Source organism: Camellia sinensis, chromosome 2, assembly GCF_055761805.1.
Source record: "Camellia sinensis isolate YWXY chromosome 2, ASM5576180v1, whole genome shotgun sequence".
NCBI classification, from domain to species: domain Eukaryota; kingdom Viridiplantae; phylum Streptophyta; class Magnoliopsida; order Ericales; family Theaceae; genus Camellia; species Camellia sinensis.
This window is the reverse complement of record NC_138962.1, coordinates 68487110-68631288: the sequence shown is the minus strand read 5'-3', so window position 1 is coordinate 68631288 and position 144179 is coordinate 68487110. Positions and strand designations below refer to the sequence as shown.

The 144179-nt window shown below is 36.8% G+C and overlaps 3 protein-coding genes and 1 pseudogene across 24 annotated transcripts; 2 read left to right on the top strand and 2 right to left on the bottom strand.

Moving 5' to 3' along the window:
* Nucleotides 1-64181: 64181 nt before the first annotated feature.
* LOC114307549 (uncharacterized) lies at nt 64182-72085 on the bottom strand (annotated as a pseudogene). Its single transcript, XR_014361061.1, has 6 exons — nt 71618-72085; nt 70509-71258; nt 66484-68313; nt 65709-65971; nt 65590-65626; nt 64182-65500 (listed from the first exon to the last, which is right to left on the bottom strand). The product of XR_014361061.1 is annotated as an uncharacterized LOC114307549 (transcript).
* A 3187-nt stretch (nt 72086-75272) lies between these two features.
* LOC114307546 (large ribosomal subunit protein uL3m) lies at nt 75273-90272 on the bottom strand. Of its 19 annotated transcripts, none has more exons than XR_014361057.1 (9): nt 90032-90261; nt 89696-89862; nt 86017-86095; nt 84270-84626; nt 83873-84082; nt 83047-83151; nt 80973-81070; nt 80157-80360; nt 75273-75523 (listed from the first exon to the last, which is right to left on the bottom strand). XR_014361057.1 is itself a non-coding variant. In XM_082914760.1 (9 exons), the coding sequence occupies exons 4-8, from the start codon at nt 84597-84599 to the stop codon at nt 80187-80189; spliced, it is 933 nt and encodes a 310-aa protein (XP_082770886.1). In that variant the 5' UTR covers nt 84600-84626; nt 86017-86095; nt 89696-89862; nt 90032-90261; the 3' UTR covers nt 75273-75523; nt 80157-80186. The 19 variants fall into 19 exon arrangements, 14 of the variants coding, with proteins under 14 accessions (XP_082770886.1, XP_082770892.1, XP_082770887.1 ...); XR_014361058.1 differs by having other exon boundaries at nt 86021-86095; nt 90032-90258; XM_082914760.1 differs by having other exon boundaries at nt 80957-81070.
* Nucleotides 90273-93112: 2840 nt separating this feature from the next.
* Nucleotides 93113-93892, top strand: LOC145814123 (uncharacterized). Its single transcript, XM_082910653.1, has one exon. The coding sequence runs from the start codon at nt 93113-93115 to the stop codon at nt 93890-93892; it is 780 nt and encodes a 259-aa protein (XP_082766779.1).
* Nucleotides 93893-107351: 13459 nt separating this feature from the next.
* Nucleotides 107352-112377, top strand: LOC145820099 (KH domain-containing protein At4g18375-like). Of its 3 annotated transcripts, XM_082914758.1 has the most exons (6): nt 107352-107647; nt 108445-108684; nt 108781-108865; nt 108935-109047; nt 110591-110835; nt 112052-112377. In XM_082914758.1, exons 2-5 carry the CDS (start codon nt 108448-108450, stop codon nt 110738-110740), a joined length of 585 nt encoding a protein of 194 aa, XP_082770884.1. In that variant the 5' UTR covers nt 107352-107647; nt 108445-108447; the 3' UTR covers nt 110741-110835; nt 112052-112377. The 3 variants fall into 3 exon arrangements, with proteins under 3 accessions (XP_082770884.1, XP_082770882.1, XP_082770883.1); XM_082914756.1 differs by having other exon boundaries at nt 108781-109047; nt 112052-112372; XM_082914757.1 differs by lacking the exon at nt 112052-112377 and having other exon boundaries at nt 108781-109047; nt 110591-112031.
* The last annotated feature ends 31802 nt before the right edge of the window (nt 112378-144179 follow it).

The following is a 144179-nucleotide window of genomic DNA, read 5'->3' as shown; positions in this document are numbered from 1 at the left end:
TTCTATTGTTCTCTCTTTTGATCGGGGTTGGACCTTGTAGTTTATGAAATAAAGAATTCTGTTTTGCACATCATGTTGAGAATGGCACAACACTTTGAGCGTAAAACAATTTATTTTTTGAAATTGGAACTGAGAATGAGTTTTTAATCGGGTATTGAGCCTACGACTGACCATAGTCAAAACGACTCAACAAAGGAAAAACAAAGAAAAAAACAATCTAAATATGTCTATTTACACTCAAAACGACTCAAAACAAGAATTGAGACAAACAAAAACAACAAACACAACACTTGGATATTAACCACTGGTGAGAGAGCTCTCAGTTTATGGGGAGCCCACTATTTCTCCAAGTATTGTTCATCACCGTTTCTTATTTGTGATTCTCGCATCACTTTGGCACTCAATCTCTATTTTCTCTGAAAAGCTCTTTCTTTACTTTTTCTCTTAGCGCATATCTCTTTATTCTTTAATCTCTCTTATTTTTTATCCCTTCCTAGGTATGGTTGTTGGATAAGTTGGAAGTTATGGACCTTATGAGGGGGGTCGAATATCCAGCATTCGTGCTTCGCACTTAGCTCGATATTTCACTGCTTGGAGGACGAGAGAGCGCTTGGCCCCCTGCTGCTAACTTCAGTTGTGCCCTTTCTAGCAAGTGTGCTGACAACGGGAAAAAAACAGAAAACCTGACTCAACTATGCCCCTAGTTCATTATTTTGACCATTTTTTATTTTTTAGCTTCTGCTATAACAATTTTAACTAACATGAAAGTTAGATTAGCATGTTTATTCAACTTTTTGCTTTGAAATCATGTAAGTCAAGCTGTGAACACTGAAAATTTTCCTTTTTGGGTCCCAAAAATGGTCCAATTTTGGAAAAATGAAATAATTTTCAAGAGAATTAGTTAGCTTCACTAAAAATCCCCAAAACAGTTTGCAAATGGCCACTACCCGACCAACGAGGAATTAACTCTTGGGATGCGCAACCCTAGATCTGAACTTGAATTGTATTGCAGCTAAATCCTTCTAATGGAACAGGTAATCGATTTTAAATGAAGATGAGCCAATTTGTACATGGATAGGATAGCCGATTTGAACAAGGGTAAGCCAATCAACATGGATGAGACAAGCAGGTTGAAAAATGGTTGGGGCCGAACTTCAGGATGAAGTTGCCTACGTATCCCAAAGATGGGAATCAGGCTGTATGTAGTTCCGGGGTTAAGGTACACTAGGGTGTTAACACTCTCTTTTTACGCTCTAACTCTAGGTTTTCAACCTTACAAGCTCTATTTTTCCTCTTCATTTTTCTTTCTTCTTTTCTCTTTCTTCTAATTTTTTTTACTTTGTTTTCAATCATTTATTTTTTTATTTCTTTTTCTTTTTTTCTTGCTCTAACTTTTGCCTGGGTTGCTCTTTTGAGTTTTCGGCCCAGCGAGCCTCTCAAGGATAGAAAAGTTAACTTATCCATGTTGATTGACCGTAGAATCTCTAAGCCATTTGAATCCACGAGAATGGCTGCTGTTCTTGACTAAACAGTCTTGATGACGTAAGAGCCATCCAATTGGTTTTGAATTTGCCCCTAGTGTCGCAGATAGGAACTTGACTGTCCTTTAGTAATAAATTTTATTCTCTCAGATTCTGGGATTTGGCTTTCTTGCCGATCTCCATTGGCTTGGGAAATGACCCAATTTTGATTCTTCGAGCATTTCTGACCTTTTTGCCCCTAGTTTAAGGGCTGCTTTTAATCCAACTACGCAAGCTTCCTTTGATCACATTTGACCTTATTGCCCCTAATTCAAGAGCTAGTTCGAATCTGGCCATGCAAGCTTTACATTGTGGTTGATTGTTGAACATTCTGAATCAAGGTTCAAGGTTTGCAAGCAAAGGGGTCGAGTCTTGAGGCTGAGAGTGATCCTATGCTATACAATTTTAAGATCAATTCCAGGCATGTCTTCGTAGAACCACGTAAAATATTTTTGAAATTCTTTTAATAAAGCGACTAGTCGCTCATGAAGACAATGTAGAACCAATCTGGATCAAGCCAGGATCTTTCTCAGTACTCACATTAACAGACATGATCTCATTCATTAAAGGCTTAGCATGCCTCTCTTCCTCTTAATCGATCAAATTTTTGAAAATCCCGATGAATTCCTTCTTCTTTGTTTTCACCACAATTTCGGAAAAAGTTTTGAAAAAAAAACTTTGGTCAATGCAATGGTTTAAAGGCACAGTAGAAGTAAGTGGAAAAGTACTGTCATTTCATTAAGATCTTATGGCGCAACTGGCTCAATGGTAGAAATAGACTCAAAGAGTGAAAAAGACAAACAAAACAAAACAGTGATGTGATGTCTGAGTTAACACGCCCAAAATCACTTGACTCTAACATAACAAGACTGACTCAAAATAGCAAGACTGACTCAATACCCAAGTCCATAAGTAAAATGCACAGCATTTTCAAAGTACTAAAAAATGCGTGCCATCCACCACATCTGGCGTAAAATGAGCGCCATCAGCAAATGGTTCATCTTCGATCTCATAGTCACATTATCCCCCCAGTTCATCGATCTAGTGCCGATAGACTTTGTAGGACCCAGTGGAGTGATGACCTTATTGTTAATCAGATCTTGAATTTCATAGTGAAGACGAAAACAACAGTCAGTGTCATGGTCGGTTTATTGATGGAAGGCACAGTACTTGGTAGCATTATACTTGGATGGAAGGGGATCAGAGAGAGGTCGAGGGTCAAGGGGTTTGAGATGGCCTTGTCCTATGAAGATTTGGAGAGCTTTGGACAAGGTTATGTAAAGGGGATTGAAGGTGCGGTTTCCAGTCCTGCCAGGGTTGAGAGAGGGGTTAACAGGTGTTGACTGGGTTTGATGACCTCTTATGGGTGTAGAATTGGAGCTAAAAGGGGTGTTTCTGGCACGACAGCCTTTTTTATGGTTTATCCCTAGATTCAGAATGCTCTCAACCTGAGCGACAAAAGTGTTATCCACAATCTTTGCAACAATTGCAAGCACTTGCTGTTTGTTCAGCCCTTTGCCCTTCAAAGCCTCAATAGCCCACTGAAGATGTTCATAGGGATCAATGTTTACCCCGGCCTTGTTCTTGCCCCTTGCCTCCACTTTGCCAAGGGATTGGATCGCTATATCGGAGTAGAGCCCAATTGTTGTTGACATGTCATCACCCAGACTTGAGATAGCTTCAGGTTGGCCATTTTCAATTGTAGCTCGCCTCAAGATTGGGGAGCCTTTTGGTGTGAAATTTCTGGCATGTGATATGGTCGATGATAGAGCCAAAATCCGAAAGGCTAAATCTGTCATAGTTCTCTGAAGATCTTCAATCATGCTCATTAGCTCAGAAGTAGTGGGTTTATGGGTTTCAGATGATTAGGGTTCAAGTGCATCCATCATACATAAGTCCGTGCTTTCTGGAACGAATACCTCAAGCTTGGGTAAATGGATCGGGCTGATGTATATACTGGGGTTGTAGGTGGATAGTAGTGTATGGATTAGGTTGAGATGTGGAGGTAATGGGTTAGTGGTGGCCTGAGGTCCTTTTGGTCAAGCTACGGTCTCTTCGTCAATAAGATTCTGAATCTTATGACGGAGGCGGATGCAACGGTTTGTATCATGACCGTGCTGTTGATGATAGACACAGTATTTAGCAGGGTCATATCTTGGTGGCAGAGGATTTGAGAGGGGTCAGGGTTCTAGGAGCTTTAGATACCCTTTTTCTAGCAGCATTTTCAAGGCTTGAGAGAGACTCATGTAAAGAGGATGGAAATTTCGGGCTTGAGGCCGAGTTGAAGGGGTGGGTTTTTGGTTATTGATAGTAGTGGTAACAGTGTTTACTTCTGAGTATTTCGCAGCTATGCTACCATTGGAACTGCGAACAACATTCCTTCTCATAGGTTTATTACCCTCCACAACGATCCCTTGCCTAATGGCATCCTCAATTTGAACCCCAATTTCATGGAGGTCTTTAAAGTTGAATAGCGGGAGGACTATCATTTTCTATACTAGCCTTTCATGCAGATTTCTAACAATGATACAGACTTGTTATTTCTCTGGAGGCTTGCTTGCCATCATAGCCATCTTTGCTCTCCATCGAATAACAAACTCTGAAAAGCCCTCCTTCAGTTCCTGGCGCGTTGCCTCAAGATCACAAGTTGTGACCTCGATCTGCGTGTTGTAGGAATATTGGGCAACAAAGGATTCAACCAACTCCTGCCAGCTCTATTTCATAGAGTCCTCCAATTTAGCATACCAAATGATAGCTATTCCAGACATAGTTCGGCTAAATAGTGATAATTTCTGTACTCGGGTCAAACCCATTGGTCGTAGGATATTAGAAAACAAATGCAAATGCACTATCAGATCTCCAGAGCCATCGAAGTGGTTAATATACGGCATCTTGAAGTGCTTTAATAAGGTAACTGTCAATTTGGTGTGCCCATCCTCTATGTCTGGAATAGAGTTGACCCCATGTGCCTTTTTAAACAGCTTTTCCAGCTTGTTGACTTTGAGCGCAGTTGGATCAACCTCGAATTCGAACGGTGCCTCAGTTTGATACAGCGGGGCTCTGGAAGTTTGTACTGGGATGGGTTTTGCTTGGACTGAAAAAATCGGAACACCCTCGATTTGTGGATCTTGAGCAGTGGTAGCATTAGTTGTGGTACCGGGCATAGGGATAGCCGCGATGGGTACATGTGATGTAGAGGTCGCTGCTGGCTACGGTTGCTATTGCTGTAGACTAGTTATAACCTTGGCCTGACGGCTTGTAACCGTAACCTGACGGGTTGTGTCATGTTGGAGAGAGTCAACTGTTTGCTGCAGATGGAGTAATAATCCCTCCAAATTTTTTGGAGGCAAAGCCATGATAGAGGTAGATGCTCAGGATAAGTTGAACAAAGGTAATCTAACTGGTGAATGTCGGAACAGTGAAACTAGTGAACCATGTCTGGCCCTCCATCATATCGCGCACCGACAAAAGTGAAGCAAACATTGGCTGCCTCCGAACTAGGTTCCCGACCTTACAAAGTCTATCGACAGCAGTCTAGAGTACTCGGGGGATGTCAGAGCCTTCTGAAGCTATGGTTCCAAGACTACCTTGCAAAAAAGAAAACAGACAACACCTCAGCCCGATTTTACTAGAATAGATATGATCACAGCTGAGTGACTGTCTACACACTGAATTTTGCCCCAAAATAGATACCAACTTGCAATTGATAAGCACATTCCTGTACAATTTCACTATAAAACATATACCAGTTAAATGAGAGCCAAAACACCCCTATGAGGGGATGAGGTTACCCTGTCCTAGTTTTGTCAGGAACTAGGGTTCACTATTCAAACAAAGTGGTTTCACATAATCCTGTATTCGGGTGAGCATCATGTCCTAGTTTGGAACAGTCTCTACGGGTTTCGATATGCAACTAGGCCAAATGGTCAAAAAGGATACCTTAGCAAGACTACCTAATATACCTCTCATACCTAACACCGAGAAGTGAAAGGAGGATCAAACGGTATAGTGGTAGTCCAGATCCAAAGGTTTTGTTCCCATCGTGGTAGAGCTCGTGATCGATCAGCCTTTTGGCAAGCTTTTAGGCAAACCTCCGGCAAACCGTCCAAGAATAGCAGATGACAAACATAGTGACTTAGGTGCACCAATGCAAATGCAATGCAAAGAAACATAAAAGTATAGATAAAATTTCATATCATAAATTTCAAGTCAAGTTCTCTATATTTCCCTAGCAGAGTCACCAGAAACTGTAGATCGACTTTTTCGCGCCCCCTTTCGGAGAGGTCGAAATATAAGCCTTACAGTTCAGACTCATGCAATTCTCAATCTAATCTCACAAGTGCAATATGAAATTGATAAACACCAAAGAGTCCAAATCTAGCAAATCTTTTGGAAAATCGATTTTGAATCAAATTGCCAAAAATGGACTGCTTTGCTAGATAAAGAGTCGTCACCTAAATATTTTATTTTGAAAAAATTTAGGAAACCCATGACTCGTGCCAAAGGTCACGTGTCCATCATCACCAAGATTATCTCGGTTTGGGAATTTAAGTACGAGGGGGAAGGTCATGAATATATTTGAGCACCCGCAATCGCCCGATCAAATATCAGTCTCTATTAATCATGATATGAATCTTATGTACATTATATGCTCTTGTTCCGGTTTATTAGGCTAGCATTATTATGTGATGCGCACACACGCAAGTACAGACTAACTTGCAAGAATTGGAACACTTGATTCATGTTTGTTTTAAAAATTGTTTCGAATATGTACCACTTGAAAAAGTGATCGCATATGAACATTACTCAAATCTTTCCAATTCAAGCAACAAGTCTTCATCTAAAGGCATTCAAGCAGTTATAACACTTAAGCAATTAGCTTCATGGCAAGCATGCTAAACATAGCAACACTCACACTCATGCAATATGCTAAAGCGAGTAAAGGCTCACCTAGTACTTCAAGCCAAAATAAACAAAAGAGTTAGAAAAAATGCATGATTCCCAACTATGCGATATGCCTAATGCAACACATGCGATATGCAATCTAAATAGGCTCGGCTACGTAATACGGCATATAAAACAATGAAATAGCATGCGGTCTAAGCACGCATTCAAAGAATGTATTTAAACTAACAATGCAAGTTAGAATGATAAACCGAGTCTTGATGCATGCAATACAAATGGATGCAAACATGAAGTATGCTAAATAAAACATGATGTCCCTAAACTAACCATCATAAGCTAGTAAATAAAAGGGAGAAATACATGGGGTTGGAAAACATACACATTATTACATTGCGCTCTTACAAAGGAGAGCCCGAATGAACTAAGCTAATTAACTAACTAATTAAAGCTAAGCTAATTAAGCTAATTATTACAAAACAAATGAAATTAGCTAAACTACTTAACTAATTATTACAACAAATGAATCAACTAACTAGTCTAGTTAACTAACTAATTACAAAACAAAATTGAATAACTAGTTGAACTAACTAATTAAATACAACACTTTAGAAAATTAACTAGCTACAACTAATTAATTACAACAAATACTTAATCTAAATATTTAAACTTTAAACAAGCTTGGAATGCAAGGAAAGATCATGCACATGCTCGGTTTCTAACCGAAAAGCTATTATTTTGCTTCTAGAGAGCCTCTGTTGCCACAATAGAACACCAACACTATTGCCCACTCTGTTCTGCCTTACAAACTCACTACTCAATTTTGCACCAGTGGCCGGCTGGCCAGTGATAAAGATTACCGGCCATGGAAAGTGGCCTGTCGGCCACTGCTGCACAGGTTCATCTTGTTGCAACAGAGGACAAACAAAGCATATACAGGGTATTTCAAGGGTTTGTTTGCACAACCCACCCCTCCTTTTTGTGAACAAATCCAAGGAGTAACAAGTTAGGTTCACAAACCATCAATGAATGTAATTCCATTACATGATGGCTTGTGAAACCAAGTGTGCAAGTTCAATAAATGCAAAACAAGACTCATACTACCTCTCTATCATGAAAGATCAAGGGAAGTAGTGACCTTGGAACCTCGAATCATTTCATCACTAATGAGTATGCAATGGTTCAAGTTTCCATGTGTTCAATTAACGTCTGATTGAACACAACAAATTATTATCTTGCACCATTTTTTTAGTCCCAATTTTAGTTACTCATTTTAGTTACCTTTCCATCCTTTAATCAAATTAGATCCAAGGGTGAGCTTAAGTCCTCTAAATGGAAAGAAGGCTCAAACTAAAAGTTGTTGTAGGCATGAAAGAGACATCATGTCGTTGGTAATGAACCCCTTAAGGGATTAAACCATTAAGCATAATACCTCAATCTCATGTTTTAAATAAACAAGTTGTTTCAACCACTTTCAAAGCAAAATAAAAGACAAGAAATGAGGGAGGTTGCAGAGATGATTAAGTGATGAAAATGAGTGAGAAAAGCGAAAATAAATGCTATCAACTCAAACAAGATGGTGTCTAAGGCCTAGAACACTAAACTCATGAGGACTATTACACTATAAGCATGCAAAACAAAGCTCAAATGCAAACAATAGTCCAAAACAATGCTAAAACAGTCTAAAAGTAGTCCTAAAACATGCTGAAATTAAGCTAAAAATAGCTAGCTTAAAATGCTAAAACATGGCACCAACTAAGCTAGTACGCAAGATACAAGGAGGGGAGGCTAACCCTTTTAAATTTGGACTTCAAAACATGATTTGGTCTCTAAAAAAGCTCTAAAAATCAATATTTAAAAGAGTAGAAAAAGATAGTAAAAATGTGGGAAACACAAGGGCAAAGGCCTCCAAAATAAGGTATAAAGAAGGGCTTTCAACCCCTCAACCTTTAATGGCCTTAAACCCAAGCTTTAGCCCAAAAAACACAGAGTTTTGACAGTCCAAAACAATAGAAAAATAATAGGAAAAAAAGCAAATAAAACAAAGCTACAAGTAAAGTATTATACCTCTTGAAGAGAAGAAGCTATTCCAAGCAACAAAATCGAGTAAACACATCCTTTCAAGTCCAAACCAAGCTCAAGAATACCTCAGCTCAAAGATAAGAAGATTTGGTGTATAGGCAAAGGTTAAAGATTTGTAGGTAAAAGTGTAGAGATTTGGTAGAGAGAGAGGAAAATTTTTGATCTCAAAATTTTCTAACCTTAAAACATGAGAGAGGGGCCCCTTATATATAGAAAACATGAAATTTCCTCAAGGAGATTCAGCCTTACACGTGGGGATAGATACATACACCTGCACAAATAGTTGGTACAACTGGCATAAAATATCTGCAAAATACACTGGTGGCCAGCCGATCATCACTGGTGACCGGCAAGCCACATCAATGGTCGACAGCCCAAAAGTGATGGCTGGTAGCCCAAAAGGGGTGGCCGGTAGGCCACCAAAGGCTACAAGCTGGAAAAGCTAGGCTTGGTCCAAAACTGGGACAATAAAGGTAGAGGGTTTGAATGGCTCAAAGTTTTGGCATTCTATTGAGGACTTCGAGCACTTGCCGAGTATATAAACTCATCATCGGGTGTGCATGCGAGGACGTCCAAGTCATAAGGCTGTCAAAATGGGGTGTCTACAGTTAAGAACGACTATGTTTAGTTTCATTTTGTTTAGCCGTATATTGGACTAAGTCCCTTTTGATAATACTTGTAAGGTGTTGCATGTCTTATAAAGAGATGACGTAATATATATATATATATATTTTATACAAAGTTTGAAATTATCTGCCTCATGTATGTTAGTACAACTCAATAGACTATGTATATTTTATATATTTGCTTTCGCAGTCCCTAATTATAAGTTATTCTGTTTAGAGGCCTTGGGTAATCCAAGGATTACTGGCCGGTTATGACGCTAAACCTACAGGGGCGGGTTTGGGTCGTGATAGAGTGGTATCAGAGCACGTGTTCTACCACATACACGAGTCCATATGAGCTTAGGATGTCCTAGTAAGAAGTAGGGGCATTCCATTTGCATCTGTGAGTGTGTGTGTGAACCTGATCATGAACACATGGAATTGAAATGAATGATCTAAATATTGTAAAGAGGACTATTTGCCTATGTTTATAGTGCTCTATTTACCTATAGCATATGGAAAATACAAGAAGTAATGATGCTACTGAATCCTCTGAGGCTCATATGAGTCGTATGGAACAAATGCTAGCAGCTTTGACTGAAGCCCTGACACAACAACAGAAGCAACAACCTTTGCCTCGTCCACCTCCACCAACACAACATGAGCCGGATAACAATGATGTAATCAATCTGACTTAGAAGTTTATGAAGATGAAACCGCCAACCTTCTTGGGTGGCATTGAACCCTTAAAGGCAGAAACTTGGTTGTTCGAAATGGAGAAACTATTTGAAGTATTTCTTTGCTCCGAAACACAAAAAGTTCTTTTGGCCATCTACACATTAAAAGATAAAGCTCGGAGATGGTGGTTACTGATCCGAACTAACAATGGGAACATGACATGGACTCAGTTTAATGAGATTTTCTTCAATAAGTATTTTCCCTAATGCTTTAGGGATTGGAAAGTGTTAGAAGTTCAAGAACTTAAGCAAGGCAGAATGTCTGTAGCTGAGTACAAAGCTAAATTCACTGAGTTAGCTCGGTTTGCTCCACATATGATGGATACTGATTACAAGAAGGCACAGAATTTTGAAGGTGGTTTGGATTTGAAAGTGTTTGACCGAGTTGGCGTCTTGAAATTGCCGACATATGTAGAAGTCCTTGATAGAGCATTGATGGCAGAGGCCATTTTGACAGCAAAGAAACAAGCTCCAGCTCTAACAACTGAAAGGGTAAATGATCCGGATTCAATTTTAACAAGGGCCGGTCATTTTCAAAAAGGTAGAATGCGGGATCCTTCAGCAGCTCTAGCCAGAGTAGTGTCTCTATTCCAACCTGTCTCGATTGTGGAAGAAAACATAAAGGCACGTGTTACCGTAACTTAGGTGCGTGTTTTCGGTGTGGCAAGACTGGCCACATGATTAGAGATTGTCCGCTGAGATTAGACAATGCTAACCGTTTTGTAGCGAGTTTAGCCGGATCTGCTCCTGTAACGAGGACCAATGCAAGAACTAATACCAAGGGTAATACCGAGAGCGAAACCCTATGGCAAGGGAGGGTGTTTGTGTTAGTGTCTGGAGATGTACAAAACACCGAATCTGTGGTGTCAGGTATAATTTTCATCTGTGCTCAAAATGTGTATGTCTTGATAGATTCTGGTTCTACACACTCTTTTGTGTCGCATGCTTTTTCACGAAAATTGACTAGACCATTAGAACCTATGAATTATTTACTATCTGTGACTACGCCTTCTGGAGTCCTATGGTATGTGTTTATGTTTATCCAGTATGTGATGTTGTGATTGGAGATGTTATATTGTATATTGATTTGTTACCATTGGGTATTGATCATTTTGACTGCATAATTGGTATGGATTGGTTAACGAAATACTATGCCACCATTGATTGTGTGAGTAAATCTATTGTGTTTAGACCACCTGGTATGACTGAGTTTGTTTTTATTGGAAACAGGGTGGTTTCTCCGCCATACTTGATTTCATTTATGAAAGCCAGGAAATTGTTAAGAAAAGGGGGTTGGGGCTATTTGTGTTGTGTGTTGACTGAGTTTTCGGATAGTGCTACTGTGAAAATGATTCCTGTAGTCTGTGAATTTTCTGATGTATTTCCTACTGACCTACCTGGGGAGTTAATTGATAGAGAAATTGAGTTTACCATTGATATAGAACCTGGGACACAACCAATTTCTAAGACCTCTTATAGAATGTCAACTTCTAAACTGAAAGAATTAAAAGTCCAACTTCAAGAATTGTTAGACAAAAAGTTTACCCGTCAGAGCACTTCACCTTAGGGTGCTCCAGTTTTGTTTGTGAAAAAGAAAGATGTGTCCTTGAAGTTATATATAGATTACCGGGAATTGAATAAACTAATTATCAAGAACAAATATCCATTGCCCCGAATAAATGATTTGTTTGACCAACTCCAGGGAACCCAAGTCTTTTAAAAAATTGACCTTAGATCCGGATACCACCAATTGAAAGTTAAAGCAGAAGACATAGAGAAAATCGCTTTCCAGACTAGATACAGACACTACGAATTTTTGGTAATGCCATTTGGGGTAACTAATGCACCTGCCACATTCATGGACTTAATGAATAGGGTGTTTAAACAGTTTTTTGATGAGTTTGTTGTTGTGTTCATTGATGATATATTGATTTATTCTAAAAGTATGGAAGAACATGAGAATCATCTGAGAACTGCTTTACAGATTCTGAGAGAAAAGAAGTTGTATGCAAAATTGTCCAAATGTGAATTATGGCTTGATAGCGTGGCATTTCTGGGACATGTGATTAACATGGATGGTATATCAGTGGATCCACAGAAAATTAAAGCTATTGTGGATTGGCCAAGGCTAACTAATGTGTCTGAAGTGAGAAGTTTTCTAGGGCTTGCAGGTTATTACCGCAGATTTGTAAAGGACTTCTCTAAACTTGCTCTACCATTGACGCTATTGACTCAGAAAAATGCACCATTTGATTGGAACGAACAAAGGGAGTCTGCCTTCCAAGAATTGAAAACTAGACTAGTAACTGCACCAATTCTAACCTTGCCTATCGAAACTAATGGGTTTCAGATTTACAGTGATGACCCCTATAAAGGTTTGAGTTATATGTTAATACAGAATGAGAAGGTAATTACTTATGTGTCACGACCCAAACCCGCCCCTGTAGGTTTAGCACCGTAACCGGCTAGTAATCCATGGATTACCAAAGGCCTCTGAACAGATTAGCAAATAATAAGGGGTCGCGGAAGCAATAATACAAAATAGACAAGGTCCAATGAGCTGTGATAACGTACATGAGACAGAACATTTCAAAAACTTATTTATATATGCATAACCATGCCAGTCCAAATACACAATATATACAAGATATACACAGAAGTGAACTTCTCAAGACCTGACATAACAAAACAGTTATAGAGACTAGCATGGAAACAAAAACAGCCGTGGCATTAGACTTCGATCGAAACCTCCTCGGGAGGCACAATGGTTGGCTGACAAAACAGTACAAAAGGCCGTCAACTCTGGCCCTGGCCACACGCCGGCTCACCTACATACATAATATAAACTATGAGCGAAAGCCCAGTGAATAATAACAGAGTAAACAAGTTAGGATCCAGTAATTAAATCAGAACATATTCAGACTTCAAAACAGAAATAGATTTAGATACACACTCATGTTCATATTCAGATTTTTGCATAAGATCATACGTGGTACACCCATTAGCTATCAGATCAATTTGGTCCAGAGACCCACATGCATAGTTGGTACCAACGACCATAAAGGTCCATATCTTGCGCGCAAGTAGCCATGGTATTGTTACCCCCAGGCAAGGGCCACGTGCAGATTGGCCGCGATATTGTTACCCTCGGGCGAGGGCCACGTGCAGATTGGCTGCGGTATTGTTACCCCCGGGCGAGGGCCACGTGAACTAAGGGTGCCACAAATACTTTTCAGAAAATTGGACATTTATTCATAATTCGTAAGATAGCATTTCAGAAAACAGATCATACTATACCAGTCAAAAAATACTTAAGTTAAACATAACTTTACAGAGTTATTACTCACAGTGGGCCTTGAGACGGACAGACGGAGTAAACTTGGTCAACGGTACGTGGCACGTGACCTACACAACACGTAACAGATGCACACATGAAACACACATTCTAATTGTACAAAACTTATTTAGTTGGCTCCTAGTGTGTCTCTAATCTCTTATCCTCATTATGGGGTCTTAAACATGGCTTAGGAATGCCTAGGATGGAATGAGGATGCAAAATGCATTGAAAACCATTTCTCAAACTTTGCTGAAGATAAGGTCCACGCTCGAGCGTGGATTACCCCGCTTGAGCGGACATGCAGATATTGGGTCTCCGCTCGAGCATAAACTTCCTCGCTCGAGCGTATCGTAAAATCGACAAAAGTGCTGGATGCAAGAAATTCATGCTCGACGGGCGCTCGACCCCCGCTCGAGCGTGTGACACAGACCCTCGCTTGAGCGTGGCTTCCCCCACTCGAACGGACTGCAAAACACACAAACTTCTGGGTATACGCATTTCATGCTTGAGCGAGACTCTCGCTCCTAGAGCGAAAATGCATGCACTCAGGCTTCACGCTCGAGCGTGAAAGTCCCCGCTCGAGCGTGGGTCAAATTTCTAGAAAATCCAAATTGACCTCCAAACATGAAATTCAACATTCAACCATCCAAAACTCAATTTCCTAGGCCAAAACTTTGGAAAACGCTTGGGTGCCGTTTGGTAACACTTACGTTTTCAGTTTTCTATTTATATTTACAAAAATTTTAAAAACTCAAATAAAAATTTGTTTAGTAAAATTTTTGATTTATAAATCAGTGGTCTCAGTTTATAAATTTGGCCAAAAAATGAAAACACAAAAATATGTTTCCATTTTGAGTTTTCAGTTTTTTTTTATCACCCAATATTAGCCACCACCCGCTACCATTTTCCACCACCGTCTTCCGCCACCACCACCCACCCTCCACCACCACCTGCCACCACCACTCACCACCCACCTGCTACCACCAGCTACTAGCCACCACCACCAGCTACCAACCACCAGCCACCATCCACTCGCCACCACCACCACCCACCCCTCGCCACCACCACCACCCACCCCTCGCCACCACCATCACCACCACTACCACCCACCTGTCATCCACTCGCCACCACCCACTACCTGCCACTACCATTCACCGCCCGCCACCACCACCACTCACCACCCACCTGCCATTACCATTCACCACCTGTCACCACCAGCCACCCACCACCACTATCCACTTGCCACCCACCCGCCGCCACCACCCACCACCACCACTACCCACCACCCACCACCCACCTGCCATCATCACCCACCACCCACCTGCCACCATCACCCACCACCCACCTGCCACCATCACCCACCACCCACCACCCACCACCACCCACTCGCTACCACTTACCACCCGCCACCGTCACCCACCCACCCACCACCACCACCACCACCCACTCGCTACTACCTACCACCCGCCACCGTCACCCACCCACTCACCACCACCACCACCACCACCTGCCACCACCCCCCATCCGCCACTCACTTGCTACCACCACCCACCACCCGCCGCCACCACCATCCACTCGCTACCACCCATCATCCGCCACCGTCATCCACCCACCCACCTGCCACCATCCACTACCACCCGCCACCACCACCCACTCGCTACCACCCAGCACCCGCCACCGTCACCCACCCACACACCACCACCACTCGCCACCTACCTACCACCGACCACCACCCGCCATCCGCCACCCACCTGCCACCACCACCCACCACTACCTCCCACTCACTACTACCCACTACCCGCCACCATCACCCACCCATCCACCACCACCACCCACCCGCCACCGTCACCACTTTCCACCACCGTCTTCCGTCGCCACTTGCCACCACTTGCCATTTCTCACTCTTTTTTATATTTTTAAAATTTTTTAAACATTTTTTCAATTACCAAACGCGTTTGTAATTTATGTTTTTCTAAAAATAAACAAAAAATAAACAAAAATCAGTTTATAAAATTTTTGTAAATATAAACTGAGAACGTAAACGTTACCAAACACACCCTTGGTAACCCATAAAACAACATGTTTTAAAGCTTCAATTCAAGAAATCATGGCCCAAGAGTAAACCAATTTGTGCAAAATCAATATGAACTTTATGAATATGCTATTAATTCAACATGCAAGAACCTCTTTGAATTCAAACCTTCCAAAACATAACCAAACTTAATAATTTGATGGAAAATAAGTTGAATGGCTATAATATGAGTGAAATTGACACATTCATGGAAGAAATCTTAGAATTCTAACTCAAAACATGGAAATTTGTGCATGCATGCATGGATTCCTTAGAAGGACAACTCAACTGCTATGAATTACACATGCATGTATGTATTGAGCTTCAATTCACCAATCTTAGCTTAAACCTAACATGAGTCCCTTTAATTCACTAGAATTCTTACATTAACAAATCAATTCCATAATTAATAGGGTGAATGCCTACCTTAAGTCTTGAATTCCTCAATGTGAAGGCTCTAATATACGAATCCTTCTATTCCTCCTAAACTCCAAGCAAATCCCTTGTTGAATCCAACTTCACTTCAACTCTCTCTCTCTCTCTCTCTCTCTCACGTTTTGCATCAGAGGAATGGAGGAGTGAAATGAAAATGTGAGCTAGTGGAGTCTAAAATGGTCCATAAGTGGTGATTGATCAAAAAGTAAATAAATAGCATTATTTTAATCTAGTTTAATCGTTCCGAACCGAACTTTAATTAAATCTACCATAAAATTCTATAAATCATTACTAGCACATAACACAAGCCAATTCCTGATTCGGACGCCGATAAGGCTCTCAATTTGTGAACCGAAATTAAAATATGAACAGCTCTTTCTACGCCTAACAGATAGAAATACAAAGATGATGCAATACTCATGCAAATTAGTTCCAAATCCTTCATAAATTATTGTTAGGCTTAACTAAGCACGAATTAACGTTAATCTGGGGTCGGGGTTATTACATTATGCCTCTCGGCAACTCCGTTCTCATGAAAAGAACTATTCGACTTATGATCTTGAATTGGCAGCTATGGTATTTGCTTTGAAAATTTGGCGCCATTATCTGTATGGAGTAACTTGTGAAGTATGTTATATACAGATCATAAAAGCTTAAAATATTTCTTCACCCAAAAATAGATGAACATGAGACAGAGAAGATGGCTGGAATTGATCAAGGACTATGATTTGCAAATTTTGTATTATCCAAGAAAGGCAAATACAGTTACAGATGCATTAAGCCGGAAATCTATTGGGAATTTGTCATGTTTGCTCACCAATTGAAAAGAGTTGTTGTGCGACTTGGAGAATAATAAGATTGAAATTGTGTTGCATGAACAAGGCAGGATCTTGGCCACCATTTCTGCTCAACCTGCAATCATTGACGAAATTAAAGAGAAACAATGTGAAGATGAGTTCTTGAAGAAAATTTTTGATGAAATTGACTCAAAATCGAGGCCGGAATTTGTGATTGAAAATGATGTGCTGAAATTTCATAATAGACTTTGTGTCCGAAATTGTTGTGATTTGAGAAAACGTGTTATGACTTAAGCCCATAATTCTAAATTTGTTATGCATCCAGGAAACACAAAGATGTATCATGACTTGAGACAGAACTTCTGGTGGCTTGGAATGAAGAAAAACATTGCTGACTTTGTGTCTAGATGTTTGAACTGCCAACAAGTTAAAGCTGAACATCAACGACCCGCTGGTTTACTTCAGCCACTTCCAATACCGGAATGGAAATGGGATCATATTACCATGGACTTCTTTGTTGGACTGCCTCGCTCTTCTCGAGGTATGGATTCTATTTGGGTAATTGTTGATTGTTTGACTAAGTCCACACATTTTTTACCTGTTAAAACTTTTTATAATGTGGATAAGTTGTCTAACATTTATGTGAATGAGATTGTGAGATTACATGGTGTGCCAATATCCATTGTATCTGATAGAGATTCGAAGTTCATGTCAAGATTCTGGCAGAGTTTGCAACAGGCTTTGGAGACTGAACTTAGACTGAGCAGTGCATACCACCCACAAACAGACGGCCAAACTGAACGAACCAATCAAACCTTTGAAGATATGCTAAGGATGTGTGTGTTGGACTTCCAAGGGAATTGGGAGACTTACCTTCCTTTGGCTGAGTTTGTATACAACAACAGTTACTATTCAAGCATTAGAATGGCTCCATATGAAGCTTTATATGGTAGAAAGTGTCAATCTCCAATTTCTTGGGCTGAGATAGGTGATAAACCATTGTTGGAACCAGAACTTGCACAAGAAACAACTGAGAAAGTGAAACTGATTCAACAACGTTTGAAAACTGTACAGAGCCGTCAAAAGAGTTATGCGGATGTCCGGAGAAGGGATAGGGAATACGAAGTTGGTGACCACGTATTTATAAAAGTAACTCCAATGAAAGGTCAGACACGATTTGGGATGAAAGGAAAGCTAACACCAAGATACATTGGGCCGTATGAAGTTTTAGAGAAAATCAACTCAGTAACATACCGAGTAGCCTTACCTCCGGTGATGGAAAATATGCACAACATTTTTCATGTTTCAATACTTCGGGATTACTTACGAGATCCACTCATATGCTTCTGAAAGATGATTATACATACAAAGAGAGGCCAATTCAAATTGTGAATCGTAGAATTAAGAGACTGAGGAACAAAGAAATACCATTGGTAAAAGTTGATTAGCAGAACCACAGAGAGACTTATGCAACTTGGGAGACAGAAGAAGATATGATGAAAAGATACCCTAACTTGTTTCCATAGGATCTAGTGTTCTTTCACAAAGGTAATTTGAGTTTGGAGGACTAAACTCTTTTAAGAGGAGACGACTGTAGCAACCCTAACCTATGATTAGCCGATTAACCATGATTAATTATGCCTAATGACTAATTAAGAAGAAATTCTAAATTAATTGCATGTGCATTCTATTATTTGTGTTTATATCTGTCGACGGTAGGAATATCTGTTTGTGTTTTTGTTTTGTTCTATGAATTAAAGGCCTTATCGACATCCGATCACGAAATTTACTTGGTATATGTGTTAGTTAGAATTTTTAGAATTTTATGGTAGGTTTAATTGAAATTCAATTTGGAACGAATTAATTAAAATAAATAAGACCCATTTGCTTAATTTAAGCCAAGTTTATTTAAGTCTTCTTAATTAAGCCCATATAAGGATCCTTTGTCCCACCATTCATCTTTTTCTTCATCACATCTTTGAACCTACATAACAAACTAATGTGAGAGAAAGAGAAGAAAAGAAAGTTGAGATTAAGCAAAGAATTGCTAGCATTTGGGAGGAACCTTAGACATTTGGCCTTTAAGCTCAAAGAATTAGCATTCTAGAGCATAATTGAACATCTAAGGTAAGAATTCAACCTTTAGGTTTAAGTTTAAGTTTAAGTTATTCCATACATGAATTCTAGGGAAGTAAGCCAAGTTAAGCAAGAATTGAACTAGGAAGTAGAAAAGAAGAGCATCTCATGCATGCATGTACATTGCATGGAGTTTGGAAGTTGTTGTCAAAGCTTTTCTCTCTTGCATGTGGTAATTATAACATGGTTTTACTAATTCATAACATTTTTCACCATTGGACCTCATTTGATTATGTTTTGGAAGTTTTGAACCCAATTCAATACATGCATGGTATGTATATACATAATTCACGTTTGAATTCGAAGAATCCACTTACTTTTGGGCTTTGATTTTGAGTATTGATTCTTATGATGTTTTACAAGTTTCCAAGTGTTTTCTCAACTTTTGGGTCCAAATGATGAGTTTTGACGCTTTGAATTCGAAGTTTGCATTATGTACAACAATCTGGAAATTCTAGATTCTGCTTCTTCGCTCGAGCGACAGAACCTACGCTCGAGTGACCCCTCTATGTTCTGCACCTCCGCTCGAGCGACCAAGAAGTGGCTCGAGCATAAAATGCATGTTTTTAGAAGTTTACATGTTTTGCAGACCGCTTGAGCGACAAAAGTTGCGCTCAAGTGAAGACCTTAGTCTCATACTCGAGCGACCGTCGAGCGTGAAAATCACACAACCAGTACTTTTACAGACCGCTCGAGCGACCACTCATATTTTCCATGTCTGCTTGAGCGAAAGAAGTTGCGCTCGAGCGAGACCTTTATTTTCAGCAAACTTTGTTAAATATGATCAAGGGCATGTTAGCATCTTCATTGCATCCTCGGCATTCCTTGGCCAAGATTAAGACACAACAATGAGGATAAGACTTAGAAACGCACGAATAACAAAGTGAAATAAGTTAAGTACTATCCAAATGTGTGTTTCAATATATGTATTCGTTCTGTATTTGTGTAGGTCACGCTCCGCAAGATATCTGATTTGCCTAATTTGTCTGTTTACTTTGGAGCCAACTGTGAGTAATAACTCTGTAAAGTTATGTTTAAATATAATTATTTTCTAATGATATGAAATGATCTATTTTCCGAGATGCTATGTTTTGTATCAATGAATGCTTGTCTATACATGGAAAGTATTCATGCCAACAATTCCGTGGCTTAAGATTGTTATCCATACCCAGTACTAGAGGTTCTTTTATGGAACTGACAGGTTATCCGTTCTCAGTATTAGAGGTTCTTTTATAGAACTGACAAGTTATTCATTCCCAGTGTTGGAGGTTCCTTTATAGAACTGACAAGTTATCCGTTCTCAGTATTGGAGGTTCCTTTATAGAACTGACAAGTTATTCGTTCCCAGTACTGGAGGTTCCTTTATAGATCTGACAAGTTATCTGTTCCCAGTACTGGAGGTTTCTTTATGAAACTAACAAGTTATCTGTTCCCAGTACTGAAGGTTCCTTTAAGGAACTGACAAGTATGACCCTTAATGCTCTATATTTGATTTGTTAGCACTACTGGATGTACCAAGTGTACCTAAGCATGAATTTTGATTTCCGTTTTTGATTCGATTAAGGCTATGAAAATGAATCTGTTTCTGTTTACTGATTTGTTATGGGACATCATTCATTTAACCCTTTACTCTGTTATTATTCACTGGGCTTTCGCTCATTTTTTATATTATGTATGTAGGTGAGCAAGCGTGTGATCAAGCCTAAGCTGCTGCTTGGAGGGTTTTGGAGTCAGCTAGCCACCGTGCCTCCTAGGGAGGTTCCAGTTTATAGAAGTCAAGTTTTGTGAACTATGCTAAGAGTTTGTTTTGTGTATCATGTTAAGAACGACTATGTTTAGTTTCGTTTTGTTTAGCCGTATACTAGGCTAAGTCCCTTTTGATAATACTTGTACGGTGTTGCATGTCTTATGACGACATGACATAATATATATATATATTTTATACAAAGTTTGAAATTATCTACCTCATGTATGTTAGCACAGCTCAATAGACTATGTATATTTTATATATTTGCTTCCGTAGCCCTTAATTATATGTTATTCTGTTCAGAGGCCTTGGGTAATCCAAGGATTACTGACCGGTTACGATGTTAAGCCCATAGGGGCGGGTTTGGGTCGTGACAATCTCTTATATTGCCATTATCTCTCGCTCCACCACTCACCTCCATGGCTCTTCCAAACCACCTCCTTCTCCGACCACCGTCTCTCTTTCCTTATCTTCTTCAACCTCAAATCATCCAACATTCTCCTCTAGTTACTGCACCACCTACTTCGAGTACCCCCAGCCAGTTCTGGTGTAATTGACTCCTTGTCCTCCTTCTAACCTCCTGCTTTGCTGTCCTCCTCCTAATCTCCATCCAGATTTGGATATGATTTCCTCTCTCTCTTTGTATCTCTTTTTCTATATATATATATATATATCTCTTTCTTTATTTTTTGGGTTGTGTGTGGTTATTTGTTTATATATATTTTTGTTGTTGTTGATGATGATGATTGCAATAGATAATTGTTTTTATTTTTTTGTTTTTTTTTACATAAATAGATTATTTTCAACAGATAGTGGATAATCTCTACATCTGTTCAAAAAACTAAACAAATTGATTGAATATAGATTCCAAAAAAAAATTGTTGTTGAACTTGAACAGATAGTGGTTTTGATGAAGAAACTGATTGCATCAAATTAAAAAAAAATAAAAATTGACATATTGGATAGATCTTGAACAAATCTGTTCAAATTTTGAATAGATAATAAGATTTGAACAAATATGAGCTTGGTATTGCAACAAATAGGGGTTGGTTTGGCTCTGTTTTTTAACAGATAGAATTTGATTTGGCTTGGTATTTCAGCAGATAAAAAAATTAAAAAAATTGAACGTATAAGGGAAAAAAATTGAACAGATAGTCAAAAAAAATTGAACAAATAGAAAAAAATTTGAATAGATAGATATAAATTTGACTGGATAGAATTTTTTTTGAATATATTGTCAAAAAAAGTTAACAGATAAATTAATGGGTAACATTAGAAACAAAATGTCCTCCAAAATATTTCTCACCAAACTATTTCATAAAGGGTAAACTTCTTAGGAATAAAAAATATCTACTAAACCTAATGCCATATACCATTCTTATCTTGGACTTTTCAACAATATTCTCTATTAATTATTGTCACAAAAGGATTAAAATTATAATAAAATTTGTTGGTAACGAAACATAGAAACATATTTGGGCCAATTATATGGGTTGCCGTTTGATTGAGTCAAATTATCAAAACTTGGCTTGCCTATTTACTATTAGATTGGACTGGGGGATTCAATTTGAGTCTTGTGCATATTTTACTAGTGCCCCTATAATTGCCGCTAAAAGTGCTCATTGATATAGCATATTTCTTGTAGCATATCTTGCATGTAATTTTTTTTTTTTTTTTTTAATTTAGGCACTGCCTAATGGTATTCTATTTTAATCACTACTTTGAAAAGAGAAGAATATAGATTAAAAATGAGCGTCTCAGTAAAATATCGACTAACACAAACATGTGATATTTTCGCATGTTAAAATAATGTAACAACTTTTAGAATGCATTATAAAAAAAGAAAAAGGAAAAGAAACAACCACAAATAATTTGTTTGCGATTTAATTATAATAACACAAAGAAAACTAGCTTCGAGAATCAAATCAAAGCTACAAATGGGATTAATAACTTTAATGCTGTGTTTAATTGGGGGATTTGGGGAGGGATTTGAAAAAGGAAAGAGAAAAGGTGTGTGAAACTATGTGAAACATATGCATGATTTATTCACATTTCACCTATCTTTTTCATTTTTCTTTCCAAATCTCTTGCCAAATCTCCCAACGAAACACAGCATAAGGAGGTTAGCTAAAAGAAAACCAATGGTGGGATACTAACTAATCTAGAATTGCAAGTGCACGCACTTAAATCGTGCCAAACATGCTCAAGAGGTTCCATACACACTCTAGGGTTCAATTAATTAAATTTAGTGCCCAAAACTAGAAAGACTTGCACTTTTGAGCTAAAGTTTAATTGACGCTTTGCTTACTTCTTAAGCATAATTGTTATGTACAAATAGATTTTTTTATCAGATTTTCATATCACTAGATATAAAGATAGTGAGATCTATATTAATAAATAAATGTAAGACTCGTGCATTTCTTCCCATGATAAAAAAAATATATTTATGTGTAGCATTTTTCATTTCTAATGGTGCTAGTAGGAATCGACCATGCATGGACCACTAATATGTGCACAAATGTACTCTTAGGAATTCTATTTCTTTCTTCATTATTCTACAGCTATTTTAATAAAATAGGGAGAATGTGACTTGTTTGGAATTAATTAGAAATATGTTTACATATTTTATGAAAAGTATATTCAATATAATTGTAGAACAAGTGAGAAAAAGACTCAAATGAGTGAAGCACAACAAATTACTTTTGTTTCCATGCACTGCCCTATTTATTTTTCTAAGTCACTTGTTTCTTAAGACTCTAAACCTAATAAATCCAAGCAAAAAAAAAAAAAAAAGTAATTTGCTCACTTTGAGTTCAAAAACGTTGTGTTTGACATTAATTCTTCATGAAGATACTCGTAAGGTTTTTTTTTTTTAACCGAATGTTTGGACTAACTTACGTGCACCTTGACTAATCTCTAGAAATTAACAATCAGGCAAACCTACAATGACTCTAAAGTTTGTGATATTTGGCATTCGTGATATTCGACTCTTCTACTGCTTGGATGGTAAATCCTTTGATTGTCTCTCCTTCAGCCAAACCCCTTGGAGTCTACCATTTTATTATTTTTTTGGTAAGAAAAAGTTGAAGTGAGGGGGAGGCTACCCTAGTCTAGGGCTAAGGCAAGTTGCAGGCCTCAACAAGGACTTGCATTGGATTTATAGATCTTCCACCAAAGAGGACTACTGGTAGCAGGAATTAAACCTAAGTCTTGAGGGAGAAGATCCCAATCCTTACCAATTCAACCAACCTCCGTTGGCAGTCTACCTTTAGTTTACAAGCAACTAATTAATTAAGTTTGAAATTGCATAAATAATCAATAAATACAAGAGTAGTGTTTTTCTTTTGAAATCTCAAGCACCTTAGACATGGTTTGTACGGGCAATTTTTTTTATAAAAATTTTAAATTATTATTATTTTTATTTATTTATTTATTTTTGACATTTGGCTCAACAGAAGATGAAAATTAACAAATTATGCTTTTTATAACTAATAGAAAACAAACTTATTTTCCATTTCCAAAATGTAATAAACTTTTTCTAAAGTAAAATCTTACGAATGCCACTATACTGCCATAGCCACCACCACTGTACCACTCTATCACCACCACTAATAGATTAGTGTTAAGAATGTAACAAAATATAAGGTTTTATTGAAAAAATCTTTTCATGAAAAAAAAAAAACTTTGTTAAAAAATATTTTTAGCTAAAACAAAATTTTTATTAGGGTAAATTATACTGACAGCCCCTGAGGTTTATGTTTATTACAATTCCCCCCTCATCTTTTGAAAATTACATCTCTCTCCTGAGATTTAAAGTTTCATTACAGATTCCCTCCTCAGCAATTTAGTTTTTTTAAATATCAATTTTGTCCTCATTGGGTAAATTACATTGACACCCCCCACATTTTAGAAATTATAATCTCCTCTCTAAGGTTTAAAGTAGCATTACCAATTACTCCCTTGGTTAGTATTAGTTGAAAAAAAATTCATTGAAAAAAAAATTCATTGGAAAAAAAATTAATTGAATTTTTTTTTTGTTACTAATATTTTTAAATTTTTGTTTAAAAACCAACGTAAACTCATTTTTTGAATTTATATTTTTTTCCTCAAATTTACAAACTGAGACAACCATTTATAAATCAAAAAAATTATCAAACAAGTTTTTATGACAGTTTTTAAAATTTTTGTAAATATAAATTAAAAACTGAAAATGAAATGGTTACCAAACAGGCCTTAGATGGTAAAAAAGTCGTAAAATTATCAAATAATTAAATAAGTTACCAACGTAAGAAATGATTTATCAAAAGATTCTTAGGTTATGTATGGTTTGATTTTTAGAATTTTTTTTAAAAAATTAAAAATTAATTTGGTTAGGAAATAAGAAATAATTATCATTTAAGGGTAAAAAATAATTATCATTTTAACTTTTGGGCAGGTTATATACATATGTATGACTGTTTCAATTTAATTTGTAAAAAATTATTTCTAACCATTCGAAAGATACAAATAATATAAAAATGATAATTATTTTTTATTTTTTATTTCTTAACCAAATTAATTTTTAATTTTTAAGAAAAATTTCTAAAAATCAAACCATACATAGCCTAAGAATCTTTTGATAAGTCATATCTTACGTTGGTAACTTATTTAATTATTTGTTAATTTTATGACATTTTTACCATCTGAAACCTGTTTGGTAATCATTTCGTTTTCAATTTTCAATTTATATTTACAAAAAATTTTAAAAACTGTCATAAAAACTTGTTTGATAATTTTTTTTTTAATTTATAAATGGTTGTCTCAATTTGTAAATTTGAGAAAAAAACGTAAATTCAAAAAATGTGCTTACGTTGGCTTTTAAACAGAAATTTGAAAATTTTATTAACAAATTTTTTTTTTCAAATAATTTTTTTTTCAAATAATTTTTTTTCCAATGAATTTTTTTAATGAATTTTTTTCCAACTAATACTAACCGAGGGGCCAATTGATAATGCTACTTTAAACCTTAGGGAGGGGATTGTAATTTCTAAAATGTGAGGGGTGTCAATGTAATTTACCCAATGAGGGCAAAATTGGTATTTAAAAAAATAATTTGCTGAGGGGGGAATTTGTAATGAAACTTTAAACCTCAGGGGGAGATGTAATTTCCAAAAGATGATGGGAGAACTGTAATAAATATAAACCTTAGGGGGTGTCAGTGTAATTTACCCTTTTTATTAATTTTTTTTTTGTATATATCTAAACAATCTGGTTTAGTTCCAAATCGAAACCACAACTACAAAATTACAGATTAAACTATGAAGTATATACGGTTCACATATTTTAAGAATTAGGAAAAAACCATTCATTGAGAAAATCAAACCAAACGTATGGTTCGATTTGAATTAGACTGATTTGTGACTTTTTTTGAATTTTTCTCAACCCAATTAATTTGGACCACGATATGAATGAAATTGCATAACTTATGGGGGAGTTACAGGCCGGCCCTTTGAACCAGACTTAATTTCCAAGAAGTCCTGACTCAAAATAATTTAGCTTATCTTCCATTTTTGCCCCTTACATTTAGTTGAGTGATTTTATCCTAAACCTAAACGCATCCCTATCTCTATTTCTCTCTTTTTTCTTTCTCTCACTCTCATATTTCTCACCAGCACATCATCTCCTATTTCTCCATCACTATATATATGTTGCTCGGCTCAGCCACACTCATCTCAACCACTATCGTCCTCCTCCCTCGTTGCCATCACCACTGCTTCTCCTCCCATCATTCATCTGATAGCTTCAACACTTCAATTCTCCATCATTGATCTACTATCTTCGACATCGTCGTAGCCATCATCTTCCTCCATCACCAGTTTGGGATGCAAAGTATCCAATCAGTGCATTGAAAGGTGTTGTTGATCTTCTATAGAAGAGTAACTGATCTGATAAATTTGTTACTTAATTCAGTGATAAATTTGTTGTAATGTCCCTCTCTCTCTCAAATCAAGTCTGCTATTTGTAAATTTTTTAACAAATTCAACAATGATAAATTTATCACTGCAACTTTGGCTGAGATTTGTTACATGATAAATTTATCACTGAATTAGACTTCTAATTCTTTGGCTTGATTTGTGAAAGCGTAAAATGATGAGAATTATTCTTTGGTAATGGCTTCTCATCTCTCTTCTTCATTCTCTTCATTTTTTTTTTCTCTTTTTCTCTCATCGCCACCGGATCTGAGGAGGTGGTTGCGGTGGCGACGTGTTAGAGATGAAAAATGGCCAAAAAAAATATTGTCAAAGGTTCGCAATTTGAAGTTTAAAAATAAAACGGAAAACTAGGAGAAAAAAAATCAAACGCGCGAAAGTATAACAACAAGGGCAAAGTTGAGATAAAAAAAGTATAACAGAATTTGCTAGTACATGAGATAGAAACTTAGGATCCAATAGATAATAGATTCAATTATTGAGCCTGGCTAATAAACAACCCTTAACTTACAGAACTTAATTGAGAAGCTAACCAAGCCCTATATAATTTTGAGGCCCACATTGAACAGCCTAACAAATATGCGCTTTTTTAATGAAATCTTGATTAAACTAATCTATGTGAATACAGCAAGAAAACATTATGTTAACAATGATTTGATTACCGATCTAAAAAATTAAATAAAATGATTTGATTAAGGCACATATATAATAAGATGGTTTGAAGTAGTACACGGTAGGGGCATTCTCTGATGAAAAATGCTAGAGGCTCTAAAAATTTTATCAAAAGTTTTATCAAATGTCTCACATGGGTGTGGGACCCACATGGGACCCACATTGTGTGGGTCTCACACCCATGTAAGACATTTGGTAAAACTTTTGGTAGAATATTTGGGATTTCTAACATTACTCTTCTCTAATTGGGGGTCTTGAGAATCCTAAAAGGCGGACAGCTTGCATATGCAATTGCTAGGGAAGAAGAGGAGTTATATTAATAATGACTTGATTAATAAACATTTAGGCTACCAGAAAAGATACATACACATAATTTGTGCATAGAAAAATACCTAGAAAAACATTATGTAGTCTAAATTTAGCTCATGTAATCTGAGCCACACATAATTTTCTTGGTATATTTTTGTGAATCAATTCTATATACCCAGCATTGTTGTTATGCTAACAGATGAGATATACATATGTATAATTTGTGCATAGAAAAATACCTAAAAAAATACTATATAATTCAGATTTAACTCATGTATGTAAGATGAATCTGAGCCATACAATAATTTTTCTAATATATTTCTATGAATAAGTTCTGCATACCTAGTATTGTTATATGCTAAAACAATGAAATAAGGGTGGTTTGAAGTACAACCAAGTTTGGGGCATTAATTTCAACCTTTGGCTTTGATTAAGGTTTTTGAGAATCCTAAAAGCTAGACAGCTTGCATGCAATGTTGGTAGGGAAAGAAGCTTTCCTGCAAATTGTTTTATAAAGAAAGAGATAATGACATAATTTTTCGTGTTTTTTTTCTTTTAATGTTGTGTTTGGATCAATAATTTAGAAAGAAATTTGTGAGGGGAAACAATGACAGAAAAAATGTATGAAATAGACGCTTTTTTTCCCCATATCTAATCCCTTCTTTTTTCCGGGAATTTTTAATTCAAACACAATTTAAAAATTAAAAAATGAATTAGAAAGGGCAAAGAAGCCCTTATCCATAGGTTAAAGATGTATCAAACAACCAATACATGCACCTAAACCTTCAAAAAAGATCTAAAGCTCACCTTGTGCTGTTATAATCTATACTAGTGAATATATTATTTTTTGTGTAAACACAAAATTAAAGTTGTATTTCATTTCCAAAATTATCTGACAAAAATTGTTTTTGACGATTTAAAATTTTTTGTCTGTAAAATTGTAACATCCACTACTCAAAATCAATATGTAATTGCATAATGGGATAATGCTATATTTTTTTTTTTTGATAACTCAGGGTGTCCGGGCCAGCTTGCGTGCACCTCAACTAATCCCTGGGGGACCAATCCCACCGTCCACTAGCGTGGGCCCATTTAAAGCCAGAGCAGAGTTCCGTATGGACTGGCCCAACACAAGAGTTGATAGCACCTAAGAAGTTTTGAACCTGAGACCTAGAGAGAAGCAAACTCCTAAGTCCCAAGCCTCCACCATTAGGCCAATCCTTAGGGGTTGGGATAATACTATATTTGGGTGTCACTACAGCCAATATGTAGATAAAGAGAGAGATTCTTTTTCTCTTTCATAAAATAGTTTCACAATGAGCTTTCTAGCCTTAAAAAGATAAGGAAAACTCTATCAACATAATTAATGATAGTTGATAAAGAGATATGCTTGTTGATATTTTGTAAGGCATCTTGTTGAGTTAGGTGCACCATAAACATACACTCTTTCAAGTATACTCAAAATTTTAATTAGTTGCTATATATGATATGTTTTAATAAAGTTTAGGGTACTGATCATTACTTTTCCCTACTAAAATCAAATATAAGACACCTAATTGGTGTGAATACTGATATTTAACTTGTAACGTGTTTATGCAAATAAGTTAAAGACCCCAAATTGTGCGTTTGCGTATGACTATGCAATTCATTCTAGAAAGAGTATTAAGAAATAGTATCATGCTATTAATTAATAAATAGATCGATTCTAGAAATAGTAAAATTTTAATTTAAGTTGTTATGCCTTTCACCCATTGAGAAAATGCATGTGATGTAGTGATTCTAGTGAATGTCTGACAAGATTGAAAAGATAAACAATATTTTTTGATATTTTGTGATGAGAAAAGAAATAATAAAATTATCACTATTTTTTTAATATCTTAAACATAGATGAGTTGGTGACTAATAATTCAACATGATATTAGATTAGACAATTTGATTATTTCTCTAAACCTCAAATAAATATAATATTTGTATATATTTGACCCGTTTATGAAAGAAAGAGAGCAAATTGTAGCAAATTAAAATTATTTGGACAAAATGCAAGAAAATTAAAGTAAAATTTTCTATTTTTGCTCAAAAAATTGAAGTTAATGGTTGGTTGGTGTGTAATTCTATGTAAGGTCAGTTTGCCTCTAATTGAACAATTGCAGTGATTTTGTGTTCGAATAGGTGAGCTAAGTGGCCCATATAGTTAATAGGATTTTTTTCCCCCTTAAAGGAATGAGGTGACATTGTACCTAGCCGTATGGGTATATTATCGATATACACAAATTACTTACAAATTATGTGTCTGGACACAATATAAAGAAGAAATAATATTAGGCATTATGAAAAAAATAATATTAAATGTATTATGAAGATTTTTTATCTTTTGATTAGAGTGTGGTGTTTAATTGTATGTGTAATTTAAATGTAAAAAAAATTTTCATGATCATCTTCATGATATTTTTTTCATAATTCCTAACATTACTCATAAAGAAAAGTCGAACTAAGACTATACAGATCAATCCTAGCCTTCCAAGACATTTTTACTAATGAATTACCTATGTGGATTAATATTAACCGAAGTTTGACATGATGAAAAAAAATTCAATGTTGGAAGGGTCCCAATTACAAAACTAGCCTCCTATATGAACTCCCAAACACTAATATAAATAAAATGAATTTTGCTCTCTAAACCCGCCACAATGAAAGAAGGTACCACCGTGACAATATCTTTTTTTTTTATTAGTAAAGTACAAATTTCATTAAAAACATAAAATTAATGGTAGAGGAAGATGCAATGTATCGAGAGAGAATTTAAAAGTATAAATTATCCCTACTACAACTACTCGTATCCATACAATCAATCTCTTGGTCTCATGAACTTTTTTTTAAATTTTTTTTAAGAGAATGAAAAAACAAAGCAAGAGCAAAACAACATAAAAAAAAAAAAGAAGTTAAAGAAGGATTTTTTTTTAATCGTCAAAAGAAAAACTTAACAATGCTTTCTTAAGTATGCAATAATTACTCACATAGGGGATACTTTACCTCTAAATCTTTCTATTTCCTTTTTTTAATGTACTCTCAACTAAGCATGTCTCGAGATTCAATTACATTGAAATTCTTGATAATTAAGGCCTCGTTTGGGAAACGATCGATTTAGTTAAAAAGCCTAAAAGTCAACAATTCATATAAAAAAGTCAAAAATTCTTTTTTCTCTCTACTTTTTGCATATCTTTTCATAAAAAATCAAAAAGTCATCTGAAACATACTAATTTTTTTTAACTTATATTTTAATCAAATAGTCAAAAAGTTACTAAATTAATATGTTCTCAAACGAAGCCTAAAAATGCATTAAAGAAGAATTCAAGAAGAATAGATCTTACCAGTGAAGTTTCCAATGGGTGTACTACAAGTAATACATTCACTTACAAGTATCAATAGTTCAAAGAAAATAAGGGGAAAAAAAAGTAACAAAACAAAAAGGGTTCAAATGAGAAGAAAGAGCAAGGAAAATACTTTAAAGAATAATCAAAGTTATGCCTTTTACCACCCATTAAGAAAATGCATGTGATGTAGTGATTCTAGTGAATGTCTGACAAGATTGAAATGAAAAATAATATTTTTTGATATTTTGTGATGAAAAAATAAATAATAAAATTATTACTATTTTTTTAGTATCTTAAACATAGATGAGTTGGTGACTAATAATTCAACATGATATCAAATTAGACAATTTGATTATGTCTCTATACCTCAAATAAATATAATATTTGTACATATTTGACCCGTTTATGAAAGAAAGAGAGCAAATTGTAGCAAATTAAAATTATTTGGAAAAAATGCAAGAAAATTAAAGTAAAATTTTCTATTTTTGCTCAAAAATTTGAAGTTAATGGTTGGTTGTGTTGGATTTATTTTCAAGTATGGCCTAATAGCCTACATATTTTTTACATGTTTTAATTTATTTAGATTCCACAATTAAATAAAGCCAATATTATATATAAAGTTCAGTAATTAGAATTTTAATATAATCACTCTTCTAAGATAAGAAGGAAACCTTGATGTATTAGAAATTCTTCTGATAGAGTTTATCTGGCCCTCTTCTCTTCTCTATATAAGGATGGGTGACTCTCCTTTATATGATAAATATTTTCCATCACTCTAAGTTTTATAGTCATCCTAATTAAGAAAGACAAAGAGAAGAAGGTGAGCCAAGAATTAAAGGTTCAACTCTAAGGGGTATTTTCTCAACTACTCTAATTCAATGGCTGATAAAGGTATGTTCGTTTTATTCTTAAGTTGTATTGAATTCAAGATCCTGTTAAGTTTAATTCCACATTATTATTATGGTTACATGTATTATTAAATCTTACATGTGGTATCAGAACTTGAGTATTGTGAATTAATACACCTTGGAATAATAATATATTTATGATACTGTTATTATAAACGGTACCTTTGTTTTATTAAAAGTATTGACTTTAAAATTTTATCTCAATTTGTTGATCAAACGTATAATACACCCTTTTTTGTTTTTTGATTTTGTTATGCTGATTGATCTTGTCATGCTGATAACATGTCCTATGCCTAAAATATATATACATATTGTATTCTAGGCATACTTGTATATATTAATTTTCTTGCATGTTTGCGTCAGAATGTTTATACGCAACCTATTGCTATTTAGTTAGTCATGTTATGGTACATATTTACGTATATATATATATATATATATATATATATTGTATATCTCTATAAACGTGCGCATACACACATGCATGTAGTGTAGTTGTCTGGGTGTTTGTACGTGTAGTTTTTGATATCATGATATAATTTTATGACATTGAATATTAAATATTAAAGTGGTTAATTCATATTAGAAGTAATTCTTATTAACCATTATATGAGATATTCATGATTGTTATATTACATGTTTTTGATATGTAAATGTACGGGAAAGAAATAAACCTTCTCGTATAATCCTGTTGATCAAGTCTGCGCTATTCCGTACGACGCCACTTTACTCCCTGAAAATACAAACGTGAGCTAGCCGGCGGGCGTGTGCCGGATACCTCTCCGATGCCTAAGTCAGCAAAATAGACAAATAGACAAAAGGCCAGTGTATTCAAGAATCAAAGTTGTGTTACCTCTCCATAGGTGATGCTATGAGCTTTTATAGGTTCCGTGTGGTACAATCCTAGTAGGACTCTTACTCCTCTATGTAGAGCCCCTCCTAGGAATCACATTCTTGAAAGATAATACTTATCCCTCAACACCCCCCTCACTGCTTAAACCAAGTGAGATGGTTCTACCACGGTTGGATATCCATACGACCGAGATAATATGGCCACGCTAAAGCCCCAGACTAGACCGAGCTCCAGCTAGCTCAATTCTTCCTTTCACTGCGCGTGTACCTCGGCTGACACTCCAACTGAGTTGTCCGAAATCGTGCTATCCACCATGAGCTTGGACCAAGCTAACCAGTAGCAAGGTTCTGAGGAAAGCTCAACATACCTCGGCCCAACATAGTATGATCGAGCTAACTGCAATATGCCACGACCGAGCTATTTCTGCGTGTGGTAACCGAGCTACTTGTAAAGCTCTCATGGACCAAGCTTAATTCCGAAGCTATCTCTGGACCGGGCTATCTCCAAGCCCTTTTTACTGTGGCCCACAACGGCCCATTACCCAGCTCGGCCTAATTTACCTATAAATTACCCTCTCAATTGCCCCTTAATTCCATCTGCGCAGCATGATAGGGATTACCCGTTTATTAGCCGAGCTAAAAAACTTGAGCCCTCCAACCGGGCTAAATAATAAAAAAAACTTTAGCCTTCCAACCGGGCTAAAAAAACTTTTAGCCTTCCAACTGAGCTAAAAGCTTTTAGTTTCCCAACCGAGCTAAATTCATACTGAGCTCTGTCTGTCCGGTCAAAACGTCTCTTCCGTCGCTGTAACTGAATCGATTCCCATCCGATGGACATGTGGCGAACTGTTATTGGCCTAATGCAGCTGTCAGCCGTCTTCGTGCTCCGTAATTTTTGAACAGTCCCGCATTTTTCCTTCATTTTCACAAAACAAAACCTTTTGTTTTGAAACCCTTCATTTGCACTATTCATCCTCTCTCTTTCTCTTGCTTGAGCTTCTGCAACCCTATTTCTATACTGCATAAGCTCGTGTTCTTGTTGCTGTTGCTCTCATCTTCAGCCTCTTCAACTTGAACTGGTAAGTGGTTCGAATCCTCTTCATTTTTGTTGTTTGCGGACTTGTTTTACAACGCATAGCATGTTTTATTTGTATGTTTTTTCAAAGCATACTCCATTTGCTACAATATTTATGGGAAAAACCATGTAGTAGAACCTCTGGTACTCTATGAATAACCTAAGAAACACTGATTTTGATCCAACATCATACTCCAACCGCACTAGGAAGTTGTTTGTATTAGGTGCTATCCTAGCCATACCCAATAAACCAAACTGAAACTTCACGTCACATTTGCCTCTAATTGAACAATTACAGTGATTTTGTGTTCGAATAGGTGAGCTAAATGGCCCATATAGTTAATAGGATTTTTTCCCCCTTAAAGGAATGAGGTGACATTGTACCTAGCCCTATGGGTATATTATCGATATACACAAATTACTTACAAATTATGTGTCTGGACACAATATAAAGAATAAATAATGTTGGTGATAATTACAAATAAAACACCAGAAAATAAGAATAATAGAAATTACAAAAACTATTGTAAGGGCTGAGGCGCGAGAAATTCGCTCTCTTTAAGGAGATTCAAGTCCTCTATGGTTAGGCAAAGTCTCACACCGGTACAGCAGAAAAATCTTGACTTGTCCTCCCTAGGATACAACAGCCCGACTAAGTCGTATGGTTCACCAACACTGCACAATTGGTTAAACCCAAAGCTTTATCACACACACCCTTTTTTATTTGCCTGATAATCTCACACAAGACATAACAACACAACCAAAACTTCTTCACCCTTCGTGTTCACCCAAGATAGGACATAGTTCAAATTATATATAAGAATCTATCTTGGTGGCTAAGTAAAGATGGACTTAGAATGGATAAGTCTTGGTGAACCAAGACCAAGACTTGCAAAGACTTGGAGATTGTCTTGGTGGATAAGGAACGGATGACTTGGAGAAGACTTGGATAGATAAGCATGGTGGATTTGACCAAGACTTGGAAACTTACCTTGGAAGTCTTGGAAAGGATAGGAATGAGGAGACTTGAAAACTTGGAGGGAAAGAAAAGAAAAGCCAACGATAACACATTAACACATTATAATATTAAAATACCTGCTAACAAATAATATTAGGGATCATGAAAAAAATAACATTAAATTTATTATGAAGATTTTTTATCTTTTGATTAGAGTGTGGTGTTTTATTGTATGTGTAATCTAAATATGAAAAAAATTTCATGATCATCTTCATGATATTTTTTTTATGATTCCTAATATTATTCATAAAGAAGAGTCGAACTAAGACTATACAGATCGATCCTAGCCTTCCAAGACATTTTTACTAATGAATTACCTATGTGGATTAATATTAACTGAAGTTTGACATGATGAAAAAAAATTCAATGTTGGAAGGGTCCCAATTACAAAACTAGCCTCCTATATGAACTGCCAAACACCAAGATAAATAAAAATGAATTTTGCTCTCTAAACCCATCCCAATGAAAGAAGGTACCACCGTGACAATATCTTTTTTTTTTATCAGTAAAATACAAATTTCATTAAAAACATAAAATTAATGGTAGAGGAAGATGCAATTTATCGAGAGAGATTTTAAAGTACAAATTATCCCTACTACTACTACTCGTATCCATATAACCAATCTCTTGGTCTCACGAACTTTTTTTTTTTAATTTTTTTTTTAAGAGAAGGAAAAAACAAAGCAAGAACAAAACAACATAAAAAAAAAAAAAAAAGAAGTTAAAGAAGGATTTTTTTTTTAATGGGCAAAAGAAAAACTTAACAATGCTTTCTTAAGTATGCAATAATTACTCACATAGGAGATACTTCACCTCTAAATCTTTCTATTTTCTGTTTTTAATGCACTCTCAACTAAGCATGTCTCGAGATTCAATTACATTGAAATTCTTGATAACTAAGAATGCATTAAAGAAGAATTCAAGAAGAATAGATCTTACCAGTGAAGTTTCCAATGGGTGTACTACAAGTAATACATTCACTTGCAAGAATCATTAGTTCAAAGAAAATAAGGAGAAAAAAAGTAACAAAACAAAAAGGGGTCAAATGAGAAGAAAGAGCAAGGAAAATACTTTAAAGAATAATCAAAGTTAGTCATTGGACAGCCCAACAAGCATGTTTTTGGGGTCAATTTCAAAAGCAATGGTGCACAACATATTACTTGGTTTTGCCAATTTTTTAACCAACAAGTTTTGTCAATAAAATTTCTTCAGGGCCACACTTTTCAATCAACGGTCTTGAAATGTCTTGATTCCCTCTCCCTTGAATCAAATAGGTGACACACACCCACAAAAAAACACCCCCCCCCCCCCCCCCCCCCCCCCCCCAACTATAAATTCTAGGTATTCCCTCATTTTTCATTGCAAAACACAACACAAAGAGAGCAATTACTAAGTGGTATAGTACTATACTCTAAAGGTACAACTCCTCGAAGCTTTGTTATTGTTATCAGACACGAGCAACAACAGGCAGATGAAGAAGAGTCCCTTTGCTATTCTCAACATCTTCAAACCGAAGAGGCCTAACAGAAGAGTGGAAGACTACTCGAGGGATGAGTATTACTCATCCACCAAGGCTTACAAAGTGTGGCCTAGCGATGAAGATAGAGGATGGTATGTGGGTGATCCCAGTATTGATAGGAAAGCATCTGCTTACATTACTGAGTACTTTGCTGCGAATCAGAATGTTGTAGAGCATGATCTACGCTAAGCTACTCCGGTTTCCAACTAGAACTATTAATTAGTCCATTTCAACCCCGTATCACGGATCTATATCCACTTCTACATTCGTTATGTCTCTCGTGTTGTTGTCGTGTAATTTGTTTTAAAGTTTGGTTCTAGTTTGTGATATGTAAATTATGGTACAATGAAATAAATAAGTGGAAGATTTATTTATGCTTTTGGTTGAGCCTTTTTTCATCTCCTTTTTCATATGTTGTCTCTATTTAACAATCCAAGCCATATCATTACTTGCTATATAGCTTAAATTATATCAAGATTTCAAACAATTGTTAAATTTAGAGCATAACTTTCATCGGTTAATTTTCTGTATTTATCATTAGTTGTTGTTGTGACAGATGGAACTAGTAAACTGTTTGAACAATTATGATTTTCGTCTCGAACACTAAGATGTGAGTGAGCCACTATTCCATTTATATACAGTGTGTTAACATAAATTTCAGAACATAAACCTTACACTTTGAACAATTATGATTTTGAGAATGGCTTAAATTATATCAAGACTTCAAACAATTGTTAAATTTAGAGCATAACTTTCATCGGTTAATTTCCTCTATTTATCATTAGTTATTTTTGTGAAAGATGGAACTAGTAAACTGTTTGAACAATTATGATTTTCGTCTCGAACACTAAGATGTGAGTGAGCCACTATTCCATTTATATACAGTGTGTTAACATAAATTTCAGAACATAAACCTTACACTTTGGATCATTTACCATGTGTATTATCAAGAAATCAAGACAAAATGACATACCTGAATCCATTGATGAACGGTGAAACGGAAGCGTGATTATCAATAAACTCTTTGTTATTGATTATGTTATTGCCTTCTAATCTTTTCCCCTTTGGTGCCTTATGTTTTTTCTTGAGAGGATTTAGAAAAACAAAACAGTATTCTTATTTTTTTTCTCACCTTGGGAAGGAATAGGGACCATAACCTTTTAAAGGTTGTAATTGGTTTTCATAATTGAAATGTAATGAAAACCAATAAATTAACCATTATTGGTTTTAAAACTGAAAGGTAATGAAAACTAATAAATTAACCATTATTGGTTTTAAAACTGAAAGGTAATGAAAACCAACTTTAACCAATATGTTTTAATTTCTATTTCTGCCCCTCATAGAAATAGAAATTATACAACTAGTATCTACACATTAGGTCCATAACACATATACCCTTAAGCCTATTAACTAAATTGAATCACTTAAATTGTAGGCTTCTTATAAATGATAACACTACATTTAATTATATGGTCCCATTGAGACATTATCTAACACAGTGATCCAATAGTGCTTGTGTCGCAAATTCAATCCAAATTATGCTTTGTATCATGTTGGCATCTCATTAGATTGGACCTGATTTTTGTATTTGAATCTATTTTGATCCAATGTGGAATTATTAGAATTCTTGTATTTTAGGCGTTGTGGTTTATGATCTTTGGAGTTTTTGTAACAGAGGGATGGAGAGAGAGTCGGCTAATTGTATTTTCGGTGTTCATAATAAAATACTTTTTGGATTCTACTTTCAATCCAACTATGAAAATTCTTTTATTTGTTGGGTTTTTTATTCTTCTATTTAGTGTTCTCTCATCCCATGGCAACAATTATTTGCATAATTGTATGGTCTTGCAATTTTTATTTTTATTTTTAGAGCAAATTTCACTTTACCATCTTATAATTTGGGTCATGTGTGCTTTATCCTCTCAACTTTTAGAAATGACCACATAATCAACACGTAGTATATGTACTGAAATGCACCGTTAAACATTCCGTCCAACTTAACAGCAAAGTGTGAACATGTGGCAGACATAAGGAGTAGTAGCAGTAGTAGGAGAGTGTTTTACTCTTCGAATCTCTCTCAATGCTTTCTTTTTTCCTTGTACCTTTAAATTTCATATTTTTAATGAAATTTTTTCTTTGCCGATCAAAAAAAAAAAAAAAAATGTGGCAGACATAAGGAGGTTTTATGCTTATTTTCAAATTTCAAAAGCACAAATCACACATGAAATAAAGTACAAGAGGTTAAAGAAGATATTTTATTTGGGTTCTCTACCACAAAATGTGTAATTTTATCATAAATTGACGTAACAAAAAATATCGTACCACATCATAAGTTTTTGCAACATCAAGCACAAAATTTTGAACATTTTGTTATGTTAATTTGTGACGAAATTACGCATTTTGTGATGGAAGTTATGAAATTTTGTAATAATAAAATTACATATTCTGTAGTAGAGTGCATATAATATGCATCCCTAAAAGGGTGCATACCATAGCATTTTCCTATTTATTTATATAAAATGAAATGGACAAACAACCAAAAATACATCAACAAAGAGAGCAAGGTAGGGAAAACTGCGTCATGGCTAGAACACATCCTAACTAAGTTAACCCATGAACAACTGAAAAAATCATATGCAACCACCAAAACAACACAATTATAGTCTTGCAAGTATTAAGGGTGTCATGAAGCCATGCACAATAAAGTTATTAAGAGTGCATGGAAGTGTACTTTAAAGACTAAATATTGGTTATAATAGTAATATCACGTACAGTATCATCAATCAATGAGAGCTTTCATATTATCCTATTGGAGATTGAATGGTTTGGCTAGTGAGAAAATGATTATTCGCCTAATCTCATTTGCATGTTTTCATTAACCAGTGATACTTAATAAACTAATACTATCACCTAAAATAAAATCATTGTTGTACTGAGTATTTATTTGTAATGTTCAGATCTTCAATCATAAGGCATGAAAGTCAACATCGATGAAAAAGCAGTGTTACTGAGCCAATAAAATGACCAATCACTTCTTTTTTTTTTTGTCCCCTTCATGTGCCATGTGTAATAAGATACTAACAACAGAGAACGAAATTGGAATAATCAACATGTTACCATCCCTATGAAGAAGGGTGGTTGTTACTGCAGTGAGCATTATTGTACTCTCTACATTTTCATTTGTTCTTTAACCTTTTACTTTTAGGCTTTCGAATGCCCCCAACAGCCCCCTTTTTTCCCCTCATTTTTCTTCATATCACTTCTTTTTCCTTCTTTAAACTTGGGCATTTTCCCTTTAAAGGGGTTGAAGAATAATTGGCGTACTAGCAAAAACTAGTAAAAGATAGATGTAATGAGCTTATTATTTATTTATTTCTAATATTGCGAATTCACAATTAACTTCAAAAATATTTGATAATTGAGTTACTTGTGCAAGTTAAAAATACCATTGAATGTTGCAGTGGTCAACAATTTTGATATATTGGTTAACAAGTTATAAAAGTTCTATACACATAATTAGATTTTGTTATTACACAACACCCCAACCCCAACCCCAACCCCAACCCCAAATTCATTTGGAGTCTGCTTCAAAGTAAATTTTTTTGTCGGGTTATTTTATTTGTCTTATTTCAAATTTTCAATTAATATTTTTTTTTTACCTTTTAGGAATTGTAATTTAATATAATATAATAAAGCAAAATAATCAATTACAATCTTTGAAAATATGTAAGAATTTACTGACACGTATTACCAATAATTACTAATAAAAGTACACATTGGATTGTAGATTTTACTATTCAAATATAATGTAACTAGCATAATATTCATGTCATGCACGGCCATAAATAAATTCTTAATTTTTTAAATGCTATGTGCGGATCTAAAAAAAAAAAAATGCCACATGTAATTTTTAGTTTTTAAAAATACAAATTTTAATTAATATCTTTAAATAATATTTTTTAATTTTTTTTTGAAATTATATAAGACTACAATTATATTTGGAATTTCTTTTTTTAAAAATTTAAATTTCAAATTAGATATGGATTAAATATGGCTACAATATTTTAAATTTCAAATTAATTAAACTAAGAATGCATTAAAGAAGAATTCAAGAAGACTAGATCTTACCAGTGAACTACAATAATAAATTCACTTACAAGAATCACTAGTTCAAAGAAAATAAGGGGAAAAAAAGTAACAAAACAAAAAGGGGTCAAATAAGAAGAAAGAGCAAGGAAAATACTTTAAAGAATAATCAGAGTTAGGCATTGGACAGCCCAACAAGCATGTTTTTGGGGTCAATTTCAAAAGCAATGGTGCACAACATATTACTTGGTTTTGCCAATTTTTTTTAACCAACAAGTTTTGTCAATATCATTTCACCAGGGCCACACTTTTCAATCAACGGTCTTGAAATGTCTTGATTCCCTCTCCCTTGAATCAAATAGGTGAGAAGAACCCCCCCTCACCCCACTATAAATTCTAGGTATTCCCTCATTTTTCATTGCAAAACACAACACAAAGAGAGCAATAACTAAGTAGTATAGTACTGTACTCTAAAGGTACAACTACTCGAAGCTTTGTTATTGTGATCAGACATGAGCAACAACAGGCAGATGAAGAAGAGTCCCTTTGCTATTCTCAACATCTTCAAACCGAAGAGGCCTAACAGAAGAGTGGAAGACTACTCGAGGGATGAGTACTACTCATCGGCTTACAAAGTGTGGCCTAGCGATGAAGATAGAGGATGGTATGTGGGTGAGCCCAGTATTGATAGGAAAGCATCTGCTTACATTACTAAGTACCATGCTGCGAATCAGAATGATCTACGCCAAGCTACTCCAGTTTCCAACAAGAACTATTAATTAGTCCATTTCAACCCCGTATCACGGATCTATATCCACTTCTACATTCGTTATGTCTCTCGAGTTGTTGTCGTGTAAATTGTTTTAAGGTTTGGTTTCAAGTTTGTGATATGTAAATTATGGTACAATGAAATAAATAAATGGAAGATTTATTTATGCTTTTGGTTGAGCCTTTTTTCATCTCCTTTTTCATATGTTGTCTCTATTTAACAATCCAAGCCATATCATTACTTGCTATATGGCTTAAATTATATATATCAAGATTTCAAACAATTGTTAAATTTAGAGCATAACTTTCATCGGTTAATTTTCTCTATTTATCATTAGTTGTTGTTGTGAGAGATGGAACTAGTAAACTGTTTGAACAATTATGATTTTGAGAATGGCTTGAATTATTTCAAGACTTCAAACAATTGTTAAATTTAGAGCATAACTTTCATCGGTTCATTTCCTCTATTTATCATTAGTTATTGTTGTGAAAGATGGAACTAGTAAACTGTTTGAACAATTATGATTTTGAGAATGGCTTGAATTATTTCAAGACTTCAAACAATTGTTAAATTTAGAGCATAACTTTCATCGGTTCATTTCCTCTATTTATCATTAGTTATTGTTGTGAAAGATGGAACTAGTAAATTGTTTGAACAATTATGATTTTCGTCTCAAACACTAAGATGTGAGTGAGCCACTATTCCATTTATATACAGTGATCCAATAGTGCTTGTGTCGCAAATTCAATCCAAATTATGCTTAGTATCATGTTGGCATCTCATTAGATTGGACCTGATTTTTGTATTTGAATCTATTGTGATCCAATTTGGAATTATTAGAATTCTTATATTTTAGGCGTTATGGTCTCTTTAGAGTTTTTGTAATAGAGGGACGGAGAGAGAGTCGGCTCATTGTATTTTCTATATTCATAATAACATACTTTTTTGGATTCTACTTTCATCCAACTACGAAAATTCTTTTACTTGTTGGGTTTTTTATTCTTCTATTTAGTGTTCTCAAATTCTCATCCCATGGTAATAATTATTTGCATAATTATATGGTCTTGCAATTTTTATTTTTATTTTTAGAGCAAATTTTACTTTACCATCTTATGGTTTGGGTCATTTGTGCTTAACCCTCCTAACGTTTAAAAATGATCGCATAATCCTCACGTAATTTGTGGACTGAAGTATACCGTTAAACATTTTATCCAACTTAACTGCAAAGTGTGAACACGTGGCAGACATAAGGAGGTTATATGCTTATTTTCAAATTTCAAATGAGCAAATCACATATGAAATAAAGTACAAGATGTTAAAGAAGATATTTTATTTGGGTTCTCTTCCACAAAATGTGTAATTTCGTGACAAATTGACGTATCAAAAAATATCGTAACTACATCATAAATTTTTGCAACATCAAGCACAAAAATTTGAACATTTTGTTATGTCAATTTGTGGTGAAATTATGTATTTTGTGATTGATGTTATAAAATTTTGTAGTAATAAAATTACATATTTAATGGTAGACTATATATAGTATGCATCCCTAAAAGGGTGCATACCATAGCATTTTCTTATTTATTTATATAAAATGAAATGGACAAACAACCAAAAATACATTAACAAAGGGAGCAAGGTGGGGAAAACTGCATCATGGGTAGAACACATCCTAACTCGGTTAACCCATGAACAACTAGAAAAATCATATGCAACCACCAAAACTACACAATTATTATTATTATTTTTTGATCAGTCAGAAGAGATCCTTTATTGATAAATAAACTAATACAAAGTACAAGCGATATAACAATAAAGGAAAAAATAGGAAGAAAGGAGAAGGTGAAAACATCATCATAGCTTAACTTCCCAATCCCAACTATGTTGGCACCAAGAAGCAAACTCAATCATCTGACATCACCACCCCAAGGCTGGTAAGATACCAACCAAACAGCAAAAATAAAAAAAGAGTAGCAGTAGAACACACCAGCCCACATCTACCTGCAGAACACAACAACCACCTATACCCAGACATCTTAAACGCATTGCCTCACATAACTTAGATTCTCTACAATTTGATGCACTGAGTAATGGACATTAGGCAAAGAAGATCTAACCCACAACCCAACCCTCACTTTTACTAACTCACCAAGCTCCTTCATATCTGGCAAATGACCTTGAATACAACCTCATTCCTAAGCCTCCATGTTGACCACAACATTGCCGCTGGTACCATCACCAGATTTTCTTTACTAATTTCCTATGCTTAGTTCCCAACCACCAAGAAAGCACACCATCCACTGTAGCAGGAGATACCCAGCATAAATTTCACCATTGCAACAACCTTCCCCAAACTCTTCTGCAATTGAACAAAAGGGGCAAACAACACTCACACTACTACCTAACACCCCTAATCTTTGCAAAACAACTGATGACTTAACCCTTCATCTCCAAGCCAACCAACTGAAGAATTGTGCTTTAGGTGGTGCCAGATTATTCCATAGCATCTTAGGAACCAGTAAACTAGGACCAGAGTTTTTCTGAAGCCAAGCTGTCACAGATACCACTATGAACACACCAGATGAGGATGCAGTCCACTTAACAACATCACACAGATTATCATTCAGCCTGGGCACATCCTTTGTCATCACTTTCAGCTTCCTTACCTCCTCTACCTCCCAAGCAAACAAAGATCTTCTAAACTGTAGTCTCCAGTGACCATCTCTGTCCCTCCTCTGCCTAAAATAACTCAACTTTTCATCTTTCTCCACAGAGAGTCTAAACAACCTAGGGAACTCCTCTTTTAACTGCAAATCCATGCACCACCTATCATGCCAAAACTGTATCCGACACCCATCCCCAACCACAATGTTCAGCTTTGACACAAAAAATTGATATAACTCAGGATTAACTTCTGCCACAAAATTGTTGTGTACTGAACAACAACCAGAATATAAAGAAATAAAAGAAAAGAGAGAATTTGTTTGATTACAAAAATCAAACTCGAAATAAAAATAAAAATAAATAAATAAAAACATATTTTATTTTGTTACAAAAACAAAATTAAAATCTGATTTAAATAAATAATAAAACACTGAAAATAAATTAAATAACTTGATTTAATTTCTTCAAATTATAATCTGATCAAGTCCAGTGTTTGACATTGTGTCCTTAAGACAGATTCGTCCTCTCCACGGTGCTTTCAAAAATTGGACGTCTATCTCCCAAGATGAAATGATCTACTACAAACAATAGTAGTACTACAAATTGTTTGCCTTACGAACACACTAAGTGTTTACACTCTTTCTTTCAGAAAATAAATGCAGCAAAATGTAGAGATTTATATCAGAGGATGGAGTACGAAAATTGGAGTAAAATCCAAATAGGAGGCTAGTGGCTATTGGTTTTGAATTGAACAGGTATGAAACCTGTTGGTTTTGAATTCAAACAGATTTGAATCTGTTGGATTATATTTCAAACAGATAACAAAAACGGGAAGGGCCCTGTTTGGGTGTGCAATAATACCAGACTAGTTTATTTCGGGAAGGGCCCTGTTTGGATGTACAGTAAAACCAAACCAGTTTAATTTTGAATTATGAATTTTATTTGACCAAAAAATAAAATAAAATTCAAATCTTTTTGGCTCAAAAAGATTAGTATTGGGCCGAACAAGCCCAACCCAACCTCACACCATGCACCTGTGCTTGCGCCCAAGCCCAGGTCCAACCGGACGGCGGCGGTGCGCGTGTGGTGATTTTTGGGTTCAATGGGTCTAGCCCATTTTGCCCATAACCTCTCCCTCTAAAACATTTGGGTACTCCTTGGGGCACACCCCAAGTACCAAACCCAAGCCTTATAAACCCATTCAAAACCTCCCATCAAATCAATGTGGGACAAGCCATTTTACAACCTTAAGGAATTTCTACCAAAACTCCATTTCCATAGAGCACACTTTGGCTTCAATTTCCCATTCACTTGGTAATGGTTTTGAGTAACCAAATATACCACGTGAATCACAACGCGGCATGGAACACGTTACCACTTTGACCCGTGAAAATCGACGCATGAGGCCCACCTAAAAAATAGATCAAACTTAAGAAAAAATTCTGATTTTATCAAGAATTTTATAACTATTTCTAACAAAAACTACACAATTATAGTCTTGCAAGTTTTAAGGGTGCCGTGAAGCCATGCACAATGAAGCTATTAAGAGTGCATGGAAGTGTACTTTAATGACTAAATATTGGTTATAATAGTAATATCATGTACATTATCATCAATCAATGAGAGCTTTCATATTATCATATTGGGGATTAAATGGTTTGGCTAGTGGGAAAATGATTATTCACCTAATCTCATTTGCCTGTTTTCATTAACCAGTGATACTTTGTAAACTAATACTATCACGTAAAATATCATTGTTGTACTGAGTATTTATTCGTAATGTTCAGATCTTCAATCATAAGGCATGAAAGTCTACATCGATGAGACGGCAGTGTTATTGAGCCAATAATATGACCAATCACTTTTTTTTTTTGTTCCCTTCATGTGCCATGTGTAATAAGATACTAGCAACAGAGAACGAAGTTGGAATAATCAACATGTTACCATCCCCTTGAAGAAGGGTGGTTGTTACTTCAGTGAGCATTATTGTACTCTATACATTTTCATTTGTTCTTTAACCTTTTACTTTTAGGCTTTCGAATGCCCCCAACAACCCCCTTTTTTCCCCTCATTTTTCTTCTCCTCACTTCTTATCCCTTCTTTAAACTTGGGCATTTTCTCTTTAAGGGTGTTGAAGAATAATTGGCCTACTAGCAAAAACTAGTAAAAGATAGATGTAATGAGCTTATTATTTATTTATTTATTTCTAATATTGCGAATTCACAATTAACTTCAAGAACATTTGATAACTGAATTACTTGTGCGAGTTAAAAACACCATTGCTACTTTTAAGAGTAAAACGTGTGATCTGTTAGAATGTTGTAGTGGTCAACAATTCTGATATATTGGTTAACAAGTTATAAAAGTTCTATACACATAATTAGATTTTCTTATTACACAACACCCCCCTCCCCCTCCCCCTCCCCCTCCCCCAACCCCAAATTCATTTGGAGCTGGCTTCAAAGTAAATTTTTTTGTCGATTATTTTATTTGCCTTATTTCAAATTTTCAATTAATATTATTTTTTACCTTTTAGGAATTTTAATTTAATATAATATAATAAAACAAAATAATCAATTACAATCTTTTGAAAATATGTAAGAATTTACTGACACTTATTACCAATAATTACTAATAAAATTACACATTGGATTGTAAATTTTTCTATTCAAATATAAAGTACCCAGCATAATATTCATGTTATGCACGGGCATAAATAAATTCTTAATTTTTTAAATGCTACATGTGCCGATCTAAAAAAAATAAAAAAATACCACATGTAATTTTTAGCTTTTAAAAATAAAAATTTTAATTAATATCTTTAACTAATATTTTTTTAAAATTTTTTGAAATTATACAAGACTACAATTATATTTGGAATTTCTTTTTTTAAAAATTTAAATTTCAAATTAGATATGGATTAAATATGGCTAGATTTTTTTATTTTTTTTTATTTTTACTTTCTATATAAAGATTTTTAAATATCGAAATTATAAATAAGATTAAATGGGCTAGCTCAGATTATTACAGATTCTTTGCCACATTTATAATATAAAAAAAAAATTGAAAACTTACCATTTAATTATTAGAGTATTTAATGAAATGGTAGAAAATATTAATAAAATAAAAAGAATCAATAGTATAATTACAAATGTATATTTTATATTTAAAAATTCAAAAAAAATTAAAAATTTATCTTAGAATTTTGAGTCTCAAAGGGACAATAAAGTTTTTGTTTGTATAATAATATAGACAGATTACATATCTGAAGATAAATTTTAAACCGTAACATATATATATATATATATATATTTATTGAGATTTATTATGTTTGAATGATAATTTGTTCATCCTCTAAAATAAAAAAATTATTATTTGTTATTTCGACTTTGACGATTAATAGATATCAATTCTTGAGAAAGAATGTGGGTTTGGCATCATCCATGTCTCGAATATGTTTACATGTTTGGTCTCAAAATGAATCATACCATAAATATTCTCTCCGTAATTTAAGAGCTGTACTTCAATTTTTATTTATTTATTTATAAAAAATATTATTTATTGGAATACAAAAAAGTGCTAAAGTGCTCTCATTTGTCGTATCTATTTATCACTGATAGTTATGGGTTGTGTATTTGGTTAGTGCTGGGTATTGGATTAATATACAGTAAGGTTAGAAATAATAGGACGTAATACTTTTATAGGGGTGGGTTTCGATCACAACAAAAATTAGAATGGGATATAGTACTCTCATAAGGGTGGGTCTTATATGTGTGTTTTACAGTAATGCTAGAAATATATAAATGAAATACAAAATGGGATACAATCATTTCATAAAGAGTGGGTCTTACATGTGTCACAATAATACTTGAAACGCAAAAATCAAACACTGAATTAGAAATAATCTCTCATAAGGGATGGATCCTACACATGTGGGTTCTGATGAGACACAACCATCTCACAATGGGTGAGTCCTACATAGAGGGGTGAATTCCAAAAGTGTGGGACCCACAAGTAGGATCATGTGGGATTCACTCTTTGTGACAGGATTGTATCTCATTCTTATGTCATCTTAAATAAGTTTATTTATTTTTTATTAAAAATACAATATGCTTGATGAAATTAAAATCTTTTCTCACAATTTAAATTTTATGAAATTAATGTTTATAAAAATATTTAATTTCAACTCAATTCTATTTCACCCACAGAAAAAAGTAAATTGTATTATTATATATATATATATATATATTATTAGATTAACTCTAAAATTATACTAATTTTAAAACCGAGTCACATTATTTTAAAAAAAATGTCATAGTACGCCTTAGTAAAAATAATAATAAAATATGTAGATATTAATTTTTATTAAACAAGCTATCAACGTCAACTTTATTTTATATATGCATGTTTCTAAACCGTTTGGTATTCGTATTATAAGGTTGTGTTATATTTGTAATCATATAAAAATAATAATAGATTCTACCCTTCTAATTTCATGTATAGTTTGATTCATGTAAAAAATCCCACCTTTTACTCACAACAATGAATGCCATTAATGACTTGTACTCGATTAAAAGTGAATTGTAAAAAAAAACTTTAAGTTTAGGAACAATTAACCAGATTTGAATATTTAATTTTCAAGATTTTAAAAGATTTTTTGATAGGTTCATTTTTGGAAAAATTTTGTCTACTGATTTGCATATTTCTGTGAAACATCAATAATGCTAAAAAAAAATGTGAGATTATATTCATTTTGAATGGGATCCACATTATACTAAATTTAAATTTACATCAAACACTTTATTTTCTAATCAATTTTTTCTGAGTGTAAACCGTTCCCTAAAAATATTAGAACAAAGCCCTAGCTTCTAACTTTTCCAGTAAATTAGTTCCAATAAAAAACTTTTCCAGTGAATGGGATTCTCCCTGATATTTCACTCTTTTTCTTTGAATGGTTTTTAATCTCTTTCAACATTGATTCAAAAACACATGTAGTGGAGGAGGAGACTATAGTCATGCCAAGCCATGGCCAAAAGTAACTTCTTGGGTTTTCTTTTGGCTTTTTTGTATAGCTGTATTGAAGGATAGCCATCTAAATTAAAGTTTTTAATTTTTTTGAATATTTATTTAAAAGATCCCTTATGGTTCTATCATGGGCTGTCTTGAACATCTGATGGTTTTAAACCCACCAAATTCTCCTTTTTCTACTCCACTAAGTAATGAATCTTTTGTTTTTGTTCTCAGTTTTCATACTTTTAACTAAATATAAAGTTATATTTTATTTTTAAAGTCTGAGAGCTATAATGGGTATAAGAATAAGAATATTGTTTCTATTATAGTCTTAAAACTTGTGTGATTTTCATATTGTTTCCTTTAAATTGGCCCATACAAAAATTTCTTATACTATGTTTGGTTGGAAAATTTAATGGGAGAAATGAAGAGGAAAAGGAAATGCAATCATTTTTGTCTTTTGGGTTCACTTGGCTTTTTTTGTTTCCCCAATTCTCAACTCAATCAAACATAATTTGAAATTCGAATCTTATCAATTCTTTCTTTTTTTCTATATATATATATATATATATATTTTCATCAAATCTTTCAACCAAACACAGTCTTAATCAACAACAACCATTTTATTTTTGTGAACTATTATTTAGAAAACATAAATATTCTTTGCACTTTATAATGTGTATTAAACAAGTTTTATTTAGTAGAGAAGTATCTAACTTGCTTGTCACATAAGAAACTCTTGACGATTTGGTACGTTACATGATTAGCGGTTCTTCGTTAATTAAAATTAACCTATCACCCGTACTATGCACGAAATAATTATAGATATTTATATTTATTTTAAATTTTTTTTAATATATAAATTTTGTTTTTTAAGATTTTTTATAAAACTAATTTAACAATCTTATCACTAATCATAGTGTATGAGAGAAGTTAAAAAGGGTACTGCAGTAACTATACACGAATTATATCTATAATCATTTGTATGAGGGAATTTTAAATGCTAATCAGGAAATTTTGACCAAATCAATAAATACAGGTATGTGGAAAGATATGTGGATTGAAAAAAGTTAATAAATGCTAATCAGGGATTTTGACCAAATCAATAAATGCTGAGTTTTTTTTTTAAATAAAAAAAAATTTAAAATTTAAATTGAGATAATAAAGTTTCCACAAACCTTAAAGGTTAAAAGCCTCAATTTACTTAATATATAGTATAGATTACAATCAATAATCACGTTGTTGTTTTGTAAATCTCAAAGGCCACCACTATGTAGGCAAGGTAGATGTAACTTTTTACTCTTGTTAACCTCTATCTAGAGTAAAGCAATTTCCAAACACTTATACTATTTGAGTAACAGATACTATATAAGTTTTTAATAGATTTAATGGAGTGTGCTGAGAAGTTGATAAAAAATTAATTTTTTGACTTTTTTAGTTTATTTTGTCTTTTTATAGGTAAAAAATGTGAGAAGTAATGTGACCCAAAATAGACAAAAAGCTAAAAATTGACTATTTTAATGCTTCCCAAAAGACCTCAATAACATACTTATCGGGTAGGTAAACACCCACTTATATCAATATATACAAAGCAAATATTCACCGCAAATGTTTGATTAAGATTTAATCACACTATTCATCTTGTCTCTTTTTTTAGATCCTAATTCATGTTGTCTCTATAACAACTATAAATACACTGTAACTATATAGTTAACAAAATCCTAAGAGATTAGTCTAGTGGGTGTAGCTTGGGATTTGGAAGTGTGTTCCTTCTAGATTTCAGGTTCAACTCTCATTCGGTATCATCAACTCCTTGGGGCTACGTCTGTTGGTTTTGCTCGAAATTTGTCCAATCCATATGGAGGGGACAATTTGTGTGGATTTCGAAATTAATTAAGGTGCACGTAAGTTGATCCAGATACCCGATCATTAAAAAATATAGTTAACTCAACAACTCAGAGAGAAGCAATCATTGGTGTTACTGTTTGTCTTCATTAATTTGATCCATGACTTTTTTCCTCTTGATCTCTCTAAGAACAAAATGAATTTGTTTTTCTCATCCAAAAAAATGTGTTGATCCCACTTAAAAGTGTGAATTCTATTAATGAAATCATTAAGATATTTTGAGAAAACATTTTCCATGATGGTATGACATACAACTTCAAATTTTTAATGGGGTTCCAAAAAGTTTGTTTGTCCAAAACATCAAAAAAATACATTGTTTTAAAATTAAGTACATTATCACCTGTAAGTGTGTGAGAAGACATTATGAGGCAATTGTGTGTAAGACAATAGACGAGATACAAATTACATTGCTCTTAACATAATGACATTGCCATTTGCAAGCATGAAAAAGTTAAATAGTTGTGTGAGTGAATTTCCGATCACACTGCTAACTTAGTATTCAGCTGGAGAGTACTAGCAGAATAGATGACACCTGGCTGACCTGCAACAGAAAGAGAAGATTCCGGCGATGGTTCGTCCATCCGGGGGCACTCCGACGATCAAATCAGTATATCTCTCAAAGATAATCAATAGTGTTAAACTCACTGTTCAGAATATAAATTGCGTACCTTAGACCCATCGGGGGTGCCTTTCTTTTATAGTTAACTCAATCCTAGTCCCCATAGAAGCTTAGCTTCAATGGATTTCTGCCCAGTGCTTATCCTGGACTCTCCAAGAGATAAAGATAAACTCCTTAAGAGTGTTATCCTTATCCATGCTAAAGTCCTTCCTCATTTTAGGACTCTTGTGCCTTATCCGCTTATCTCGGATTCCAATATCTTCGAAGACAACCTCAGCTTAACCGGGATCACCTCGGTGTCATAACCTGGACACGTGGCACCTAGGCTTACACGTCGGCGTCACCTTGGCCACACGTTGGGACTCAGAAAATATATCCCCACAATTGCCCCCTAGGTTCTATTATCTCAGCATTCTGAGGTGATGGAACCTATATCGGTACTTCTTACCAGTACATCGGCTTAAAGTCTCTTAGCCGAGGTCATCATATAGGCCGACATGTCTTTTTAAGGATTAAAGATCCCAAGATCTCCTTCACGCGTATGAGCTGTCATGCAAAATAACTCAACCGTTTTAGCCATGTGTCTTCCTTTTATTGGATCATACTCCGTACGTGCTTGTAAGTCATCTCGCGCCTGCATGCGTCGTCGGACAAATCCGTTTTTCTAGGCTTATCAATTTCTTTTTGCCGCCTTTTCACGTTTTTGGACAAAACCAATATCCCTTCTCTTCGTCTCTTCACTTTTTATCGTTTCTGAAGCTTTCTTTTTCTCTAGCTCTTTTTTTCAAAATCCGCCATTTACTCTATATTCTTCAAGCTCTGTTACCGCTGTTCTCCTTCTTCGACGAGGCTCTTGCTGATATTCCCCGTTCGCCGCCGTCGCCTGATCTCGGAGAACTCAACACCGGCTTCTTTCTACTGGTAAGTCACCGTTCCTTTTTGATTTTCAGTTTTTTGTTTTGCTTTGTTGAACTCTACTGTTCTGCCTCTGCAATCTTGTTCATATCTTTTGATGTTTTAACTTATATCTTGTTTTCTACCACATGTTTGTTCTGTGATTCTGTTTTTGCCTCATTTATTCTCGAATACATACTGTTCGCACATTTGTTGACTGTTGCCACAGTTCTTGGCCTGTTACACCTGTCTTGTGTTTCTTGGTGATCCTTCACTGTTCTTGACTCTGAATCGCATGTTTCTGTTTTCTTGTGACTTTTCCAGATTCATGCCTTTGATCTTCGTTTCCATAGATCTAGGTTTGAGATTTGCTTGTAGAACCCACGATTTTTAGGAAAAACTGAAACTATTTTCACAAATTCTTACCCAGCACATACTTTAGGTTTTTGCCGAAGTCCGAATTCAGGCCGTCGTTATGGGTATGTGGAAGCATAGGGTAAATACCCCGAGCAAATTAGAGCACTTTAGGCAAGAGTTGGACATCCCGGCCGACGTTCATCTGAGGTTGGTTGGGGAGGATGACTCTATCATGCCCATAGCTGATTCCATGTCCCTTCTTGTTGTAACTTTCATGGAGTGCAGACTTTGGCTCCCACTCAATATCCTTTTTCGCGAGATCATCCATTATTATAAGTTGAACCCAATGCAGCTTGCCATCAACTCCTACCGAGTCATTAATGGCATCATAGCCTTAGCCAAACAAGAAAACGTTAGGGTTACCTTAGCCAATATCTAGTATTGCTACACCATGTGTGGCCTCAAAAAAGACACGAGTTACGTTTACTACCTCAAGCCGAGATCCACAGAATACAAAATTGTAGCCGAACTCCCAAACTCCAACAAGGGAGCTGGAGACGATTACTTCATTACCTCGGGGAACTGGGAGTTCGCTCCAGATGAAGACCTCCATCTTTACCCTCTTCCTCGAACAGTTTTTGTAGAGGGCAATGGTAAGAGCCCTGTGTCCATATTAACTTGTTTGTTTTAAAGTCTTCAATACTTTATTTGTTTCTAATGTCTGCTTTTCTTGCAGCTTTTCCTCAGCTACCAAAGGACTTCCATCAGTCTTTCTTTCCCAGCAAAGGCTTGAGGAAACTGTTGGATTTTCCAGTCCTCAAACGGAGGGCCCCTCTGGTACTCAATTTTATTCCCTCTTACAAGTCGGTTCTTCCTGGCGTTCCAAAGAAAAAGAAGAAGAAGAGTCTATCTCCGCCTTCTGTCCCAACTCCTCAAGCTGCCTCCTCATCTCGGCCAGATCAAGGATCGACCTTTGATCCAGCTGAGCAGCCGTCTACCTCGGCTCCATATCTGACCCGATATCCCAACGCCGTCGACGACGTCGAACAGTTTTTGCTGCTGAAATGGGCTGCCAAAAAGCAGTTGCTAAGGATCTTTTGGCCAATATTCATAATTCAGTTGATGTCGAATCAGCGCCAACCCAGCCAAAGCCGAAGACAAAAAGGATCAAGAAGGCTCAGCCAAAGGCAAAGGTTACTCAAATTGTTACTGAAGATACTTTGCCAATCTTGAAATTAGTTTCGAGCGAGAGAACTACATCTACTGCCGAAGAGAGGCCAGCCGAGGCCCAACCATTTGAATCCCCAAAATCAAAGAAGCCGAGGTCATCCGCTACAACCACATCAGCGTCTCGAAAGCAGGATTCCCCTTGGGCTCCCCAAATCACACTGGAGGATAAGCCAGTTAAGGCTAGCGACAGCGCTGATGACATTAATGTTGGCGTTGCCCTTAGTACTGCTCTGCTTCTTCCCGGCGATCTCGACCGAAACGTCGAGTTGAGTGAATATGAAAACTATGCTCTGATGCTCCAGCGCTCTGTCCAAGTGAGTGTCTTTATTTGGTCATTTTTCTTTCTTTCTTGTACTTAGAAAATTTTCTAATAACTTTTGTCTTGTTCACTTTTAGGCCATCCAGCATGCTCATTCCTTCTCAATACAATCATTTGAGAATCAGAAAGAACTGGCCAATAAGAAGAGAGAAGTTGCCAGTCTACAAAAGGCCAACAAAATTTTACAATAAAAAATGAAGAAGTTGGAAGACCAGGCCGAGACTGCCATCAAAGCTAAGGACGATGCTGATGAAAAAGCAGGTGCTGCTGAGGCCATTAACAAGGTTCTTGAGGCCCAGAGGAAAGAGTCTGAGGAAAAGATGGCCCAAGCCCAAAAAGAACTTCAGGATGCCTTGGCCACCAAAGACGCTGAGCTGAAGGAGGCCGACCAGAAGGGCTACAACGAGGGGGTGGTTGACGTCATGACGGACTATGAAAGGCAAGTAAAACAGGTATACAACAAGGGTTTTACCCTTGGTTGGATGACTTTGCTAAAAAAGCTTGAAGTCCCCGAGGACTCGCCCCTCAAGAACATCGACGTCATTCATCTTCCATTCCCTCCAACTCCAAGTCAGTCCGACGATGAATCTGAGCCTGAGGAGGAGACTTTGGTGAGGAAACCAAAGGAGGCTGCTGGGGCCAAATCCCTTACATCAGATGAGCAAGTGCTGGACTTGACTCAACATGAGGAGAGTGATGAGGTTTCCAAGGAAGTTACCCCTGAGTAGGCATTATTGGACGTGCCTTTCGCCGAAAAGAGCCTTGATCAAACCCTTCAAGAAATTGATGCTAAGCTTGCGGTCGAGAAGGCAGCCGAGATGTCCTCCTAGCAGTCTTTCGAGATCCAGACCCAGCCTGCTAATGATGCTGAAGAATCTTAATTTTGGCATCTTTTTCCTTTGTTTTTTGCCCTTTGTACTTCTTTGTTTTTGGGACAGTGTAAACTCTTCATTTGGCCGATGTGCCTTCTTATGAATACAACTTTCTTCTTTCTTGGATGCTTGCATGTTTGTCTTTCCTTTATTGCTCTTGTATAACTTTCATACTTAGAATAAGTTTGTGTCTTCAAAATGCACCTTAGTCTTGCGCAACCTTCTCGGGGTGAAACACCTCAGCTTACATCAGCAGGTACTTAGCTTAATACAACTTTGGCTTTAACTTGTAAATTTTTCTCAAATTTCAACAAGTGTGTAACCTTGGTTTAACTTCAACTTACAAACTTTTCTCAAGTGTCGACAAGTGTTAAACATCATCTCGGTTTAACTTCAACTTGTAAACTTTTCTCAAGTTTTGACAAGTATTAAACATCATCTCGGTTTAACTTCAACTTGTAAACTTTTCTCAAGTTTCAACAAGTGTTAAACATCATCTCGGTTTAACTTCAACTTGTAAACTTTTCTCAAGTTTTAACAAGTGTTAGAACCGTTTTCCAACTCTCTGCCCCTTAATGTGAACTTAAGTTCCACTTGGGTTCTCATTACGCATGTATTCTAGAAACATCGGCAAGTATTTTATCAGTCATAAATGTAGAAGAATTCTGCTAAAATTTTATTCATTACGTCGGCAAAAAGCAAGGAAAATCTAATGATAGAAAAATTTCAAATTACAAGTATTCCAGGGTCTTGGCAACTCTTTGCCCTCATTATCTTGGAGCCGATATGCCCCATTGCCCAATACCGAAGTGATTCTGTAGGGTCCTTCTCAATTTGGGCCAAGCTTGCCCTCCCTGGGATCCTTCTTGTTGCCGACGACTTTTCTCAAGACTAGGTTGCCGACTTAGAATTCCCTTAGGTTAACCTTTTTATTGTAAGCCCTGGCAAGCTGCTACTGGCATGCTGCTAGCTGAATTACAGCTCTCTCCCTTCTTTCTTCTAATAGATCCAGGTCTCGAGCTAAGAGTACATTATTAGTCCCGTTCTCTACTCTCTGGGTTCTGATCCTTGGTATGCCGACCTCCAGTGGAATAACAGCTTCTGTGCCATAGGCCATGGCAAAGGGGGATTCCCCTGTTGACCTTCTCGGCGTAGTTCAATATGCCCAAAGTCTATTTGGCAGTTCATCTACCCATTTTCCCTTTGCTGCTTGCAACCTCTTCTTAATTCCATCCAAGATGACTTTGTTGGATGCTTCTGCTTGTCCACTGCTCTGAGAAAAACTCAGGGTAGAAAAGTAATTCTTGATTTTGAACTTTGCACAGAAGCTCTTGATTAGCTTACTGTCAAATTGTGTTCTATTGTCAGCAACTATTGCTCTTGGAATCCCAAATCTGGTAGTGATATTTCTCCATATGAAGTTCTTCACGTCCACATCTCGGATCTTGGCTAGGGGCTCAGCTTCTATCCATTTGGTGAAGTAATCTGTTACTACTAGCAAGTACTTTCTTTGTCCAGTTGCTTGGGGCAGTTTTCCAACGAGATCCATGCCTCATTGGGCAAACGGCCAAGGACTGGATACTGGGTTCAGGTCTGCTACTGGTTGGTGTATCAGTGGTGCAAACCTTTGGCATTTTTCACACTTCTTGACATAGGCCTCTGCGTCCTTCTGCGTGTAGGGCCACCAATATCCCTGGGTGATGGCCTTATGAGCTAGTGATCTGCCTCCAGCGTGGCTTCCACAAATTCCTTCATGTATTTCATATAAAAAATCTTCAACTTGTGAATGATGTATACACCTTAAAAGGGGTCCAGTGAAGGATCTTCTGTAGAGATGTCATTCCGCTGTCAGACTGAATCTTGCCAACTTCAATATGATCTTGTGTGCCTCTTTGTGGTCATCTGGCAGCTTCCCTTCCTTTGAGAATGCTACAATTGCATCCATCCAGCTTGGTCCCATATCCACACACATTGCTTCGTGCTCTGCGATCGGTGGTTCAATGGTCGGGCCCGACAGGTATTCGACCATTATCGTTTTTGCTTTTCCAAGTTGTATTGCACTAGCCAGGTTGGCTAGTGCATCAGCGTGACTGTTATCATCTCGGCTAACCTGATGTAGTCGGCAATTTTGAAACAAGGCTACCAACCTGTTGACCTCTTTTGCATAGGCTGACATCCTTTCATCTTGGGCTACAAACTCGCTCGTTGTCTGGTTGACTATGAGTTGGGAGTCACAGAAGACTATCACTTCATCTGCTTCTGCTGTTACTGCCAGCTTTAGTCCTGCAATCAATGCTTCATACTCTGCTTCATTGTTTGAGGCCTTGAACCCCAATCGAATGAACTGTTCCAATATCTCTTTATTTAGAGATACCAGTACTACTCCTACCCCCGGTCCTTGTCGGTTTGAGCTTCCATCAACAAACAGTCGAAAGGAGTCGCCGATGTAAATGCTGCAAGGTCTGAGTTTTTCCTTTTTCCTTTGTTCTGTTGCATTTGGCTGGGCTTCTCCCTGCTTGCTTGGACATCGTTCACCTCGGCTTAACGGAGCTCGATGTACAATGGATTCTGGTGTGAACTCGGCACGAAGTTGGCCAAAACTTGGCCTTTGATTGATGTTCTGGGTCTGTACTCCAAGTCATACTGTCCCAAGGCCACTGCCCATCTAGCTATTCTTCCTATCAGGTCTCCTTGTTGCAGCAAGGACTTCAAGGGGTGTTCAGTTAGCACCACAATTTTATGGGCTTGGAAGTAATGGTTCAGTTTCTTTGAAGCCATTACTAAAGTCAATGTCAATTTCTCTAAAGGTAGATACCTTGTTTCTGCATCGGCCAGGGTTTTACTTACATAGTAAACAGCCTTTTGCTCTCCTTTTTCTTCTCGGATTATCACTGTGCTTACTGCGTGTTCTGAAACTGCTAAGTACAAAAACAACTCCTCTCCAGGTGCTGGATTTGAAAGAACTGGAGCTGTGGTCAAATACTTTTTCAAGTCGGCCAGGGCGACCTCGCATTCTTCTGTCCATAAAAAATCTGTGGCTTTCTTTACTAAGTTGAAGAAAGGTTTGCACTTGTCTGAGTTTCTGCTTATGAACCTATTCAAGGCTGCGGCCCTTCCAGTCAACATTTGTACCTGTTTTGCTGACGTCAGGCTCTTTAATTCCATGATGGCCTTAATTTGATCTGGCCTGGCCTCAATGCCCCTTCTAGTCACCAGGTATCCAAAAATTTACCAGATCCCACTCCAAATGCACACTTCGTTGTATTGAGTCGAAGTCGATATGTTTTAAGGATGTCAAAGACTGCTTTCAGGTCAGCCAGATGACCTTTAGGTTCTTTGGTCTTCGCGACCACGTCGTCGATGTAAACTTCCACCATTCCGCCAATCAGGTGTTTGAACATCTTGGTTACCAGTCTTTGGTAAGTTGCTCCTGCGTTTTTCAACCCAAAAGGCATTACTCTGTAGCAGTACAGCCCTTTTAGAGTGATAAACGCAGTCTTCTCCTCATTTGGGGGATGCATGGCTATCTGATGATATCCCCTGTAGGCATCCAGGAAGCTCATCCTTCCATGCCCCGAAATGGCGTCTACCAGCTGGTCAATCTTGGGTAGAGGAAAACTGTCTTTGGGACAGGCCTTGTTCAGGCTGGTAAAGTCTACGCAAACCCTTCATTTACCATTCTTTTTCTTCACCACCACTGTGTTTGATAGCCATGTCGGGTAATTTACCTCTCAAATGGCCCTGGCCTCCAGAAGTCTGTCTACTTCCTCTTCTACGGCTTCGACGTGTATCAATGTCGACCTTCTTGCTCGTTGGATTACAGGTTTTGCCGACCTATCAACGTTTAGTTTATGGCAAGTGACCTCGGGGTCAATGCCAGGCATTTCGTAAGGAGTCCAAGCAAACACCTTAATATTTGCTCTCAAAAAAACTTCCAACTCTTTTTTCTCTTCTTCGGCTAAGCCCGAGCCAAGAAGGAAGAAGCGTTCTTCATCCCCCTCCTGGATGAGAATTTTCTTCAGTGTTTTTTCACTTTTCTCGGCTGGCTCCTTGCCGACATCCTCTAGGACCTCCACGTTCTCTCCTTCGATCTCTGCCTTCTCTGGTTCTCGTATGCTGGAGGTAGATTTCATTGTTACCATGGAGCAATTCTTTGCTGCAGCTGATCTCCTTTGATCTCCTCTATCCCATGTTCTGTTGGGAACTGCAATAGTTGATGCAATATTGAGGGAACAGCCCTCATCGCATACAACCACAGCCTTCCCAAGATGATATTGTAAGGGGAAGGTGTGTCGATTACGATGAACTCTGTCTTTATCTTCTTGGTGCCAGCCTGCACCTCCACGCTCGTCGTTCCTAGTGGCCATGTCGGCGTTCCATTGAACCCAACCATTGGGCTATTGGATTGCTCCATATCGTCTGGGTGAAGGCCAAGCTCTTTGTAACATCTGACGTACATGATGTCACAAGAGCTGCCTTGGTCGATTAAGATGCGCTTCACTTGGCATTCCCCAACCTAGAGGGATACTACCAAGGCATCGTTATGTGGATGCTGCACCATCTCAAGGTCGCCTTCAGTGAAGGACACTACTGGTCCTTGGCACTCCTCTGCCCGATGTCTCTTCTCCCCGACTTGGTAGACATGTTGTAGGTGTTTTACCTTCTGGGTCTCCCCCCGAATCTCGTTTTCGCTGACCTTCGAGTGAATTACATTAATTACCCGAGGTCCTCCTGCTTGAGGTTGCTGTGCTGGGGGAGGTGGAGTTGCTGTCACCTGAGGCAATCTTGCATGTTCTTCCCTTGTCCTGGCCTCATCGACAAAGTCTCTCATATGGCATTGCCTTACCAGGTCTTCTAAGTGTGTTTTTAGGGCTCTACAACCCTGAGTCATGTGCCCATTTTCATTGTGGTAAGAATAGTGTCTGCTAAGGTTTCTTCTCATAAACTCTCCTGGTGCTCTTGCTGGCGTTCTGAAATAGGGTTGGTTCCGAATTTTATCCAGGACTTTGTGAATTGGGATTCGGAACACAGTCGTAACTGCCTGTGTAGCCCTCAGTCTTATCTCTTGCTTGTTGAATCCATTGTTACCTCGGCCTCGCTTCGGCAAGCTGTTTCCTTTTTCTTGCTTTGCCTCCTTAGTCCCCGATGTATCTTCTTCGGCTCTGGCATACTTCTCGATTCTCGCCATAAGTTCTTCCATGCTTTTTGGCAATGTCTTTGCCAAAGATTTTTGTAGTGGACAGTTGTCTTTTAGGCCATTCTTGAAAGATACGACCACCACCTCTTGATTACGCTCTGGTATTCGGTTGAACACCTCATAGTACCTTTTTGCATAGGCCTTAAGGCCTTCATCCTTACTGATATTCAGAGCCATCAATGCATCCACCCTTAATGGCTGCAGCTTGTTTGTCACGAACTTGGCCACAAACATCTCGGCCAGGCCTTCCCAGGTCTTCACAGTTCCCTTTGGTAGTTTATGAAACCAATCTGATGCAATCTCCCCGAAGGATGAGGGGAACACTTTGCAGAGTAACGGCTCGTTCCCACTATATAATGCCATTGAGTTCAATTATAATCCAACGTGGAAGTTGGGGTCTGACTTACTATCGTATATTTGGAACCTCGATATACTGAATCTCTTCGGCACCTCAAATTTGTCCAATTCTACCGAGAATGGTGTTCTCGGCTTAACAGGTGAAGTTACTTCGGCATCGGCATTATGTTGTTTCCTCTTGAGGTAATCTCTCAGGTCTTCCTTGCACTGCCCAGGAGCTCGGCTATCTCCCGACATCAGTCTTTTCGGCATACTACTCACAGCTTCGTTATGGGCCTTTTTCAATCTTTCTCCATAAGTTTTGTCGAAACACAACTCCTGCTGTGAACATGTCGATGTTCTTTGGGGTCTGCTTCTTTAGTGCGATATGTCCTTTGTGACTCTTCTCTCCTCGACTCTCCTCGCCCGACCTCCCTAGAAGGCTGGTGAGAGTGTTTTTGGCTTCTGGTGTGATAAGGGGCTATTGGGATTGGTTTCTGCCCTCCTTTCTGGGCATTGGCCGCTGGAATCGACGTGTCTTGCAGCAGGAATGGTGGCTGCATGACGTTATTTTGCATCATAAAATTGATGACCGATTGCAGGTCTGCCAACTTGTTTTCCATCTCTTTTACCTCTTCGTCCCTCCGCATGCATCTATCCTTCCATACCTGGAGGTCGTCCTCGTTGTAGTATCCGCTTCGATCTGGTTTCTTTGGCGCGTCGCCATCTTGGCCGACGTCTTTCTTGCCGTGATTCTGGTTCTGATTCTCTTCATTGCGACCATCTTCCTCCACATTTGGGTCAACGTGTTTTCCACTCTCAGCAGGGATTTCATCCCCAACCTTATCTTTCTATCCGTCACTGGCCATCTATTCTCTTTTCTTTCTCACAGACGGCACCAAATTGTGTGAGTGAATTTCCGATCACACTGCCAATTTAGTATTAGCTGGAGAGTACTGACAGAATAGATGACACCTGGCTGACCTGCAACAGAAAGAGAAGATTCCGGCGGTAATTCGTCCACCCGGGGGCACTCCGACGATCAAGTCAGTATATCTCTCAAAAACAATTAATAGTGCTAAACTCACTGTTCAGAATATAAATTGCGTACCTTAGACCCATCAGGGGGTGCCTTTATTTTATAGTTAACTCAATCCTAGTCCCCATAGAAGCCTAGCTTCAATGGACTTCTGCTCAGTACTTATCCTGGACTCTCCAAGAGATAAAGATAAACTCCCTAAGAGTGTTATCTTTATCCATGCTAAAGTCCTTCTTCATTTTAGGACTCTTGTGCCTTATTCGCTTATCTCGGATTCCGATATCTTCGGAGACAACTTCGGCCTAACCGGGATCACCTCGGCGTCACAACCTGGACACGTGGCATCTCAACTTACACGTCGGCGTCACCTTGACCACGTGTTGGGACTCAAAAAATATATCCCCATAATAGCATTTGAGTTTTGCGACTGGGTGAAGTGTTTTAATGATAAAGAAAGTTTTATTTATATATTATGTACGTAAAAGAAAATTAGTTTGAAAAGTTTGTTGTGAAGTATACAATGCATAACAGTAATTATTTTCTACATACTACAAATGCATAAATTAAATTTATATTATAATTTTACGTGATCTTAACATATAAGACAGTAAAGTAAACTCTCAGTTTAATAATAAAATTGTATCAAGAATTAGGAACTTAAAATGAGAAAGAGATTATATAATTTTCTTTTGAGTTAATTACTTAAAAGTCCTATTTATAAATATTATAGTAGCTCAAGTCCTATTTAAAATTTTTTAATTAACAAGTCATATTTAGTAAAATTGAGAATATTATCAATTTTTTTTTAATTTTTAAACTAAGAATATTATTAATTGTACACACTCTCTCCGTTCCAAAATATTAGTCTTTGATTTCATTTTTAATTGTCCCAAAATATTAATTCATTTTCTAAAATCAAGGGCTAAAATAATATAAATTTCTATTTTGCCATTCTTTTAAATTCATTAATACAAAAAATACAATTATGGCAATTGATATTTTCAAAAAAAATATACTATCAAAGGATAATTTTGAAAATTTAATATTTTTAAAGTGCAATAATTGTACTACTAAAAAAAGTTAGATTCCCTAAAAAAGACTATTATTTTGGGACGGAAGGAGTAGTAATATTCTAGATAATTGTTTTACTAATTGATAAAAAAATAAGAGCATGAGATTAAACGTTTTTGTCTTTCTAGTGATTGGTTCGATTCAACTATCTAATAAAACCAAAAACATTATCAGTTTCTTTCAGTTTTAAAATTGAGAACATTATCATTTTTGTTTTCATTTTTAAAGTTTTTTATTTTTATTTATTTTCATTTTTGCACATCAATGTTCCATCATCATGCTCCTTTATAGACACAAAATTTTCAGTTTTGCACAAAAAAATAATTTAGTTTTTTTCAATTTTTTCAAAACATAATTTTTTTTTTTTTTTCAATTTGAAAATTGATATTTTAAAGTTTTAAAAATCAAAATAAATGTCAAATTATCATGTTCCTTCATAGATAATCATAAATGACAAACAATCATTGTTTGAAGAACAATTCCGAGTATTAAAAATTTAATGGGACATAAAAGTCTAAAAATTTTTAATTAGAACTTAATGGAATATAAATTCATAAATTAAGTCTTGTGTGTAAATATCTCTTTTCTATTTTATTTATTTTGCCCTTAAAGATATGCGAAAACTAAAGCTATAGAAAAAAGAGTGAGATTTACATTTTTGCCCCTCTCACTTCTACCATCTTCCCTCCCTTTTCTCAATCTTCTTTCTCCCTTCTCCATCTTCTTTAGCCATTGTCTACATTTTCCTATTCTTCTCAGTCGTCCGTTATCCGTCCTTTACCTTTTTCATGTCATTGACAACTCCATATCTCTCCACCATTTCCTTATCCTCTCTCAACTCCAGCCACCTTTTACGCCACCATCCCCTACCTTTACTTACCCCCCTTCCACCCATCTCCCTACCCTAGTTCCCTCTTCCACCACCACCGCCACCATGATACCCTAACCCCCTTCCTGGACCAATAAGACACCATTAGCCCCTATTCTAAAACCTTAGGTTTTTGTGATCATTATTTTCTTTCTTTTACCGCATCGTCATCTTTCTTTCTCTCTATATTTATTGTTACCCAAAAAGCAACATAAGAGATGGAGTGAATTAAGTTTTTACAAAATTACAATTAATATTACCCCAATAAAAATTACAACTAGTAGCAAATGATCAACAAATATAAAATGAATAACTAATGAATTGATTGAGCACAATGAGGACTTTAACAGTGAGGTAGCTAAACAAGAGTGTAGTAAATGAGTTTTGCCTTAATAGATGATGATTTTAGATGAATAAGTTATGAACACAAACACACAATGGAAGAGGATAACAGATAGCTATATGAGGCTAGAAAAGTGGTTTGATGATTTGCACAAAACAACTAATGCTGTGAAAGGTATATCAGTGACGTAAGGTTAACACGTAGATTTTGTCAAATGAAGTGAAGTAGAAAACACAAAATATCAAATAGCTATATTAGTTGCAAGGATTAGATATTTAGCACAATAATAGCAAATAGTATGGCAGGTATAGCAATAACAAAATGAACATAATGAGTATATCAGATTGCTATATTAGTAAGGAAATAAAGGAGAAAAGAGAAGAGGAGACAAACAGATTTATAGTGGTTCGGTTTCAACCAATCCTACATCCACTTCTTATGCTTCACTTGAGATTTTTCACTATCTTCTAGATTCATAGGAGTGCTAGCAATCTCTTCACAAATGGAGCAACCCTCTACAGATTTTATACAGACTTTCCAAGCCCAAAACCTTGCCCCCTTTAGTTGATTCTCAATCATACTCAAAGAGTCAAGAACACTGAGTGTACTACATTCTTACAAGATTGAAATGAATGTGTTTTTCTTTCAAAGAAAGTTACAAGAGTAACCTTTTAAAGATAGATATACAATTCGAAACTCTGTGAATATATCAGTAAACCTCAACATGTAAGATAAGCTTAAAGCTAAAGCTCTGTATTTTCTGAAGGAAAATAAGGTCTCTGTTCAAGAACACTTCAGAGAAAGATGAGCGTGATGAAGGATGAAAAAAATGTGTATAGCACGTTGTATCTGTTGCTCTGTATTAGTGTGTTGTCTGCTGCTTATGTAGAGCTTTGTATATAACAGAGATGTTGTTCTGTTATGCTCTGACAATACCCATTCTCTTCTTCCCATTGAAGAGATGGGAGGGTGATGGCTGAGGATGATAAACAATTGAATCCTTAGAGAATCTTAGTTGCCCACGTGAGTTTTGCCCGTTGAATAATGGTGTCTGATGTAAAACTATTTCTTTTATGCTCTCAACATATTTTTGATATATTGAATTCTCTACACAGTGGACGTCCACCAGGATGTCCCAAATGAAGTTCTTTGTCTATGGGTCGTTCATCCGAATGTCCTTTCGAACATTTGCCCAGATGTCCCATGAGGTCCCAGTCGTCAAAGAGCATACTGTTGGTCTGACAACCGGTGAGAACAGAACTGTTCTGGAACGAATCTGGGCCAAAATGCCTTGCCAGGTTGTACCCCTGGATGTCCCAAGCCTGCAGAAGAAAAATGCTAAGTTTTTCCGTGGCCGGTTGTCCAGTCGATCATCTGGCTACCGGCACCTTTTGTAACTAGGTGACACATTTTGTAACTGGCCGGCACCTTTTGTAGCTGGCCAACACCTTTTGTAGCCGGGTGAAATTGAATTGTTGCCAGGTGAAGTTAATTATGGTTGGGTGAGCTCTATGTTGGCCGGGTGTGCTCTGCTGCTCTGGTGCACTGGTTTGGTACCTGTTTAAGTCTCATTTTGAACTCAAGAAGGGCATTATTAGGATATAAACATGAATGAAAATATAATGGAATAAATTATAAGAATTGAATCTATTTTCCTTTACCAAATAAATCAAAACAGAATTGAAACAAAAACAAAAAACAATCTAAATCTTGGAGATCTAAGAAAAGCAACTCAAAGATTTGACATGTTGTGAACTAAGGACAAATAATAAGGAATATACCTCCTTTTGATCCAAAAGTGCCAAAGATAGCTCTAGATCAGGGTCTACAAACAGTTCAGGCTTGGAGATTATCTCATTCTGTAGAAACACCACTAATTAGTTGGTACTTGTAAAACACCTCATTAAAAGTTTAAGCATCCATTAAAAAACAGCTACCCTAAGCTGACCTTCTACATGTGCTCCGAAGAGGGCCTTTCCAACCACCTGAAACCAGTAGCAAGAGTTATTAATAAATGATATGTGCCTAATATCACCATTCCAAATAGAATTTATTAACATGTATTGCCTTGTAAAGCCCTTTATAATCAATTGGACCGAGATCCGGTGCTATAGCTCCTTCATCCAATCTGTCAACCATCTGAATCAAAAAAACTAAGGTTTCATATTAGTAAATGAAACTTATTGTCCACTGCGTACAATTGGATAGGGAAATTAAGGAAAATTTTAAAATTAGATATCAACACACATAAGGGGCAAGAAAACTAATCTGGTCATAATATCTACATTATTTATGTAGCATTTCAGTATTAGCAGAATGCTCAACAGAACCTGTATGAAAAAAATACATAGCTTTTCTTATTTGAGTGGAACAAAGTAATATTGTAACCTATAAAGGTGAAACCATATGGCAATAGTACAAGGCTAATCACTTAACTGATAAAGCATATGCTTTTTTACCAAGGACTCAAATTAAAAACCTCCTAGAATCTGTTCAACAATGAAAGACACAGACAATGCAAAAGTAAAGACTTGTTTAAATATTTGTTGTACCGCATAAATAGATGTCAAACAAGTGCTAACATATGAATAGTTAGCATTTCAGGTGTTCCTAATGACACAGGCATACACACACTCGCCTGGAGAGAGAGGGAGAGAAAAAATAGTCAGGTAGCTTAGTTCAAAAAAGAAAAAAGAAAAAGAAAAGAAAGCCATCCTAATGCGTAACTACAGCTCATAGCCATAAACATCAACAGGTATCACAACTAATGAAGTCTACATGACAAGAATAATATACTAAGTGTAGATGTTTACATAGTTACTTGAACAAATAAGTAAACTACCTGCGTATAAGCCACTACTTCTGAAACGGAAAATAGTGTATTAAGGAACTCCCAGCGATTCTCCTTCCGCAGATTCACTAGTTCCCTCCCATACATCTCACTTCCATGCATAGAAAGTTAACAGGCACTATAGAAAATATTAGCCCAACTTTGCCGCAAAATTATAAAATGTTAAAAAATGTAAGCTCCTCAGCTATGAAGCACAGGTACTCCAAAAATGGCGCCGTATGAGTACCGGATACTTACCAGGTGTGGGTACTCGAAAGAAAATAAAGAGAACAGAGAATGCATCAAATGCACTCTACATAAATGCTACAGTGCATATAAAATTTGATTTCTCTCCAATTCATTGATTCTTATCTTTGTATAATTACAAAGCAGATAGACACCACACGAGCACACATATACATATAGTACAATCATGTATTCGATGAAATGAGTTCTAAGTTCTTCACCAGGATGATCAAAAAAAATTTGTCGCAATGAAAACACTAGCCTGGTCCTTGGATGCTAATCCTTAAAAAGGATAATCGAAATTAAGACGACTCCCCCTTTTCCCTTAATACACTCAGAACCCTTCATCTACAAAGATATAACAACAGAAAACCTTGAATAAAAAGTTCTACAACTGTGGTCAATAAACCCATCACAATTCTAAGTTTTTTGCATTTAATTGAAACTAGAACTCCATTACAAAAACATGTTTCGCCCATTTCAAACTCGGAAGCCAAATAAACACATCTCAATGATAGAATGACATTCCCTGCATCTGCAGTAAATTGCTAATATAACATAAAAACCTAAAAAACAGACTCATCGGGTTAACTAATCATGAACTCACCATTCATTCTGTATTCACCAAAAAGGAAGAAAAATATAAAACGCCAAGGGTTAACCTAACAACAAAGGAAACTCACTTTTTGGGGAATTCCCAAACCCAGCTCTAATTAATCTGTTGCCATAAACAGATCTACTTCCTCGAGATCAGCAACCAGAGGTTCCAACTCTTCTATGTTCTCATCTTTTGGGGCAAAATATGTAGGAAATGGAAGCATCGAAATATCTAATTTTTTGTAAACATCATCTTTTATAAACACAAAGTTTCCTTCAGCTCTTGGAACCTATGAAAGAATAGCGTCTCTGTAAGGATACACAAAGACTTAAAATAAATTAGCAACAAAAAAATAAAAAGTACTAGGCATTGGAAATTAATCACAAGTTTTTTGTTTCTGGTATTAACTTGGCTGTATTGTTCACAATGGAATTCCTGGCATGCAAAGACTTCCATTGATTGAGTTTTCCTATGCATCTGTCTCATGATATTTTTGTCAACTATCAACTTATTTCTTAGTAGAGTACCATTGATGGTTATTCAAACATTCATCATGGGGATCTTTAAAAAAGAGGGGTATGAAGGTGAGCTCGTATCTTTTGGCATTTTGTGCCGAAGACCTATGATCAAATCTCACCGTCATCAGCATTGGCAGTTTTATGGTCATGGGGAGGGCATCCCTCCATTGTGTAGAACATTAATATTGGATCCCAAGAAAAATAAAAGATAAATAAAGGGTGAAGGAGTAGGATATCAGTAGTGTCAGGATTTTGTTAGACTGCCAGCATATCAATAGTTCACATAGGCAGAACACAAACCCTTGCCTTTTAACTCAGACTTTAAGCATTCACATCAGAAAGATTAAAAGGTTAGAAAAACCATACTTGGCCTCTCACCCACATCAAGTTCCTTGCTGGGTCTATTTTGTAAACCCAAACATCCTTAACTATCCGTTGCTTGCCACCCATGCGCCCAGGCATCTTTCTGCCTTTGAAAACCTGTACCAACAACATATTAAGAATGTAAGCCATAATATACATCCACAGTAAAACTACTGTTCACAGAGAAAAAGTTTGAAGAAACATTCCTCCTCCACTTTCTTCCTTCAAGAGAGATATTTGAACACACCCTTTCCCAAATTCAAAACAAAATTTTGGCGTACAACATTCCAAACAAACCCAAATTTACATCTTAAAATAATTTCCCCATTCCCCAGAAAAATTTAAATAAATAAATAAATAAAATGTTTATGTTATGATAGCAGGGTACGCTTCTGCCTCGATATTTTGTATGGTCATTGTCCTTTGATGGAGTTTATTCCTGATTCGCGTTAGATTACAATGGATAAGAAAGAAGTTGTGGAAGATTTTCTGTATTTCTACTATAGGAGTTTTATGGACACCCAATTTGATAGGACATTTAATGACTTGGGCATGGAATTTGTTGGGGCCCTTCTAAGGAGATTCCAAGGATATCATGGCTTGAAGACCTTTGACGTGTTCTTGGTGAGTTCGTTCTACATTTCTTTTTGGAAGATGTGGGGTTCATATTTTCCTTGAAAAGGAACATGCCATTCTAAAGCTCCAAGCAAGCTTGTTTTGGATCTTGGATTTGGGGAGAGATTTGTGGAGTAGAAAGTAAATGAAATACACGCTAATGTTTTTCACAAATCCCTACCCTTTTTCTTTTCCCTCAACGAATCCAAGATCCAAACATAAGACAAATTTTTCTTTGATGGTAGCTAGGGGGTCCACTTAACTCTGGATAACCCATAGTTGAGGGAAGTTTTAGCAGAATAGTGTTACGCGTGCAAGTAGGTGGGGGAGGCTACAAACCACCCTTTTTTTGGTGTTGAGTGGGTGATGTCCCATACAGTTAAGGACATGTTTGCTTCATGGAGATATATGGATGTTCGAGAGGCATATATGTGTTTTTTCTTGTTTATGGAATGAGAGAAATAACAGTAATGTTTCACAATGAGGAGAGCTCTATCCTATGCTTGAAGGGAATCCTTCTCGTGTTCCTTTATTTTGGCTTAGAGTTCTTTCCTTTTGGTCTTGATTGTTTTGGGGGGAATCATATATTTCTGCAGAGATATAGTGGTATAGTCTTGATGTACTTCATGCATACAGGATTAGTATCCCCATTTTGGCACCTCTTCTAATAAAGTTACTTATATCTAAAAGAATTAAGTCCTAGGCTTTCAATTTAATGTCATTTGTTACTAGTTTGTCTCTATAAGTTAAATATTTATTTAGGGGTAATGTGAATTACTTAATTTTAAGGTGTTAACGTTTCTTCTTTCATTAAGATCAGAATAAACTCTCACAACATAATGGAAATTCACTACAGAGAGACATTCTTGGATCTTACTGAAAACTTGGAAATCACTATCTTCTTGATCCTCCTTGCATTTTTGTTACATATTCACTTTTCGTTCTATATTTCCTGAATTATGCATTCTATGTTTCTGATAGGATGGGATCTGGTTAGATAACTATGCATTAGATAAGGATTTTTATTTCTAGACAACATTCAAATAAGATTATCTTCCTAAAAACAAGAAGAAAAAGCCAAAACAATTCATCTTCTGGATACAATTAAGGTAAAGCATCTAATCCATATGAGACAGTGAAATTGTGTTTAAATTGGATCTCTGTAACTGCCTCCCCAAAATCTTGGTTGTCTTTGTTTCTTTCTTTTGTGTGTTTGTTAGGGGTAACTCCTCTAGTGAGCAGGCAACTCCTCCACATTAACCCAAAAGTTAACAGTAAGACACTTTTTTACTTTACATTTCCTGATAATAGCCAAATTGCGTAGATTTGCTCATGGATAAACCAATTAATAATGAATTTCCAATGAAAAACAATAAGCTGCTAAAAAGTGAAGTAATAATTAGGCATCCAATACCACTCAGTTTTAAATGAAATTTCACCAAATGCCTTCAAACACAGTTCAAAAACAAAAACAGAGAGAGTTAAAAAGTGAAGAAAGAAAGAAAACATACAATATACTCCCCCCATAAACTAATAAACAAACGAAAACCAAACGCTACATAAACATAAACACAAACACAAACACCACACACACTGAGTGAAGTATATAATGCCACCGACATTGCATGAAACAGAAAAACATAGACTCAGCTTGCCGAGAAATTTTTGAGTGCAAATAGGGTAGTGCCATGTGGTACCTTTCTCTTCTCTCATTGGTTGAGAGAGTGGGGGCTTCATTTATGTGTTGGATGATAGAGAGACAACATGGGAGGTTATGGTATTTGTGATTGGTTGAAGGTACCATGTGGCCTGCCACATGTACCCTATCTGTACCCAATAATTTGTCTGCCTCGCCCGCCCACAGTGCCAGAATTAATTACAGGAATGAAACCACACTTGATTACTACTGGAGGAGACGACGGAGGCAGCCCTCTGCTCAGATTCAGATTCGAACTCGGGGACTTAGAGCTCCTCATCTCGAGGTGGTGGTCCTACTCCTTCTCCTCCTCATTTGCCGCCATCAAGATAAAAGCTATCCTTGAGGTCTTTAGATTTCTTCTTGGCAATTTTGTTGTTGGAAGCTATGGTCTCCTTGGCAGACTCCAGGGTTTCTTCCGCTTTGGTTTTTGCAGTTTCAAACCCCTCATTTGCTTTCTCCTTTGCCTTTCGGGATGCTCTCTCTTTCGCTTCCTCTGCCTTGTGGTATGCTTCCTGTGCTTTTTGGGATACTTTCTCCTTAGCCTCTTAGGCAGTCTGATAGGCCTTGTCCTTTGTCTCTCCTCCTATCTTGTTAGATGACTTCTCCTTTGCTTCCTCCACCGTCTCATAGGCCCTATGCTTTGCCTCTTCCGCCTTCTGGAATGCTGTTTCCTTGGCATACGCAGCCTTTTCAGTTGCATCCTCATTCTTCATTTCTCCGGATTTGTCTGCACTGTTTTGTCCTGCCCCTGCCCCGTCCAATATTTTTGTATTTGAATATGAGAATAAATAAATAGCATGCGGGATTTAAGATGCTCTCCTCCACTATATGATCATGGATCATAATTGGTACAGGGATGTACCTACATTTTAATACCATGAGGAGGTTAAGGGAAAACAGCTGGTAGTACATCACTACTCTTTTTAACTCTGATGATGTTGTTGTGTTTACATATTATTAGGTCCAATTTCGACAGAAACATTCACAGAGATTATTAGCCTTCGTTAGAAACAAAACAACATTGAATTTGATTGATAGTAATTATGGATTAGTTAGTAGGTAATCAATTAGTAAAACAATGAAAATGAATAATGGATAGATAGATACCAGAAATCTCGTCTTTGGTGTGCATAGCAGTAGCAGTATCAGTATCAGTATCAGTATCAGTATCAGTATCGGTAACATCCTTGGCTTCCTCTACAGCTTTAAAACCAAGGCCTTCGGTGATTTTCTCCTTGGTCCACTCAGCCCATGACTCCGAAGCCTCTTTAGCTTTCCTCCCTGTCTCTGCAGCCTTCTCTTCTGCCTTGTCCTTTATCACTTTCCCCTTCCCCTCCTCCACGTATTCATCCTCCACTATGTTACCACTACTCCCTACTGCTGCTACTGCTGCAACCACTAATAACAGAATTACCAACTCCCTTCTTACTATTAGACCCCCACACAACTCTGTTAGCTTGCCCATTCCCATTTTCATGGTGAAAAGATGATGATGATGATGATCTCTAAGTTTCAGGATTTTTTTTTTTTTTTTTTTTCGTTGGGATCTAAGAAGACAACAACAGTTTCCTCTTCCTCTTTTGAATAATTACGCAAACCTTTCTTTACTTTAACTGACATTGTCAAGACTCTTTCATTCATTCGTCATATTAGAACAAACGACATTACTTATATATAATAAATGACTTTATTATCCTTATTTTGAAGCACGAAAAGAAGATAATACCTTTATCCCCTCTATTTACATCATGCAGTAATTAAATTATGAATTATTTTTTAGGTAGGGCTCTGATATCCTCCATCTCTTATCCTCGTTAAAGGGCAGTCTGGGGTCTAGTTAAAAAAATCCATTAAATTATATGCCATCAATTAAAAAAAAATCAAATGTAACATAAAATTTTAAAATATTTATAAAAAATTTTTAGAAAAAATCAAGGATTGGAGTCTTATAGCCTAACAAACTATGAGTTTTTAATTTTATTAATTTCAATTTTAATATTTGATTTGTTTTTAATCTATATAGCCTGCTAAACTATTAGTTTTTAATTTTATTAATTTAAATTTTAATATTTGATTTATTTTCAATCTAAACCATCTGTCTATTTTTCTTTAGTAAAATTGTTGAAAAAAATATATTTTAGTTATTAAACTCAATAGAAATGAATATTGTAGACATTTTTTGTATATCTAAATTGTGTTTATTAATTAAAATATACTTTTTTTTTTGATAGTTAATGAAAATAGGTACATAGTTTAGATTGGAAAAAAAATCAAAAAATTAAGATTTAAATTAACAAAATTTAAAACTCATAATTTATTTTATTACAAGATTCAAACTCAGATTTTATTTTTATTTTTTTATAATTTCTCTTAAATTTTTTCATTCACAAATAATTTTCCCAAAACATTAACTTTTTTAACTTTAAAAAATAAAAAATTGAAAAGTCACAATAAATAAATCCCAAACACGCTATCAGCGTGATAATCAAACTTCTCCAAAAGCCTGTGTATTACTTTTTGTATTTTAAAATTCATGTTATTATGTGATTTGGTGGTAGGACGGTCTATGTTTCTTTTGTTATTATTTGGCTAATTAATTATTTATGCTTTTAGTGTTTACTGTGTTGTAAATTGAAATTTTGATTGAAGTAATATTATAAAATAAATAAATAAATAAATAAGAATATATTTTAAGATAAATTACACTCACTATTACTAAGAATTAGGGGGAAAAACATAAATTTTATAAATTTGACATAATTACATAAATCTCCTGTTATTAGGGAAAAAACATAAATTTTTTAAATTTGACATAATTATATAAATCTCCTGTTTAGTAAGATTTAATTGATAAAAAGTAATGCATATAGTGTGTAAACACTAAAATAAATGACAACATATTTTTTTTTCTCTATATATGACTAAAGAATTACTGGGAAAAAAAATTAAGTATTATCTGAAATAAAATATTATGGCTATATAATGTAATTGTAGTTTGTGAAGCTTATTGCATTCTCCAAACCTCAAGAGTAGTTAGTATAATTTATCCTAAAATTTATAAAATTTTCTTATTTACTAATGTTACAATTATTTTAACATTCTAAAATTTTATTATTGTATAGCATGCGTAAGAAAATGTGTAATATTTATTAGTTTGTATAGCATTTTTTTCAAAAATATGTAAATAATTGTCCAACAGTCCTGAGGGCATTATTGGTATTTTTGGATTTATTGGTGATGACATTAGCATGTTTTATTACCTGTGGTAACAGATGTTCAAATATGGGGAAATCTTAACAATATCAGTTAAAGTAGGAAATGTTTGTATAATTATTCAAATCACAAGAAAAATCCCTCTATTTGTCAGAAATCTCAAGGGAGGTGAGTATCATTTACCCTAATAATAATAATGTAGTGGCTACATTTTTGTATTACAAAACCGATTTTTTTATTTTTCATTTTTCGTTTTGGTAGATTATCCATTTGGTTTAAAGAGGTAATAATAGACACACACCAGTAAAGAAAAATGTTTGCGAGCTCTAGATTGAGAGGCACTAAAAGAGCTTTAGAGAGTGAGTCCCACATTGATGTGATGTTTTGGCCTTAAGTTTTTTTTTTTTTTTTTTTTTTGAATTTCCACCTCATTAGTGGTCCATTAGTGCTCCCAAATTAGTGAGATGTATCATTGTTGCACCAATAAATCGCATCCAAAAGAGTTATTTATATTTAGTTTTTCTTTTTTTTTCTTTTAAAAAAAAAATTAACATTGAGAATTATTTCATGTATAATTTTAAATATTATTAAAAATAAAAATAAAATTGTATTTATTATAAAAATAGAATAAAAATTTAACAATTCTGCATATATATATATTTTATATAATATTACTCAAAAAATAAATATAAACATAATTTTTACACGTAATATAACTCAACACAAATCTTTTAATTTTAAAACAAAATAGAGGACTTATCATAATTCAAAAGACGAGGAGGCATTTTGTTTCAAACTCAAAAACTCTTTTCTTCTCTTTGTTTGTTGGGGCAGATCACCATACAAAAGAATCCATACACCTCTTGTAACTCTTCCATTTCCAGATTTTGATTTGATTTGAGCAAAGTCCGTTCCAATTCAGAGTTTTTGATTGAGCCAAGATGAGTTCAATATATATATATACAAGCTCCTACAAAGTGCAAACAACTGCCCACCATAACTATGTTTGAACCAAACTTTAAGACAGTTTCAGATCCTTCCTCCCCTCCATAATAATTTTTACTTATACATGAACCTGCAAAAGACTCTACAAAATAACACACATAATCAATGCTTTGATTGAGAGGAAAATACAAATACAGAAGATTAAATTCTTCATCCGCAGACCCCTCTCAACTGTCAACAACCTCCTGCAACACAACCAACCAACCAACCCACATATTCAAGCAACAACTTCCGCTAATAAAAACCAATCGAATCATTTACTTACACAACATCTAAGAATCTCGTGGTAAATTGGGTACAACCTAATACAACAATAGCCCCGACAATAGTAAAAATGAATGGTAATAACATAGGCTGTATGGTCAGTTAAGGTTGCCAATAAAAGAATGTACATCGCAACCAAGTTTTAACCAATAATAAAAACTAATAGAATAGTCTAGTTTTATCTAAAAAGGCTTTTGTAGATCACACACAATTTAAAGAACTTGACTACTCCACTTGTTCTCTATCAAGCAGCAACTATAAAATTAAATGAGGCAAAATCTGACAAACAGTTTCCATAACATTATATTTCACAGGTAGTCACAGCTCACAACTGTTTGGAGATATGAAAAAATAATCAGAAAACAAGTCTAAGAAAGATAAGATCAAACCAAGTATCCCACCCCTCACAGTGGGGGAACTTAATACATTCAAAAGAAAAGAATATTAAATATGAAGTGCTTTCCTCAAGTCTCTTCGCTTGTCAAACCTGTTAGGGCTAAGGATGGGGATGCATCATCCTCCAGTGCCTTACTGTTCACAGAACAAAAAAAGTAGCTCATCAGTATAAATAAATAAATATATATATATCAATTCAATTTCAAATATAAGCCCTAGAGAACAGAGTGGAGCGGCATAAGTAAAGCAACTTTTGAGTAAAACAACCGTGAGAAAATAGCATCAAGTGTTCCAGGTACTAGTAACCAGAAAGTGTGCTGATGCTGGCCCTCCGTTAACCATTAGATTACTCTTGGTCTAAAACAGGTCCTTAAAGAGATGTAGGTTGTTTAGTTGATGCTTTTGCCGTTTAGTTGGGTGGTGGGATGGCGCCCCATCTTTTGTAATTCTCTAGATGGTTTCCATCCTTCTATTGTGTACAGATTTTTTTTTTTTTTTTTTATACCATTTGCTTACTTGACCCAAAAATAATAATTTACAACGATAAAGTATCTTATCTTAGTGTTAGACAAGGGAATTCTTCAAAATTTATAGGAGGGGGAAAAAAATCTACAATCTTTCATTTAAATTATCACATACCTAAAATATTGGACGGAAATTGTATGATCTGCCATTGGGATTCGTCTGTATGTTATGCATCCAAGTAATTGTTCAAGGGAATTTGATACTGTGGATTAATGTTAAAATGACTTCAACCACACACTAGTCCACTACTCTAAATTGCAGGCTACCAAAGATCATTGACCAACCTTCCCTCGGACCACTAAATAGGGAACAAGGAACAGGAAACATTTTCTTTTCTCGAAAGAAAAATCGAGTAAAATGTCTGCTAATGGCTGTCACCAGACACCATGTGTTTTCTTTTCATCATGAGATCATCTTTTCAACACTATTAAATTCCTAAACTGAACAGTCATGAGCAAATTAATTTCCTTCAAAGAAAATCCACACCATTGGATATTACGAGTGATGCAAAAGAACTCGCACACATGTTAATGACAATGTGAACTCACCCGAAAGAGTTAGCCAAGGAGAGATCATCTGGGTTCATTGCACCTACTTATGTACCCAAGATCGCTTATCCAAACTTCTGGTGTGAGAAAGGATTGTTACTAACTAGAGCCACCCACCCACAGGCTATTCCCTAGTGCCTAGAGTCACCCACACACAGGAATATTCCCTAGACATTCAAACAAGGTCATGCACACACGTCAGATCTGACATCATAAGTAACAACCACGGGAACTCACCCAAAAGGCCTAGGAAAGGAGATGTCATTTGGATTCTTTGTTCCTGTTTATATGCCCAATATCACTCATGTAAACTTCCGATGTGGGGCAAAGGCGTTACAAACTCTTCACCTTTATACCCTCAGAGTCTCACAAGGAGGTTGAGCACTAGAAATTACCAACACGAACGCTATTCCCTAGTGGCCAACGTCACCCGCACACAGGGCAATATTCCCTGGACTTTCAGACATGATCCCTGAGCCCACAAGGTCTCGCCAAAAAGGATTAGCTAGGGAATATCATTTGGGTTCATTGTTCGTACTAATATACCCAAGATCACCTACGTAAACTTCCGCTGCGGGGCAAGGTCGTTACATATTAAGTTACAATAACCAATCCTAGGCAATTGCAAAAAAAAATTTGATCCACCAAGTAAATTCTATATACAGTTAAGCTAGGCTTGGCATATGTTCAAGGATTTTGATAACGTGAAGGGTTGTACACTAATGAATGTACAACATTTTTAAGTTGTATTAGCATGTGCCCTAAGGGCACACGTTAACAAGATCCTATGTTTAAAGAGCTATCCCAAACTAAGGTACGATGGACTCTCTAACCAAGTAATTAACCATTCTATCACTCAAAAATAAATAGAGTTTGAAAAATCCTCACTGAATGTTAATTATCAAACAAATTGTAACATATATTCACATAAAGAAATATGGATAAATATCTATACTATTAAATAAAGCACACAACACAACTCACTTGGTATGAACACTTTTCTCTCAACCATCCAACTCACACAAACCACCCACATTATTAAAAAAATGAAAAATAAAAATATTCCAATTAATTTTGAAACAAACATATCAAAAAAAGTTTATGAAATTAGAATTTGTAATTATAAAATAAGTTCTCCTATATTTAACAAAAATTCTTTTAGTTATTCATAGGCTTCATCATAAAATTTAAATAAAATTATATAATGTTTTAACATCACTTGTCTAAATTAACAAATTCCTACAATTATTTAAATTTCTGTATTGCATAAACACTTTTAAGATATAAATACATCATCACATCACATCCTATTTAGTTTGCAATGCCTTATTAGGTAACTCTAAGCAGGGACGGATCTAAGATTCTAATTTGGGGGGGCTAAAACACATGCAATTCCTAATTGGAAAAAAAAAAATGTTTTAATTATAAAGTTTTAAAATACAATATCGATTTCTATCAACACAAAAAAGTAAATAATATTTCTATCAACTAGACATTTTTTGTCAACATAGTTGAGTATAAAAATATGATCATTTAGTTGAACATATTCTTTGTCAGCATTAACTTACAAAAAATAGTAACTATTACTATATGTCTTCATCTACTAAAGTTAAGTCATTTGAAAAGATTGTGCTTGACACTTGTTTATGATATAAAAAACATTTATGATAGGCTCGAATCAAAATCTCAAACAATGTTCCTCAATAAATGTGATCTTCTATATAGTTTAGTCTGACAAATTTCATAGTTGAAAAAGTGCATTCATATGCAAAATTGAAACATGTAAAATTAACACAAGATTAATCAATTAATGAATAAGAGGCCAATTCGTTTCAATAAGCAATATCAAATTTCATGCTCGCAATTTTGGGAATGTTAAGCGCATACAAAATTCTCGTTTCCATATGATGAGCAAACAAAAATGGAAGCAAAAAAACGGAAACAAACAAATTAAAGTGTGATGGAAAAGCATCAATGACACAGGGTCATAAAATAAAAATAGTTGGAAACAAGAACAAATATATATAATGAAAAACGTAGTAGAAAACACAAGATACAAATATTTGATAAAATTCGACTAATTTTATACTCTAATTTTGCGGGTGTGAAATACTCTAATTTTATAATTATCTTGTTTTAGAATTTTGAGGCCGCGACCACCCCTTAGATCCATCCATGACTGGAGGGACATATTTTTAAGTAGGACCAAGTGGATCTAGGAGGTTGGCTGACGTGGCATGACCTCAAGTAGAGGTGCCATGTTGTGCGAGATGAACCGTCGAGATAAGGGCGGGGGGTAAAGCTTGGTCAACATATGATTCCTAAATTATGTAATCATGGTGAAATAGGGAACTACCTAAGTTGGCTAAGGAAAGGATAGCTGAGAGGTTGAATCCAATCCAATTAGAAGAGTGTCCCCCCTGCTAGGCAAGTATATTCCTAGATGGAAAAAGAAAAATTGTGTCCCATTAGGAGAGTGTCCCATATGTGTGTATGACTTTTATAGCTTTTAGTATTCGTGCTATATAGTATTATGGAGAGAAAGATGTTGCAGCCTAATTAGCTGTCACTATCAACTTTTGATGCCCAATTAGGTGACCATTTAAATACACTATCAACTTTTGCAGCCTAATTAGGTAACCATTTTAAATACACTTTCAACTTTAGCAAGTATAAAATGTGAGGATGTGTCAAAATATTATTCAGGTCATCGGGAAATTGATGAGGTTTTATGGATTTAACGTTCACTTGGCCATACCTAGGCTGCCCAGTCCACCTGTTGAGCACTGCTAAGTAGCACCCTTTGTAATAGTACTAATCTTCTTATAAAAGAGTACTTGCAACAAAAAAAAAAAAAAATCAAAAGGAAGGTGATCAAAAAAAAAAAAAAAATCGAAAGGAAATTATAAATCCCCACACCATGTAGACTCCAATGGATACAACTTCCAACTCCATTTCTCATGTGTAATGGCAAAGAAGCAACAAGAAACTACTCCCTCCATCCCATATTGTTGGTCCATCTTTCTCCATTTTGAAAAGTCAAAACATAAATAATGGAAATAAAAGGGGCCATATGATAAATTACTATATTTTGATTTGATTTTACGGCAATAATTACATGTTCCGCTAAAAAGTTGGAATTTTCAAAAGGGACCAACATCGTGGGATGGAGGGAGTGATATAACATGAAATTTTAACCGCGTCTGTGTAACACAAACATGTTAGCAAAATACTCAAAACATCGTACAGCAATTGCATTAGATGATGGTAAATGATAGATACAAAATTCCCAGTATTCATGCACAGATGGAAAAGCCCCCCGCACAAGCCTTACACACTAACACATACTGCACACCTTTTTACATCTAACATTCAAGTCTAGACAGCAATGCCCTTGGGTTGGCTAGTTGAAATTTTTTCCAACTACTACCCTAAGCCATTTCATTAAAAAATATATATATAAAAAAATAAAATAAAATTCCATACAATCAATTTTAATGAAGAAAGTGAGGAATGGAGCCTACCTCACACCATAAACAAAACATGTATTAAATACAAGAAAGAAACTTCACATGCCACAAATATAGACATATTTATGCACAGACAGAGCAAAGATGAGTGATATGCATATGCACATGGATAACAAAGAAAAATATAAAACGTCAGGGGTTAACCTAACAACAAAGGAAACTCACTTTTTGGGGAATTCCCAGACCCAGCTCTAATTAATCTGCTACCATAAACGGATCTACTTCCCCGAGATCAGCAACCAGAGGTTCCAACTCTTCTATGTTCTCATCTTCTGGGGCAAAATATGTAGGAAATGGAAGCATCGAAATATCTGGTTTTTTGTAAACAGCATCTTTTATAAACACAAAGTTTCCTTCAGCTCCTGGAACCTGCGAAAGAATAGCATCTCCGTAAGGATACACAAAGACTTAAAATAAATTAGCACCAAAAAAATAACAAGTACTAGGCATTGGAAATTAATCACAAGTTTTTTGGTTTATGGTATCAACTTGGCTGTATTGTTCACAATGGAATTCCTGGCATGCAAAGACTTCCATTGATTGAGTTTTCTAATGCATCTGTCTCTTGATATTTTTGTCAACTATCAACTTATTTCTTAGTAGAGTACCATTGATGGTTATTCAAACATTCATCATGGGGATCTTTAAAAGAGAGGAGTAAGAAGGTGAGCTCGTATCTTTTGGCATTTTGTGCCGAAGACCTAAGATCAAATCTCGTCGTCATCAGCATTGGGAGTTTTATGGTCATGGGGAGGGCATCCCTCCATTGTGTAGAACATTAATATTGGATCCCAAGAAAAATAAAAGATAAATAAGAGGTGAAGGAGTAGGATATCAGCAGTGTCAGGATTTTGTTGGACTGCCAGCATATCAATAGTTCACATAGGCATAGCACAACCCCTTGCCTTTTAACTCAAACTTTAAGCATTCACATCAGAAAGATTAAAAGGTTAGAAAAGCCATACTTGGCCTCTCACCCACATCAAATTCCTTGCTGGGTCTATTTTGTAAACCCAAACATTCTTAACTGTCCGTTGCTTGCCACCCATGCGCCCAGGCATCTTTCTGCCTTTGAAAACCTATTCAAACAACATATTAAGAATGTAAGCCATAATATACATCCACAGTAAACTACTGTTCACAGAGAAAAAGTTTGAAGAAACTTTCCTCCCCCACTTTCTTCCTTCAAGAGAGATGTTTGAACACACCCTTTCCCAAATTCAAAACAAAATTTTGACGTACAACATTCTAAACAAACCCAAATTGACATCTTAAATAATTTCTCCATTCCCCACAAAAATTTAAATAAATAAATAAATAAAATGTTTATGTTTATGTTTATGATAGCAAGGTACGCTTTTGCCATGATATTTTGTATGGTCATTGTCCTTTGATGGAGTTTCTTCCTGATGTGCGTTGGATTACAGTGGATAAGAAAAAAGTTGTGACAGATTTTCTCTGTATTTCTACTACAGGAGTTTTATGGACACCCAATTTAATAGGGCTTTTAATAATTGGGACATGGAATTTGTTGGGGCCCTTCTAAGGAGATTCCAAGGTTATCATGGCTTGAAGACCTTTGATGTGTTCTTGGTGAGTTCGTTCTACATTTCTTTTTGGAAGATAAGGGGTTCATATTTTCCTTGAAAAGGTACATGCCGTTCTAAAGCTCCAAGCAAGCCTGTTTTGGATCTTAGAATTGGGGAGAGAATTGTGGAATGAAAAGTAAATGAAATACAAGCTAATGTTTTTCACAAATCCCTTCCCTCTTTCTTTTCCCTCAACAAATCCAAGATCCAAACACAATATAAGATGAATTTTTTGCTTAGATGGCAGCTAGGGAGTCAATTTAACTCTGGACAACCCTTAGTTGAGGGAAGTTTTAGCAGAATAGTGTTACACGTGCAAGTAGGTGGGGGAGGCTACAAACCACCCTTTTTTTGGTGTTGAGTGGGTGATGTCCCATACAATTAAGGACATGTTTGCCTCTTGGAGATATATGGATGTTCGGGAGGCATATATGTGTTTTCTCATGTTTATGGAAGGAGAGAAATAGCAGTTATGTTTCAGAATGAGAAGAGCTCTATCCTATGCTTGAAGGGAAACCTTCTCATGTCCCTTTATTTTGGCTTAGAGTTCTTTCCTTTTGGTCTTGATTGTTTTGGGGGGAATCATATGTTTCTGTAGAGATATAGTGGTATAGTCTTGATGTACTTCACGCATACAGGATTAGTATTCCCATTTTGGCACCTCTTCTAATAAAGTTACTTATATCTAAAAGAATTAAGTCCCAGGCTTTTCATTTAATGTCATATGTTACTAGTTTGTCTCTATAAGTTAAATATTTGTGTGGGGGCAATGTGAATCACTTAATTTTAAGGTGTTAATGTTTCTTCCTTCATTAAGACCAGAATAAACTCTCACAGCATAATGGAAATTCACTACAGAGAGACATTCTTGGATCTTACTGAAAGCTTGGAAATCACTATCTTCTTGATCCTTCTTGCATTTTTGTTACATATCCACTTTTCGTTCTATATTTCCGGAATTATGCATTCTATGTTTCCGATGGGATGGGATCTGGTTAGATAACCATGCATTAGATAAGGATTTTTATTTCCAGACAACATTCAAATAAGATTATCTTCATAAAAACAAGAAGAAAAGGCCAAAACAATTCATCTTCTGGATACAATTAAGGTAAAGCATCCAATCCATATGAGACAATGAGATTGTGTTTAAACTGGATCTCCGTAACTGCCTCCCCAAAATCTTGGTTGCCTTTGTTTCTTTCTTTTGTGTGTATGTGTTAGGGGCAACTCCTCTAGTGAGCAGGAAACTTCTCCACATTAACCCAAAAGATAACAGTAAAACAGTTTTTTACTTTACATTTCCTAATAATAGCCAAATTGTGTAGATTTGCTCATGGATGAACCAATTAATTATGAATTTCCAATGAAAAACAATAAGCTGCTAAAAAGTGAAGTAATAATTAGACATTCAATACCACTCAGTTTTAAATGAAATTTCACCAAACAAGAAGGGGCGCACACACCTTTCCAGGAGCATCCCTTTGACCTGTAGAACCAATACTTCGATGTGACAATGATACACCATGAGATGCAGGATTTCCTTTCATTCCCCATCTTTTCATCCCACCCTGGCAATAAAACAAAAACAAGTTACTAATGTAATGCAGAGCATGATCTTTCTCACTGCATGAACAAGGCTTTCAAACAACACATTTTATGGAATGATAGTACTAGGAATCACTCTCCTGAAGAAGCAACCTCCTATACACCTCCCAAAAGCAACCTCAAAGAATTGACATACCCATCGCATTTCGAGAGCTGAGAAGTCAACCACTCTCTGTAAACTCATACATCATTCTTCCAGACCAAACCAAACAACTGATATTTTCCATGTGCACAATAACACTCTAGCTAACTCACTTAAAATTTGGCACCAGTTAATTAGCATCTACACTGTATTTCACTATTTTCACACAAATTGGCATGTTATGTCCTTACCGTGGCTATGCTACATACATTATGCCCAATAATTTGTGGGTTTGATATTTGTAACTACTGCAACTAAGACAATAAAAGTTAATCAACAATCATATATGTCCCGGTGAGAATCTATTAGTGTGTTCCTGGGTTCAATAAATATGATCCCAGTTGATGAGTTAGTCATTTATGCGACCAATAATTGAAAGTTGAAACATAATGGAACACTGAAAATTTGGAGCAAAGCCCTATGGCTGTTTAATAGTGCAGCTGTTGATGATAAACATTGAAAGGGGATTAAAAGAAAAATGCAGAAGCAAAAGGGAGAAGATTGGGAGGAGGAGGATAGCAACTGAAGAGCAAAAAATTGACCTGAAAACCTTTCCCTCTTGTAATTCCGGTGACATCAACAAACTGGCCAGGAACAAAATGGCGAACACCAATGGAAAAACCAAGAGGAAGAAGTGCGTCCTCTGAGACTGGGAATTCCCTCAATTTCCTCTTCATTGGAACACCCTGAGCTCTGAAATGACCCACTTCGGGTTTTGTCAAATGTTTTTCTTTCTTATGCCCGCAACCAATCTAGCAAACACACAAAATCTATATTGATATTTCAACAACACAAACAAACAAACAAACCCAGTACACAAATTTCAAAACAAAACAAACCCCCTTTTTTTTAAGGAAAAAAAAAGAACATATTATATAACATTAATTAAGTAATTGAACAAGCCATGGTTGGAGTGAGTGAGAGAGTGAGTGAGGGAACCTGGAGAGCAGAGATTCCTTCATTTTGGGGGGTCTTGACTTGAGATACGATGTTATAGTCCAACCAAAGAATGCTGATGGGAACCCTGGCCCCCCACTTGTCCCAAAGTGCAGTCATTCCACACTTGACTGCGATGACGCCGGTTCTCTTCGAATTGGGAGTCATAACTCCGGGTTCAGGTTCGATGATTCGAGTGTGGGATTCCTTCACGTCCAGATCGTAAGAGGGCAAACCGTATCTGCGGAGGCGTATAGAGACAGATTTCATGTGTTGAGCAGCGAACCAGTTCTTCTTGGGGTCTACGAGCCACTTCGATAATGACAACGCCATTGCACTTCACCTTCTCTCTGCAAATGACTAATAGAGAATAGAAGAATAATGTATGAGTTGAAGAATAATGTATTCTCGGACTGATAGAGAATAGACGGAGGCGATAAATGAGGCCTCTAGATGCGGCCGACATGGCAAATAATCTCGAATCGAATAAGTAATTGATCACTCTCTCTCTCTCTCTCTCTCTCTCTCTCTCTCTAGCTTAGCTTTGGGAGATAGCAAAGCTCATCAAATCGAATACTCTTGAAAAGGGTTTCAAGTTTCAACATACCAGACCACGGTATTGCTGCTGCTGTTCACAGAGAGAGAGAGAGAGAGAAGCTCCAGTATGGGCCAGTCCGGAGCCCTATGTATGGGCCAAAATAAAATTTCCCAAGTCCTCAAAAAGTAGAGAGCTCAAAATTCAAAAATACTGTAGACAAGCAATTATAAATGCAAGAAATAAACAATTAACAAGAAGAAACACAGCCACAATTGGTGCATTATCCTAGAATAGCCCCAAACCCTATAATTCTAAAGGTATCGATACAACATTGTTTTCATGGATGCCTCTTTTATGAGGACAAGTTTTCTTTAAAAACGTAAAATTTATATCTAAATCAAGTGAAAGACAATGAGAGAGAGAGAAAACTGAAGATGCTAGGGCATAACGATGAAATAGAAAATTTGAAGAGAAAAATTAGATTTAGTCAATACAAATACTTAGATACATACAAATATAATGTACGCAAAAGAGAGAGAGAGAGAGAGAGAGTTGAGAGAGGTAGAGGAGGAAGGAGACTTGGGTGGATATATCTTTGTCTCTTGTGTTGTGCTTGAGGGATATATCGTTCATTGTATATTTATACTGTGTTTTACTATCCTTCTGACTCTAGGTTGTGAGTTCCAACCCATACACACGTTGGGGGTAATTTCCCATAAACTAAACTAATATAATATAAAACCAATTTGAGACTTCATTTGGGTGTTTGCCAAATAATAATAATAATAATAATGCTAAAAATAACATTATTTAGAGTGGTTAAAATTGACTTTTTGACAATAACTAACTAAATATTCCACATGATTTAACGTTTTTATAGCGTAATGAGTTTTTTAAGTTGACTTATTATCATGTGCCAAATGAAACCTACAATAAAAGGCAAACTACAAAGACATAGTGTATAATTTTTCCAAACTCAAACCTAGATTGATTGAGTAATTATTTAGTACTTTCTAAATATCAATGTTATCATGGCGCTTCTAATTAATAAGAGCATTAATAATAAAATTAGTGCAGTTGAATTTTAGTTGACTTGACACAATTTAATCGGTTGAGTGAAAGATAAAATCAATGGCATTCATCTGCTTTTGTGTAGCTTTTATCTTCTTTTATAGCTTTATTGATTAAAAGCAAATAAATTAAAAAGCACACCTACTAATGCAACCCTTAGGGAGGAAGGGATGGAGGAGATATAGCTTTACTTCTACGTTAAGATGGAGAAATTCGGGACCTATGACAAACAAAAATAGAACATCGAAACAGAATTAGTAAAGAAGACAATACTTAAGGAAATTAATGATTTGGGGAGAAAAGAAAGAATCTATGTACGAAAAATATTATTTTGCGCATCTTTTCGCATTAACAAACTGCATAAGCAATAACAGAGATGAAAGTCTACTACCTTTGTTCAAAGTATCAATAACCATTACATAAATAAACACTTAAACAAATGTACCACAACCAACCGTTTGACCACTTCAACAAAAAATTAATTAAAAATATATACAAACGAAAATTATTTGATTGGATGAACTATTAGACTATTTGATAGATCATAACTTGGTTAATTTCCTAATAGTTTCCTGTGTCAAAGGTGAAGCTGAGTAGCTTCTAAATGGATGGACTATTGGATTATTTTTTGAAAACTTCATTTCCGGCCTATTGAACTATTGGACTATTAGACTGCTGGATTTGGATTATTGTTATTGGATTTTCTGATCTTGATAGAACCTTAATGTTGTGTTTCAATCATAGATATGAGTAGAGATTTGAAAAGGAAATGGGAAAATGTGAGTAAAATGTCAATGAACTATAATTACATTCGACACACCTTTTTCTTTTCCCTTTTCCTAGGTAAATCCATGATCCAAACATAACATTAAGGAAATATGATGGTTTCAGCATCACAGAAAGCAAAGCACATTCACATAATTTTCTTCTTTTGTGCTAGTTTATTATTTTCCAAAAAAAATTTAAAATAAAATAAAAATGTCGGAGTGTATTTTCCAAATGATTTGAGCCAACATCAGTCCCTATGTCATAGTTACATGAAGTTATATATCATAAAGTGAGTAATTATACATGACAACAACTATGGCTTTGGTTATAATTCTTGCTAAACGTAAACGATTTGTATGTAGAAAAGTTCCTAGAATTTGAATGTTTGGTATAGATTTAACTTGATGCAATGTGGACAACACGCTATGCCAATCTGATCCAACCATTTAAAATTCTATACATTTTTCTAAGTATTTTTTCTGATTATGTAGAATTGTTGTTTACTTGAAAAAGCATAACTTAGTTTCATTCCTAGTAATTTTCTATGTCAAAGAAGAAGATGAGTTGCTTTTAATTAGGTTGACTACGTGATTGTTGTTATTGGATTTTCTGATCTTTATAAAGCCTTTTTGGAAATCGGATGTTTTGATTTGAACATCATAGAAATCATATTCTTATAAAATTCCATAATCTTATTATGAAGATCATTGATGATGCTAATAATGACAGCTAATAAAATTATTAAATTCTAATATTTTGCAAAATATATTTGAAATTGTTTTTTGTTGTTATGCATTTAATTTTCTCTTATCCGGTAATGTGATTTACATTTTATCACTATTTTATAAACTCTTCATCTCTTACTCTTCATTTAGGACAACAGAAAGCCATTGGATTTTTTAATATTATACATTGGGTGTGTTGCGCGTGTTGGTATAATAAAGAATATTTTTTTTTCTAAATTTATATAGAAAGTCATTAGTTTTCCCATTCATTATGTATTACATTGAGTTGAATGTTAAGCAGACCCTTACTCAATCTGATGGACAACAGAAAGCCATTGGATTTTTTAATATTATACATTGGATGTGTTGCGCGTGTTGGTATAATAAAGAATATTTTTTTTCTAAATTTATATAGAAAGTCATTAGTTTTCCCATTCATTATGTATTACATTGAGTTGAATGTTAAGCAGACCCTTACTCAATCTGATGGAATTCCAAACAAATATAAAATTAATATTAAAATAATATGTGCATAGATAATGCACCAACAGCATCCAATCATTAGAAGAATTGTATATCAATCAAATAAAAATCCTCAAATGCAGAGGTAAAATATGCAACTATTAATCCAAAAGGGGAATATTACATTCAACCATAATCCAAAAGCACCAATATTAGAAGTATAACATAACAAGAAACGAAAAGTTATTACCATAAACAGATTTCAACAAATAAATAATAAATTGCAGTCTCATATCAGTTACATGAGTACAAAATTCAATTAACCACACATCAGATTTTACAAACCTAAGACAAATTTAAAGTATATATCTATATATATGGAATCAAAACAACAAACAAATCAAACAAACATGAAAAACAATAGCTATTCATATCATATTTTCCTAAATTTAGAAAGCAACCACTCCAAGTGAGGCAATTTTGAAGAAGGGGAAACAAGAATCGGGAAAGGAAATAGGGCTAACAAAAGGGATTTTGGTCTAGGGTTTCATAGAATACAGTTGAAGAAAGGCGAGAGAAACGAGTTGCAAAGAGAGACATAGTCAAAGATTCATACCTTCAGGAAAAGTTTTTATATGCAGAAAACAGATATGGAACAATCAGTAAAAAAGATGCATTTCGCGGAATGGTCTTCTAGGGCAGACAAGATCGCCAGAGTTGTGTCCGAAAACGGGAGGGTTTCGAACCAAATAACATGAGGGTTTTGGCAAAACAACGTGAGCCTTCGTGGCAAGGGGGGAAGCACAATCAGTAAAAGGGAAATAAAAAAAAAGTTACCAGTTGAGAAGCTATTCAATTTTTTTAATGAAATTATGGTTCAGATTAATTTATAGATATCTAATGGTTTCAAAGTAAGGTGTACATGATATGTACATTTAATGAGGTGGACAATCCTTAATACTCTGATAATTGAACATAAAGTCATTCACAGAGAAGACTTTCAAATGTTTATTGGATTTAAATCATATAGGCACATTTGAAATAATTCTTTCTTGAACCTTGATCCAATCTAGATGACCATCATCACACAAACATCCATTTCTCACTTTCCACAGTTCCCAAAAAATTGCTAAAAATATCTTCTATATAACAATTCTTGTGGCTTCTTGAATTTTTAAATAAATCAATTAGTTCCATGAAATAAGTTGGCTCTACAAGAACAAATATTAACCATTCCAAATCAAATTGCATCAACTCCTCTGTATGCATCTTGATGAACTTACAATATCCAATTGTTTGTCCGTGAGTTTGTGAACTACAAAACATTAATGGGTTTATACAGTAACATCAAAATATTCATTCGTTTCTCGGTTCCCACAATTCCTAGAAAATTGCTAAAGTTAATACATCCCAAACCACTTTAATTTTCTTTCTCATAGGAAAATCAAGCCACCACAAGAGTAATTGTTAGAAACATAAACAGATTTCAATAAATAAATAAAAAATTATAGTCTCATATCAGTTACAAGAGTACAAAATTCAATTCCCCACACATCAAATTTCACACAGTCAAGCCAAATTTCAAGTATATATATATATATGGAATCAAAACAACTACCAAGGCAAACAAACAAAAAAAATCTAAACCCATTCAAATCATATTTTCCTAATTTTATAAACCCAGTGAGTTCACAAAGATGAAAGGGGCAGTTTCAAAGAAGGGGATTTCGGTCTAGGGTTTCATAGAATGGAGATGGAGAAAGGGAAAGAAACAAGTTGCAGAGAGAGAGAGAGAGAGAGAGAAATTGAGGCATGTAGCTTACTAAAACGAGGAGGAAAAGAAAAGGGCAGAGGAATAAACTCACTCTTCGGTGGAGGAGCTCCGGCGAGATCCTGTAGAGATCTTCGTCAACAGCTTTGGGAGCTTTTCTCCGTGGCGGCGGATGCGGCGGCGAAAGCAAAACAGGTCTCGGCGGTGGCAATGGGCAGCGGCGACGACCGAGAGAGAGAGTAATTTCTGAAAACGTTTGGGCTGAAGAAAGGGTGTAGGGATTTGTCAAAAACACATTGCCTAACTATCATGAGTGGGAGATTATCGTAGCTGTTTATGTAGGAATTGGAAGTGAGTGAGTGAGTCAGTGAGGTGGGTATTGATGAAATTAGGGCTTGTAATGAGAGAGTTCCAAGATTTGGAAACAGACCTGAATTTGATTAGGGATTTGGTGGGTAGTCTCTAGACGATTTCAACCATGATTTCGTCTGGAAAAAAGTCCGACATTGCTATTGCTCTTCTTCTTGGATGCTTGTATGAGGAAGCAGATACGGATTTTTGCCCTAAACCCAAATGTTTGAATCAACTTGAACAGTGCTTTCTCCTTCTGCTACTTCTCCTGGTTCTTGGCGGAAAGGATAAAACTTGTTTCAAATTGTTAGGGTTGGCTTGGAAATTTTTTTACTTTAGATTTTTTTTTTTTTTTTTTTTTTTTGGTAAACTATTAATATTTCCTCCTAATTGAACTTAATTCCAATAAAGTACTATTGAAAATAAATCTTATTAAAATTGTCATTACAAATAATTTTTTTTAAATATTGTTTGTATATGTCATTAAAAATTAAAAATTAATGACTTTTTTTATCATGATTTTTATAAATTATCTCTAAAATTAACAATTATTGATGTCTATCTGCGACAAATTTTTCAAATTGTCGCTGAAAGTTAAAAATTAATATTTTTTTGATATTTTTTTAAACTGCCGCTAAAATTTATAATTAATGACATATTTTGTGACAAAAATTTTAAATTGTCGCTAAAAATTATTAATTAGTAACTTTTTTTTAATGGCATTTGATGAAAAATGCTATTAATTATAATATGACATATTGGACAATAAGGCCTTGTTTGGGGTGTTTTAAAAAAGTCAAAAAATTAAAAAGTCACTATCCTATTTAAATCACATCATCTTATTTAAGTTACATTATCTCTCTACCACATTACTTCAAACCCAACCCATATTTTATAAAAAGTCAAAAAATACATTTATTTAGAATATTCCAAACAACCCCTAAATCTACTTATTAGAATTTACATGTAAGTGTTTTTTTGTATGTGCCTATGTGTGTTGGGAGGGGAGAGGGGACTAAGAATAACTCTAACCAATCTCTTTACTTTTTTTTTCTAATTAAAATATAAAAAAGATATTTTTTTATTTGGCTTGATTTGTTTTATCTATGTATAACAATGGTATTTGTGGAGACACATTTTATAAATGATTGTACGTAGTTACGGTGATGTTGAAGTGTCAATCGAGGTGCCACGTGGGCTAGTCACACTGCCAAGGTGATCTCGGCTAGGCTGAGGTAATCTGCGGGGATACTGGAATTTGGGATAAGCAGATAAGAAATAGGAGTCCTAAAACTGGAGAGGATCTCAATTTGGATAGGGATAATGCTTAAGAAGAGTTTATCTCTATCTGGCTGACGGTCCAGGATAGGCATTGAACCTGAGTCCATAGAAGTGAGGCTTCTAAAGGGATCAGGTCACTACTGGTTATAAAAGCAAGGCACCATCGTGAGTCAAAGGTAAGTTATTTCTTGTGAGTTTAAGCTCTATTTGCTATCTGTGAGAGATATTTGTTTTACTGACTTGATCGTCGAAATGCCCCCAGGTGGACGAACCACCGCTGGATTCTCATCTTCTTGTTACAGGTTGTTGAGCTTAATCAATTCTGTCGGTGCTCTCTAGCTGAGTTCCCCGTTTGGTTGTGTGGTAAAAAATCAACACCTACAATTTGGCGTCATCTGTGGAAACCTAAGTAGAATAGATGACCAACAACGTATAGGAAGAAAACTTTGGGGACGACATCAACAGTGAGAATTGTGAACATGTAGATCCTAACATTGGAGAGGAAAACCGTAATGAGGGAGCATATGATCTGAATCCCGAGGAGAAGGATGTCGGCAAATAGGGTAACGCTCTGAAGAAAGGAGGCTGAGGTGAGTACTACTACGAAAGTGACCTCTAAGTATGGAAGAATAGATGCCTGAGAAGGGATGGGGAGATGAAATAAATGGGGAAAAAGTTAGTTGACCTTCAGGCAATGGTCCATTTTATGATGCAGAACAACGTAATGCAGCCACTATATCCATTGCTGGATACGCCGATGCTTGCGGCCAAAACTGATGCCTATAAAGGTAGGCAGAAAGCAATCCCAGTAGTCCTGCAGCATGACAAGGAAAAGAAACGTTCGCACCAGACATCGCGAGACGTCGAGCGAACTAAGTCAGTAAGAGGTGAGACGCAGAGGACGCCTCGTACGAAGGGTACTTATGTTAAAGAACCTCGGCATATCCACGGGAAGGCCTATGTTTTCACATAGAGAATGAAGAGAAGTCTAGGAGGACACGCAATGACATCGGGAGCAATGCACCAAAAAGGCTGAAATCTGTTGATAGCCGAGCTCCCAGCCGAACGAAGGAGGATTTAAGAAACTATCTCCAGAGGAAGCGGCTCAACGCTGAGGTCACATCACCCGTCAAGCCGATGACACCATTCTCAATGGAATTAGATACATTTGAAGCTCCAAAGAAGTTCAACATGCCGAGGTTCCATATTTATGATGGTAAGTCAGATCCAAACTTTTACGTTGGCCTGTATTTAAATTCTATGGCTTTATATAGAGGAAATGAGCAGTCGCTGTGCAAAGTGTTCCCTTTGTCTTTTAGGGAGATTGCGTTGGACTGGTTTCACAAGTTGTTGAAAGGAACTATGAAGAGTTGGGAAAGCCTGGCCAAAATGTTTGTGGCCAAGTTTGTCACGAACAAGTTGCAGCCACTACAGGTTGATTACTTGTTGGCTTTGAAAATTGGCGAAGATGAGAACCTCGGGGCTTATACCAAACAGTATTATGAGGTGTTCAACCGAATATCGACATGTAACCAAGAGTTGATAGTCGTATTTTTCAAAAACAGCCTAGAGGATGAGTGCCCACTACGACAGTCACTTGCAAGAACTCTACCAAAGAGTATGGAGGAACTCATGTCACAGATTGAGAAATATGCCAGAGTAGAAAAAGATACGCAAGGAGCAAAGACACCAAACACATGAAAAGAGAAACAGCTCGTCGAAGCGAGCCCGAGGTAATATTGGCTTTAACAGGCAGGAAACAGGGTTAAGAGCTACACAGGCAGTCACCACTGTGTTTCGGATCCTGGTCTACAAAGTTCTAGAGAGAATCAGGAATCAGCCATATTAAGGAGCACTAGAAAAAATCCCTGGTGAATTTATGGGAAGGAGCCGTGGGAAGCACTGTGCTTACCACCATGAGGATGGACACTTGACGCAGGGATGTAAGGCCCTGAAAACACACTTGGAGGATCTAGTCAAGCAAGGCCACCTGAGAGACCTAGTGAATAAGGCCAGAACTAGAGAGAAGCATGCAAGGTTTCCTCCGGCACCGGCAGCACCACCCCCACCACCACAACAAGCAGACGAACCTCGGGTAATCAATGTGATTCACTCGAAGGTCAATGAGAATGACATACGAGGGGAAACCCAAAGAGTAAGGTACTTGCAGCATGTGTGGCACATCCAGGAAAAGAGGCCTAGGACAAACGAGTACCAGGGACCTATGGTTTCTTTTACTGACGTTGACCTGGACATGGTACAGCATCCATACAACAATGCTCTGGTAGTGACCCTCAAGATCAGAGAATGCCAAATAAAGCGCATTCTAATTGACCAAGGTAGCTCTTGTGACATCATGTATGTCAAATATTACAAGGAGCTCATCCTCCACCTAGATGACCTGGAACAATCCAACAGCCCTATAGTTGGGTTCAATGGGACACCGACATGGCCTCTTGGAGCCGTAAGTTTGGAGGTGCAGGCAGGCACCAAGAAGGTAAAAACTAAATTTACAGTAATTGATACCCTCTCCCCTTATAATGTTATCTTAGGAAGACTGTGGTTGCACGCAATGAGGGTTGTTCCCTCAACTCTGCACCAGTTACTGCGTTTTCTAACTGAACTGGAGATTGAAGAGGTAATAGGGGATCAGGTGTAAATAAAAAATTGCTCCATGGCAGCAATGAAGCCCACCTGTAATGTGCGAGAAACAGAGACAGCAGAAATTGAAGACGAGGACATAGAGGTCCTAGATGATGTCGGCAAAGAACCAGTCGACAAAAGTGAGCAAGTTTTGAAGAAGATTCTAGTAAGAGAAGGTGATGAAGAGCGTTTTTTTCTTCTTGGCTCAGGTTTAGCCGAGGAGGATGAAATGAGTTGGAGGTATTCTTGCAAGCAAATATAGAGGTGTTTACCTAGACGCCTTATAAGATGCCAGGCATTGACCCCGAGGTCACTTGTCATAAACTCAATGTGGACAGGTCAGCTAAACCCGTTATTCAACGAGCAAGAAGGCCAACATTAATACATGTGGAGGTAGTTAAGGAGAAAATAGACAAACTATTGGAAGCCCAGGCCATCAGGGAGGTGAACTACCCTACCTGGCTGTCCAATATAGTGGTTGTGAAAAAGAAGAATAGAAAGTGGAGGGTCTGTGTGAACTTCACTAGCCTGAACAAGGCTTGTCCCAAAGACAGTTTCCCTCTGCCAAAAATTGACCAACTGGTGGATGCCACTTCAAGATATGGAAGGATGAGCTTTCTAGATGCTTACAGGGGATACCACCAGATAACAATGTATCCCCCTGATGAGAAAAAGATTGCATTTATCACCCCAAAAGGGCTGTACTATTACAGGGTAACGTCGTTCGGGTTGAAAAATACAGGGGCAACCTACCAGAGGTTGGTGACTAAAATGTTCAGACATCGGATTGGTAAGACAGTAGAAGTATATATTGATGATATGGTCGTAAAGACCAAAGAACTTGGGAACCATTTGGCTGACTTGAAGATAGTTTTTGACATCTTGAAAACATATCGGCTCCGACTCAGTGCTTTGAAATGTACATTTGCAGTCGAGTCTGGTAACTTCCTTGGATACTTGGTCACCAGAAGAGGCGTTGAAGCAAGCCCAGATCAGATCAAGGCTATCATTGACTTAAAAAGCCCAACATCGGCCAAACAGGTCCAAGTTTTGACCGGCAAGGCAGCAGCCCTTAATCGGTTCATTAGCCGAAGTTTAGATGAGTATAAACCATTTTTTAGTTTATTGAAGAAATCCACAAATTTTTTGTAGACAAAAGAGTGCGAAGTCACCTTAGCCAACTTGAAAAGGTACCTGATAACAGCTCCAGTATTGTCAAAACCAATACGTAGAGAAGAACTATTTTTATACTTGGCAGTTTCCAACCATGCAGTAAGTGCAGTGGTAATCCGAGAAGAGGAAGGAGAGTAAAAGGCAGTATACTATGTAAGTAAAACCTTAGCAAGTACAGAAACCAGATACCTGCACCTGGAGAAGTTAACATTGGCCCTGGTGATGGCTTCCAAAACGTTGAATCATTATTTCTAAGCCCATAAGATGGTGGTGCTGACTGAGCATCCTTTGAAGTCCTTGTTACAGCATGGAGATCTGACAGGTAGAGTAGCCAGATGGGCAGTGGTGTTAGGCTAATATGACTTGGAGTTCAAGCCTAGAACAGTTATTAAGGGCCAGGTTCTGGCCAACTTTGTGGCCGAGTTCACCCCTAGTGCCATCTCACGTCGGGCTCCGATGAGCCACGAATTAGGATGTCCAAAAGAATCAGAGGAAACCTAATTGGGGCCAAAGGACCCCACGTCGACGAAACAAGAGAAAGCAGAGTAACCAAAACCATGCAATATCTACATCGGCAACTCTTTCCGTCTGTTTGTCGATAGAAGTTCAAACTGACAAGGAGCGGGCGCAAGGGTGGCTTTGATATCGCCAAACGGGTGAATGATAGAGCAATCAATTCGTTTGGGATTCAAGGCCTCAAACAACAAAGCAGAGTACGAGGCACTGATTGCAAGACTAAGGTTGGTAGCAGCAATGGAAGTCGACGAGGTAGTAGTCTTTTATGACTCCCAACTTATTGTGAATCAGGCAACAGACGAGTATGAGCCCAAGATGAAAGGATGATAGCATATGTTAAAGAAGTTGTCAAGTTACTAGCATTATTCCAGGATTGCCAATTACAGCATGCTAGCCGAGATGACAACAGCTATCCCGATGCCTTGGTTAACCTAGCTAGTGCAATGAAATCAGGCGAGGCAAGGACAATAATGGTTGATTACTTGTCAGGCCCAAGTATAAAACCACTGATCATAGAGTACGAAGCAATATGTGTGGAAATAAGACCAAGCTGGTTGGATACCATAGTTGTATTCCTCAAAGATGGTAGGCTACCAGCAGACAAGAATGAAGCACATAAGATATGATTGAAGTCAGTCAGGTTCTGCTTATCAGTAGAAGGCCATCTCTATAGAAGATCTTTCACTAGGCTCCTGTTGAGATGTGTACATCCATCCCAGGTTAAAGACTTATTGTATGAGATACATAAAGGAGTTTGTGGAAGCCATGCTGGGGGCAGATTACTTGCCCATAGGGCCATAACTCAGGGGTATTGGTGGCCCTACATGTAGATGTATGCTAAAGCCTACGTAAAGAAGTGTGAAAAGTGTCAAAGGTTCACACCTTTGATATATCAGCCAGCAGCAGATTTAAACCCGGTATCCAGTCCCTGGCCATTTGCCCAGTAGGGAATGGATCTTGTTTGGCAATTGCCTCATGCAACTGGAAAGAGAAAGTTCCTCCTGGTAGCTACTTATTACTTCATGAAATGAGTAGAGGCTGAACCCCTTACAAAGATTTGAGATATTGATGTGAAGAACTTCATCTAGAGGAACATCATTACCAGATTTGGAATCCCAAGGGCCATAGTAGCAAATAAGGGTACCCAATTTGACAGTAAGCTAATCAAAAGCTTCTGTGCAAAGTCCAATATTAAGAACTATTATTTTACTCCTAGTTTTCCCCAGAGTAATGGATAGGCAGAAGCATTTAACAAGACCATCCTGGATGGGATCAAGAAGAGGTTGGAAGCAGCCAAGGAAAAGTGGGTAAAAGAATTGCCTAATGTGCTGTGGGCATATCAGACTACGCTGAGAAGATCAACTATGGAGTCTCATTTCGCCAAGGCTTATGGCACTAAAGCTGTCATTCCACCAGAGGTCGGCATCCTTGGAATCAGAACCCAGGGAGTGGAGAATGGGACTAACGAGGCATTCATAGCCCGAGATCTGAACTTACTGGAAGAAAGAATAGAGAGAGCAGCAATTCGGGTAGGGGCATACCAGCAGCAGCTTACTAGGGCTTACAACAAGAAGGTCAATCCAAGAAAGTTTAAGGTTAGGGACCTCATCTTGAGGAAATTTATCAGCAACAAGAAGGATCTTAGCGAGGGCAAGCTTGTTTCAAATTGGGGAGGACCTTACAGAATCATTTCAGTTGTCGGCAACGAAGCATATTGGCTTGAAGACACTGATGGCAAAAAGTTGCCACGACCCTGGAACACTTGCAATCTAAAATATTTCTATCATTAGTTTTTTTTTTTTGAGATTTATGTAATTATTTTATTAGCTAAAATTTTAATAAAATACTAGCTTGATTTTTGTCTTTATTATTGTTGAAATTTGTGCAATAGGACTGAAATAGTCTTATGACGATGTTTCTGAATGAAACATGATGAATAATTTAGACTTATCATATGGTAGAGTTGAATTATACTTGCCATATGATAGAGTTGAACTAAGTTGGCGATGTTTCTGATTGAAACATAATGAATAACTTAGACTTATCATATGGTAGAGTTGAATTATACTTGCCATATGATAGAGTTGAACTAAGCTGGCAATGTTTCCGATTGAAACATGATGAATAACTTAGACTTATCATATGGAAGAGTTGAATTATACTTGCCATATGATAGAGTTGAACTAAGTTGGCGATGTTTCTGATTGAAACTTGACGAATAACTTAGACTTATCATATGGTAGAGTTGAATTATACTTACCATATGATAGAGTTGAACTAAGTTGGCGATGCTTCCGATTGAAACATAATGAATAAATTTAGACTTATCATATGGTAGAGTTGAATTATACTTATGATAGAGTTGAACTAAGTTTGCTCTTGTTGGATTAATAGAGAAACCCAAGTAGAAAACCTCGGCTAATCTTTGTTTTAATCGGACCTCAACAAGAATTGGAGTTGCATGCTTAAACATAAGTAGTACTTAGGTTCACATTAGGGGGACATGAAGTAGGAATGGAATAAAAGCATAGCACCTGTGAAATTTTCTGCAATTTCAAGTTAAAGTTATGAATAAACACTTGAAAATTTTATTTATGAAAATTTCATCCGAGATGGAACTCTCCGAGATGAGTTAATCCGAGATGGGAGTACTTCACTATACCCGAAGTGTAATTGTTTGAGATACTTAACCAAGATGCTGGACCTGGAAGGGTTTGGTCTTGCTGTTACAAATGAACACTTGTAAAAATGTTTAAACAAAATATTTTTAAGTGTTGTCTGACCGAGATCACGGTTGAAGGTGAATTCCAATGTAAGTTAGCCCGAGGAGAACACCCGAAGTGGTCATACAAGAGAAGTTGTACAAGTGCAAAAATATTCTAAGTATGGAAGCCTACAAAGACAGATAATGCTTAAGGAAACAAGCAAGCATTCAACACTAAGAAAAAAAGAAAAAGAAAAAGGAAGACTTGTATTCAAAGATAAAATTTGTTCTAATTACAAAAGAGAGGGCACATCGGCCAAATTAAAGCTACCATTGTTCACAAAACAAAAAAGACTACAAGTAAATGAGAGTAGAAAAAGTTCAAAGTACAAAGGGAAAAATTCCTAAGTGCAGGAGTTTCCAACATTTTCCTCAGACTGTCTTGCCTTGACAATTGGCGTAGTTTCAGCCTCGGCAACTAGTTGGCCAGACTTTTCGGCTTGGATCTCGGTATCTATCTTCTGGAGTGTCTGGTCCAAACTCTTTTTGGCAGTCTAACCCTTGGCTTCAGAAGTTGTTTTCTTTGGAAAGGCACTCTTGGAGACCTTGTCCTCCTCATCTTGAGTCAAGTCAAGGACTTGCTCATTCAGAGTGGGGGACTTAGCTCCAGCAGCAGCCTCTTCATCCTCCTCCTCATCATCATCAGCTTTGGCGTTTTCCTTCTCGGCCTTGTCATTTGATCCTTTGGGAGCTAGAGGCAAAGGTACTTGAAGCAGGTTGATATCTCGGAGGGGAGAGTCCATTGGGACATACAGCTTGTTGAGTGTCATCGTCCAGCCGAGATAATAACCACAGTTGCAAGCTAGATTGACTTGCTTTTTATATTGGTCGTGGACTACGACTTGGTCTTCTTCGAAAGCCTTCTCGTCGTCTACTTTTACTTCGGCCTACTTTGACTCAATGGCCTCTTGAAGCTTGGCCTCCAATTCTACTACTCTGGCCTTGGCAACCTCCACCTCGGCCTTGGTGGCCTCAGCACTTTCCTTCGCAGCCTTGGCTTGGCTTGGCTTGGCTTGGCTTTGCGCAGCCTTGGCCTGGCCTTGCGCAGCCTTGGCCTGATCCAGCAGACTTTGGTTGTTGGCCTCGGTATTGTTCAATGAAGACAGGAGCTTGGTGGCTACTTGGGTCTTTTTCACTAACTCCTTCCTTGTCATCTCTGTCTCGACAGCATACGAGTGTACATGTTGGATGGCCTGCAAGGAATGAGACAGATTAGTGAAAATTTTGGCCAAGTGTTGGAAAGCTTAAAGAGAACAAAGTGGGAAACTTACCAAGACTGAGTGCTGCATCATCGGGCTGAAGTTCTCATACTCGTGAAGATCGGCCATGTGATTCATGTCTTCGGGTAGGAACACGACCGTTAATAGGGCGGTGCCGACCTCGACGTTCTCGATCGCACTATCGCTGGCTATCAAAGGTCTATCTCCCACCATGACCTCGGGCGCCCAAATCATATTGTGAGGGAAGCTGCTGTTACTCTCTGGGCGATCGGACCTCGCCTTCTTTGGTGGTGGGGCATCAGGAGTTGTAGTCTCAACTGGCCTCTTCTCGACGGCACTTGAGCTATTTTCGATCTCAGCTAGCTTGGAGATCGGCACAGTATCCTTAGAGTCAACCTGAGTCACTCTTGCCTTCGCTTTAGCCTTCTTCACTCTTTTTTGCTTCGGCTTGGGTTGGGATGGAGAAGAAGAAGATTGGACAGTCACCACTCTCAGAAGGGTAGCAAGAAGATTTTCAACAACGACTGGTTTGCGACCCATCTTATCGGGTGTTGCAGCGACAGTAACCTTGGTGCTGAAATGGATTGCTGGCAGTGCAATGAGGGGGTTTGCTGGATCGTAAGTCGACGCCTCTAATTCTCGGTGTTTTCGGCTACGAGTTCTATCGGTTAGAACGCTTGGTGGAGCTTAACGTCGGCGTCGACGCTGAGATGATGGAGTAAGTTCAGGAGTAGAGGTGGATAGTAGTTCCAAAGGATCTGAAGAAGGGGCCTAGTCTGGCCTTGGTGATAACGCAACTGGTGGAGTTATTGTTGATGGAGGAGTTTTGCTTCGGCGGGAAATGTTAGGCAGAGCAGACTTGTAGGTTAGAATATAATTCAGCAGCAATGGGGCTTTGCACTTTTCGACTGCCAAACCCAGAAGCCTTTTCAAATGGGGGTTGAGAAAAAAGAATTGGCAGAAATCCTTGAATAGTTGGGGAAGATCTGTAAAGAAGAGGAAACATTAGCATAGACAAAAATAAATTGACAAAGTCTTAATAGAAAGAGGGTTAATGCCTCAATTCTTACCCTTGTCCTCTCTAAAAACTGCTTGGCGCAGAGGAAAAAAGTGAAGATCATCATCAGGAGCGAACTCCCAGTTGTCTGAGACGGTCAGGTAGTCATCTCCAGCACTCTTGTTGGAGTTAGGAAGGTCGGCTATGAGTTTGAAGGCGGTGAATCTGGGTTTAAGGTAATATGTGTAGCCTTTTTCAGACTTAAGGCCACACATTGTATAGTAGTACTAGATGTCGGCTAATGTGATCCTAGCCTTTTCTCGGTGTGCTAGTTCGATTATACCGTTGATAACCCGATATGAGTTTATGGCCAGCTGCATAGGGTTAAGTTTGTAATAGTGCAGGATTTCCTTAAACAAGATATTTAGAGGGAACCGAAGTCCACACTTAATAAACTTAACTACAGAAAAGGGTATAGAGTCTCCATTAGGCATAATGGAGTCCTCCTCCCTAGCCAACCTTAGCTAGACGTCGGCTGGAATAGAGAACTCTCGTCTAAAATATTCTAGTTTTTCTGGAGTATCTACCCTCCACCTGAACATACCCATTGTCTCGGTTAAGATGGGTTTGGAAACAGTTTTTGTTAAAAGAAGCTTGTTGAAAAATTTTGGGACCTCGGCTAAACCCTAGAGAGCACTGGGGTAAGGGTTTTGGAGGTCAATGAAGGGTTTTGTTTCAGTTTTTCTAGAGAACAAGGTTCTAAATCAAATCCCAAACCTAAGTCTACGTAGAAACAAGAATCAAAGGCAAGAATCTGGAAACGCAATAAGAAAAATAGAACAAAGAAGCATGATTCAAAATTAAGAAAACAAACAGCAATCCAAGAATATGGAAAGGAATTACAAGTTTGTAGAACATTGAGTAAGTGCAAGGCAATGTGCAAAAATCACCAGCAAAACACAAATCGACGCAATAGGAATGGACTTCGAAGCACAACACAGACTCAAGAACAGGAAAATGATGACTAGAACATAAAAATAGAAACAGAGTACAACTAAGAAAACAAATTCAATGGCAACAGAAGCAGTACAGGCATATGGTAGAATTCGAAGGGAAATTATAGAACAATGGACGATTGAAATTGAAAGAAATTATGAACTCACTGAATGGAGCTGAGAACACTGACCCTGGAGTGAGGTTCGCCGGAATTGGATGATGACGACAGCTGTGATCAGATGATGAAAAAGCCCGCCGTAAATAGTGAACGAAACGGGGGCAAAGAGCTCGAAAAACACAATAATTGAGGTTTTGGGAATGTGGAGAGAGAAAATTTGAGCACAAAGAGAGAAATGCAAAAATAAAAAGTGAAAAGACGGAGAGAGAGAGAGAAAGAGTTTTGTTGAAAATACTAAAAGGCAGCAAAATGTAACAAGGTGCCTTGGACGACGTGCTTGTTAGGCAACGTGGGCAAAAGCGACATGACCTGATAGCGCGTGTCAGGTACGAACCAGTGGGAGAAGGACGCGTAGATGAAACGCTTAGAAGGACTGTACGTGATAGCTCATGCACGGTTAGAGCTCTTGAAATTCTTGAAAATAATGAGGCTATAACCTCGGTAAGAGAGACGATCTCGGCAAAGATGTGTAAAGAATTGGATTCTTGATCCTTGGGGGAGTAAACAGTTGAGTCCTGGTTATATAAAGCCAACGAGTTATGATCTCGGTCAAACGAGAAGATTAAACGTCAGCCGACAAGCTATTTGGGCAAACGATGTAGGTTCTATCACCTCAGGTTGTCGAGGTAATAGAACCTAGGGAGCAGTTGTGGGGAGACATTTTATAAATGACCGTACGTGGCTACGGTGATGCCGAAGTGTCAACCGAGGTGCCATGTGGCCTGGTCACACTACCAAGGTGATCTCTGCTAGGTCGAGGTAATCTGCGGGGATAACGGAATCTAGGATAAGCAGATAAGGGACATGAGTCCTAAAACTGGAGAGGATCTCAGTCTGGATAGGGATAAGGCTTGAAAAGAGTTTATTTCTATCTGGCTGAGGTCCAGGATAGGCATTGAACCTGAGTCAATGAAAGTGAGGCTTCTAAAGGGATTAGGTCACTGCTGGATATAAAAGCAAGGTACCCTCATGGGTCAAAGGTAAGTTCTTTCTTGTGAGTTTAAGCTCTATTTGCTATCTGGGAGAGATATTTATTTTACTGACTTGATCGTCGGAGTGCCCCTAGGTGGATGAACCACCGCCGGACTCTCATCTTCTTGTTACAGGTTGTTGGCCTTAATCTATTCTACCAGTATTCTCCAGTTGAGTTCCTTGTTTGGTTGTGTAGTCAAAAATCAACACCCATAGTATTCTTTATTTTACCTATTTATAGAACCAAATTATTTAAAGAGCCATCAAATATAACGAGTCTTGAAGAATTGTATTAAAATAACTATTGTAATACTTGAAGTATTAGAATGACTAAAATATAATAATTTTAAAAGTTATTTGGAGATGCTATAAATGTAAGGGAAATATCAAATGAGTGATAATTTGAAAAAATAATTACAAATCAATGATAAATTTTACAAATATTAATAATTAAAATCATAAGTTTTTTCATAAATCTGTAATTATTTTTTGAAAAAACTATTGAATTGTAATTTCTCCTAAAATATAAGGTGAAAAAATTAAAATATTTTAGAATAAATTTTTAATTTTTTACCAAAAAATATGTAAAATGTAAAGATAATGAAAAAGATTTTTAAATTTTTGTATGATTGTTTAACTTTTTAATCACTTTTTGAATTCTTAATTATTTTAATCACTTACCAAACATAGCTTAATGATGGGATTGTGATTTTATATTTAGATAATTTAATGATTGAGGAAAATTGGTTTGGACAGTTTTTGTTGTATAGGAAAAATCATTCAAAATTTATTAGATTATAACTGTTATTAAATGGATAATTACTGTATTGGTAGATTATTTTTGGAAAAAAAAAAATGCAATATCGTTCACACCAATTGGGATATACATTTTATATTAACTAGCGGGCTACACATCCAACTTGTGTACAATTTTAAAAAATATAATAATACAAAAATAATGATAAAAAAATATACATATAGTATGTATGATATATTGATTAACTGATAGGAGCTTGTTTTGCCAAATTAATGATCTTAGCTTCAAATTTTGTCTACTATTTTTATTTTTTTTTTAAACATAAATATCAAGTTCATGAATATTTTAAAAACACTACAAGAAAAGTGGGTATATGAGACGGGACTATTTGCGACGGTACACTTGCCGTCTCAAAAAGTCACTTTTTGCGACGGCAGAATATGCCGTCTCAAAAAAGCAGAGTATTTGCGACGGCACCAAATGCCGTCTCAAAAAAGCAGAGCATTTGCGACGGCACAATTTGCCGTCTCAAAAAATAAGAGCATTTGCGACGGTATTTTCTGCCGTCGCAAATACTCTACTTTTTTGAGACGGTAAATTTGTGCCGTCACAAATGCTCTGCTTTTTTGAGACGGCATTTGGTGCCGTCGCAAATATTCTGCTTTTTTGAGACGGCATATTCTGCCGTCGCAAAAAGTGACTTTCGTGTTTTTTGTTAATTTTTAGTGAATATTTTTAAAATTTTGAATATTTTTTTTAAATGCACCTTAGATGTATCTAAAAAAAAAATTATGAAAAAATATTTTTAAAAATTAATAAATACATAAAAATACAAAAAAAAATGTATTGAATTATTGTATATTTGGTATTTAGTGAATTTTTAAAAGATTTTTTTTACAATTTTTAAAATTTTTAGGTGTATTTATGTTAGGTGTATCTAAAAATTAAAAAAAAATACTTAAAATATTAAAACAATTCAGTAAAAATAATATAACACGGAAACACAAGAAAGTATAATTTTCTCAAAAGAGTTTTTGGAAAACTCTAACCTAGCATAGTGATTGTTGTTTTGAGACAGCTTCATATATATACAGTCACAAAATGGTTTGAATAAATTCTAGTACTTTTTTCTGTCGCAAAAAAAATTTAAAAAAACAATGTCTTCTTACTCTTTTGATATAACATTTCTCTTTTCATTCATTTTTCCATCTTCATGTCTCTCTGTCTCTATCTCTCTCTCTTCTCTTTATCTCTTTCACTCATCACTCTTCTTTCTCTGTCTGTCTGTTTCTCTCTCTCATTTTCTCTTTGTGTCTCTCGCCTATCTCTCTTCTCTCTATTTCTCTCATCTGTTTTCTCTCTCTGTCTCTCTCGCTCATCTCTCTTCTCTCTATCTCTCTCATTTATTTTCTCTCTCTCTCTTATCTTTTTATCTTTCTCGTCCCTTTCTCTTCTCTCTCTGTCTTTCTCTTTTTCTGTGTCTCTCTCTCGCTCATCTATTTTCGCTCTATTTCTCTCTCTTTTTGTCTATCTCTCGCTCATCTGTTGTTTCTCTCTCTTTTTCTATCTTTCCCTCTATCTCTATCTCTCTCTATCTCTTTTTCTCTCTATCTCTCTCTCCCTGTCTCTCTCTCACTCGTCACTCTTCTCTCTCTCTACTTGTCTATTTGTCTATTTCTCCCTCACTATGTTTGCCTTGCTCACTCTCTTACTCTCATCTTCTCTATTTATCGAGCTCCTTCTCGATTTATCGATCCACTATAAACGACGTCGTCTTACTCTTTTGAACATTTCTCTTTTCACCCATTTTTTCATCTTCCTATCTCTCTGTCTCTGTCTCTCTTCTCTTTTCCTCTCTTACTCATCACTCTTCTCTGTCTATCTATCTCTCCATTTCTCTATGTGTCTCTGTCTCTCTTCTCTGTCTCTCTCTCACTCATTACTCTTCTCTGTCTATTCGTCTCTCTCTTTCTCTCTGTGTCTTTGTCTCTTTTCTCTTTCTCTCTCTTACTCATCACTCTTCTCTGTCTGTCTGTCTGTCTGTCTCTCTTTTTCTCTGTATCTCTCGTCCATCTCTCTTCTCTCTATCTCTTTCATCTATCTTCTCTCTCTGTCTCTCTTCTCTCTCTATTTTTTTTTTCTCTCTCGCTCATCTCTTTCTGTCTCTCTCTCGTTTATCTCTTTTCGCTCTTTTTTTTTTCTCTTTCTGTCTCTCTATTTGTCTATATCTTTTCACCAATTTTTTCATCTTTTTCTCTCTATTTTCTTTCTCTCTCTCATTCATCACTCTCATCTCTCTGTCTGTCTATTTGTCTCTCTCTCTGTGTCTTTCATTCATCTGTCTCTTCTCTCATCTCTTTTCTCTCTGTCTCTCTATGTGCGTGTGTGTGCCTCTCACTCATCTTTCTCTCTCACCACTCATCTCCTCTGCATCTCCTCTACCACCTTCACCACTACTGCAAACGCCATTTCACTACCACCACTACTACCACGGTCGCCATTTCACCTCTACGGCTACCATTACTACTACCATCGCCACCACTTCACTACCACCACTACCACTACTACTACTACCTTTACCTCTCTTTCACCCCTGCTACTCCATTTACTCTACTACTACCACAACTTTACCACTAATCTCCTTTGTCATCACCACCACCACCACCACCACCATCATCTTTTATCCACCACCTTCACCACTACTGTCAGTTCCTCTTCTCTACCACAAAATATTACCTCTCTTCTCTCTTTCACTCATCACTTTTCTCTGTCTGTCAGTCTTTGTCTTTGTCTCTTTCTCTTTCTCTCTCTCTCTTTGTCTCTCGCTCATCTCTCTTCTCTTTATCTCTCTCATCTCTCTATCTCTCTTCTCTCTTTCTCATTTATCTTCTCTCTATCTCTCTATCCGTCTCTCTCACTCATCTTTCTTCTCTCTTCGTCTCTCTCTTTTTCTATGTCTTTCTCTCGATCATCTTTTTTCGCTCTCTTTCTCTCTCACTCTATTTATCTCTCGCTCATCTATTGTTTCTCTTATTTTTCTATATGTCTCTCTCTATCTGTTTCTCTCTCTGTCTCCCTATATCTCTCTCTATATCTCTTTCTCTCTTTGTCTCTCTCTCACTTATCACTCTTCTCTCTCTCTCTCTTTCTCTCTCTATGTTTGTTTGTCTGTCTTTCGCTCTTCTCTCTCTCTCTCTTTCTCTCTATGTGTCTGTCTGTCTGCTTGTCTCTCTCTCCCATTGTGTTCACCTTGCTCACTCTCTCCCTCATCTCTTCTCTATTTACCAAGCTCTCCACTACAAGAAAATGCACTTTTAGCGATCACTTTGTCTCTCTCTCACTCATCACTTTGTCTCTGTCTATCTGTCTGTCTCTCTTTCTCTCTCTCTATCTCTCTTCTCTATCTGTCTCTCACTCATCTCTCTCTCACCACCCATCTTCTCTACCACATTCACCACTACTGCAAATGCCATTCCATTATTACCACTACTACCACTGCAAATGCCACATTGACCACAAAAAATTAACTTTATTTGAATGAAAAATATTATCCCTACTTCTACCAAATAAAAAAATAATAATAATTTTTTATTCATTAAAATAAATATGAAACAAATAAATTTTCAACCTTACTAAATGAAAAAATAAAAATAAAAATTCATTAACTATAAAAAAATTATTTTAATGAAAAATAATTTTTTTTAGCAATGACATCCTCTGTTGCAAAAAAAAAAAAAAAAAAAAAAATCATTTTATTATTTAAATATTTATTTGTAATGAAAATAAAAATAAAAAAAATCCAAAAAAATTTCCAGCCCCCTCTTTTCATTCCCACCCGGTTCCCCCCTCCCTCTTTCCATTCCCGCTCCCCCCTCCCCCTCCCCCTCCCCCTCCCCCCAAAATCCCCAATCTGTTCAACCAAAATCCCCAATCGGGTTCTCCCCCAAAACCCCAACCTCTTCAACCAAAATCCCCCCCGAAAAACCCAAAATCCCCAATCTCTCCTTCCGTTTATCTCTCTACCCATTTGTCTCTCTAGGTTTTAGGGTTTTGAGTGTGAGAGAGATGGGGCAACAGTCTTTGATCTACAGCTTCGTGGCTAAAGGAACAGTGGTTCTCGCCGAACCCATACGTTTCTCATCCGCCCATTCCTTCTTCAGCTACCAAATCCACGGCCTTCTTAAACTCTCACAAATGGGTACGTCTCTCTCTCTCTCTCTCTCTCTCTCTCAATTTTCAGTTTTCTAATCCACTTAATTTACGATGTTTATCGTAAAATCTCATGTTCTGGTGCATCACAATCCTATAATTGAACTAACTAAATTATTGTTCATCTTTAATTAATTTGCTATTACTTCTATGTTGTTCTTAGGGTTTTAAATTAATTCTATGTTGTTCTTAGGGTTTTAATTCATATACCTGAAAACTCTGACAATTTTATATGCGTTTAATGGATTTATACTTAAACTGTTTTCTATTTAACATTTTTTGTTCCACAAACTTCAATCTTTATGGTTTTTCTCTAAATTTTGATGCCATTGATTTTTCCTTTAGTTGTTAAAATTTGAATCCGAACCAAGTATAGTCGGTGAAAAATAGCCAAAATGGGGCTTTCTTTTTTTATGGACTTCTTGAATCGTTGAAAGAGTCTTCGCTCTTTGGATTTGTATCCGATAAACTATTTGCTAGAATTTTTTTTTTTAAATTTTTTTTTTTTAATGTGTTGTAACCTTGTTTGTCTGAAACTGTTGTCTTCTCACAGTTTTCTTTCTGTCTCTCTCAAGAATTCTTGTTTTGTTTAACTGAGTTAACCATCTATCTCTATTAAAGTTCTAATTTTTTTTTTCAGTTTCATTAATGGGTCTTATGAATTTTATACAAATTCAGATCCTCTCTTTTCTACCTCTGTTGACTCTGAATTTTTCTGTTTCATTTGATAAGAATTTTTCTGTTTCTACCTCTGCCTTGATATTTTTGCACCACTTTTTTTGGCAGTCCATGGATGACATGAAATCCATAGCAGTTGAAGCGGTTTTATTGCTGCAAGGGAAGATAAATGACGAAGATGATGACACTGTAACTATCCGGCTTCTTGTTCCATCTAAAGTTATTGGTTGTATAATTGGAAAAAGTGGTTCAATCATAAATGAGATCCGGAAGAGAACTAAAGCTGATGTCCGTATCTCCAAAGGCGAGAAGCCTAAGTGTGCTGATTCCACCGATGAACTTGTTGAGGTATATTTCATGCTGTTTCCATAAGCTTTTAATATAATTCGTATTTTTGTGTAGTTTTACCTTGCTTTCCATTGACATGTTTTGTTCTGCATTCAGGTGGTTGGGGAAGTTAGTAGGGTGAGGGATGCACTTATTCAAATTGTTCTGCGGCTTCGAGATGACGTCTTAAAAGACAGGGAAGGTGGTCATAATACTTCTGCTGGTGCCGATTCTATGTATTCTAGTGGTACTGATTTTTCTATGCCTTCAGTTTTGCCTAGGGTTCCCCCAGTTGCTCCAATGGGTTATGAACAGAGAACTGAATCTGGGAGTGGCTTAGGCATGCTTTCTTCAGGCAGCCTTTATGGATATGGATCTTTATCAGTATGTCAATGTTGTGGCATTTAATTTCTTTGTTATTTCCTTAGTGTTATGGTCATATGATATTTTTAGATCTTGTTATTCATTTTTTTTTTCCAGTTACAAGTTTTCTTTGGTACATTTATGGCAACGTGCTTGCTTATTTTTCTATATTGTTTTAATTTTGTTACTTAGGCATTGTTTCCTAAAACTGAAAATTAACTACTGAAAACTTTAAAATTTGAATTTTTTAATTTGAAAAACTGTTTGGTATCTACTGAATTTTTTAATTTGCATTTAATTTCTTTGTTATTTCCTTGGTGTTATGGAGAACATTGCTGGTTTTGATTTCTTATATGGGGCCTTTTTTTGATTTCTGAAAGAAAAAATGTATTTTCTTGGGGAAGAGGTACAAATGGACAGCTTGGGCATGGGGAATCAGTTGACCGGTAATAACTTTTGGACTAGCCCAATATTTTGACATTATGAGTTTCATATGATACTTTGTATTTGGCTTTGGGCATGGAATGCCTCTGAAATGGTGTTGAAACAACTCATTGTTTTGTTATTTTTGATGTGCTTATGTGTGATATGATAAATTTGGGGAGAATCTTGTGATTTTGAATTTTCACTAGTGTTTTTAATTAGTATCCCAATCAAGGAAAACATTATATTTCGGCTGATTTGGTGGAAATGAGATGACATTTTGTTTCTTGTATGTGAGTTCAACCAACCCAATCAATCACGTGACATCGATTATGGAAGCCATTGGCTCTTTGGTAGGGCCTTGATGGATTCTTTTCTTTTTGGAAACATACACATTAAGGGGCTGATCCCCATGAAACAGACATTGTGGGCAGAGTTTCCCATTCTACTAAATGAACATGCAAACGCCACACACACATGTGCGTATGTAGCATGAATCATTGCTGTCTCAATATTATACTTAAAAGCGTTCACTTCCCTTCAAGATCGTAATAGAAACAACATAAATACTTTTTATCATAATACAAGAAGGGACATGTAAGAGTGTTTAACAGTAAGCAGTTTCTCAGTTTTTTTTTTTGCCTTCTTTTTGTTGGTTTGTCCTTGTTGAAGATCTTCACAAATTCAATGGTGTGTGCACCCGTTTTGCGCCTTATGAATATATTTTATATAATATAATTATCAATTCTACATTGACATATGCACACAAAAGAATTGGATTCACATTCACACCATTTGGACTATATCATCTATGCATGCCAGGAAATAATGACTGAAGAAGCCAATCTGATTACCACAGTATTTTATGCCACAGACGTGGATATTAGATCCTTCCTTGTTCTTCTCTAAATGTTAATTACTAATTTCTTGGCAGTTAGTGTTGCATATATAAAATTTTTCTTTCCAATCTATAATGTTTGCCCCTTTGTCATTCTTTTAAGTTAAAGATTTTGACTTGGTGATTGAAATATGGATGACTTCAGACTTTCATGGTTAATATGTGGCTAGATGTATATATGTATGCAAATATTATTTCGTAGGCTGCTGAGCTCATATAATGGTTTTTGTCAAATGAATTCAGGTGAAACAGGATCCAATGGAAGTAAACTCTGTGTTTATTCCATCCACCAAAGGTTCAAGCATTTTTCTGATTGGTTACTGGAAATCATGGCTATGGGAGACTTGGATGCTTTCTTTCCTGCTGCAACATGTGAATATGCTCCTATTGTAGATGAGATTTGGAAGGATCCTGCCATCCAGGAAACCTACAAGAGAAGGAAAGAAATTCATTTGCTTCCAGATGTTGCCAAATATTTCTTAGATCGGGTATGGCGTGTCTGCATCATCTTTTACTCTATCTCGTGATGATGACATATTTATTGCTTAGCTGTAAATTGTTCTTGCCACTTGTATATTTTTTTTTATTATCACTTGTTTTTATTTTCCCCCCTTATTTCATCCCTTGTTCTTAAGTCTGGAGTGAAGTTGAAGTTAATGTTTACTAGCAGCATCTTCAGGTTCCTGGTTTGTTGAATCAGTTTGTGAAAGGTTTTTCAGTTTACATATAATAATTTTCTCATTAGCTTTTATAAGTTCGCCTGCTTTTATAAGTTCACACGTATTAGGATTTGGCTCATAATCATTTTACATGCACGAGAGATAAGTTTAGCCCATCTTAGTTCAACCATGTGATAAACTTTTTTGAGTACACATGTCATAGTCTAATGCATGGAAGAAAAAAGAACCAAAGGACAAATGTCCAGCTCATGACAGATGGGCTTCAAAGCTGATGGACAATACTTAAAAACAGATGGGCCATTTCTGTATTTTATAGTAGTGTATTTATTTCATGTAAATAGTCAAACTGTGAATGTGTGGTGTAGTAAATAGCCATACTTCTTTGTTAAGATTCCAAAAAATAGAAAAAGATACTGGCAGGTCAAAAGCAGCTCACATATCCTTGAGCATAGACATGTTCTTAACTTGTTCATCACTTGAGATTTCTTTTAAATCCCATACTTGGTTCTTGTAATAAATGAACAAGGTGGAGTGAGCACCTGCATTTTTTCAATGTATCATTACTGGTGTTTAAATAGTTGGAATGTGTGGAACACCTGCTAATAGATGATGGAAGCGGCACTCATTAAAAGAAAAAAAAGGGGAGGTGGAAGAGGCAAGATTAAGTGTTCTTACGAGTAAATCAAATTCTAGGGCTTGAAGCTACAAACTAGTTATTCATATTTAAGTTTCAACAAGCACTGCATAGTGCAATACAAATGATATTTAAGCATATACGTATTTGAATATGATTGGAGGACATTTGAAATTTCTCAAATATTACAAAGTCTGTCACTAACACAGTTCTTTTCTGGCATATGAACTTTGTACGTTATGAACCCTAGTTCTTATCTTTGCTCTGTCATTATCATGGGGATTTGTGTATTAGCTTTTATCTCTTTATGATTTTGATGGTATTTATTACTTTGTTCTAGATTTTCTTCAAAAAGATTATAATTTGCAACTGTTATCTATTTATTTGTAGGTCAAGAGGATAAATTTTGCCGAGGGGAAGATCTGATTCTAGAAGGAATTTGCAGCTTGATTTTTGAAATAGGCCCAAAATTGAAATCTTGTTGGAAATTTTTTATTTTTTGTAAGAGCATTTAAATATCCAAGTGTGTTGATTGGTGAATTTTAGATTTTATTTTATTATTTTATTTTTTTTTAGGATTGGGGTGAATTTTATAATTTAAATACGCTTTTATGAACATGTACAGTTTAATTGTTCTTTGTAAAATATTGAATTTGATGGTTTTATCAATTTTTATTTTTATTTTTATTTTCTGTTATGATGTTTTTGTGAATGGAATGTAAATAATCAGTTCAGAGCATATTTTATATTAATTAAATTATGAAATTAAGTAAAAGGGTGGCGTTTTTATTCAAAACGTCACTATATCGTGTGATGTCATCAGTTATATTGGACAGAATTATTTAAGCAGATTTAATAGTATACCGGCGTTTATGAAAACGTCACTATAAGTATCAGTGACGTTTATAAAAGGCCTTATACCTATAGCGACGGCGTTTTGTCGTCGCAAAAAAACAATTTTTTTGGCTGAAATGTAACGCCTTTAGCGACGGCTCAGGTTGCTGTCTCAAATACACTTTTAGCGACGGTATTTTTACCGTCGCAAAAAACCCTTTTAGCGACGGCAGTGCTGTGCCGTCGCAAAAAACTGAGATTTTCACCCATTATTGGCGACAGAAATTTTCCGTCGCGAAAAATGCATTTTCCCGTCGCAAAAACAAAGGCGACGGCAAGTGCCGTCGCTAAAACTCTTTTGCAACCCCCCTTGTTGCGACCCCCACTTGCCGTCGCAAAAAACTATTTTACCGTCGCAAAAACCTTTTGAGACGGTGTTTGGGGTATTTGCGACGGCATTTTGCCGTCGCAAAAAATAATTTTTTTTGTAGTGAAATACCAAAAATATGAGACATATATGTGTCAACACCCGCAACAACCCTCACTTTATATATTATAATAGATGAATAATGTTAACGACAATTCTATGAATTTTATTAAGAAGCATGTAATGCTGAAATATTAATAATTTCAATACCTTTTGCATATTCTTTAAAGGTTCTTACAAATTTTAATATACTTTCTCAAGTATTTATCTAGGGAAACTATATATGCACATTCTTAAAAAAAGTATACTATATTCACTTTTAATTATATATATATATTTTTAATTATGATATTATTTTAATTATGTTTCATGTTGTATTTAATTATGATAATTTTTATTTTTATTTTTATAATTATGACTCAAAAATATAAAATTATTTTATTTTATTTTTTAACTATAAAATAAATATGATATACACCTTTAAAGAGCGTGTATATACCATAGTGTTTCTTATTTATTTATGAACTTTTTACATTTATCAAGACTGGTGACAGTGTGTGTGATTGTCCTTACCCTTTTTTTCTATATATATAGTTGATGACAGTTACAATGGTGACAGTATGATAAAAATAATTAAATTTTATTAAAGGGTAAATTATACTTTACATTCTTAATGTTTTATCTATTTTCTATTTTGATCATTTAAATTTGATTTTTTTTTACTTTGACCCTTCATATTTATAATTCTTCTCACTTTGGTCCTTTATATTTGATTTTTTTCACTTTGGCCCTTCATATTCGTAATCTTTCCCACTTTAGCCCTTTATATTTACAATCATTTTCACTTTACTCTTAGACTAACTTCCATTTAAAAAATTAACAGAATCTGTCACATCACCAACACATCAGCTTCATGTATGATATAAAAAATTCACTAAAGATGCAAAAAATAAAAAATAGAAAATAAAAAAATTAGAATGTTTTTTTTAGTCTTTAGTGATTTTTTTTTTTGAATTTGTTCATAAACATTATTACATTATAGATGTATCTAACTTAGATGCACCTAAAAAAATAAAAACAAATTTAACTAAAAAAATAAAAAAAGTTCACTGAAGACCAAAAAAAAAAAAGAAACGATAACAAACTTTTCATTTCAGAATTGACAATACAAACATTTGAATCAGTATATTTTCATTTTGTTATTCGGTCTGTAGGAGTAATTTTTTTTGGATTAAATGACCATTATTTCGTATACCTAATACCTTTGTAATTCCTTCGCTTGGATCAACTGTGAACTGTTTATACAAAGAATCAACTACGCCAAACTCTTTCATTATCCAAATGGAACAAGACTTGGTTGGAGCAGCTTCTTCCTAACGTAACACAGAAAGCAATTCGCCAAAGACTGAGGCCTTGTTTGGTTTGTGTTTCTCAAAAAAATTTGGAAAAAACTCTCTACAAATAATTTTTCAAAAGTAATCAAACCAAACAAATTTTTTCAAAAAAAATTTCCGAAACTTGTTTGGTTTACAAATTTTTCAAACAAATCTCTCTCATACACATCAAATCAATCACCTTTTCTAAAACTCTCTCTAAAAATAATTTTTCAAAACATCTTTTGAAAAAAAGCCAAACCAAACAAATTTTCGTATTTTTTTATCTCAAAACATGTTTCTCAAATACAAACCAAACAAGGCATGAAGCACTCATCTCAGTTCTCAGGCCTACCATACCATTTGGTAACATCATTGTTTGAAACACCTCATCACACAAATCAAACCACAAAAACAATGGATCATTGGATTTCTTCATATTTGTAGCAAAATGAATAACCTATAGTAATCCTATATCACTACAGGAAATATAGGTTGTGGTGGCGTATTTTTAATGGCGTTTTTAAAAATGTCACTATTCATAATACTTAACGGCGTTTCATAAACGTCGCATTTTTTTTAAGTAAAACGACGCCGTTTCATCAATAGAAGACGTTTTAAATAGGTTATCTCTCAGGCGCTCCCTCTCTCCTTCTTTACATCCTCATTTTGAATCTCTCCAAATCTCTCTCTCTCTTCTCTCTCTCTGCTGTCTAAGAGCATCCCCAGCAGATGCCTTAAAATAGCTTTTTGCTATCATAAGGGGTTGATTCTTCAAAAATCTAACCTCATCAGATCTCTTATATGATCCCTTAAATTTAGGATTGCTACAGTGACTCCTTATTTGTAGGGAGTCACTGTAGCTCCCTCATATTTGATAAATTCATATTTTATTTCGTTTAAGGCGTGAACACAACAACCTAGACAAGGGCTGGATATCCAGGGGGTTGATCGGCCGAACGTTCGGCCCAATGACCTCTGTTTAATTCAGCGGTATTCTTCTTCTGGTATTCTTCACACTGTGTTCTGGTATTCTTCATTTGAGAAGGTTAGACATTTTCTGGTATTCTTCTTCCTTCAATATATTGAGTAGAGGATACACACTATGTTCAATTCAGTGGTGATTTAGTGGCTAAGGATACACACTGTGGTGATTGAAAATACAGTGGTTATTTCGAATACACACTATGTATTCCTTCAATATATTGTTGTGGTGTATATTCTTCTTCCTTCATAAAATATTCTTCTACCTCTACTCAATATACCAGAAAATATTATTTTTCTCATTCATTATTTTATAATTAAAAAAATATTCAAATTTAAAAGCAAATGAAAAGATTACTTTAATAGAATAGAGAAAGAATAGGGAGTTTGATGAGGAAAATAAATGAAAAAGTGATTCCTAAAATAGGGAATGAATTTTTTAATAATATTTTAGGATAAAATTTAAGTAAACGCTGGGATGCTCTAAACCCCATTAATATCTCAGAGCCATTTCGAACTCCACTATCTCAAAATCGAAGTTCATTAGAGCTCCATTGTCTCAAAATCGAAGTCCATCTCAAAATTGATTCAGATCGGTGAGCTCCACTCTCTCTCTGTCTCTCTCTACTGTCTAAACCCTAATTAGATTCATAGATTCAGATCGGTCTTAGGGAAACAGATCGGTGATTCAAATCATTTCGAAGTTCGAAGTTCTGTCTCGAAATTGAAGTTTAGATCATTTCAGATTGGTGATTCAGATCATTTCGAAGTTCGAAGTTCTCTCTTGAAATCGAAGTTCAGATCATTTCAGATTGGTGATTCAACCATTTTGAAGTTCTCTCTTGAAATCGAAATCGAAGTTTATCTCAACGATTCAGATCGGTGAGCTCCACTGTCTCTTTCTCTCTCTTAAGCTAATCTGATAGTGCAATGTCGATTTGGTTATTGAAATCAATCCTGTGAAATCCTGTGAATGGTTTTGATATTTGATTTGAAACGATCCTGTCATATCCTTCATGCTTGTTCAACATGGCTATTATCCTTCATGCTTGTTCCATAACTAAAATTGAATAAGGGAAGCCCCAATGACCTACAAATTAGATATAGAAATATCAGAAGGAAGAAAGTCAGTCGACCACATCCTAAACTTTGATGTGGCTCAAATCTATGCAATACACTTTATTTTTTAGGTATTTTTTTTTATAGCTTTATCATAGGTGTAAAATTTTTACAACTCTACCCTTATTATTTAATTTTTTTTAAAGCTTTTTTAATAATCAACAGAATTATAGAAGAGTTGTAGTGATCTTATTGTTACAGATTATGCTTCTATATATTTAGTGAAATTTTAAGCAATAGTGAGCCCTAGTGAAATTTTTTATTTAGTTTTGATTTAACTAAATGATCAAAACAATTGGAAATGCATTCTATATGGAATTATAAGAGATTTTGAATTTGGAATTATAAGAAATTTTAATTTTTTATTTAGTTTTTATTTTCTACAGAATTATAAGAGATTTTGTATGTACATATGGTATTATGGATTTATGTATTCCATATGGAAATGCATATCAATTGAATATTGGTTGCTTTTATAGTATTAATTATTTATGAAAGGAATCGGATTGTCCAATTGGGAAGACACGTTTTATTCATGTTTTGTAACTTGTCTTGTTTTATCATTGGTAGATGCACCAATGTTTTATCTAGATATTTTCCATCATATTAGTAATCTACTAATCTTTCAAAGGTAGTATCATCCATAATATACATTCTACTTTAGATTTTCTTTAAATTTGTTTATAGCTCTTTGTGTATTCTTATGAGAAAAGCAACTTAACCTTTCCAAGTAGCACATATTGGTCGACAATGTAACTAGGAAATGCTTTTAATGTCAGATATGTCCGTGTGATTAAAAAAAAGTAAGTCTAGTGTAGTTCCCATTAGAATGGGGTCTGGGAGGGATAGATTGTGTATAAACCTATCATTTGGTATAATTTTTACAAAGTGTCTGTCCTCAAATTCGAACTACAACCTCAAGGTTAGTAGGATGAGTTTTAACGCGAACCTAACCTTTGGCATAATTTGCACAAAGTAACCACCCTCAAATTTAAACCCACAACCTCAAGATTAGTAGGCCAAATTTTAACCAGTGAACTTATGTGTCTGTGTGTGATGCAATAAGCTGAAATTTATTTACAATAGTGAACTGTTCTGGATTCAACGTTGTGGTGCTTCAGTTCAGTTGATAATGAACTGTTCTGGATTCAATTCTCTTATTTTTGTTAAAGGTCACACATTGGCATTCCATTAATACATGATCAATGTTCAAACTACTAGTGATCTGTAAAACAATTACAATGGGGAACATTTAATTTTTTGCACTTCCCCTTTTTTTACTTCATCGTTTTTGTACAAGTGTATGTTTATGTATAGCATTGATCCTGAGATATTCACGTTTTCTAAGGATTCCCTAGTGCTGAACGCAGCATGGAGGTACCTGCATGGAAAAAGGGGCTAAGACTCCTGCAAATAAAGAAGCAAAGCTCCCTTGTTGCAGTTCACTCTATTGTGGTACATTTTTGCTGATTTTATTATATTTAAGCATGTACTTATCAATTTTAAACATTTATTAGATCTTTCTCTACCTTGCACAAACTATCACAAGATTCATGCATTAAAAAAATGGGTTTATTGTAAATGATTTCTTATAATCTTTGATTATTTAGCAATCAAATTTGTTCTTTTGTATGAAGAAAGTCCATGTATCAAAATATTTGTTAGCTTCTCTCTTTTGACAAATTTTACTGGTGTAGTTTCTTATATAAGAGCATCCACAATGGAATAGCTAAAATTATTTGTTAAAATGTGTGTTATATGACAAAAAGTGATAAAAGTGGGGCCAAAAAATATGTGTTAAGGTGTGTTAAGAGTTTGTTAATTTTAGAGAGTGAGTGATGGTGCAATGGATGTGTTAAGGTGTGTGTTAAGATGTGTGCTAAGTGTATTTATATATATATATATATATATATAAATAATAAATAAAATAGTATAAATAATATGTGTATTATATATATAAATAATGTGTTAAATGTGTGTGTATTATATATATATAAATAATATGTGTTACGATGCAAAGAACGAAGGCAGCAAAGTTGGATAGGACATCCGGCGGATCAATTGGTCAAAGGCAATTTTTATTTTTATTTTTATTTTTATTTTGTGAAGGGTCAAGACGTCTGGGGGGATGACCAGTCGGACATCTGGTCGGATGACCCCAAGGCACTTTTCCACGTCCCCCTCTCCCTCTTCCCATTCTCTCTCGCTAGCTAAAACGCTAGCCATAGTTAACAAAGAAGTTAGCAACTGACATTAACAAAACCCACTAACACACTACTTAACACTTCCATTGTGAGATCTAAATGTTACTGTAGCTAGCTAAAATTTGGCCACTGATATTAATACAATCACTAACACGTTCATTGTGGATGCTTTAAGCAAAGAGATGGGTTTCCTTAAAGGTAGGACCCATAAATGATACCTTTGGCAACGTTCCGTATCTCAGAAGTATACAACCTGTATTCTTTTTTTTATACTTAATTCTCTACATTTCCTCTCTATAGGTGGAGACTCCATCTGGGACGGCACGCACTCACAGATTTGTTACTGAAACAGTTGATTTTCCTGCGCAAGAAGGAGAGCCATTGCTCTAGTAGCTCCATCAAATGTTTACACAGATGTGGGTCCCTCGAAGTTTATTCGAAAATCCCCCAACTTCTATCCAGTAGAGCCTATGTGCCTGACAAACCACACAGATGGCCGAGAATCACTGTTACTAAGAGCACCCATAAAAAATGAAGGCTCATCCTTACTTAACCCCTCCATCATCTTTCCACTTGCTGCTGTGCTATCCACTAGAGGTGCGGCCTCTGGAATAATTGATCCTAGCTTGCCTCAGTTCATTTCCATTGCTGCAGTTTCATCTTTTGCTCTTGGAGCCACTTTGAACACTTTGGTTTTTCCCCAGTTGGGTCGGGTGAGTTAGTCTCTAATGTTCTCTTGTTATGGGAAAACCGAACCCTACTAAACTTGCCAACTTTCCGGAAGTAAACTTTGATATATGCAAGCAGATGATTTTCTATTTTCACTAGAGATTATCATACAAAATTCTATAACAAACTTTCTTCTTTCTGCATGTAAGAGTTTATGTATACAGAAAGAGAGAGAGCAAGTGAATAAATGAGATGTTATTGATATATTGAATGTTATACACGGTCTCCTTTATATAGGAGAAAATGGCCTAAGTGGTATATACACTATACAAAACAACATCATGGCCTAAAGGGAAAGTGGTCACCGAAAGGGGAAAGTATACACTAAGAAGACAACATTATTAAAGCTAATTGGTGTTTTACAGCTAATATATATATGCACTAACATATAATACATATACTAATAGCCCCCCTCAAATTCAAGGAGGATAGGTACTAACCAACTTGAGTTTGGAGAGAGTAACAAAACAAGAAAATAAACTGACAAATAAAAGTGGATAGGAGACACTGTATGGTTGTGTCAAATCGTTGTTGAAGACACGGTATGGTCGTGTCACACCGTTGGAGAAGACACTGTATGGTCGTGTCGGACCGTTGTAGCAGATAATGGCTGGACAGTTTACGAGGTCATGCCGGACCGATGTAGAAACTAACTGGAATCAATGTCGGGACAGTTTATGGGGTCATGCCGGACCGTTGTAGAAGCTGACCGGAATCAATGTCGGGATAGTTTATGGGGTCATGCCGGACCGTTGTAGAAGCTGACCGGAATCAATGTCAGGACAGTTTACGGGGTCATGCCGGACCGTTGTAGAAGCTGACTGGAATCAATGTCGGGACAGTTTACGGGGTCATGCCGGACCGATGTAGAAGATTGTGGTGGTGCACCAAGGAGGCGACTTAGGGAGTGCGCCATGGGGTGGCTTGAGTGGTTCCCATGGTGTACAACCATGCTCACCAGCTTGAGTGATTCGCATGGTGTGTAACCATGCTCACCATAATATATGTATAACCCCCCCTCAAACTCAAATAGGTGTGAAGATAGAAACCTATTTGAGGTTGAAACAAAGGGATTGATAAAGTGGAGCAAAATATTTTTGTATGTTGGTATTTTTTTTTTATTTTTTTTTTGATGTAGAATGGTGAGCGGGGTGAATCCCTGATATGAATAAAACAAGGGGTTGATGAAAGGATGAGTATGGTGATGAAGAATACAATCTATTATAGTATATTATATTATATATATATATATTAGATGGTCATGGGCAATTCGGTGGGTGGCCAGACAATGATGACAAAATGTAGTGGATGCCAATATTAAAATAAAAAGAAAAGAAAAGAGAGGGTTTAAAGTGAGAAAGAGAGAAAATCTCTGAGTAGTTGAATACTTAAACAATTCACACTGCACCCAGGTGGGGTGGTATGGCGTATGATAATATATTATAATGGGGTGAAAGATTGTGCTACAGATGGGTTTGCATAAAGGTGTGAAAGAGTGTGCTAGAGGTGGATTTTGGACTTTTCAGTGTTCTTATCGGCAATGATCACAGCCTCAAGAGCAAAAAGAGGCTGCTTTGAATAAGGATTTAGAAGTTTTTTTTTTTTTTTTTTTTTTGTGTTTTGTGTTTTGTGTTTTTTTTTTTTTTGTGGTTGTTTTTGGGGTGAAAGCTGAACTGGAAAATGGAGTGATGCTGGGAGTTGATTATGGAAAACTAATGTGCTGGTGCTGTGTTGTAATGTTCAAAAAGAGAGATAAGAAAAGAAAATAAAATAAGCACTCGGATGAGACATGCCCAGGTGGGTTGATGAATAAAAAAAAATAAAAACAAAACGAAAAGGTGGAAATATTAAAAAAGTGTGGTGGGTATGTGGGTGGGTATGTGGGTAGTGGGAAACATGGGTGTGAAAGGGGCTCACCAACTGAGTTTTTAATAATAAAAGAAAAAGAAGCACAACACCACTACATCGGTCTCTCGAGGTGCATGTGCATGGGGCCCGGGGGAGTGATCATCATTCCTGGGGTAGTGTGCAACGCACTGTTTGAGAGAGTTTCAGAGGTGAAGAACAACTGAACCAAGAGGAGAATCTATTGCTGGAGATTATGGAGTTCAATGGGATCTCTGGGTGTTGGAGCTCCGGCGAGGGTTCCAGAATGTGTTTTCCGTCGGACTGTCGCCGCCGGAATCCATTGTATGAGAGAGAATAACAGTTTAGGGAGAGAGAGAGAGATGATATCGGTTTGGGGTGTTGGATTAGTGTAAGGTTCGGCCTGAGAAGAACATGAAGCAGCCAAGGTGAGTGAGGCTATCGGTGACGATGGCCCGGTTATGGAGTTGCAGCGGTGGTGGCTTGACAGTGGAGTAGTTGGTGCTGCTTCTGGTGGTGAAGTGTTGTTGAAGAATCTGCCATTGAAGAAGAAATTAGGGAAATTTGGGTTTGTCCGGCGGGCGGCCAAGGCGAGATTGCCGCCCACCGGTGGAACGAAAATACTAGGTTCTTAACCTAGCTCTGATACCATGTAAGAGTTTATATATACAGAAAGAGAGAGAGCAAGTGAATAAATGAGATGTTATTGATATATTGAATGTTATACACGGTCTCCTTTATATAGGAGAAAATGGCCTAAGTGGTATACACACTATACAAAACAACATCATGGCCTAAAGGGAAAGTGGTCACCGAAAGGGGAAAGTATACACTAAGAAGACAACATTATTAAAGCTAGTTGGTGTTTTACAGCTAATATATATATGCACTAACATATAATACATATACTAACACTGCAGTGTGACGTCTTTGTTTATGTTTCTTGTGCACAAACTGCTCTTTTGGATAGCAAAGAGTTCTGGGGTGTGTTTGGTTTGTGTTTTGAAACATGTTTTTGGAAGAAAATTTCCAAAAATACGTTTGGTTACAAATTTTCTCAAAAAAAATTTTAAAATTACTTTTCTCTCTATTACACATTAATCAATCACTTTTTCTCTCTCCTCTCTCCTTTTCAATCACTTTTTCTTTCATACACATTTACTCAACTACAACAAAATATCAAATCATCCCGAACTCTCAAACTCTAAAATTATTTTCAAAATATACAACCAAACAATCTAAAAAAAATTCTAAACCCTCTTCCTAAAATTTTTTTTGAAAATTTATCTCAAAATACAAACCAAACACACCCTTATCTCCTATTATTACCCCTTTTGAAGCCATGATAGCTTTCAGTAGGTATTGCCAGAAAATTCCCCTATTCATAAGTCAAATTATTAGTTAATGGTTCTTAACTCCATCTTAACCAGTTCAGTCTTTCAAACCATCTATTAGCATTTTGTTATAATCAATTTGGCCTCATGGCTTTTCTATTAGTCTAGTTTTTTCTGCAAAAGGCACTGTGCAAAAAAGAATTTGCTTCCAAGCATTGTCAGTATTCCACCACATGTTCTGATATGTATTTGATTTTTTTTTCTTCTATAAGCATCTTGCAAAGCTGAAACTCACATCATCTATAATATGTCTATTTTGATATTTTAGTTCAATTCACCTATCATGTTTCACAAATTTAGGCCAAGTTTGGCAACCCAAAAATAATCTATCTTTTTATCTTTTTTCCATCACATCACTTCTCTACTTTTCTGCACATCTTTTCGTAAAAAGAGAAAAAAGTACACATATTTACGTCATTCCAAACAACCCCTTAATCTGATTGGATGCCTCAAATTTGTGAGAAATCTTTATCCTAGATACTTCTTTGTTCCACAAATCTATGAAATGACTTATCAGAGAAATATCTATGTAATTATTAATTTGTTTCTGCCTATTTTTTTATTTACCTGAAGGGAGTCCCATTATCCCATACAAGTTTGCATTTAGCGGATCCAAATCTTCTCCACTACGTAGTTGTGATGGATGATCTCTATTACATCACCCAGTGGTTCTAAAATAGTCATATCAAGTTATCATTATTTCAAATTAAGAAAAAATCATTACAACTATTGACTTTTTTTCTCATTTTTTTTTAAAATTTTATAAATATTTTATTATTACTATTATCATTTTAAAACTATTAGATGATGTAATGCAGAGGATCTCGATACACATTTGCAACTTGAATGTGGAGAAGTTGATGTGTAGCAATATATTTTGGTGCAAAGTCCATTAACACTTTGATATATAAATGGCAACTTAGTGCACAAGGATCCCACCACTGTGGTCTGCGAAGGGTTAGATGTATGTAGCCTTCCACATGTGGAGAAGTTGTTTCCATGTTTTGTACTGATGAATGGAAATAAGGAAGTGGAGTAAAACTTGGGGATTAGATTAGAGGCTCAAAACAATAAATTAATAGTGTGGGAAGGGAGTGTTTGTCCAAAATTCATGCTTAAAGCATTTGATTCTGTACAATTACTGTATTTCATCAGTATCCTTGCTTAACATATTATTTTTTCTTTTTCTTTGTTTATGATTTTATTCCTCAAACGAAGTCAATGGCCAGGAGCTTATGTGATGGAATTTCATAATTTGTTGACTTTATTTCCAATGGAATAAAGAGACCAGTTGGAAGAAGCACGATTTTCATTCCTTCAAGGTGGATACGTAGAAGATTTTGAACTGGAAGGTAACTTTGTTTGCTCTTTTGGTATCATTGTTTGTAGTAGTAATGAGTTTTTTTTTTTTTTGGAAATAATTAAGAGAAGCAATGGTAGAGTCATGCACTATGAAGCACGGGTACTCCAAAAATAGTGCCGTACGAGTACCGGGTACTTACCGGGTGCGGGTACGCGTACCGGTACGGCGGTACGCGTACCGGGTACGGCAAAAGAGGGTCCGGTACGTTTGGCTTATTCGGGTACGGCATGGGTACGCCACGGGTATGGCATGGGTACGCCATGGGTACGGCGTGGGTACGCCAAGGCCAATTTTTTTTTTTTTTTTTTTTTTTTTTTTTTTTTTTTTTTTTTTTTTCTGCCCTTGCAAATTAGCAATTATTATTATTATTATTTTTTTTGGTGCCCTTGCAGATCAGTAATTTTGATGTTTCTCTGTTGTCCTGTTTGTCTGTATAAATTGTAGAAGCATATCAACAAATGATTTTAATGTTTTTAAAAAGCAATTTGAACAAAAAAAAATAACAAGGCCTATAAAGGGTAGTTCTGTGTATGACTATGCATTATGCTTTTGCTTTAGATCCTCCTAGAATTTCTTTATAAAATCTTTAATCATAACAAATTTTTAAAGTTTATGCACAAAACATTAAAAATTGATACTGTATTAGTTGATTAGTAGTTGTTGGGAATGATGCAATTTTATGTATTATGCAAATTGCAATTGACAACTTGCACCAATTGAGAATTTTTTTCCTTTATTGTTGGTAATTAACTTTAAATCTTTCTTTGGTCTCCTGTTATTTCTTTGGTCTCACCCTATAAAAATAGCAAATTGATGAGCAAAAAGAAAGATTTTAAAAATAAATTATGATCACAAATTCACAGTGCATAACATATCAAAGTGAGAGATTTCACAAATATTATTTTTAACGCTTAATGGTTTTAAATTATAGGAAAATGAGTAGTTCTTTTTTTAGTTTTGATATTTAATTTTAATTTGTAGGTTGGATCCTTTAATCAAAATTATATTTAAAAAAAAATAAAAAAATATCGGCGTACCGTAGCCGTACCCGTATCGTACTTTTTTCGAGTTTTGCCGAATCGGCGTACCCGCACTCGTACCCGTACCGTACTCGTACCCGCACCCGTGCTTCCTTGGTCATGCATGATCTATTCAAACTTGGCAATAATGTTTTTGAATAAAAGACTAAATTTCTTCTAAATTGTACCAAAAGATGACATAGTTTGAAATTATCTCATGCAAAATAGTTTAGGTTGCCATCAGATGCATCTGAATTAGCTAAGCTAAATAAGTAGGGGACTAGAATGTCTCCTCCCTCTTGGAATTATTCTATTTGTCATTTTATTTTTGAATATTGATTCTCCTCTTTTAGATTTCTTTTCTTTCCTTCTTATTTTCAAGAGTATTTGTAGAGGATAGGTCATTTTTTGGTACCATAGTAGGTCTAAGAATGAGAATTTACTTTGAGTATGAATACGTTGTTTCAAATTTTTTGCTCAATTTTTATTTGCAAAGATGCTTTCAAATTAAAAAAAGGGTCCTGTGAACATATGGGCTTTGTATTTTATAATGGATTATTATGAACCGTTTATTTTACTTTTGTTAACTGCAATTTTGAACTTTGAGGTCAGGTTTTTCAACAAGAGGAGATTGATGCATCTTTTACCATAGCCTTGAGAATATGCAATGGCAATTGATTTTGATTGTTAAAGTTATATTGTATTTTTATGATTTTCCAACAATAGGATATTGATGCACCTATTTTCGCCATTATGGTAATTTTGTTCTTCCAGGTTGTGAAGAAAGAACTTGCACAAAAACCCACTTCATACCTCAAATTATTTAGCTGTTTGTTTCTTTTAATATATCCCTTTCCCAGATCAGTAAGGATTATCCGGTGATAAATGTTGTTTACAATAAAATTATTTATATTGATTGTCCCTGCCTTATTGATATGGCCATTTTAGTTGTTAGATTAGAAAACACTCTCCAAAAGGCAGAGGGAAAATCTTTACCAGGTGATTATTTATTTTTCTACTTGTTTTCCGTGTCCATTAATTTACTTGATGAAAAACTTTCCCTCTTATTTGTTTATTTATTTCTTGTTTTTCTGTAGGTAAGACGGATAAAATCATACATAACCCAAACTTACCTTTTTGGTGTTTTTTCTACATAGGACAGGAACATGGTAAATGTAATTAATGTTTCTAATATTTCGAATATTTGAAATATCTCTGGGTTATCAGAGACCAGTGAGGAAAATGAAGATGGAACTCTTGCCTTAGTGAAAGTAATAGAGAAGGCTCTTCAGGTGAGCGATAAGGACCCTAAATCTATAATCAAGGGAACAGCTAAATTTGGGACAGAGTATCTTGCATCTCGATCTTATCACGGTCTTGACATTGAAAGCAACAGTTCCTTAATGCTTCACTATCTTATCTCGATCTTATTTACATTGGTTCGGTTTTCACTCTCTTATTGTTCTTCATGCTTGAAATGGTTGGTTTATTTTTTTATTTTTTTCTTGTTGCTGCAATTCTTGTTCCTTCAATTGATATTAATGCTTAGTGGAAGACTTGGAAGTTGCTTCAAAGTTGTATATTTCTTATTGGTTAGAACTGGCGACTACTTGTAGACACCCCACTTTTGACGGTCCTCAAGACTTGGACGTCATCACTTGTGCATTTGATGATTATGGTTGCATGTGTTCGTTTTGAGTGCCCGAAGTCCTCGGCGGAACGCCTTGTCTTTGAGCCTTTAGACCTTGTCCTTTCTGTGCCTTGTTTTGGATCAAAACTTGGTACCTGGAACTTGTGGTGACCTGTTGGCCACCACCAAAGGCTGTCGGCCATGGCCCTTGGTTGTCGGCCATTGGTGTGGCTTGTCAGCCACAAGTCCCTTTTTCCAGATATTTGTTGACAGTTGTACCAGTTGTTAGCACATTGAGTTGCATCTCCCTAGACGTGTATGGTAGGATGTTTCTAAGCTCAAGAATTGTTTTCTATATATAGGGGGGTTCCACCCCCATTTTTTAGGGTTAAAAAATTTAGAGCAAAAATCTCTCTCTCTCTCTTACAATTTTGTGCCTAATTGCTTATTTTCTCTACACTTTTGCATACACATCCTAAATGAAACCCTCTTACCTTTGAGTTGAGGTTACTTGGGGTCTTTTTGGAGATCTTGAAGGTGGTTTAAGCTTGGTTTTGTGCCTAGAATTGTCCTTTGCTTCAAGAGGTAGTTTACTTGCCTTGTTTACTTTGTTTTGCAAGCTTGTTTTACCATCTTTTCTTACTATTTTGGGGCTGGTTTTGAACTAAGAAAAACTCTGTTTTTGTGGCCTAAAAGTGCTGGTTTGAGCCCTTTTTTTAGTTAGGGAATGGTTCACCCTTCCTGCTTATTAATTTGTAAAGCTTTTGTACCTTTATTCATCACTTTCAAACTAAGTTTTTTGGGCTTTTTAACCACTGAATTTCAGAGGTTTTTTAGTGGCAAAAAACCCATTTTGAAGCCCAAATTTAGAGGGGTTAGCCTCCCCTCCTTGTGGTTTGTTTGCATGCCTAGTTAGCTTCACATGTTAGCATGTTTTTCTAGCTTAACTTAGCTCTGGTCCAACATGTTGTAGCCTATGAAATAACCTATTTTAGCTTTGTTTTGGGCTGGTTAGTTCGTTTGAGTCTTGTTTTGCATAGTTGTAGTGTAACCCCTTTCACTAGCTTAGTGTTTTAAGGCTTTAACCATCATTGGTTTAAGTTGATTGTACATTTTAGTGCTTTTTCTACTTCATTTCAGCACGTATAATCTCTACAATCTCCCTAATTTCTTCACCTTTTGGTTTTGCTTTGAAAGTGGTCTCAAGCCATTTGATTGCCTAAGTGTGAAATGGAGGTGCTACATCTAATGGTTTAATCCCTTAGGGGGTTCATTACCAACAGTGCAATGCCTCTTTCATACCCAAAGTAACTTGGGGTTTGAGCCCTCCTTCCATTAGAGGACACTCACCAATGGACGTAATGGATTAAAGGATGACTTGGTAATTAAAATGAGTAAACAAAATTGGCAAGTAAAAGATGCAAGATAAGCATTCTTTGTGTTGCATTGCATGTGTTCAAATCAGACGTTAATTTGAACACAAAGAAAATGGGACGTTTCATACTCAAAAGTGATGAAATGTGCCATTTTCCTAGGTCTCCATTGGCCTTGATCATGCATGATAGGGTGATGGTCATTTTGGTCTCATTTTACACTTATTGAACTTGCAGAATTGGTTTCACAAGCCATCATGCAATGAAATTGCTTGATTGGTGGTTTTGTGAACCAAATCTTGTCCCTCCTTTGATTTCCTCATGAAAAGGAGAGGCAAAGTGTGCAAACAACCCTTGAGAAATAAACTGTTTTGTTCTCTCTTGTAGCAAGGAAGTTCAAGTCATCAGTGGCTGATAGCCACCACCAGTAGTCGACCGGCCCCCTGTTAGCCATCAATGAAAAGTGAGCGGTATGTTGGTAAGGTGAAATAGAGTTGTTCTGGAAGTAGGCAGCATTGTTGGTATTCAAATATGCAAACAGAGGTATTCAGCAGCAAGACAGTGGTTTTTCGGGTGGAAACCAAGCATATGCATGAGCCTTCATCACATACCGAGCCATTTTACTTAGCTAATTATTATAATTAATTAGTTGTAGCTAGTTTAATTGTGTAGAGTGTTGTAATTAGTTAACTAGAGTAGTTAATTAATTCGATTTGTAATAATTAGTTAGCTAGTGTAGCTAGTTAATTAGTTTAAAGTGTTGTAATAATTAGTTAATTAGTTTAGCTATTTATTCAAGTGTTGTAATAATTAGTTAGCTTAATTAGCATAGCTAGTTGGTTAGCTTATTCATTCGGACTCTCCTTCGCAAGGGCGTAATGCTGTAATAAGTGTGCGTGCGTGTGTGTATGTCTTCTAACCCCACGTCTTTCTCCATTTTATTTAATCGTTTTCGATGGTTAGATTAGGGACATGTTTCAATTAGTATATCGCATGCTTGCACCCATTCATTTGTATTGCATGCACCGAGGCTCGACGTATCATTCAAACTGCATCGTCATTTCTATAATTCTTTGAATACGTGCTTAGATCGCATGTTGTTTAATTGCTTCATATGCCATATTAGTAGCCGAGCCTATTAATTGCATATTGCATGTGTTGCATTAGGCATCTTATATAGTTAGGAATCGTGTATTATTTTCTAACTCGTATCTTCTTAGCTTGGAGTACTAGGTGAGTTTTTATGCTTTAGCATACTTGCATGAATGTGAATGTTGCCATGATTAGCATGCTCACCATGAGGCTATGTGCTTAAATGCTAAACTGCATGAATGCCAGCGGATGAAGGCTTGTTGTTTGAATTTGAACAATTCAATGAATGTGCATTTTAAGCCCACTTTGTTGAGTGACAAATCATGTTTTAAGTCCACTATGTTTGGTGGCAAATCTGCATCTTTAAGCCCATTTGAGGTGGCAAATTCAAACCATTTTCTCAAACAAACATGAGTTGAATTGTTCCAAATTGAGCAAACTAGTCTATACTTGCTTGCATGTGTCACATAGTAAAGCTAGTCTAATAACCGTAACAAGAGCACATAATGTTTATAAAAAATCATATCATGATTTGTAGAGGGCAATCTTTGATCGGGCGTGCGGGGGTGCTCAATTCGTGACCTTCCCCTTTCGTACCTAAGTTCTCGAGCCGAGGCAACTTTGGTGATGATGGACATGTGGCCTTAGGCATGAGTCAAGGTTTCGTAAATTTCCCCAAAACAAAAAATATTTAGGTGGCGACTCTGTATCTGGAAAAGTAGTCCAATTTTGGCATTTTTGATCCTAAAATCAATTTTCCAAACTATTTGCCGGATTTGGACTCTTTGGTGATTATTAGTTTCACATTGCACTTGTGAGATTAGATTCAGAAACACGGGAGTCCGAACTTCGAGGCCTTTCTTTTCAAACCTTCTAAAAGGGGACACGAAAGAGGCGAGCCACAGTTTCTAGCGACTTTGCTAGGGATTTAGAGAACTTGACTCGACCCCATGATATGAAATTTTTATCTACACTTATGTGTTTCTTTTCATTTGCATTTGCATCGGTGCGCTTAAGTCACAGTATTTGCCATCTGCTATTCCTGAATGGTTTATCGGAGGCTCGCTTGGAAAAGCTTGCCAAACGCTGACCGGTTGCGGGCTCTGCCACGATGGGAACACAACCCTTGGATTTAGACTACCGTTGTACCGTTTGATCCTATTTTCACTTCTCGGTGTTAGGTGTGAGAGGTATATCAGGTAGTTTTGCTAAGGTACATTTTTTGACCAATCGACCTAGTTGCATATTTAGAAACCATAGCTATTGTTCCAAACTAGGACAAGTTGCTTACCCGAATGCAGGATTGTGTGAAGCCACTTGTTGTGCATAGTGAAACCCTAGCTCCTAACGAAACTAGGACAGGGTAACCCTACCCCATCATAGGGGTGTTTTGGCTCTCACTTGCTTGATATGTGCTTTTAGAGCGAAACTCTATAGGAATGTATGTATTAGTTGCAAGTCTGGGTATTAGTTTTTGGGAGGCAGAATTCAATATTGAGCATGGTTCTATGGCTTTGATTACATCAGTGTACTAATTAGAATCTGAGCAGAGGTGCTGGGCAGTTTCTGATTTTTGTTTTCTTTTTGCTTTATTTCTTTTTTTGCAAGGTAATTTTTCATCATTGCTTCCGACGATTCTGTTATCCCCCAAGCACTCTGGACCCGAGTAAGAAGGATTTGTAGATCCGGAGATCTTGTCAGGGGATAACCAGTGTTTGTTTCACTCCCACCGGTTACTAGACGGAGGAGGATCAAGCAGAATTCACCAATCCAGCAGTCACCTTTCACTTCACCTACGCCCAGTTAGGCCCAGTCTTTTACTCCAAAAAGAGAGTATTCACCAGTTTTGATAGCTCAACATCCCCCGGTCAGTATGGAAGATATGCTTCGTTAGCTCTAGTAGACTATTGAGACTATGCAGCTAGATACAGCTCGCCAAGCTGAGGTCGTAGCCCGCCAAGTCGAGGTCGTAGCCAGCCAAGCAGAAGTGATAGAAAGGCTTCAGCAACAGCAACCACAACCGGCAGTAGCCTCTGTATCCCATGCACCCCCAGCGGGAATTCCGGCACTCGGGGTCACAGTCAATGTCTAAGAGAATATGGGCATTCCGGCAGATTCGATCCCACTTCAGACCTCCAAGGCACCAGCTTACCAAATGGAGGCGTCGTTTGAATTTGAGGTTGACTCCACTGCATTGAAGGTCAACAAGCTAGAAAAGCTCTTCAAACGGTGAATTCAATCCCTGATATTGAGGATGGATACATAGATTCTGTAGTAACTCTACCGGACAAATTCAAGATGTCGCACATAGACAGGTTTGACGGCTCCGGGGATCCCATGGTCCATCTGTGGCTATTTTCTGATATCCTACGACCAATGGGTCTCACTAGATTGCAGAAGTTGTCGCTTTTTGGCCTGATCCTGTTGGGTATAGCAGCCATTTGGTATGTCAAGCTTGAAGACTCTGTGAAGAGAAATTGGAAAGAAACGGCTGAGGCCTTCATAGCACAGTACTCCTATAATACTCAGATCGAGGTCATTACTCATGATCTCGAAGCAACTTGCCGGAAGCTGAAGGAGGGCTTCTCGGATTTTGTGACCTGATAGAGGGCCAAGGCCTCTATGATAACTGTCCGGCCGTCTGAAAAGGACTAAATCAGAATGGTGGTTTGTAACTTGCAAGGGAGATTATTGTAGAAAATGATAGTCTTGCCTTTGTCTGCATTTGCTGAGCTCCATGAAATAGGAGTTCAAATTGAGGATGCGATGAAGTAGGGGCTGATAGACTATGAGAAGGAACAACCCAAAAGGCCCTTTACATACAGCTCCAATGCAGCCACGACTGGTGGCGCCTTTACATGGCCTTCGGATGTGAGCATGGTCACCACCACATCCAAAACTACCAACTCGTTCGCCAACACATCCAATACAACTTCACAAACCTCGAGCCATTAAGCCCGAAACCAAAGGGTCCTCACCCCGCTCTACATGACTTTGTCCAAAGCCTTAGGGGTCTTAATCAAAAAGGGCCATCTTAAGCCGTTGGAACAACGTCTAGTACCTGATCATTTCCCTCTAAAACACAACGCAACCAAATACTATGCTTTTCACCAACAACATGGTCATGATATTGATCAGTGCTTCAGACTGCATCATGAGATTTAAGATCTCATTGATAATAAAGTGATAGCACCTCTTAAAAAACCCAATGTCACTACAAATCCTCTCCCATCACATAATCAAGTCCCTCCACCCCGGCATATAAACCTCATCCATAAACTGGCCGTCCCTTATGACCCCAGTATATACATCACCCCTTCCCACCAACCTAAGCCAGCGTTGTTCATTCCTGAGAACACAGACTTGTGCACGATGAGCGTGTCTTCACTCCAACCCGAACCCGTGGTGGTGATAGTAGAAGATGAAGGGATGTCAGCCTTAGTGGAGAATATCAGTCCGTTGCCCGAGGGCTTTGAGGACTTATCTGAAGGGACATACGACCCGACCTGCTATGTTGTGCCAATTAATCAAGCTAAGCCGGAAGTGGTTGCTAACTGGGATGGAGGTCAATGTAGTTCGAGAATTGGACCAAGTCAGGGAGTAGATAATCTAGCTGACCTGGAGGAGGATATAGACAATTTGCAGTTCTTTGATGAGCAAGATGTTTGATTTGAGCGGGTCAACAGACAATTCTGGGTGGCTAAGTGATGAACCCGATATAGATGAGGGAACTAAATCAAAGCTTGAAGAATAGAAAGCGGGAACCATAACAATGGTCGAAACAACTGATAGGAAAGGTAAACTACCGGAAAGCATCGGTGAAGAACAATTGGCTCAGGAACTGGGCATTGTTAGCATTGTACATACAGAGCAAGAAGCCGTGCTGGAGCGGTTTGGGCAATAAATGAGTGAAAGTGATCAGAAAGCTGGAATATTTCTGCTGAGAGAACACTTAGACTAGAACCGAACAATTGCTTGTCGGTTGCTGGAGGTATGTGGTGGGAAGATGATGATTTGCATCTTTCTCACACTGATGAGGATTGGGGTGAAGGCCTTCCTGACAATACCTGGTATGTGAAAGAAGTCGACCACATGACAAGAAGTGGCCGATATTTCAAACCCTCGCATCTGGACCAACCCAAGGCATTCGAGAAGGATAAAAAAGTTGAGAGGTAGAAGGAAAAATAGTTAGAAGAAGAGGTTGTGCTGAAACAATTGAAGAAGATTCAAGCTGACATATCTATTTGGGGGCTGCTTATGGCTTCGCGAGTGCACAAACAGGCTGTACTGACAACGATGGATAAAGCGAAGTTATTCATCGGCACCACTCCGGAACAATTGATGGGATTAGTCTTCCCGGGAGGCGCTGCGCCGATTTTGACCTTTTCAGACAAAGAACTATAACTGAAAGGCTCTGTACACAACAAGCCTCTATATATATCCGTAGAGTGCTGAGAGAAGTGGATACCAGTGGTATTGGTCGACACCGGGTCAGCAATCAACGTTTTTCCTTGTCGTATGGCTTATGCTATCGATCTGAAACCGGCCGATTTTGTGCCTACAACCTAGGTGATCCGGGCATATGACAATACAAGCAGAGAGGTAATAGGGACAGTCCAAATTGGAGTACAGGTTGGCCCAGCTCAGCAAGACATTGAGTTCCATATCCTGGATGTCCCAGCCACTTTCAACTTACTACTTGGGCGACCCTGGCTACACCAAGTAAGAGCTGTCTCTTCCATCCTCCACCAAATACTGAAGTACTCCCATGGGAAAGAGGTAGACATAGTCTTCGGGAATTTCATCTATACATCCTCCGCCAGAGGTCACTACATCTGTGCTGGAGATTGTGCATGGCGAAAAGGATGTCTTCCTTTTGGAGTTTACCTTGGTTAAGGCCTGGGTAGTGTAGAACATCCTGGCTATTAATGAGGGCTTGTATGTCAACGCCCAATCTGTATACTTCATGAACAAGATGCAACACATGCTCGGAATGGGATTAGGAAGAAGTGGCCAGAAGGGCATGATTGTGTTGCCTGACGTACCACATAACCCTCATGCCTTTGGTCTTGGGTATACGCCTACCAAAGAAGATTGGGTGAGGAAAGGGAAAGAAATGGCCAGAAGAGCCAGAGCTAAGCATATTGGAAAGCGCTACGAGCTTGTGCATTGACCAATTCGGGGAACCCTGAATGGCTATTTTGTTTGGGAGGGTGAAGACTTCTCATTCTACGGTTTCTCTGAACCCTGGTTTAACTCTGAAAAACAGCGGGTTCTCGACTTTGAGATTTTCTTTGACAACTGCAAGAGAGTGAAACAGAGGAATAGACTGAACTGACTGTTGAGGCTGCAAAGAGCACATAAAGTGATTCCAACAGTAATGAACTTGAAGTAGGAGTAGCACTGGCATGTCTCCTTTCAGATCCTCAGATCAACTCAGAGAGCTTGGGGGATAACCTAACCGTTTCCATGATCGGAGACCAACCGGGTGTGAACCCTTCTAGAGGTATTTTGGATGCATCTGACGCACCATCCCTCACCTGGCAATTGGAAAAGGGCTACCTGTTTAGCATTTCTGAGTCAGTTAGTGAACCAGAATCTGATTCCACAAAGTTTGTAGAGTCGAAATCAGATTCCGATTCTTCTGAGTTTGGGTTCGGTATTCTTGGGGTTGATAACCCAGATGCCGAGGTTTTGTCTAATTAGTCTTTTTCCTTTTCCTTTGAGTCGGTTGTAATCGAGGAATAGGATGAGCTGGATCTTTTGAATGAGAATGCTGCTACAGATTCTGAGTATTTCTCTGTGCTCTTTATTTATTGCATTGATCATGATTTTCAAAATTTTGATGAAAACGATGAGGAAGGAATTCCTCTGGTTTTGAAGCATTTGATTAATTGAGAGGATGAGAGGTTTGCAAAACCCCTTGTTGATAAAATCATTCCAATTAATGTGGATACTGAAAAGGATTCGCGTCTGGTCCAGATTGGGTCCACGTTGTCTTCGAAGGAGCGCGAGCGCTTAGTCGCTTTATTAAAAGATTTCAAAGATGTTTTTGCGTGGTCCTACGAAGACATGCCTGGAATTGATCCTGAGATTGTATAGCATCGGATCCCTCTGGACCCCGAGGCTCGACCCATCAAGCAGAAGTTACAGAGAATACGCCCGAATTGGGCTTTGAAGATCAAGGAGGAGCTCACCAAGCAGATAGACACAGGGTTTTTGCTAGTGTTTGAGTATTCAACTTGGTTGGCCAACATTGTTCTAGTGCCAAAGAAAGATGATAGAATTCAGGTGTGTGTGGATTTGAGAGATCTGAACAGAGCCAGTCCGAAGGACGACTTTCCTTTACTACACATCGATGAATTAGTGGACATCACCGCAGGCCATGCGTTGTTCTTCTTCATGGATGGATTTTTCGGGTATAACCAGATTTTGATGGCACTCAAGGATAGAGAGAAGGCTGCTTTCACTACGCCGTGGGGAGCCTGCTGCTATAGGGTGATCCTATTTGGGTTGAAGAATGCTGGGGCTACCTATCAACGGGCTACAACTGCAATTTTGCATGATATGATCCATAAAGAGGTCAAGGTGTACATGGACAACGTGATTGTCAAGTCCAAGGAAAAATAGGGCCACTACACTGTCTTGAAGAAATTCTTTCAATAGATGAGAGAATACTAGTTGAGATTGAATCCACAGAAGTGTACTTTCGGTGTAACGACAGGGAAAATTCTAGGTTTCTTGATTACATAGAGGGGCATCGAGGTAGATCCTTCCAAAATCAAGGCCTTCCTAGAAATGCAACCACCAAGGACTGAAAAGGAAGTGCGAGGTTTTTTGGGTAAAGTGCAATTCATAAGACGGTTTATTTCAAAATTAACCTTGACTTATGAACCACTATTTGGTCTCCTGAAGAAAGAAAATAAATTTCGATGGGAGGACCGATGTCAGTTCACTTTTGAGCAGATCAAGCAATATCTTCAGAATCTACCTATGTTGTCACTGCTAGAGTCGAGGAAGCCGTTGATTCTATATCTGTCAATAACGGACACAATGATGGGATGCATGCTTGCTTAGGAATCTGAGGATAGGGTGGAGAGATCCATCTATTATCTGAGAAAAAAAATGCTGGATTATGAGATCCGCTACACTCTGCTAGGGAAAGCTTGCCTAGCCTTGGTATGGGCTACTAGGAAGTTGAGGCACTACCTGTTAGCTCACTCCATAATTTTGGTTTTGAGATTAGTTCCCATCAAATATCTTTCTGAGAAACCAGTGCTTACGGGTAGGCTAGCTCGTTGGTTGCTTCTCCTCTTCGAATTTGATTTGAAGTATGTTACTCGCAAGCCTGTTAAGGGGAGAGCGGTAGTAGAGTTCTTGGCAGATCACCCAGTGAAAGGGGATGAAGCGGTAGAATACCTGTTCCCAGATGAAGCTATTCTACAAGTCAAAAAAAAAATTTGGATAATGTACTTTGACGAAGCGTCTAACCAATATGGTTATGGGATAGGGGTGTTGCTGATAGCACTCGACAATTCCCATATACCCTTAGCCTTCAAACTCTGGTTCAAAGTATTCGACAACGAAGCAGAATACGAGGCGTGTATCGCTGGTTTGAAAGCTTCCCTAGAACTAGGGACAAAAAGGTTGGACGTCATTGGGGACTCGAACCTGGTTGTGTCTCAAGCAAAAGGAGACTGGAAGGTCAAAGAAGAAAAGATGAAGATCTATTACCTAACCCTGGACATTTTGATTCTTAGGTTTGAAAAATTAACCTTCACGTATCTACTAAGAGAGAACAACAGGTTCATTGATGCTTTATCAACTCTATCTTCCATGATAGACATCCCTTTTGGAGTCCGGATGCGCCTGATTATTATTGAGCAGAGATATACGTCGGCCTACGAGTCTATCGCCGCAATAGATGAAGTACAAGATCAAAACCCTTGGTTTTATGATATTTGGAACTTCTTGGAAAAGCAGGTTTATCCACCAGGGGCAAATGCCAAAGATAAGAGGGCAATACGGCGAATGACCGTTCAATTTATCATCTGTGAAGGTAAACTATATAAGAGGGGTCATCTGGGAATGCACAAGTTATGTGTTGACACAGAGGAGTCAAAGCGCCTAATAGAGGCCATCCATGGAGGAGAGTGTAGAGCGCACATGAGCGGGGTAATGTTAGCCCAGAAGATTCTCAGGCAAGATTACTACTGGTCTACTATGAATAAGGATTGTATCGGTTTCGTTCGGCGATGTCACAAATGCCAAATTCATGCCAATCGAATGAATATCTTGCTGTCGAAGCTATACAACATAACTTGACCATGGCCCTTCTCAGTTTAGGGAATCGATGTCATTGGGTCAGTTACACCGAAAGGGTCGAATGGGCATGAATACATTCTGGTGGCAATTGATTACTTCACAAAGTGGGTGGAAGCTCAGTCTTATGCAGTGTTGAAAGCAGCGCATGTGGTTAAGTTCATCTGAAATAACATCATTTGTTGATATGGAGTCCTGAACGAGATCATTTTAGATAATGGCTCCCATTTCAAGAAAGAAGTGATCAAGTTGTTGGAGAAATACAACGTGACTTTTCATAAGTCATCTACATATCGGCCACAAACCAACGGAGCTGTTGAGGCCATCAATAAGAACATCAAGCACATTTTACAGAAAATGGTTGAGACTTACAGGGACTGGCCAGACAAGTTGCTATTTGCACTCTAGGGATATAGGACTTCAATTTGGACGTCTATTAGAGCAACTCCGTACTCTTTTGTTTATGGAATGGAAGCTATTCTACCGATTAAAATAGAAGTTCCGTCGTTGCTGGTTATGGCTGAGTGTCAGATAGCAGAGGCAGATTGGCAGCAGAGCAGGTTTGAAGAGCTGATGCTATTCGATGAGAGAAGGCTGAAAGCACTGTATCATGTTCAGGGTTATCAACGTAGGATTGCCAGGGCTTTTAACAAAAAAGTTAAGTCTCGGAATCTCAAAGAAGGGGATTTGGTGCTGAAAGACAACCAAGCTCCCATCCATGACCCTAGGGGCAAGTTCAGACCCAATTGGACCGGTCCTTATATCATCAAAACTATTTGGTCGGGTGGAGCTGTTGTTCTTATGGAACTAGATTGCCTAGAATTTTTCTAACCAATCAACATGGACAAGTTGAAGAAATATTATCCTTGAGAGGCTCGCAAGGCCGAAAACCCGGAAGGGCAACCTAGGCAAAAGTTAGAGCACAAAAAAATTAGAAATAAAGAAAAACTGAGCTCGCAAGGTTGAAAACCCTAAAGGGCGGCCTCGGTGAAAGTTAGAGCGCAAAAGGAGAGCGTTAATACTCGAGTGAACTTGAACCGAACTACGTAAGGCTTGATTTCCATCTTCGGGATACGTAGGCAACTTCATCTTGAAGCTCGGCCGTAAACACCTCTAACTCAACTATCCTGTCCATGTGTTGATCAGGTCATCTTTGTCTATTCTTTATCTAAATGTTCAGTTGTGATTGCCCCTGGGAATTGGCTACAGTGCTGAGCAGTGCTATTCAGACAAGGGGCAATTTGTTGTCTTCAGATTCGGGGTTGTATATCTCGAGGACAAATTCTATGCGTGTCAAGTTATGATCCTTAGCGAAAATGATTTTTTGGAAAGTTTTGATAAAGGTTGATTTTTGTTCAAATTAATCTTTTTACAACTTAAACCGTTTTCGGACCAAAAGGAAAACTTTTAGTGCCCACAACTTCAATTCCATTGATTTCAATACAAAGTTCTTCAACTCTCGATACAAATCAAAGTTGTTTTTATTACATTCATAAAACTTGAAAAGTAAAGATCAAAGCAATAAACTTGGGGCATAGATGAGTCAAGTGCTCCCGCGTCCCCCGCTTGTGCTTGTGAAAGCTTCTGATGCTAAAGTGGGCTCGGATTGCGCCTCATCGTCAAGCCAGAACAGGCACTCGCCAGAAAGTGCACAGTTGAAACTAGGGGCAGGAGTTAGAAGTTCTCTCGTCCTCCATGCACTGGGGTACCTAGTCAAATGTGTGCCTTGAACGGAGAATGAAATTGGGTATTCTACCTCCTCCTCTGGGCAAATCTAATCATGTTTGAACTGGCGCCTAAATCGGAACGGAAAGTAGAATACACAGTGTGTCAGGCCAATCAGTTGAATGCCAGGTTGCCGAGCTATGCTGTAGCTCATCTTGGGCAGATCAAACCAGGGGCAACGCCAAGCAATGTCAGCAGCAGACCTGTTGCACATCCAATGGCACCACCACCCTTCGTTTGGGAAATCAACTAGCTGTTGGCGAAAAAAGTATGCTCGAACTGAGTATGCAGGGCAAGAGTCCATTACCTTCGGCTTGTCCATAAGCCATATCTAGGGAAGGATGAAAGAAATGAGAGATTAAATAATAAAGAGGTGTATGTTAAGAGAAAAGAGTGAGAAAAGGGCTTTGAGAGTAAAACAGAGCATGAATGCAGAGAGATGTGAGAAACACATATCAGAAAGGGTGGAAACATTACCTGCAGAAGTAATAGATTCCTTACAAATTTGTTTGTCTCCCGCCGATGGAAGGCGTTCAAACCCATCAAAGTCTCAGCCAATGTCAAGCCAATACAACTCCTGCCGTCTTTCAGGCTTTGGGCCACTTCAATTAGTCGAATGCTAGACCCTCCGAAACTGGGGACAAGAAGGAAATGAGCTAACATGCACAAACAAAGGGCGTGTTATCGAAAACCCTGCCAAAAAAGGTTGCCTCGGTTGCTAGCTTTAGAAAATCGATGAATTAGACTAGGGATGTCTAGCTCTCCATTGTGAACAAAGGATTGGGCCTCGTGTAGAGTAAGCCCGCACATCATTTCCAAAGCTTGGATGTGACCAAAACTTGGCTGAGTCAAGATTTCTTCATCATGCCGGGATTCCATTAGCACTTGAAATTCTTCAATTATCGGGCATATCTCTTGTCCCCTGAAGTCAAAGACGTGCGTGATTGGGCTCCAACATCTAGCTACGGCATGTAGGAACGGAAAACAAAGCGGAGAACGGCTCAACAGAAATAGTACATTTATGCCAAAACCCCAGAAATTCAGCTTTTTCGAGCCATCTAAAGTTGTAATCCAATTCGAGAGTTTTTCGGCAAAGAATGGCTCTATTTGTGAAGAATTTGCAGCTGAAATGGAAAAAATACGAGGTCCAAACTTTTTGTAGAAGATAAGGTAGTGAGTGGAAACCAGGTGTCAACATTCTAGAGGTTCTTCACATTGATGGCCGACTGGCCACTGGTGATAGCTGACAGGCCACTTTGGTAGCCGACCGGCTACCACTTGTGGCCGACATCCTCTATTCATGGCCGACCCATGGTCGACGGCCGTTTTGCTTATCCTCTTGTTCATTTGTGTGCTAAGAATGCTGAAGACATGTGTTTTGTTTTGTTCTTTATGTCTTGTAAGGTCTTGTTTTGAGCCCTTTTAACTTTAGCAAGTTTGTCGAGTTGCATTTGAGTTGTTTTGTTTTGTTTATCGAGTTGTTTTGTTCATCGAGTTGTTTATTGAGTCGTTTTATTGTATATCGAATTATTTTGTTGTTTATCGAGTTGTTGTTATTTTGATTATCAAGTTGTTGTTATTTTGATTATCGAGTTGTATTACTTTGATTATTTCAGTTGTTGGTCGGTTCGTTACCTGATTCAGACTGTTGTGACAATATAAGTATTTGGTTTTCAATATCAAATTCGATCTCATTTTCATGCAATGCAGTGCTCATGATGCAAAATATAACACTTTTTAAAAAATACACTGCTTTTCATTTCGATCATAGTTGTGTTTTACAAAAGTGTAGTACAAGTTTTTTTTTTTAAAAAGCAAATAAAACTCGTCTGAAGCTGTACAATGTGCTAACGCTACTAACAAAAAGAAGCTAAGAAAAAAACTACAAAAAATAAGCGGTCCTCAGGCTCGAGAAGCCCTCTTCGTCCTCTTCCTCGGAGGAGAGGACTCTGCGGTACTGTTTCCATCGGCGCCACTGTCTGAACAAGAATCAGAGTCTAAACCGGAGCTGTCTCCGCTCTCCGCCTCGGAGCCCTCCTCCCTACCACCAAAGGAGGCACCGCTGGTGCTAGTGCTGCAGCTGTCGTTGGTGCTGTCGGTAGGGGTGGAACCTAAAAAGGCAGTTGTCATATGTCAGCCAAAGTATGCGTATCAAATGCAAGTATGATATGCAGAATGAGTGTATGCAGGAGTCAGATGCAGTGTATGAATACTATATGGAGGTACAGTGTATCAGTGCAGCGTGGGGAAGTTCTCATTTCAGTTTCAGCGTGTCAGCAGAAATTTGATAACTGGAATGTAAGAAAACTGAAGAAATAATCTGAATCCTGTGGAAGCCGAGCAATGCCTCCCTCCTCAATATCATGCCCTCGAATGAGGCTAATAGCTCCAGCAGATCCTCAGTGTATCCTCGGGGTACCTGCAAATGCATTAGGAATGATCAATGTCCAGAAAGAACAAATATCAGAAAGAGATGAAAAAACTAAATGCGGTACATATTGGGGGTGCATCATGAGCTCTGACATATGTATGCCCTGCTGCGGCAGGCTCAATCGGAATCTAATATGCCTCCCCAGTATACCACCAACAGGTGAGAACGGTAGGCAGCTCCGACCAGCCGGTCCTCTGGCTCTTCTAAGAAGCCTTTCTCCCATGGGCCCTGGCTGCCCTGGTCGCTCTAGGCCCCGCCCTCGCAGTAGAAGGTCTCACCCTCTCACCTCCACGAACACTGGTCAGAGATGGCATAAGGTGTGTCTGAATGAAGACCGTATAATTGCCCTCGACTTGGAAGCATTCTGCCTCCAAGCCCACCATGAACTGGATAACCCCGCCAACAGATAGGTTGTCTGCTGACCTCATGGACTCTGGCGACATCATCAGTATGAACGGAGCAGGCAGACCCAGAGACTGACGCACGACTTTCTCACCTAGGTACCAGGCTCGGCAAATCGGACCCTCAAGTAGAATACGGTAGCACAAAATGCCTAAGGCCACAGTGTACCAGCCTCAAACCCCCGTCGGTATCATAGCCTATGGCTGCTACGTGATCTGCAAATAGAAGATGAATAGATTATTAGTTGTCGTTAGTTACTAATAAGTGAATCAGAACAAATGTAGAGCTAAAATGATGACCGTGTTTTAGGTTACCTCATGGGTAGCTATGGAGTCAAAGTAATGTCTGAAGAAAGTGAAGGGCTCGCGAGTCCTGCGGCGAAACTGACCATCATACACCCGCAAATAGGGGACTGTTAATGGAACCTCCACTGCAAGCTCTGGGGAAAGAGTCGAGAAGAATGCATACACCCATAGCTGTGGAGAAACCACAGTGATATGTGATCAATACAATTTGAACAAATATAGAAAATGCAAAGCAAAAAGCATATAGTGCATGAACAGATATAGAAAATGCAAAGCAAAAAGTACATGTGTTGAACAGATGTAAAGCAAGAAATGCTGAACAAAAAATGTAAATTGTAAAGAGAAAACTGAGATGTGTACCTCCCAGGCTCGCCAGTAGCCTTCGATCAAGTATCCACTCCCGCGGGAGGTCGAGCTCATATAGCCGTATAGAGTGGCGAGGTCGGCCCCGCCTCAATCATAGAAACTCACTCAGGAAAGGACCACCAGTGCGCTCAGCAAGTATAACCCTACGGTGTTCGCTATGTTCGCAAATAGGGTGGTATCGAGGAGGAACATCAGAAACCCCTGAGCGTACTACTCTATCTCCTCTATTGTCTCTGGCTCAGTCCCCCGGAACTGCTCCTCGAACCAACTGTATTTGACCATAGCTGTCCGGAACAAAGATGGGTACGCCCTCAGTAACTCAATCCAGGCAGCCTCCCACTCCTCCATATCAAGATCAAGAGGAATCGGATCACCCTCTACGCCTAGGCCTGTGATCATGGCGAAGTCGTAAGGAGTCATCGTCATCTCTCCGGTAGTGGAAAGGTGGAGAGAATTGGTGGTGTCCCACCATCTCTCTACTAGCACTCCAAGAAGTGGACGGCTCGCTATAACACGTGTCAATCCAGAGCAGAATAGGCCAAAGCCAGCTTTGTTAACAATGTCTTGTACTCCTGCGGGGAGTTCGTTATACCAATCTCTAGCCGTCGTGGCCCCATAGCCCCTGTATGCGCAAGAGTCACCCTGTGGCAGAGGACAGGTGAACTAGTGTAAATACAGTTAGATGAAAAGGAAGTGCAAAACAAATGCGATGGCAGTGATGAAAGTACAGGCAGATGAGAGACAGCACAAGAAATGCAAGTAAAGAACATCAGATGTGCTAGTGAATAGAGTTTGTACCTCAACGGCAACGGTTGAAAGATGAGAATCTAGCTCCCTCAATAGGAGATCCTCTGGTGCGTCAGTAATAAAATCAGTGAAGTGCCTAATGCCTCCAGCAGGCAGAATATGCATCCGAGAATGATACCTTGCCAGATCAAAAGGCCTCACTCCCAGTGGTAATGGCTCCGGCTCTACCTCAGAATCAAACTTCGCCTCTAGAGGAGCTCCATCATGTGGTATGTCGTCTGCCATCTATAATATGGGTGAAGAGTCGATGAACAGTGAAGAAAATAGAGAAAATAGGGTAAACTTTGAAAAAGTCAAACCCTAGGAGACAGAAAATGAAAAAAAGAGTCAAAGCTCGGAATAAGGCACCAAACCCGAGATAAACTCGAGGGGAACAAGCCTCAAGTAGTGAAACTCCAAGAAAAAGCACCGAAATCAAATTTCAATCAGTTCAAAACGGAGTAAACTAAGAGGGTTTAGCGAAGAAAATATGCGTGGGGCGTTGGAAAATGCGTATGAAGCTCAGATCTAGAGAGAAGAAGGGTTTAGAGAGAGAGAGAGGGTGAAATTTCGGACATAAGGGTGTGTGCAAATAAGTTCCCATGACCTATACTTAAAGACCCATGGGTGAAAAGACCATTTTGGTCTGATCTGCCATCAGTGGTCGATAGGCCCCATTGGTGGCCAACAATCGTCAATGGTGGCCAATAGGTGGCTGTCACTGTAGACACCCCATTTTTGACCAACCTTAAGACTCAGACGTCATCGATTGAG

Bases quoted from the DNA above. Each gene is read 5' to 3' on its own strand.
- LOC114307546 (XM_082914759.1), bottom strand. From the start codon at position 84,599: ATGGCGTTGTCATTATCGAAGTGGCTCGTAGACCCCAAGAAGAACTGG. The intron at 84,083-84,269 runs GTTCCCTCACTC...TGTGTTTGCTAG, and splicing joins AAGGAATCTCTGCTCTCCAG to ATTGGTTGCGGGCATAAGAA. The intron at 83,152-83,872 runs GTCAATTTTTTG...TTTTATTGCCAG, and splicing joins CAAGAGGGAAAGGTTTTCAG to GGTGGGATGAAAAGATGGGG.
- LOC145814123 (XM_082910653.1), top strand. From the start codon at position 93,113: ATGGGAAGGAGCCGTGGGAAGCACTGTGCTTACCACCATGAGGATGGA.
- LOC145820099 (XM_082914756.1), top strand. From the start codon at position 108,448: ATGGATGACATGAAATCCATAGCAGTTGAAGCGGTTTTATTGCTGCAA. The intron at 108,685-108,780 runs GTATATTTCATG...TTCTGCATTCAG, and splicing joins CCACCGATGAACTTGTTGAG to GTGGTTGGGGAAGTTAGTAG. The intron at 109,048-110,590 runs GTATGTCAATGT...AAATGAATTCAG, and splicing joins ATGGATATGGATCTTTATCA to GTGAAACAGGATCCAATGGA.